Source organism: Phyllobates terribilis, unplaced genomic scaffold (assembly GCF_046119375.1).
Source record: "Phyllobates terribilis strain yellow unplaced genomic scaffold, ASM4611937v1 Scaffold_3__8_contigs__length_932513732, whole genome shotgun sequence".
NCBI lineage: Eukaryota > Metazoa > Chordata > Amphibia > Anura > Dendrobatidae > Phyllobates > Phyllobates terribilis.
This window is the reverse complement of record NW_027362763.1, coordinates 269,783,347-269,927,525: the sequence shown is the minus strand read 5'-3', so window position 1 is coordinate 269,927,525 and position 144,179 is coordinate 269,783,347. Positions and strand designations below refer to the sequence as shown.

Genomic DNA, 144,179 nt, shown 5'->3' with positions numbered 1-144,179 from the left:
ATAAGACGTACAGTGATAGTGTTGATTACTGTACTTGTCATTTAGTGTTAAAATAAAGGATTTATTAAAAAAAAAATTGGCGTGGGGTTCCCCGTAATTTTAGTCTCTAGCGGAGGTTAAGCAGACGGCTGGGGCAGATGTTCAAAGCCTGGGAAGGGGGTAATACCCACGGAGCTTCCCAGGCTACTAATATCAGCCCCCAGCTGAATACCTAGCCTTTACTAGCTATTAAAATGGGGGACCCCCAAAAAAATGACGTGGGGTCCTCCCTATTTTAATAGCTAGCAAAGGCTAGGCAGACAGCTGGGGGCTGATATTAATAGCCCAGGAAGGGTGCCATGAATATTGGCCCCCTCCCAGGCTAGAAACACCAGCCGTCAGCCGCCCCAGAAATGGCGCATCCATAGGATGCGCCAATTCTGGCACTTAGCCTCGCTCTTCCCACTGTCCTGTAGCGGTGGCAGTGGGATAACAGGGCTGAGGTTGATGTCAGCTTATAATTAGTGTTGAGCCACCCCCGTAGTGTTCGAGTTCGGTTCGTCGAACACCCGTGTGTTCGCCGAACTGTTCGTCGAACTGTTCGTCGAACACCTTCGAACACCGTTAAAACCAATGGCAGGCAAACAAAAACACATAGAAACACATAGAAAACACCTTCAAAGGTGTCCAAAAGCTGACAAACTGCTCAGAAGACACAACTAACACATGGAAAAGTGACAAGTACATATAGTCATGCGAAAAGAAAAGAGGTGGAGGAGTAAAAGGAGGGGGAGACACAGATATAGGCATGTCATGCCCTTCTAAAATCCAAAAAGTGAGAAGCCGAGACGGCCAGTCCGCTCCTGCCCGTGCCACCTCCGTGTCGCCGGGTTTGTGCCAGAGCCGCGGTGAACCCTGACGGCCAGCCCCCCTCTCCCAATACTGGTGCCTGTCCGCTGGTGGGTCGAGAGAGCCCCCCTGTGGTGGAGGCAGCTCTAAGCTTTTTAATTTAAATTGTCCCTCTAATTTGAATGAATACACTTTAAATCCATTTACAAGGATCTATTGGAGGGCAAGTCTCATGCCAGCAGCCGCGTAATTCCAGCTCCAGTAGCGTCCACTAAAGCTGCTGCAGTTAAAAAGCTTTTATAAGGATCGAGCTCGGCTGTCCACCGCAAGGCATCCTAGTGCCAGTCCGAGCCCCTATGCCTTGGGGTGCCTCCTGATGCTCTTCACTAAGTATCCCGTGGTCCCGAAGCATTTCCTTTGAAAAAATTAAGTGTCCAAACTACAGGTGGTGTAGCTTGCTTAACAGCCGGGATAATCCGCTGACTAGCAGACACTGCTACTAGGCACAAAGTATTTCCTGGGCTAGATGCAGTTAAAAATTTGTAAGTAGATACTCTCGTTGGATGCTGAGAAAGCATTCCATAGAGTCTCCTGGCACGCCATATATGATTCTCTTAAAAAGCTTGGGGTAGGGGTCTAGGGGACCCTTTTATAGCCAAAATCACGGCCCTGTATCACAATACGTCACCTAGGCTGAAGATAAATGGAACTGTAGCACCGAGGGCTCGGTTGCTACAGACGTATTGCACCTCACCCAGAGGTGTGATATCTCACTCTCAGATAAGGATGGAGTGTGGATCAGGACCCGACACCTGCATGCATTACACCACATTGCCGTGGGGCAGGGCGACCAATATGCCCCTGAGATGGGCACGACAGTCCCTGTCCCTGGCTGGAGTGGGGGGAGGGAACACTGAGGAAGGGGAACCCTGCAGTGCAGGAGCAGGGAGGAAGCAGTTCCTGGGTGCATTGAGAAGGGAGTATAAAAGGTGGGCACCATCTTAGTTCAGTGCAGAGAAGTCTGAGCAGAAGTGGCAGGGAGCAGGGGCTCTGCATGAGCTCTGCTCCGGAGGCGGGCCTAGTAACAGAGGCCCAGGCCTGCAAGAGGGAGAAGGAAGGAAGAGGAGCGGAGAAGGCTCCAGGAACGAGGAATGAAGGGATCCCAGGGGTGCGGACGGGCGAGTCGCCACCGCACGCCCGAATCCACCTGCGTGGAGGGGTCAGGCCAAAGGGGGAGACCGGTCCCCGAACTAGTGGAGGCAGGAAACGACCCTCAGCTAGAAACCGGAGGCTCTGACATTTTATGTGGCGCAGCCCCTTGCTCCACCCGCTAGGAAGGCACCACATAGGGTCAGGGAAACTGGCGCCAAGTTTACCAAGAGGAGGCCCGAGGCAGCCGGACAGAAGTGTTGGTAAGAAAGGCCAGACAAAGGACACACAAAGGGGGTCCTGTGAAGTGCTCCAAAGTTATCTGGGAGTTGTCTGAGCCCCTCACCTGGTGAGCACAGTACGACGTGGGCAGCCGTTACCTGCAGACGTGGTCTGGATAATAAGAACTGTGAGTAAAGGCCCTGAACTGCATCACTGACTCCGTGTCGTTACTGCTGCTGCCCTGCACCATCACCCCCATCCTCCGCATACACTGCCCTGAGGCTATACTCCTCCCGTGGGGAGTTATGCTACGCTCTGCTGCACCCACAACACCAGCCTTAGCGGTCTGCCCTGTAGCGGCGGTTCACTCTGACCGCAATCCACGGGTGGCGTAGTCGGACATTTAAACATCAAAACCACATAAATAGTTCCGCCACTGGTTTGACCGCCCTGAGCCACGGAACCGGATCGCCGCCACGAAGACTACAACCACCAGCATCCACCAAAAAGGGTCCGGCTCCGGGTGTCCCAAGGCCCAGGGGGTGCGTCAGAACATTTTCATCACCTTTCACAATCACCAATGGGACAAGGCAGGGATGTCCTCTGTCCCCTCTCTTATACATCCTAGTGACGGAGCACCTGCTCTCATCAATTCGCCATAACCCCAATATTAGGTGGATTGAGGTGGGAGGCACCGAGTACAAGTGCTCTCTATTTGCTGATGATGTCCTAGTATATATCATTCAATCACATATATCCATCCCTGCTGTTATGGCTGAAATAGATCACTTTGTTACATGGTAAAATTTTAAAATCAATGCAGCGAAGTCTGAGGCCCTCGATGTCTCCCTCCCTAAATCCATATAGGATTCCATCCAGTCCAACTTTCCCTTTGCCTGGCCCTCACAGGGTATCAAATACTTAGGAATTCCTATTCATAGAGACCTCTCCCATCTATGTTATCTTAATTTTGGGCCCTTTATTGAACAATTCCATACAGACCACGGTTGGCAAGTTAGAACTGTAAGATTCACTACGTGAACCACTGGTGTTTTGTGGAAAAGCACATGTACACCGCGTTCCAAATTATTATGCAAAAAGTGTTTAGGAGTGATAAGGGAAGAATTTGTTTGTTTGTCAGTTAAACTCATTGATGGTGATGTGTGTCAGGGCTCTTTATATCACTGTAAGCAATTGCAGACACCTGTGCTAATTAGTTTGGCAGGTGTGTCCAATGAAAGGCAAGACTACTTAAGAAGGCTCTCTCACATTATTAAGCAGCCTACATTTTCTGCCAAAATGGGAAAGAAAAAGGATGTGTCGGCTGCTGAGAAGCAACAAATTGTGGAGTGTTTAGGTCAAGGCATGACTACAATCAACATTGTGCGATGATCAGGATGAAGTGTCTTGGCAATCAAGAAGTACGTAGCTGATTCACAGTACACACGTGTGCGTGCTGATAAGGGCAAATTGAGGACTCTTTCCTACAGGCAATTACGTCAGGTTGAAACAGCAGCGGCAAAAAAGCCTTGTCATAGCAGCAGACAAGTTTTTGAAGCAGCTTGTGCCTCCAACGTCCCCCGAACAACAAGATGCAGGGTCCTTCAGAGGTTTGCAGCTGTGCATATGCCATCCTGTCGACCTCCTCTATCCACTTCACACAAGCAGAAACGGCTCCAGTGGGCCAAACATTACATGAAGACTGATTTCAAAACTGTTTTGTTCACGGATGAGTGCCGTGCAGCGCTCGATGGTCCAGATGAATGGAGTGGAGGATGGCTGGTTGATGGACACCCCACGCAAACACGGCTACAGCGCCAACAAGGAGGAGGTGGAGTAATGTTTTGGGCTGGAATCATGGGGAGAGAGATTGTCGGCCCCTTTAGGATCCCTGAAGGCGCTAAAGATGAACTCCATAATGTATGTGGATTTTCTCAAACAGCACTTCCTGCCATGGTTCAAGAAGAAGAACCGTGTATTTCACAGCAAGATCATTTTTCTGCATGATAATGCACCATCTCATGCTGCACATAAAACATCTGCATCTCTGGCTGATATGGGCATAAAAGGGGACAAACTTATGGTGTGACCCCCATGCTCCCCTGACCTCTACCCCATTCAGAACCTTTGGAGCATCATTAAAAGGAGTGTCTATGATGGCGGGAGGCAGTTCACATCTAAGCAACAGCTCTGGGAGGGTATTCTGTCCTCATGCAAAACAATTGAAGCAGAAACCATCCAAAACCTGACAAATTCAATGGACGAGAGAGTTCAGAAGCTCCTTTCGAACAAGGGGTCCTATGTGAAAATGTAACATCACCTAGAATAAAGTTTTGAGTTGAAAACTGTTTGATTTCAGTTTCTAACAACCTGCTAATGCTTATAATTTCAAAAATGACCATTTTTTTGGTCTTTATTAAAATGAAAAGGTTGATCGAAAAGTTTGGGGGATCTAAGAGTGTGGCAACCCAGTAGTCATGATTACTTCGAATTCTGACAATATGAGGGTCATGCTGCAGGTAGTGCAGCAAGAAGGCACTTATGTGTCTTGCGCATCTCGGAGCCCCAAAATTATTTTCCGGGCTAGATGCAGCTAAAAATTATTTTTAATTTTAAATCTGGTGAAGCTTATTATAGATGGCCTAATAGGATCAGTGCTGCACACTGCTACAAAGCCCAAATTATTTTCCAGTCAAGATACAGATAAACATGATTAGTAATTTGAAAGCTTAAAACGGTTGGTAGGGTGATTTTAACCAATCATCAAGCTTTTACTCTCCCCAGGATGACACAGGGGTAGAAAAGTCGTTTCGGATCCATGATTTGTTCATCTTTATGAACGTGAGTCTGTCTACATTATCAGTGGAGAGCCGCGTGCGCTTATCTGTCAGCACACCACCAGCAGCGCTGAACACACGTTCAGACAGAACGCTGGCTGCGGGGCATGACAAGATCTCCAAGGCGTAAGTGGCTAGCTCCGGCCATTTATCCAGATTGGAAGCCCAAAAAGAGCAAGGGTCCAGTGACACAGTCGTGGCTTCAATGTTTACTTGGAGATACTCCTGTACCATCGTCTCTAGGCGTTGACTATGTGTCAGACTTCTTGTCTCCTGTGGCCTTGCAAAGGATGGGCTAAAAAAGTGGTGAAATGATTCCGCAAAATTGATGTTACCAGCAGATACTGTGGTTCTGTTACGGTTTGAGTGCTGAACACTTGACGGTCCCACGGTTGGCAAGTTGGAACTGTGAGATTCACTACGTGCACCACTGGTATTTTGTGGAAAAGCACATGTAAGATTCTGCAACAGTCTCTGCTGATACTCCTGCATGCGTGCATCCCTTTCTATGGCAGGAATAATTTCTGCAAATTTACTTTTGTACCGGGGATCTAACAGTGTGGCAACCCAGTAGTCAGGATTATTTCTAATTCTCACAATTCGAGGGTCATGTTGCAGGTAGTGCAGCAAGAAGGCACTCATGTGTGTTGCGCATCCAGGAGCACCAAGTCCCTGTTGTGTTGGTGGCGAGGTAGCAATCATGCTTCCTTCCTCTGTCCTCTCCCCCCAACCTCGCACAACAGAAATGTGATCAAGGTCTCCCTCATCTGATGAGTCTTCCATCAGTTCGTCCTCCACTTCTTCCTGGGCTCCTGCACCTTCCTCACTAGTTTGGCTGCTACCATGCGCCCTGGTAAAATCATCTCCCCCACCCTCACATGCCTGCCGCCTTGGTGCTGCCGACCGTCTGGACCTTGCAGATGTTAGCCCTTCCGCATACAACTCCTCCTCCTCTACTTCCTCCACCTCCTCTTGTGCCACCACCTGACTCCGAATTCTGTTTAACATGTGCTCCAGCATGTAAATCACCGGAATAGTCATGCTGATAATGGCATCGTCAGCACTAAACATCTTCGTCACCATTTCAAAACTGTGCAGAAGGGTGCATAGGTCCCTGATCTGAGACCACTCCTCCAGCGTGATTTGCCCCACCTCTGAATCTCGTTGGCCCAGGCTATACGTCAGAACGTATTGCACCAGGGCTTGTCGGTGCTGCCACAGTCGCTGCAACATGTGCAGAGTTGAATTCCACCGGGTAGGCACATCGCATTTTAGACGGTGAAGTGGCAGGCCCAACGACTTCTGTAGAGATGTAAGTCGCTGAGCTGCGGGATGCGAACGGCGGAAGTGAGCACACAGCGACCGTGCCCTCTGCAGAAGGCCATCTAGTCTGGGATAGTGGGCTAAAAATTGCTGGACAACCAGGTTCAACACGTGAGCCATACAAGGCACGTGTGTGACATTGCCCCGGCGAAGGGCCGCACCCAGGTTTGCAGCATTGTCGCACACGGCCTTCCCTGGTTTCAGGTCCAGTGGAGACAACCATTCATGAAATTGGTTCTCCAGAGCTGACCACAACTCCTCAGCTGTGTGACTCACATTTCCCAGACATTTCAATGTAAAAACCGCCTGATGACGTTGAGTCCTACTGCCAGCATAGTAAGGAGGTGTGCAGGATCCCTTCTGCGCAGTTAGAAAGCTTGTGGCATGACCAGACAGCCTTTGGGTGCAGGTGGAAGACCGAGAGGAGGTTGAGGAGGCAGAAGCAGTGGAGGAAAAATGACATAAAGAGGATTGACGCACAACTCGTGGGGACGGCAAGACTTGGACAGCAGCCCCTTGTCCTGCTGTCACCATAGTTACCCAGTGCCCAGTCAGCGACATGTAACGCCCCTGTCCATGCCTACTCGTCCAAGTGTCTGTGGTGAAATGCACCCTGTCACACACAGAGTTTCTCAAAGAAGCGGTGATGTTGTGTGCGACATGCTGGTGGAGCGCAGGCACACCTTTCTTTGAGAAGTAGTGCCGACTGGGCATCTGGTACTGGGGCACTGCGACGGACATAAGGTCTCGAAAATCCTCTGTGTCCACCAGGCGGAAAGGCAGCATTTCTGTAGCCAAGAGCTTGCAGATGGTGAAATTCAACCTCTTAGCTTTCTCATGGCTAGGAGGAAATGGTCTTTTACTTGTCCACATCTGAGGGACCGAGGGCTGGCTATTGTGCTTAGACGGGGTTGATAAGGGTGTCCCCGGCAAACTGCCGGTCTGTGAGGAAGATGCAGGCGGACATGTTAGGTTGCCTTGATCCAAAGGTGGTGCTATCGATGTCGGACAGCGCTCAAGACCAGCTGGTGTTACCACCTCCAAAGAAAATGATGACCTGCCAATCACGCTGGCTGTTGCGGGTAAAGAGGTGGCAGGTCTGCGCCCCAAAACAGGTGTGACTGCTGTCCCCCCAGTCACAGAGGATGAAGAGGCCGCGGATGCACAAGATATGGCAGACGGTGGTTGGCCCGGCCGGCTAGACCGCATTGTAGCACACTGAGCTTCCCACTGCAACTTATGCTTCATGTCCATGTGCCGGTTCATGCATGAAGTACTCAAACTATGTATTTTTTGGCCTCTACTTAGCTTTTGCTGACAAATGTTACAGATAACACGAGTTGGGTCATCTTTATCGATCTGAAAAAATGCCCAGGCTATGCAAGGCTTAGCACCCATGCGACCTGAAGAGCCACCACGACTTGTGGTGAGAGGCAGAGTTGTGTTTGAGGATGCAGTTGTTGACGTGCTTCCAGTACTACGTCTCTGTCCAGGAAGGCGCAACCTGACCTCGTCGTCACTAGCATCTTCCTCCACCTCCTCTGCTGACCTCATCTCTTGGCTGACTGTGGGTTGACAGTAAGTGGGATCTCCGACCTCATCATCATCACCCTGTGCGTTATCACACCCGTCGTCCTCAGAGCCAACCTGTTCCTGCCCTGACAAAAAACTAAAGTTGTCGCTCCAATCAGGTATTTGAGTCTTATCATCGTCTTCCTCATTGTCTCCACCAACAGGAGTTACAGTTTGGGAATGAGGGTCTACATTATGGTCAGAACCTTCTGCGTCTGGTCCTGGATCCGACTCATAAAGATTCTGGGCATCAGTGCAGATCATTTCCTCGTCTGGATTCACAGAAGCGCTGGAGTCGACCTCTGATTCCCAGGCTATAGTATGAGTAAACAGCTCTGCAGACTCAACCATCTGTTCTACCTCATACTCAGACGGGCAGCTGGAGATTTGGGAGCTGTGAGGAAGCAAGTGCGATTTGGGTGACACCTTTGAGGACTGGAGTATTTGTGATGTTGAAGTTGATGTGGAGGAGAGCCCACTTAAAGGAGCACTTGATATCCGTTGAAGCACCTGCTGTTTTTGTGCCTCATCTGGAATTTGTAGCGATTGGCGTGGCCGTAAGAAAGGGATCTTATCACATTGTCCGCTAAAAGAAGTAGACATTTTAGTTTGGCTGGAAGATGGTCTTTCTTCTGCACCTACCCCACGGACACAACCTTTTTTCCCCTTCCCAACACGCCTATTCCCCTTTCCACCAGCAGCAGGCCTTTTTCCACTCATTTTGGTGGTTAACTAATTCACAACTCTGGAGTTGTTTGCACAAAAAAACAATGGATGGTAACCGAGCAGAGCTGAGTGGCCAAACTGTGGTATTAGGCCAAAACTATTGGCTGGGTTAGATGCAGAAAAAAATTATTTTTAATTTGCAACCTGATGGAGGTCAGTATAGATGGACTAATAGACCAAGTCCCACACACCGCTAGAAGCCCAAATATTTTTTCAGAGCTAGATGCAGAAAATTTTTTTATTCAATTTGCAACCTGATGGAGGTCAGTATAGATGGACTAATAGACCAAGTCCCACACACTGCTAGAAGCCCAAATATTTTTTCAGAGCTAGATGCAGAAAAAAATTATTTTTAATTTGCAACCTGATGGAGGTCAGTATAGATGGACTAATAGACCAAGTCCCACACACCGCTAGAAGCCCAAATATTTTTTCAGAGCTAGATGCAGAAAAAAATTATTTTTAATTTGCAACCTGATGGAGGTCAGTATAGATGGACTAATAGACCAAGTCCCACACACTGCTAGAAGCCCAAATATTTTTTCAGAGCTAGATGCAGAAAAAAATTATTTTTAATTTGCAACCTGATGGAGGTCAGTATAGATGGACTAATAGACCAAGTCCCACACACTGCTAGAAGCCCAAATATTTTTTCAGAGCTAGATGCAGAAAAAAATTATTTTTAATTTGCAACCTGATGGAGGTCAGTATAGATGGACTAATAGACCAAGTCCCACACACTGCTAGAAGCCCAAATATTTTTTCAGAGCTAGATGCAGAAAAAAATTATATTCAGTTTGCAACCTGATGGAGGTCAGTATAGATGGACTAATAGAATGATGCTATGCCCAAAAGATTTTACTTCACTAGGTGCAGTAAAAAAATTGGTATTCTATACACAGGTGGTATATCTTGCAACACAGATAGGCTACTCCACTGACTAACACACTCTGCAATAGGCCAAAAAGGATTAGCTTTGCTAGATTCAGCCAAATGCTGTGAAAAAAACTTGCACAGCACTGGCACAGACCTGCCTGGCAAAAACTGATAGGAACTGATGTAACCTAGTCCTGAAAAGGACTCCAATTACAATTAGTCTTTACTCCCACAATCTATCTATTTAAGAGCACAGACCTGCCTGATAAAAGTCGTAGGAAATGCTGTAACCTAGTCCTTAAAAGGACTGCAATCACAACTATTCCCTACTCCCAAGCTATCTGTATATTTGTGCGAAAATTGGCTTGAAATTAACAAGGTATAGCGCACACAGCAACAGCGGTGCCGTCTAACACGCAGCTGCAGCAGTGAGAAAATGGTGGCGACGGGGAAAATGGCTTGGTCTTATAGGGCAAGGACATGTGACATACACTGCCAATCACACATGCCCTTGCTTGTGTGAAAAAAAGCACTTCGCTCCGTGTGTGCGCTGCTGATAGGCTGACAGATTGCACCTCCCCACTGCAAATGCGGGAAAGAGAAAAAAAAATGGAGATCTTCATTGTTCCTGCAGAGATCCATCCCCTGCCCCTCCCCCCGCCCCGCTGTACACTCAAACTGCGTATTAACATTAATTTTCATCGTTACTGAGAAAAAATCCAGTTATGATTTTGGTGCACGAACAGTTATCGAACATAACCTCGAACAGCCGAATTTTTCTCAAATTGTTCGTGTTCGCCGACCGGCTCGAACACCGCCCAAAACAGCTCGAATTTGAGATTGGCGAACAGTTCGAGTAGAACAACGCTCATCTCTACTTATAATGCCAGCTGACATCAAGCCCAGGTTAGTAATGGAGAGGAGTCTATAAGACACCCCCATTGCTAACCCCATAGTCAAAGTTAGAAAAAAAAAACACAAACACCCAGAATAAAGTCCTTTAATTGAAATAAACACACAATTCTTTAATGTTCTAAATTAAACCATACTTACCATCACGCCCATTCCAGCTGAAGCCAATGTCTTCTGCAATAAAAGTAAAATAATAAACCAACATCATCCTTACCTTTCAATGGTTCCCAGGATGGCTCCAGCTCTGCTACATTCACATGACAGGCTGGATCGCAGCCAAAAGCTGCCATCCAGCTTGCCATGCCGCAGACACTGAGAAGCGCAGGCATGCTTGCGCTCCTCAGTGTCTCGCTGTTACGGCATAAAGATGAGCCGAGGTCATGTCCAATGAACTCAGCTCATCTCATGCACGTCACTGACAGCGTGGGAGAATTCTCCTGCGCTCAGCGCTTGAGCAGGAGAATTCTCCCACGCTGGGATGGCATTGAGATGACAGACTGGATCACAGCTGAGCGCTGCCATCCAGCTTGTCATCCTTCAGAGACACTGCAGAGTGCAAGCATGCCTGCGCTCTACAGTGTCTAAGAAGAATGGCATGCTGGATGGCAGCGCTCAGCTGCCATCCAGCCTGTCATCTCAATGCCATCCCAGCGTGGGAGAATTCTCCTGCTGAAGCGCTGAGCGCAGGAGAATTTTCCCACGCTGTCAGTGACGTGCATGAGGTGAGCCGAGTTCATTGGACATGACCTCGGCTCATCTGGATACCATCACAACCAGACACTGAGGAGCGCAAGCATGCCTGCGCTTCTCAGTGTCTGCGGCATGGCAAGCTGGATGGCTGCTTTCGGCTGCGATTCAGTCTGTCATGTCAATGTAGCAGAGCTGAAGCTGTCGTGGGAACCATGGAAAGGTAAGGATGATGTTGCTTTATTATTTTACTTTTATTTCAGAAGACATTGGCTTCAGCTGGAATGGGCGTGATGGTAAGGATGGTTTAATTTAGAACATTAAAAATGTGTGTGTTTATTTCAATTAAAGGGCTTTATTCTGGGTGTTGTGTTTTTTTAAATACTTTACTAGAAATTCATGGCGGTCATGTCTAATATTGGTGTGACCCCATGAATTTCTGGCTTAGCTGGCCCTAACCCCTTTATTACCCAGAGAGCCACCGCACCAGGGCCCTGGATGAGTTGGGTACAGCGCCAGAAGATGGCGCTTCTATGAACGCGCCATTTTCTGGGGTGGCTGCAGACTGCAATTTGCAGCGGGGGGGCCCAGAAAGCTTGGGCCTCCCTTTCGCTGCGGATTCCAGCCCTCAGCTGCCTAGCTGTACCTGGCTGGACACAAAAATAGGGCGAAGCCCCACGTATTTTTTTTAAATTATTTAATGAATTTCATGAAATAATTAAAAAAAAAAAAATACGTGGGGCTTCGCCCTATTTTTCTGACCAGCCAGGTACATCTAGGCAGCTGGGGACTGGAATCCGCAGCGCAGGGAGGCCCAAGCTTTCTGCCCCCGCTGCAAATTGCAGTCCGCAACCACCCCAGAAAATGGCGCGTTCATAGAAGCGCAATCTTCTGGCGCTGTACCCAACTCATCCAGGGCCCTGGTGCGGTGGCTCACTGGGTAATAAAGGGGTTAGGGCCAGCTTGGCATTATCAGCTGGCCCTAAGCCCGAAATTCATGGGGTCACGCCAATATTAGACATGACCGCCATGAATTTCTAGTAAAGTATTTAAAAAAACACAAAACCCAGAATAAAGTCCTTTAATTGAAATGAACACACAATTTTTTAATGTTCCAAATTAAACCATACTTACGATCACGCCCATTCCAGCTGAAGCCAACGATCTCCTGCAATAAAAGTAAAATAATAAAGCAACCTCATCCTTACCTTTCCATGGTTCCCACGACAGCTTCAGTTCTGCTACATTGACATGATAGGCTGGATCGCAGCCGAAAGCTGCCATCCAGCTTGCCACGCCACAGACACTGAGAAGCGCAGGCATGCTTGCGCTCCTCAGTGTCTCGCTGTGATGGCATCCAGATGAGCCAAGGTCATGTCCAATGAACTTGGCTCACCTCATGCACGTCACTGACAGCATGGGAAAATTCTCCTGCGCTCGGCGCTTCAGCAGGAGAATTCTCTCACGCTGACTGCAAGCACAGGAGAATTTTCCCAGGCTGTCAGTGATGTGCATGAGGTGAGCCAAATTCATTGGACATGACCTCGGCTCATCTTTATGCCGTCACAGCGAGACACTGAGGAGCACAAGCATGCCTGCACTTCTCAGTGTCTGCGGCATGGCAAGCTGGATGGCTGCTTTCGGCTGCGATCCAGCCTGTCATGTGAATGTAGCAGAGCTGAAGCTGTCGTGGGAACCATGGAAAGGTAAGGATGATGTTGCTTTATTATTTTACTTTTATTGCAGAAGACATTGGCTTCAGCTGGAATGGGCGTGATGGTAAGTATGGTTTAATTTAGATCAATAAAGAATTGTGTGTTTATTTCAATTAAAGGACTTTATTCTGGGTGTTTGTAGTTTTTTTTTTAACTTTGACTATGGGGTTAGTAATGGGGGTGTCTTATAGACGCCTCTCCATTACTAACCTGGGCTTGAAGTCAGCTGGCATTATAAGCTGACATCAACCCTAGCCCTATTACCCCACTGCCACCGCTACAGGGCAGTGGGAAGAGCGAGGCTAAGTGCCAGAATCGGCGCATCCTATGGATGCGCCATTTCTGGGGCGGCTGACGGCTGGTGTTTCTAGCCTGGGAGGGGGCCAATATTCATGGCACCCTTCCTGGGCTATTAATATCAGCCTCCAGCTGTCTGCCTAGCCTTTGCTAGCTATTAAAATAGGGAGGACCCCACGTCATTTTTTTGGGGGTCCCCCATTTTAATAGCTAGTAAAGGCTAGGTATTCAGCTGGGGGCTGACATTAGTAGCCTGGGAAGCTCTGTGGGTATTACCCCCTTCCCAGGCTTCAAACAACTGCCCCAGCCGTCTGCTTAACCTCCGCTAGAGACTAAAATTACGGGGAACCCCACGCCAATTTTTTTTTTAATAAATCCTTTAACACTAAATGACAAGTACAGTAAGCAACACTGTCACTGTACTTCTTATAAATGTGACTGACATGTTTCTATCTATCTAATTTATTTCTGTTCTAAATTGTCGCGTACCGATGTATGCCGCTGCTGAATTGCCGGCTTTTCATGTAATACATTCTACATTATTCTTAGTTGTTTTCCTTCATGTAGAATTAACCTGCAAGGAATGAAAGGGTTTATTTTCATTCCGATATTTGTGTCCCATTGACTTGCATTGGTTTCCGGTATTGGAATCGGCGATATCCGATATTTTTTGGGTATCGGTCCGATCCAATCTGATCCGATATTTCCCGATATCGGAAGGTATCGCTCAACACTAGTCATCACCTATTTCTGTGATTGCTATTGATAACACTCCCTTGAAATGTATTACTCACAAGGTAGCTCCATTTCCCCTCACTATCAATGGAGTTCACCAAGAAATTTTGGACTTGGTTGTATTAGATAATTTACCCTCTCCGGTCCTTTTAGGTTTGCCTTGGTTAAAACTGCACAATCCTTTACTGGACTGGTCTACTAATGTGATTAAGTCTTGGAGTCCGAAAAGCTATGATAAATGTTGTAATGGTCGCATTGCGGATGTGGAAAAAAGGGAATTACCTGTACCTATTCAAGATTTTTGGAGGGTTTTTTCAGAGGAGGAGTCGCAAGTTTTACCTCCTCATAAGGATTATGATTGCGCCATTGAGTTTGCTCCTGGAGCTACTCTTCCCAAGAGTCGTTTGTTTAATCTGACTATTCCTGAAGGAAAGGCCTTGGAGGAGTACATACAGACTAGCCTGGCTGCTGGTCACATTAGACCTTCTGAGTCGCCTGTGGCAGTTGGATTTTTCTTTGTTAAAAAAAAGGACAGGGGTTTACGTCCATGTCTGGATTTTCGTGAAATGACCGTATTTTTCGGACTATAAGACGCACTTTTTTCCTCCAAAATTTTGGAGGAAAATGGGGGGGGTGCGTCTTATAGTCCGAATGTTGGGGGTTGGTGTATATTTATGTGTGGTGTGGGGGGAGCGGTATCAGTGGAGGAGTGGGGCACAGGAGGCAGCAGCCGCCTACTGCAGCCTACACTGTCCCAGCTGCTAAAGAAAATGAATATTCACTGCTCCCCATGTCCATTGGGCATGGGGAGCACTGAATATTCATGCTCCTTAATAGCTGTATACAATGTAGCCTTGCTGCGGCTGCTGCTGCTGGCTATCTCCTGTGCCCGCTGTTAAAGGGCATGAATATTCATGCCCTTTAATGAGCGGGCACAGGAGATAGCCGGCAGCAGAGGCCGCAGCGCGGTTCCGCTGTGTGCCGGCTATGAAGGAGAGTGAAGTCACTGCTCCCCGCGCACACAGACCCAGCGTGGGGAGCAGTGACTTCCGGCAGCTGATCTCTCCTTGTGACATCATGCGCAGTGACGTCATGCGCGGCTCACATGGAGAAATCAGTGCAGGCAGACCGGACGCAGCGCTGGAGGAGAGAAGAAAGGTGAGTAGGGGTGTTTATTTTTTTTTAATGTGCAGCATGATGGGGATTAGGGGGACCATGCATACCAGGACAGGGATTAGGCTTGCCATGCATACCAGGAAAGGGATGAGGGGTGCCATGCATACCAGGATAGGGATGAGGGGTGCTATGCATACCAAGACAGGGATGAGGGGTGCCATGCATACCAGGACAGGGATGAGGGGTGCCATGCATACCAGGACAGGGATGAGGGGTGCCATGCATACCAGGACAGGGATGAGGGGTGCCATGCATACTAGGACAGGGATGAGGGGTGCCATGCATATCAGGATAGGTATGAGGGGTGCCATGCATACCAGGAAAAGGATGAGGGGTGCCATGCATACCAGGATGGAGGAATGCCAAGCATACCAGAATGGGGATGGGGACCACATATAAAAGGAAGAGGGGGATATATACCAGGATGGGGGGATATTGTCAGAATTGGGGGACATTACCCCTATACCAGTGTCAGCAATGACCACATTTTTTGCTTAAATTTTTATTTTTTTATTTTCCTCCTCTAAAACCTAGGTGCGTCTTATGGTCTGGTGCGTCTTATAGTCCAAAAAATACGGTAATAAGATTACCGTATGCAATTCCTACCCATTGTCGTTAATTCCTGACTTGTTTACCCAGTTGGTGGGGGCCAAGTGGTTCTCTAAAATTGATCTCCGAGGGGCATACAATTTGTTACGAGTGAAGGAGGGTGATGAATGGAAAACAGCTTTTAACACTCCGGTAGGTCATTTTGAGAATCTGGTGATGCCTTTTGGTCTTACCAATGCACCTGCATTTTTTCAGAACCTTATTAATGACATCCTGAGACCTTTGATTGGTAAGAATGTGGTTGTGTATTTGGATGACATTTTGATTTATTCACCAGATTTAGAGTCCCATTGGCAGAATGTACATGAAGTTTTGCAGTTATTGAGTGATAATTCACTCTTTGCTAAGCTGGAGAAATGTGAGTTTGCTGTGCAGAAAATTAGTTTTTTGGGCTACATTGTCTCCAGCGAGGGTTTTGAGATGGACCCGGTGAAGGTTCAGGCTGTGCAGGAATGGCCTAGGCCTATTGGTTTGAAATCTATACAGAAATTTTTGGGTTTTGCCAATTATTACAGTAAATTCATTAAGAATTTTTCTATAATTGTTAAGCCTCTGACCTATCTCACCAGGAAAGGTGCTAATACGGCCCAGTGGACTACTGAGGCCATTGAAGAGTTTGAGTATCTCAAAGAGAGGTTCAGTTCTGCCCATATCCTTATGCAGCCTGATGAGACCAAGCCTTTTTTGGTCGAGGTTGATGCTTCATCGGTGGGGGTCGGAGCAGTTTTGTCTCAGGAGAACAAGGGTGGAGTACATAATTGTGCCCTCTTTTCGAAAAAATTTTCGGAAACCAAACTGAATTATGATGTTGGAAATCGGGAGTTGCTGGCTATTAAACTCGCATTTTAACATTGGAGTCATTTTTTGGAAGGTGCTAGATTTCCTATTCAGGTTTTCACAGATCATAAGAATTTGATCTATTTGGATGCTGCCAAGCGCTTGAATGCCCGTCAAGCTAGGTGGGCACTTTTTTTTTCTTGGTTTCATTTTTCTGTTACCTATATCCCTGGTACTAAGAATGTTAAAGCCGATGCTTTATCTCGCAGCTTCTCTTCTACAGTCGGTGCCGAGGAGGAGGAGAGCATTTTACAGAAAGGAGTTGTGGTGGCGGCATTGGACTCCATTTTGGAGAATGGGATTCTGAAAGCTTAAGATGAGGCTCCATCTAACACTCCCCATGGGAGGTTGTTCGTGCCTAGAGCCTTTAGGAGAGATTTGTTTGTGGAATGTCATGAGTCTCAGTTGGCAGCGCATCCAGGAATTTCGGAGACTAAGAGACTTATCAGTCGCAGTTTTTGGTGGCCTGGATGGCAGAAGGAAGTCATCAAGTGGGTGCGTCAGTGTACTGTGTGTGCTAGGTCAAAGGCTTCACATACTCCTGCTGTGGGGTTGCTTTGCCCTCTGGAGGTTCCTAGTGCACCTTGGACGCATCTCACAATGGATTTTATTACTGATCTTCAAGTGTCCGAGGGTTTTACTGTCATCTGGGTGGTTGTGGACCATTTTAGTAAGATGTGTCATTTGATTCCATTCATTAAGTTGCCCTGCGCCAAGACACTCGCTAAGGCATTTGTTAAGGAGATTGTCAAGCTCCACGACGTTCCCACGGATATTGCTTCTGATAGAGGACCTCAGTTTGTGGCTCGCTTTTGGCGTGCTTTTTGTGACAGGTTGGGAGTCCATTTGTCATTTTTGTCTGGTTATATCATCCTGAGTCTAATGAACAGACTGAAAGAAAGATCCAGGATGTTGAACAGTTTTTGCATTGTTTTGTGGCGGACAATCAAGAGGTGTGGTCTGAGTTTCTGCCTCTCGCAGAATTTGCTCTTAACAATCATACATCATCCTCTGCTGGGTGTTCTTTTTTTTGTTGCACTGGGAGACATCTGTCTTTTGGTTCGTTCTCCAAATTGGGGTCGGCCGTGCCGGAGGAGGAGAATTTTTCTGGTGATTTGGAGAGAGTTTGGACTAATGTACGTTGCAACCTTCAAGAGGCTAACAAGAAGTCCAAGAAGTATTTTGACAGGAAACGTAAGGAGGTTTTGTTTACTGTGGGTGACATGGTTTGGTTGTCCTCGAAGAACCTGCGGTTGAGGATTTCTTCTAAAAAACTGGGTCCTAAGTTTGTGGGTCCATTTAAAGTGCTTCAGGTTGTTAACCCATCTGCTGTTAGGTTGGATGTCCCTACTTCCTGGAAGATTAATCCTGTGTTTCATGTTTCCTTGTTGAAAAAGGCTGATGTATCTGATAGGGACGTCACTGTCACAGTTCCTCCTGTGGTGGAAGATGGCGAATATGAAATTTCTTGTATCTTGAATTCTAGATGGCATAGAGGGAGATTACAGTATCTTGTCTCCTGGAAGAGTTTCGGTCCTGAAGACAACTCCTGGGTAAGGACGGATGATGTCTCTGCTTCTAGGCTTGTTAAAGCTTTCCACAGGAGGTTTCCGGATTGGCCTGGGCCTGGAGGATCCGGAGGATCCACATAAAAGAGGGGGAACTGTTAGAACCCTCCTGTTTGTTTTTTCCATCTTGTGTTTTGCAGTCACGTGACCATCTGCCTTTATATTCCAGCTCCGCCCTTCTGGCTGTGCTGGACTTCAGTGTTTGATTGTTTCTCTAGCCTTGTGCTTCGGTGCCTTTCTCTGTCAGTTCGCTTGGTCCTTCGGGGACCTCTAGTACCTTTTTGTCTGTTTGTGTTTTTGTGTTCTGCAACTACTTCTCTGTTTAGGAGGTGTCCCATTTTTGTTCCAGTCCTTAGTTCTTTTAGGGACCCCTCCCTTATTGCTATAGGTCTTTGTTCAGACTAGCCGAGGACTAAGGCGGGTCTGTTCGCTAGGAACAGGCAGCCCGCTACACCGTAAGGATTCAGCTTAGTCTTACTGTAGGGACAGCTTTCCCCTATCTTTCCTTAGTTCATGTTGCAGATCATAACACTCACCTGTGTATCGGAATACTATCTGTATACCACACTGCCCTCTGTTTTTAAATGTGTTTTCTAGGGGCATGTTTTTATATATTTTTTGCTTGCTTTGTTAAATAAAGAATTGTACATATTGTGTTACCATATGACTGATATCATGTTATGACTCTTGTTGATAATTTAAATGGGAGTTTATTGATAATTATGATTAGATACTCCCCTTATATCACCAATGGATCTGTATATCCTGGTAGTGCTAATTAATCCATGGTTACGACCACTGATATAGTGACAGTTAAGTAGTTAATAGTGGTCATGACCATGGATACATAAGGTCCTGCAATGCCCTGCGCATGAGGAAAAAGACATAGCAAATCAGAAAAACTATACTACATTTATAATTGGAGGTATTTGCTATTATTATTATTATTACATCTACTACATATTGGGATAGGATCTTGGAGATGGGAATACCCCTTTAAGTCCTCACAACACAAAGCATAAGCTCATCCTTTAACGTAATGTGCGAGGAAAACTTAGAGGAACATAAAATGTTCTGCACAAACTGATATAGCATGTGAGAAGAAAATAGCAAAGCACAAGGTCAACTGTGAGTTATATTGAAATGTGATGAACCCTTACAATACCCACACTAAAATCAGGTACTAATGCAGAGAACACTGGAGAGGGCCGATAAAAAAATAAACTAATGTGTCACAAGCCTGGTTCTAGGTCTCACTATCACTTGCTCCATCCAAATTCAGGAAGTTCTGGTGCTTGTTCACGGTACCAGTCTTGAAATGAAATATCAATTTGTCTAATTCTGATCTCTCGGTTTGGCAACGTTTTCTGTAGGAAAAGAAAGCATCTCACCCATAAAGTAGGTGGATACAGCTAATCTGTTCAGATACACAGGACAATTACATCAAACATACAGTGGGTACGGAAAGTATTCAGACCCCTTTAAATTTTTCACTCTTTGTTTCATTGCAGCCATTTGGTAAATTCTAAAAAGTTCATTTTTTTTCTCATTAAAGTACACTCTGCACCCCATCTTGACTGAAAAAAACAGAAATGTAGATATTTTTGCAAATTTATTAAAAAAGAAAAACTGAAATATCATATGGTCATAAGTATTCAGACCCTTTGCTCAGACACTCATATTTAAGTCACATGCTGTCCATTTCCTTTTGATCTTCCTTGAGATGGTTCTACTCCATCATTGGAGCCCAGCTGTGTATAATTAAACTGATAGGACTTGATTTGGAAAGACACACACCTGTCTATATAAGACCTCACAGCTCACAGTGCATGTCAGACCAAATGAGAATCATGAGCTCAAAGGAACTGCCCGAGGAGCTCAGAGACAGAATTGTGGCAAGGCACAGATCTGGCCAAGGTTATAAAAGAATTTCTGCATTACTCAAGGTTCCTAAGAGCACTGTGGCCTCCATAATCCTTAAATAAAAGAAGTTTTGGACCACCAGAAGTCTTCCTAGACCTGGCCGTCTAGCCAAACTGAGCAATTGTGGGAGAAGAGCCTTGGTGAGAGAGGTAAAGAAGAACCCCAAGATCACTGTGGCTGAGCTTCAGAGATACAGTAGGGAGATGGGAGAAAGTTCCACAAAGTCAACTATCAATGTAGCCCTCCACCAGTCGGGCCTTTATGGCAGAGTGACTCGACGGAAGCCTCTCCTCAGTGCAAGACATATGAAAGCCTGTATAGAGTTTGCTCAAAAACACATGAAGGACTCCCAGACTATGAGAAATAAGATACTCTGGTCTGCTGAGATGAAAATAGAACTTTTTGGTGATAATTCTAAGCGGTATGTGTGGAGAAAACCAGGCACTGGTCATCACCTGCCCAATACAATCCCAACAGTGAAACATGGTGGTGGCAGCGTCATGCTATGGGGGTGTTTTTCAGCTGCAGGGACAGGATGACTGGTTGCAATTGAAGGAAACATGAATGCGGCCAAGTACAGAGATATCCTGGATGAAAACCACTTCCAGAGTGCTCTGGACCTCAGACTTGGCCGAAGGTTCACCTTCCAACAAGACAATGACCCTAAGCGCACAGCTAAAATAATAAAGGAGTGGCTTCAGAACAACTCTGAGACCATTCTTGACTGGCCCAACCAGAGTCCTGACCTAAACCCAATTGAGCATCTCTGGAGAAACCTGAAAATGGCTGTCCACCAACGTTCACCATCCAACCTGACGGAACTGGAGAGGATCTGCCAGGAAGAATGGCAGAGGATCCCCAAATCCAGGTTGAAAAACTTGTTGCATCATTCCCAAGAAGACTCATGGCTGTACTAGCTCAAAAAGGGTGCTTCTACTCAATACTGAGCAAAGGGTCTGAATACTTATGACCATGTGATATTTCAGTTTTTCTTTTTAAATAAATTTGCATATGATGTCATATCATATTGCTGTATCACTTTCAAAGTCCTCTTTCTCTTTCTACCATTAGGTTTACTTTCTCACCACCATTTGTGTGTTCTTTGTAGATTGCGATATCTAAGTTTTGCAACAGAATTCTTATTAATGACTATTGTCCAGCATTATCTTTGGTAGCACATAGATCTCCCTGTGAATGTGGCTCCAGAGGTGACCCTTGCCAGTAAAATATATTACAGCAATGAATCATTGCTGTATGTACAACACTCTTCGATTAGACAATGAATCATTTTAAGAGCATCGAACATATTACATTTCAGCTTTACCCATAGGATTTTAACAGCATACACTAGAGATATATATACCCTATATATGTTTCTGATAATAAATAAGTATATTTTTTTATTTATATACACAAACCCAATGCCAATGCAGTCTTTACAAGGACAATAACATATCCCTAATCAGAAGAATTGTACAGAGGGGCACAGAGTTCACATCTCTCATTACTTAATAAAGTACTGGGCACAGTTCTGTACAGAAGGTTTTATTATGTCCAGCTAATTAGAAGCCATTACAGATGAATTCATGAGAATCTCCAGTCTACAAAAATATCTTTAGCAGACATAAATCATGTCTTCCTATTTATTCCATTAAGCAGGGCTCTCCAACAGACAGGTCATTTAGGGACTTAGTGACTTCCATTGTCACATATATGATAATTTCCACTGCATTTCCTCTGTAAAGGTTCAGCTTGGCAAGGATAATGGAATTCATATTACACAAATTCACTTACATTATACACTCTCTTTCCCTTCTCTCTCATCACATCATTCTGTAAAGAGATACATGCATTTGTCTCCGTATACACCTAATCTATGAATATACAGTACATGTTTCTTAGATAAAGCAATCATCAAACATCAACTTGTGAACCTCTTCATTTTGATTAATTAGGGTCATTACGTCAAGAACGTTGATTGTTAGAGTAAATAAGAAAGATTTTTGCAATCCTCTTATTATAGGCCATTCATAATAATCTGTTGGTGACAGCAACATTTATGTCCATAGTGAAAATGTTGTATCCACAAAAGATTTTTTTCAGAAGGGTAGAATTGTCTGGATATATCCCCACACAACAGTGTAAAGGCATCCATATACATTATATAGTTGTCGCTGAACAATCTTTTGGCCAATAGCTATCTCCCCTAATTCACCATTATACAGTAAAGCTCGGCAAAAAGTTACTGTGCTCTGTATGAAAGAGTCACTGCCAGATTCTCTCCCTCACCAGCATCTTGCATGATTTGTCTTTTATCCTAAGTCATATGGCAAGGCTCGTTAAAGGGTAGATAGTGACTTTTAGGATGGCTACTTCCAATAGGTGACACTAGAGTTCTGGTCCTCTTCATCTCTGAAGAGTAAATTTGCATATATAATTTCCCAGAGGAGCATGGCAAGGCTTATAAGCCTCCTAACATTGGCATGCCAGGCATGTCGCTCTGCACAAGGAGAAACGTTACTACTTAGATTCTATAGCATCTGTCAGGGAAGAGTTGGTAGGCTCCCGTACATATTAGACTATCAGATGATCCGTCCGATATCGGCGAGTTTGGCCAACTTTAACTAATGTGTATGGGAGCCTTAACTCTCTCTTTATATCCCACTCAACCAGAAAATTCCTTTGCATTCTATGTAGAGGTATACTGTAAAAAATGAGTAGGCAATCATAGAACGGATGTGTCTGTCCACCTTAACCATTCAATGAATTTCATGAAGAAATCCAATTTGTCACAATATAAACTCGATACATTCTCACTTTAGACACATATAGGGGAAGCAATCCCAAGCAGAGTAATGCAAATTAATGTTTTCTAGTTATCTTGCATCACTTATTTCGAGATATGTTGAATCAAGAAGAAAAGTAGGGAAGAACACATTTGTAATCTTCTGGACAATTAGTGATGAGTGAGCGTGCTCAGGCATTGGGGTTCTCGGGCACGCTCGTTACCCGATCAAGTATTGTGGGTACTCGAGCGCCAAGCTTGAGTCCCCGTCCCACTGTTAGAAAGCCAATAAACATGCGGGGACTGCACACCATAGATAGTATTGCCATAGCCATTTTGGCTACTGGCATTACTGTGATTCGCTTCGGGTCATCGGGTCTTATAGAAGGCCCGGTGACGCGATACTCGGCACATTCTCCTCCCGTCCACCTCTGGACGCCTGACGATGACGTGATTTACTATCACTGACCCGGCGCCGAGAGGTGGGCATGGGGAGCAGTGAATATTCATTTTGAATTTACATCTGCTAACTGGGCAGTTCACAGCTCTCACTTCTCCGGTGCTGATAGCAAGAAAACCAGAGAAGTGAGTGCAATAAAAGTTACATATCCTGAAAGGACTGCCCAAGCCCTATTTCAGGATAACAATAGTGTAGTACAAAAAAAATCACTTAAGAGATTCCCTTTCACATATAAAATAAATAAATTAATAAATAAAATGGCGTGGGGTCCCCCCTAGTTTTAATAACCAGCTAAGGGAAAGTAGCTGGGGGCTGATATTAATAGACTGGGAAGGGCCAGATATCCATGAACCTTGCAAGCCTGATAATATCAGCTCACAGCTGTCTGCTTTACCTTGGCTGGTTATAAAATATAGGGTGGGACACCACATCATTTTTTTTCAATTATTTATTAGGTTAATGCAAGTACAGTAAACTACACATGGAAGACACTAATTATATCTCACGGATATCTACCGTATCTATCTATATCTTTGCACATCTAATAACATAACCAAGAGAGACAAAAATGCATTCACCAAAAGCGCATGCAAAAACGCATACAAAAATGCAAGGAAAAACGCAAGTGAGCTGGGGTGCGGGACTCATGAGGAAATTCAGCTGTGTGAAAGCCTGAACAAACACTGATAGTGGGAATGTACTCTTAATTTTCATACTCGCTCAACCCTACTAGTGATGGGTAAGCACTAGGGTTGAGCGAGTATGTTCTGTCCGAGTACGCTCGGGCCGAGCTCCGAGTATTTATAGCTGCTCGGTGATAAGGTTAAATCGCTCCCGTGTGCATGATTTGCAACTGTTTGACAGCTTTATTACATGGGAGGAATGTGTAAGAAATAGACATTCTTCACATGTAATAAAACTGTCAAACAGTCGCAAATCATGCACACGGGAGCGATTTAACCTTATCACCGAGCAGCTATAAATACTCGGAGCTCGGCCCGAGCATACTCGGCAAAAAGGTTAATAGAACATACTCGCTCAACACTAGTGAGGACTAAAATGCTCGGGTGCTCGATGCTCGGGTCGAGCCCATTGGAATACTCGGGTGCTCGACCCGAGCAACGAGCCCAATGTAAGTCTATGGGAAACTCGAGCATTTTTCAGGCGACTTCCCCAGTGGTCTGCAGAGAGCCTAAAAATTGCCCAAATCGATGGGAACATAGCTCAAATGACATGGGAACAGCATGGGGAAGACCCCTGGAGGCATTTCTGACTCCCAGGTCACTGCTGTCAACAACGTTGTCAGAGGTATTACGCCACTTTTACAGACTCACAATGAAACATACAAAAACTAAACCAAAATGGATTTTCCTGGGAAATATGTCAAGGAACATCCTTTCCTGGGTAATGACTTGTACACTGCTCAAAAGAATAAAGGGAACACTTAAACAACAGAATATAACTCCAAGTAAATCAAACTTCTGTGAAATCAAACTGTCCACTTAGGAAGCAACACTGATTGACAATCAATTTCACATGCTGTTGTGCAAATGGAATAGACAATAGATGGAAATTATTGGGAATTATCAAGACAACCTCAATAAAGGAGTGGTACTGCAGGTGGGGACTACAGACCACATCTCAGTACTAATGCTTTCTGGCTGATGTTTTGGTCACTTTTGAATGTTGGTTGTGCTTCCACACTCGTGGTAGCATGAGACAGACTCTACAACCCACAGAAGTTGCTCAGGTAGTGCAGTTCATCCAGGATGGCACATCAATGCGAGCTGTGGCAAGAAGGTTTGCTGTGTCTGTCAGCGTAGTGTCCAGAGGCTGGAGGCGCTACCAGGAGACAGGCCAGTACACCAGGAGACGTGGAGGGGGCCGTAGGAGGGCAACAACCCAGCAGCAGGACCGCTACCTCCGACTTTGTGCAAGGAGGAACAGGAGGAGCACTGCCAGAGCCCTGCAAAATGACCTCCAGCAGGCCACAAATGTGCATGTGTCTGCACAAATGGTTGGAAACCGACTCCATGAGGGTGGCATGAGGACCCACAGATGGGGGCTGTGCTCACAGCCCAACACCGTGCAGGATGCTTGGCATTTGCCACAGAACACCAGGATTGACAAAGTCTCCACTGGCGCCCTGTGCTCTTCACAGATGAAAACAGGTTCACACTGACCACATGTGACAGATGTGACAGAGTCTGGAGACGCCATGGAGAGCGATCTGCTGCCTGCAACATCCTTCAGCATGACCAGTTTGGCAGTGGGTCAGTAATGGTGTGGGGTGGCATTTCTTTGGAGGGCCTCACAGCCCTCCATGTGCTCGCCAGAGGTAGCCTGACTGCCATTAGGTACCGAAATGAGATCCTCAGACCCCTTGTGAGACCATGTGCTGGTGCGGTTGGCCCTGGGTTCCTCCTAATGCAGGACAATGCCAGACCTCATGTGGCTGGAGTGTGTCAGCAGTTCCTCTAAGATGAAAGCATTGAAGGTATGGACTGGCCCGCCTGTTCCCCAGACCTGAATCCGATTGAGCACATCTGGGACATCATGTCTCGCTCCATCCACCAACGTCACGTTGACCACAGACTGTCCAGGAGTTGGCGGATGCTTTAGTCCAGGTCTGGGAGGAGATCCCACAGGAGACCATCCGCAACCTCATCAGGAGCATGCCCAGGCATTGTAGGGAGGTCATACAGGCACGTGGAGGCCACACACAATAATGAGCCTCATTTTGACTAGTTTTAAGGACATTACATCAAAGTTGGATCAGCCTGTAGTGTGTTTTTCCACTTTAATTTTGGGGGTGACTCCAAATCCAGGCCTCCATTGGTTAAGAAATTTGATATCCATTAATGATTTTTGTGTGATTTTGTTGTCAGCACATTTAACTTTGTACAGAACAAAGTATTCAATGAGAATATTTAATTCATTCAGATCTAGAATGTGTTATTTGAGTGTTCCCTTTATTTTTTTGAGCAGTGTATATAAAGCAAAATAAATAACCAAAAACAAAAATACTGCTCCACACCTTGGGCTATGTTCACACTTAGCGTTTTTGATGCGTTTTTGCACTTTTGCATTGCTTTCAACCGTGATAAATGCATTCACCAGGAGATGTCATTTTAACATTTTACAACCTTATCTGGCTATGTGGTGTGTGAGATTTCATCAAACACATCGTGTTTCATTTATGAAGGAGGGACTCTGAAAGTCACAAAGCCTATTTTTATAGGGCCATCAGGCGGCCTTTACTATTCTTATAGGGCCAGCAGTCAGCCCTCATTATTCTTAGAGAGACATCAGCCAGCTATGTTTTATTGTTCCCATTACTAAAGAGTGGGTCTCCTATACTGTTATTGCGTATGCAGTGAGTGGCAGGGCTGCCTAAAATTTGGACGCACCTCAAACCCACTTTGAAAATTTGGATGCACCCCAATACCCCTTTGAAGAGACTTAGAGGAGGGCCTCCTGAAAACAGTGTTCCCATTATTAGGAAGTAGGTCTCCCATTGTGTTTGCCTATGCAATGAATGCAAGGGTTGCCAAAAATTTGGAGGCACTCCAATGCCCCTTGGAAGAGGCATGGAGGTCAGAGGGCCTCCTGAAAACAATGTTCCCATTATTAGGAAGTGGGTCTCCCATTGTGTTTGCCTATGCAATGAATGCAAGGGTTGCCAAAAATTTGGAGGCACTCCAATGCCCCTTGGAAGAGGCATGGAGGTCAGAGGGCCTCCTGAAAACAATGTTCCCATTATTAGCAAGTGGGTCACCCATAGTTTTTGCCTATGCAGTGAATGCAAGGGTTTCCAAAATTTGGAGGCACTCCAATGCCTCTTGGAAGAGACATGGAGGTCAGAGGGCCTCCTGAAAACAATGTTCCCATTATTAGGAAGTGGATCTCCCATTGTGTTTGCCTATGCAGTGAATGCAAGGGTTGCCCAATATTTAGAGGCACTCCTATGCCCCTTGGAAGAGACGTGGAGGTCAAAGGGCCTCCTGAAAACAATGTTCCCATTATTAGAAGGGGGTATCCCATTGTGTTTGCCTATGCAGTGAATGCAAGAGTTGCCAAAAATTTGGAGGCACTCCAATGCCTCTTGGAAGAGACGTGGAGGTCAGAGGGCCTCCTGAAAACAATGTTCCCATTATTAGGAAGTGAGTTTCCCATTGTGTTTGCCTATGTAGTGAATGCAAGGGTTGCCAAAAATTTGGAGGCACTCCAATGCCCTTGGAAGAGACGTGGAGGTTAGAGGGCCTCCTGAAAACAATGTTCCCATTATTAGAAGGGGATATCCCATTGTGTTTGCCTATGCAGTGAATGCAAGGGCTGCCAAAAATTTGGAGACACTCCAATGCCCTTGGAAGAGACGTGGAGGTCAGAGGGCCTCCTGAAAACAATGTTCAAATTATTAGGAAGTGGGTCTCCCATTGTGTTTGCCTATGCAGTGAATGCAAGGGTTGCCAAAAATTTGGAGGTACTCCAATGCCCATTGGAAGAGACGTGAAGGAGGGCCTCCTGAAAAAAAATGTTCCCATTATTAGGAAGTGGGTCTCCCATTGTGTTTGCCTATGCAGTGAATGCAAGGGTTGCCAAAAATTGGGAGGTACTCCAATGCCCCTTGGAAGAGACGTTGAGGAGGGCCTCATAAAAAATGTTTCCATTAGAAAGGAGCGGATCTCCTATACTTGTAATGCCCATGCACAAAGTGTATGGGCTGACAAACATTTACCCCTGGGGGGTATACATGAATATACTGCATAAAAAAAAATTTTACGGGCATCATAAACACCCTTTAAAAAAATTATGTGGGTGTTGCATCATGGACCACGGTCACCCTGGGGTTATGGTGGTGGATGAGGATGAGGAGAAGGAGGAGGACAAGAGCAAATAGCCGAAATCAGGAAGCGTATACCCATGTGTGGGTGTGAAGAGGTGCATGAGAATACACCTCCCAAAAAAAGACACTGGATTTGAGTTTTTGTTACGTTGCTATCATTTGGTGGTGTTGAGAAGTCTGGCCCAATCCAGCCCTTGTTCATTTTTATAAGAGTCAGCCTGTCAGCATTTTCAGTTGACAGGCGGATGTGCTTATCAGTTATAATTCCACCAGCGGCACTAAAAACCCGCTCTGATAAAACGCTAGCAGCAGGGCAGGCTAGGACCTCCAAGGCGTAGAGAGCCAGTTCATTCCACGTATCCAGCTTGGATACCCAATAATTATAAGGCACAGAGGAATCACGGAGAACGTTGGTACGGTCGGCAAGGTACTCCCTCAGCATCTTCCCAAACTTTGCACTCCTTGTGAGAGTACCCCACGCCTCAGGGCCTGTGCAATGGGAGGGGCTGAGAAAATTATTCCAGAACTTTGACAGTGTTCCACTGCCTCTGCTGGATTGAAGTTGTGTCTCTCTCGCCTGCACTCCTTGGTTGTCCAACGAACTATGACCTCTGCGGCCAGCATTTTCAGATGGGGATTGTTTTAATAGTTCCGCAACAAGGGCCTTCTGGTACTGCCTCATTTTTGTACACCTGTCCGCCTCAGGAATAAGAGATATAAAGTTCTCCTTGTAGCGTGGGTCTAGAAGTGTCACCAACCAGTAATGACTGTCACCCAAAATTTTGAGAACGCGAGGGTCATGGGAAAGGCAGCGGAACATAAACTCAGCCATGCGTGCAAGACTGCTAACAGGCAAGACTTCCGTGTCCTCACCAAGAGGGCGACTGACCATGCTCTCCTCCTCATGTCTGTCCTCAGGCCATCCATGCTGAACAGACGGTATGACAGTTGTGCAGGTAGTAACGTCTATAGCGCATGAAACTAGCTCATGTTCTTCCTCCTCCTCCTCTTCCTCATTGTCACCCAATCCACGTTGGGATGAGATGAGGCTGGGCTGTGTGTAATCACCCTGTATGGTTCCTTGCTCCATCTCATGGTACAGCCGGGACCAGCTGCTTGGAAAGCATCGCCAAACCAGGGATTGAAGCTTGAAGAGGGCAATTTGCATATTCCAGGTGCCTTCTGGGAAAAATGAAGAGTCTCCTTCAGCTAGAAGATCGTTGGGTACAGCCGGGACCAGCTGCTTGGAAAGCATCGCCAAACCAGGGATTGAAGCTTGAAGAGGGCAATTTGCATATTCCAGGTGCCTTCTGGGAAAAACGAAGAGTCTCCTTCAGCTAGAAGATCGTTGGGTACAGCCGGGACCAGCTGCTTGGAAAGCATCGCCAAACCAGGTATTGAAGGTTGAAGAGGGCAATTTGCATATTCCAGGTGCCTTCTGGGAAAAATGAAGAGTCTCCTTCAGCTAGAAGATCGTTGGGTACAGCTGGGACCAGCTGCTTGGAAAGCATCGCCAAACCAGGGATTGAAGCTTGAAGAGGGCAATTTGCATATTCCAGGTGCCTTCTGGGAAAAACGAAGAGTCTCCTTCAGCTAGAAGATCGTTGGGTACAGCCGGGACCAGCTGCTTGGAAAGCATCGCCAAACCAGGGATTGAAGCTTGAAGAGGGCAATTTGCATATTCCAGGTGCCTTCTGGGAAAAACGAAGAGTCTCCTTCAGCTAGAAGATCGTTGGGTACAGCCGGGACCAGCTGCTTGGAAAGCATCACCAAACCAGGGATTGAAGCTTGAAGAGGGCAATTTGCATATTCCAGGTGCCTTCTGGGAAAAGCGAAGAGTCTCCTTCAGCTAGAAGATCGTTGGGTACAGCCGGGACCAGCTGCTTGGAAAGCATCGCCAAACCAGGGATTGAAGCTTGAAGAGGGCAATTTGCATATTCCAGGTGCCTTCTGGGAAAAATGAAGAGTCTCCTTCAGCTAGAAGATCGTTGGGTACAGCCGGGACCAGCTGCTTGGAAAGCATCGCCAAACCAGGGATTGAAGCTTGAAGAGGGCAATTTGCATATTCCAGGTGCCTTCTGGGAAAAACGAAGAGTCTCCTTCAGCTAGAAGATCGTTGGGTACAGCCGGGACCAGCTGCTTGGAAAGCATCACCAAACCAGGGATTGAAGCTTGAAGAGGGCAATTTGCATATTCCAGGTGCCTTCTGGGAAAAGCGAAGAGTCTCCTTCAGCTAGAAGATCGTTGGGTAAAGCCGGGACCAGCTGCTTGGAAAGCATCGCCAAACCAGGGATTGAAGCTTGAAGAGGGCAATTTGCATATTCCAGGTGCCTTCTGGGAAAAATGAAGAATCTCCTTCAGCTAGAAGATCGTTGGGTACAGCCGGGACCAGCTGCTTGGAAAGCATCGCCAAACCAGGGATTGAAGCTTGAAGAGGGCAATTTGCATATTCCAGGTGCCTTCTGGGAAAAACGAAGAGTCTCCTTCAGCTAGAAGATCGTTGGGTACAGCCGGGACCAGCTGCTTGGAAAGCATCGCCAAACCAGGTATTGAAGGTTGAAGAGGGCAATTTGCATATTCCAGGTGCCTTCTGGGAAAAATGAAGAGTCTCCTTCAGCTAGAAGATCGTTGGGTACAGCTGGGACCAGCTGCTTGGAAAGCATCGCCAAACCAGGGATTGAAGCTTGAAGAGGGCAATTTACATATTCCAGGTGCCTTCTGGGAAAAACGAAGAGTCTCCTTCAACTAGAAGATCGTTGGGTACAGCCGGGACCAGCTGCTTGGAAAGCATCGCCAAACCAGGGATTGAAGCTTGAAGAGGGCAATTTGCATATTCCAGGTGCCTTCTGGGAAAAACGAAGAGTCTCCTTCAGCTAGAAGATCGTTGGGTACAGCCGGGACCAGCTGCTTGGAAAGCATCACCAAACCAGGGATTGAAGCTTGAAGAGGGCAATTTGCATATTCCAGGTGCCTTCTGGGAAAAGCGAAGAGTTTCCTTCAGCTAGAAGATCGTTGGGTACAGCCGGGACCAGCTGCTTGGAAAGCATCGCCAAACCAGGGATTGAAGCTTGAAGAGGGCAATTTGCATATTCCAGGTGCCTTCTGGGAAAAATGAAGAGTCTCCTTCAGCTAGAAGATCGTTGGGTACAGCCGGGACCAGCTGCTTGGAAAGCATCGCCAAACCAGGGATTGAAGCTTGAAGAGGGCAATTTGCATATTCCAGGTGCCTTCTGGGAAAAACGAAGAGTCTCCTTCAGCTAGAAGATCGTTGGGTACAGCCGGGACCAGCTGCTTGGAAAGCATCACCAAACCAGGGATTGAAGCTTGAAGAGGGCAATTTGCATATTCCAGGTGCCTTCTGGGAAAAGCGAAGAGTCTCCTTCAGCTAGAAGATCGTTGGGTACAGCCGGGACCAGCTGCTTGGAAAACATCGCCAAACCAGGGATTGAAGCTTGAAGAGGGCAATTTGCATATTCCAGGTGCCTTCTGGGAAAAACGAAGAGTCTCCTTCAGCTAGAAGATCGTTGGGTACAGCCGGGACCAGCTGCTTGGAAAGCATCGCCAAACCAGGGATTGAAGCTTGAAGAGGGCAATTTGCATATTCCAGGTGCCTTCTGGGAAAAACGAAGAGTCTCCTTCAGCTAGAAGATCGTTGGGTACAGCCGGGACCAGCTGCTTGGAAAGCATCGCCAAACCAGGGATTGAAGCTTGAAGAGGGCAATTTGCATATTCCAGGTGCCTTCTGGGAAAAATGAAGAGTCTCCTTCAGCTAGAAGATCGTTGGGTACAGCCGGGACCAGCTGCTTGGAAAGCATCGCCAAACCAGAGATTGAAGCTTGAAGAGGGCAATTTGCATATTCCAGGTGCCTTCTGGGAAAAATGAAGAGTCTCCTTCAGCTAGAAGATCGTTGGGTACAGCCGGGACCAGCTGCTTGGAAAGCATCGCCAAACCAGGGATTGAAGCTTGAAGAGGGCAATTTGCATATTCCAGGTGCCTTCTGGGAAAAACGAAGAGTCTCCTTCAGCTAGAAGATCGTTGGGTACAGCCGGGACCAGCTGCTTGGAAAGCATCGCCAAACCAGGGATTGAAGCTTGAAGAGGGCAATTTGCATATTCCAGGTGCCTTCTGGGAAAAACGAAGAGTCTCCTTCAGCTAGAAGATCGTTGGGTACAGCCGGGACCAGCTGCTTGGAAAGCATCGCCAAACCAGGGATTGAAGCTTGAAGAGGGCAATTTGCATATTCCAGGTGCCTTCTGGGAAAAACGAAGAGTCTCCTTCAGCTAGAAGATCGTTGGGTACAGCCGGGACCAGCTGCTTGGAAAGCATCGCCAAACCAGGGATTGAAGCTTGAAGAGGGCAATTTGCATATTCCAGGTGCCTTCTGGGAAAAACGAAGAGTCTCCTTCAGCTAGAAAATCGTTGGGTACAGCCGGGACCAGCTGCTTGGAAAGCATCGCCAAACCAGGGATTGAAGCTTGAAGAGGGCAATTTGCATATTCCAGGTGCCTTCTGGGAAAAACGAAGAGTCTCCTTCAGCTAGAAGATCGTTGGGTACAGCCGGGACCAGCTGCTTGGAAAGCATCGCCAAACCGCCTAGGGTATCACAAGAAAGAAGACAGACATCAAGTCAGCAGGGACAAGGAGCAGCATGGCAGATGTGACAACCTACATGGTGAGCTGCAACATGTGCTACATGTTCACAGATCGACCAGAAGCTGAAACCAACTTCACCTGCCAGAAGTGTAGACTACTGGCTCTTTTAGAAGAAAAGGTGCGGGGACTGGAAGAAAGAATTGCGACATTAAAACTCATCAAGGAAAATGAAGACTTCCTGGACAGAACAGAAGCGTCACTACTGGTCACAGAAAGTGAAGGAAGCGTCAGAGAACCTCCAGAGGCAGACAAGTGGAGGCAAGTGACCAAAAGAAGCAAGAAGACCATGGAGACACCACCAACCACACAACTGAGAAACAGATTTCAAGGACTTGTGGAGGACGAAGATGGCACACCTAAGGATGAGGAACTACCAGCAAGCAAAAAAGAAAAGAGCACCCAGAAACACCCAGAAGCGACAAGAAAAAGGACAGCCAAGAAGGGAAGAAGAGTGGTGGTGGTGGGAGACTCACTACTGAGAGGAACAGAAGCAGCTATCTGCAGACCGGATATAACCGCAAGAGAAGTATGCTGCCTCCCAGGGGCGAAGATCAAGGATGTTACCGATAGGATACCAAAGCTCATCAGTCCCAAGGATGTCCACCCATTTCTTCTGATACATGTTGGCACCAATGACACGGCAAAGAAGGACCTACCGACAATCTGCAAGGACTTTGAAGCATTGGGGAAGAAAGTGAAAGAACTGGATGCGCAGGTAGTTTTTTCTTCTATCCTTCCAGTAGACGGGCATGGCGTCAGGAGATGGAACAGGATCCTTGATGTGAACAGCTGGCTGAGACGATGGTGCAGACAACAAGGATTTGGATTCCTGGACCACGGTGTGAATTACCTCTATGATGAACTACTTGCCAGAGACGGACTACACCTCAACAAACCCGGGAAACACACATTCGCCAGGAGACTCGCAACACTCATCAGGAGGGCGTTAAACTAGAAGAAGAGGGGATGGGAAGAAAAACGCCGGACACGAACATGCAACCAGAGGACATACTAATGAAAGATATGAAGTGCGACAAAGAAGGTCCAAGACAAGATACTTGGAAGGAAGGTAAGAAAATTTCTAATACAATCCACAGGGAGAAGATTGGAACAAAACAAAATCGTGTAAACTGCGTGCTAGCAAATGCCAGGAGCCTGACAAACAAGATGGATGAACTGGAAGCAGAAATATCTACAGGTAACTATGACATAGTGGGAATAACCGAGACATGGTTGGATGAAAGCTATGACTGGGCAGTTAACTTACAGGGTTACAGTCTGTTTAGAAGGGATCGAAGAAATCGGAAAGGGGGTGGAGTCTGTCTATATGTAAAGACGTGTCTAAAGCCTACAATACGGGAGGATGTATGGGAGGGAAATGAGGAGGTCGAGTTCTTATGGGTGGAAATACATGGGGCAAAAAACAATAATAAAATTATCATAGGAGTCTGTTATAAACCACCAAATAGAGCAGAAGCCACGGTAAGTCTATTAATGAGACAAATAGACGAAGTAGCAAAAAATAACGAGGTGATTATTATGGGGGACTTCAACTACCCCGATATAGACTGGGAAACCGAAAGCTGTAGATCTCAGAAAGGAAACAGGTTTCTGTCAATTATCAAAGACAATTATTTGTCACAACTTGTGCAGGAACCAACTAGAGGGACGGCCCTTTTAGACTTAATATTAACTAACAGGCCAGACAGAATAACTGAGGTGCAGGTTGGGGGGCACCTGGGAAATAGTGACCACAACATTATACAATTCCACATGTGCTTCAGTAGGTTGCCCAGCAAGGGAGTCACAAAAACACTGAACTTCAGGAGGGCAAAGTTTGATCAGCTAAGAGATGCCCTTCACCTTATAGACTGGGATAGTATCTTCAGTAATAGGAGCACGGATAGAAAATGGGAAATTTTCAAAACAGTCCTACATAGTCACTGTAGAAGGTACATACCTTATGGGAATAAAAGGGCTAGGAATAGGAGGAAGCCAATGTGGCTAAATAAAGAAGTCAAGAGGGCAATGAAAAAAAAAAAAAAAAAAAAAAGAAATAGTGAATCCTGCTTTTGAGCAGGGGGTTGGACCAGATGACCCAGGAGGTTCCTTCCAACTCTACCATTCTATGATTCTATGATTCATTGTGCTCCGCCTGCAATGCATCCTCTTTGATTATGAGCAGAGAGCATTTCAGAAGACAGAGAAGCAGGATGGTGACGCTAATTATGGCGTCATCGCCGCTCACCATCTTGGTGGAGTCCTCAAAATTTTGGAGGATGGTACATATGTTTGACATCCATGTCCACTCCTGAGGTCTAATGTGTGGAGTCTGAATTGAATACCGACAGCCTTGTTGATGTTGGTACTCAACAACTGCCTTCTTCTGCTCACAAATCCTTCCCAACATCTGCAGTGTAGAATTCCAACGCGTGGGGACATCACACACCAGTCTGTAGGATTTGAGAAACCGCTGAACAACGAGGTTAAGCACATGGGCCAGGCATGGTACGTGTGTGAGCCCGCGTCGCCTCAGAGCCGCCACCAGGTTCCGGCCATTGTCACACACGACCATGCCTGGCTGTAGGTTCAGCGGTGGGAGCCACAGATCTGCCTGCTCTTTCAGAGCTGTCCACAACTCTTCAGCATTGTGCGGTTTGTCACCTAAGCATATTAGCTTCAGAACAGCCTGTTGCCACTTGGCCGAGGCAGTGCTGCAGCGCTTCCAGCTCGTGACTGATGTGGTCATTTTGGAGATGGAGGCTGAAGAGGAGGCTGAGGAGGATGAGGTTCAGGAGCTGTAGACTGTGGGAGCAACCCTGATTGACCTAGGGCCCGCAATCCTTGGCCTCGGGAGGACGTGTTCCATCCCAAGGTCTGACTGGGTGCCGGCTTCCACTATGTTAACCCAGTGTGCCGTCAGCGAGATGTACGGTCCCTGCCCACAAGCACTTGTCCACTTGTCAGTGGTTAGGTGGACTTTCCCGGTAACTGCGTTGTTGAGGGCACGGCTAATGTTTTGGGACACGTGCTTGTGTAATGCAGGGACGGCACACCGGAAGAAATAGTGGCGGCTGGGGGCCGAGTATCGAGGCACGGCTGCCGCCATCAGGTTGCTCCATGAACCTAAAAGGCAACATTTCGAGTGCAAGCAGTCGTGAAATGTGGGAATTTAGTAGCGTGGCCTGTGGGGCGTTGGCTGCGTATTTGTGCTTGCGTTCCAAGGACTGGGGTATGGACAACTGCGCTGGGACAAGGACATGGACGTGCTTCCTTTTGCTGCTACTTGAGAGTGCGCAATGACAGGTGCAGGGCAGGAGGCATATTCGTATGCACCATGGACAGGGGATTGGCTTGCATGCACAACAGCAGAAGAAGCAGTGGTGCCACAACTTTGCTGACACACTGAAAAAAAAATAAGAATGGAGGCCAGAAATGGCAGAATTTTCAGAAAACGTTTATGTGATCCGTGTGACGGACAAACCAGAGTTTTAAATACCTGGCCTGTAGGTAACTATTTTGAACAGCAAACCGGTGACAAAAACTTTGCTGACACACTGAAAAAAAATTAGAATGGATGCCAGAAATGGCAGAATTTTCAGAAAACGTATATGTGATCCGTGTGACGGACAAACCACAGTTTTAAATACGTGGCCTGTAAGTAACTATTTTGAACTGTAAACTGGTGTCAAAAACTTTGCTGACACACTGAAAAAAAATTAGAATGGAGGCCAAAAATGGAAGCATTTTCAGCTCAATTATATGTGATCCATGTGACGGACAAACCACAATTTTAAAAAGCTGAATTTTTAGCGCTGTAATATGGAAAGGATCTGGCTGTATTCTGCAGTGCCACCAAGCAAATGGCGCAGAAAAACGGTGTTCTCTGGATTGCTTTTTAAGCAAATAATTTGGATTAAGATCCCAAAAAAAATTATTCCTGGCTTTGTCTAGAAATGTCTAACAGCAGCAGAAGGCAGAACTGGAATGGAGCCTCTTGTGCTATATGCACTTCACTGCCATTGGGCCATCCCCAAAGGCCTTTAAATCAGATTTTCTACTTTTTCCCTAAATGGTGTGCTGCCTTCATTTTTTGTAATTATTTGGAGGATTGGTCTATGCCTGGAAGATATAGCACCCGTATTACTGCATTGTTTGCTAGTGCTGCTTTCAATTTTCTTCTTTTCTAGATAGATAGATAGATAATTTCACAACCCCACAACACATTAGAAAATTGCACCCTTTTGCCTTTTGTATGGAGCTTATTGGGCAGCTTTTTATGATTAAATTAATAAATAAATGAATGAAAAAAATGCCGTGGGGTCCTCCTATTCTTGATAACCTGCCAAGGTAAAGCAGACAGTGGTGGTCCTATATTATCAGGCTGCGAAAGGCCATGGTTATTGGGCCCTTCCAAGCCTAAAAATACCAGCCCCGCCTTAGTATTGGCGCCTCACATTAGATTCACCAATTCTGGCGCTTCGCCTCGGCTCATTCCTATTGCCCTGGTGTTCTGGCAATCGGGGTAATGGGTTTTTGTTGATCTCAGCTGCTGGCTGCCATCAAACCCTGGTATTAGTAGTGGAGAGGTGTCTGTCAGACACCCCTATTACTAACCCAGTAGTCAAAAGAAATAAACACACACACAAAAAAATCTGTTCAATTTTGGTTTCAGACCAGACTATATTCTTCCAGTATTTCACAGGCTTGTCTAAATGTTGTTGAGCAAACTTTAAACGCTCCTTTTTTCTCTGCAATGGAGTCTTGCGTGGTGAATGTGCATACAGGCCATGGAGATCGTGTGCATTACTTAAAGCTTTCTTTGAAACAATTTTACCTGCTGATTCCAGGTCTTTATTTAGCCCTGCACAGGTGGTCTTTGGCTCTTGGACAACTCTTCTCGTCTGAAATCTTGCAGGTAGCAACTGGTCATGGCCAGTTTATTATGAAATGATGTTCTATCCACTCCTGGATTATGACCCCAACAGTTCTCACTGGAGTCTTCAGTCATTTAGAAATTCTGTAACCAATGCCATCAGTATGTTTTGCAACAATAAGGTTGCGAAGGTATTGATGCAGCTCACTGGTTCTACCCATCACGAGATGTTTCTTGTGTGGCACCTTGGTAATGAGACACCTTTTTCTAGGCCATCAGTTGAACCAGCTAATATTATTTTTCACTAAGTATCATGATTGTTTTATAATTACTGATAGATGTCGGCTCGTGTCATGACTTTCCATGGCTTTTTGCACCTCTCTTTCTTCATGTGTTCAATACTTTTTTCCTGTGTCATTTCTCATTATTACACATAACTTAATTTATGGAGATCTATGGTTTGATTTATTTGCCTGTATGGATTGAATGGGTTGTTACCAACATCTAGTGAGAATTTCATGTCAATAGCACCATTAGAAATTTAGAAATATATTTACTGTATTTATTGGACTATAAGACTCACATTTTGACTCCAAAATTTTGGAGGAAAGTGGGAGGTGTGTCTTATAGTCTGGATGTACTGTACCTTATAGTGTGGCTGTGGATGGTGAGAAGGATGGAGGAGCAGCAGCAGCGGCAGAGCGGGTCACAGGAGGCAGGAGCTGCCTGCTGCAGCTAACACTTGGCCTGATGTTAAAGAAAATTAATATTCACTGCTCTCCACTCCCATGGCTCCTGCAGCTGCTCGGACATCATGTGTGCCTGCAGTTAAAGAGAATGAATATTCTCTGCTCTCCACGCCCAGTGAACATTCCGGCAGCTGACCTCAGCGTGTGAGGGCACATGGCAGTGACGTCATGTGCTGCTTACACACTGATGTCAGCAGCTGGCATCAGAACAGGAAGCCTCAGGAGAAGAGGGAAGGTGAATAGAATCCTTTATTTTTTTATGTGTGCAGCGTGAGGGGGCATTATATACCAGGATGGGTATGGAGATGGGGGGCATATATACCTGGATGGGGATGAGGGGCCATGTATACCAGGATAGGGATGGAGGGGCATGTATACCAGGGTGGGGCTAGTTGCCATGTATACCAGGAAGGGGATGGGGAGCCATGTATACCAGGGTGGGGATAGGTGCCATGCATACCAGGAAAGAGATGGGGGGGCCATGTATACCAAAGTGGGGATAGGTGCAATGTATACCAGGAAGGGTATGGGGGGCCATATATAACAGGATGGGGATAGGTGCCATGTATACCAGAATGGAGATGGGGGCCATGTATGCCAGGATGGTGGGCCATGTATACCAGGATGGGGATGGGGTGCCATGTATACCAGGATAAGGTGCCATGTATACCAGGATGGGGTGCCATGTATACCAGGATAAGGTGCCATGTATACCAGGATGGTGGGCCATGTATACCAGGATGGTATAGGGGGCTATGTATACCAGGAAGGGGGGATATGTATACCACGATGGGGGACCATGTATACCAGGATGGGGGGCCATGTATACCAGGATGGGGGGGCATGTATACCAAGATGGGGACCATGTATACCAGGATGGCGATGGGAGCCACATATATCTGGATGGGGGGCATATATACCAGGATAGAGGCATATATATACCAGGATGGGGGATATTAGTACAGAATTGGGGGACATTACCCCTATAACAATGTCAGCAGCAGACCCCCCTCATAACAGTGCATCATGACCACATTTTTTGTTTACATTTTTTTTTTTATTTTCTTCCTCTAAAACCTAGGTGCGTCTTATGGTCCGGTGAGTCATTTAGTCCGAAAAATAAGGTACTGAGAAAATTGGTGATGTGTTCAAAACTTATTTCACCAGCTGTACGTTCTGCAGCCCATAGAGTGAACTTTTTAGCCTTTCATTGAGCTGCTCTGTTTTTTAAATTTCCTTTTGTGATTATCTTTTTTATATACTAATAAAGTTTGTGATTGTTTTAGATATTTTTGAGGCACTTTTTTATTTAGGATTATTGCATAATATATAGGTGTGTCTGCTACTTTGTTTTCTACATTGGCTTTAGGAAGTTAGTTTGTCTTAAAAACCCAACAGAGACTAAAGCAACACAAATTAAATGCTAAAATGTACCTAATACTTCTCGTCTTTCAATCTATTCCCTTTTTATGCCTGAGTAACATACATTAGACTTCTATTCTTCAAAGCTTAAGTGCAGGGGTGGACATTGATAGCACAGAGCCCCTGTGTACATGTGTATGTGCCTCATTTATTCAAGATCAGCAAAACCATTATAACTGCAAAGAGAAATGTTACATTTTTTATAAATTCAAAATACCATACTGTACACAGTACACATTCTGAACACATAAAAATACCTACATGATGGTGCACATGTATCACTCACTCAAAGGATGCATCAGGACATGTATTACTTTTACACTAGACCAAAGACACAAATGTGTCACCCACATCTTGGAACCACGCAGTACATGTCACTCAGAGTCACAAGCACCACTCATAGATAGGACATATTACACACATGGGCAATGCACACTTAGCACAATCTCCTAACACTGGCCAGTTTCCAAAGACATCAATAATTCCCACTTACCAGGTCTAGAGATGGGCAAACCCGAACAGTAAAGTTCAGGGTACGTACCGAACACCTAGTGTTCGGGCACGGACCTTGAACACGGACTTCCTCAGGAAGTCCATGTTACTGTTTGGGATCGGCAGCCCGAACATCGGCTGTTTCCCGTGCTGTGACGCTCTGATTGAGGGCTCTGATTGATGGTAAGATCGTTACTGGTGGACAGAGCACTGTGGGATCACACTGTCGGATGTCAGCGTGATCCCACAGCTGTCACTGTGACTGTGACAAGCGGTAAAAAGCTTATCGCTGGTCACAGCTGTCGGCTGATGAGAAAACTACTCTCATCAGCCTACCCCTGCTGTCACTGATAATAACTAGGGCAGCCGCCGCTGATGGGGGTAGTCATCAGCCGACGACTGTGCTCAAAGTAAAAAAAAAGTTAAAATAAATAAATATATTGAAATAAAAATAAAAAACACAGTTATACTCACCTAACACCGAATCCCTGAAGCTCTTGTCCCCTGTAAAAAATCAAAAATAAAAAAACACTGTAGTACTCACCTTAATGCCTAATCCCCAAAGCCCATGTCACCTGTAAAAGAAAAGAATAATAAACCTCCATAATACTCACCTATCCGCCGTAATTCACGTAATCCATAATGTCCCACAACGATCTCACTTGTAGAACAGTCACATCTTCTTTTTTCCCTTCTTATTAAGGCCACATTATGCCTCAAGGTAATAAGATGCTGCTTCTGTTTAGAAAAGTCATAAAGAGTACTGTATGTATGTATGTATGTTTTTTATGTGGATTGCGAAGCATGGATCCACCTTAATGGCTGCCTCAAATTCCACGTCAAAATCCACATAACAAAAACTCCATGTGGACATAACCTTATTTTGGTTGTCTGACTGAAGCTTATGTACAGTACATGATAGATGTACCTTTTCCAACTCAAAGCAGGAGAAATCTGCAGTGGATGCAGCTAAGCTTACAAAAAGGCTCTGGGCCAACATCGTATGGCCATACACACAGAATCCTATGGATCCATAGTAAGGAACCCTAAACACTCTATGAGTCACTGTATGGTAATATTCCGTAATAGGCTCCTGCATTTTTCCCTAAAAGCAACACTTCAGGTAAGAGTATCTCCATAATGTGGCATGTGGGGAGTCAGTGATGTAGCATGGGAGAGCAAAGGCGCAGTTCCTTTAGGTGACAAATTTTAATGGGGGGGCACAATACAGTGATGTGAAAAAGTGTTTGCACTTTCCTGATTTCTTATTCTTATACATGCTTGTCACACTTTAAATGTTTCAGATCACAAAACAAATTTAAATATTAGACAAAGATAACACAAGTAAAATCAAAGTGCAGTTTTTAAATGAATGTCTTTATTATTAAGGGAAAAAGAAATCCAAACCTACAGGGCCCTTTGTGAAAAAGTGATTGCCCCCCCCCCCCCACTTCAAACATAAATTAACTGTGGTTTATCACATCTTTAGGGAGCTGAGATAAATTTCTCTAGCCACACACAGGCCTGATTACTGCCGCACCTGTTCTCAATCAAGAAATCACTTAAATAGGACCTGCCTGACAAAGTGAAGTAGACCAAAAGATCATCAAAAGCTGCGATCCAAAGAAATACAGGAACAAATGAGAATCAAAGTAATTGAGATCTATCTTACTGGAAAAGGTTATAAAGCCATTTCTAAAGCTTTGGGACTCCAGCGAAACACAGTGAGAGAAATTATTCACAAAGGGCGAAAACATGGAACAGTGGTGAACCTTCCAAGGAGTAGCCGGCAGACAAAAATTACCCCAAGAGTGCAGCGATGACTCATCCAAGAGGTCAAAAAAGACCCCACAACAACAACCAATGAACTGCAGGCCTCACTTGCCTCAGTTAAGGTCAGTGTCCATTACTCCACCATAAGAAAGAGACTGGGCAAAAATAGCATTCACGGCAGAGTTCCAAGACGAAAACCACTGCTGAGCAAATAGAAAATAATGGCTCGTCTCAGTTTTGCCAGAAAACATCTTGATGATCACCAAAACTTTTGGGACAATACTCTGTGGACTGATGAGACAAAAGTTAAACTTTTTGGAAGCTGCATGTCCCATTACATCTGGCATACAAGTAATACAGTATTTCAGAAAAGGAACATCATACCAACTGTAAAATATTGTGGTGGTAGTGTGATGGTCAGGGGCTGTTTTGCTGCTTCAGGACCTGGAAGACTTGCTGTGGTAAATGGAACCATGAATTCTGCTGTCTACCAAAAAATCCTGAAGGAGAATGTCCGTCCATCTGTTCGTGACCTCAAGCTGAAACGCACTTAGGTTATGCAGCAGGACAATGATCCAAAACACACCATCAAGTCCACCTCTGAATGGCTTAAGAGAAACAAAATTAAGACTTTGGAGTGGCCTAGTCAAAATCCTAACATTAATCCGATTGAGATGCTGTGGCGTGACATTAAAAAGGCAGTTCATGCTTGGAAACCTTCCAATGTGGCTGAATTACAACAATTTTGCAAAGATGAGTGGGCCAAAATCCCTCCATAGAGTTGTAAAAGACTCATTGCCAATTATCGCAAACGCTTGATTGCAGTTGTTGCTGCTAAGGGTGGCCCAACCAGTTATAAGGTTTAGGGGGCAATCAGTTTTTCACACATGGCCCTGTAGGTTTGGATGTCATTTTCCCTTTATAGTAAAGACCTTCATTTAAAAACTGCATTTTGTGTTTACTTGTGTTATCTTTGTGTAATGTTTGAATTTGTTTTGTGATCTGAAACATTTAAGTGTGACAAACATGCAAAGAATAAAAAATCAGGAAGGGGGCAAACACTTTTTCACACCACTGTATATTGCTGCCCCATACATGGTCAATAAGATCCAGAAAAACAGAACCAGCCACTAGAAAATCCTCACTGAACGACCAGCAAGTTCTCCTTCTACTAGTAGCATACATGATCAGTGACTGAGTGATTGGCCACGAGCAAGCACTATCTTCATTCATGCTAAAGCAGCCCACTTAATTAGCCACTGTGCTCTTGTCCCCAATTCGTTACTAGTCACTCTCCTGCATCCTCAACCCCCCCACAGTGCTCCTCCCACTCCCCGAATTCATTATAATTACATGCCCTCTCCCAAATTCATTCTAATTATATACCTCAAAACTAAAATGACATAACCCCAATTCATTATAATTCCATACCCCTCAATTCATTATAATTGCATAATCTCAATTCAGTATGCAATGTCCTCTTTTACACCCCATCCCAATTCATTATAATGTAATATCTTCTCACCCATCCCCCATCCCAATTCATAATATACTGTGCGCTCACCCATCCCCATCCCAATTCATTATATCATACTGTACTCTCACCCATCCCAATTCATTATAATGAACTGTATTGTGCTCTCACATATCCCCATCCCAATTCATTATAATATACTGTGTTCTCACTCATCCCCATTCCAATTTATTATACCATACTGTTCTCTCACCCATCCGCCATCCTAATTCATTATAACATACTGTGCTCTCACCCATCCCAATTCATTATAACATACTGTGCTCTCACCCTTCCCCATCCCAATTCATTATAACTTACTGTGTTCTCACCCATCCCCCAACCAAAACTCATTATAGCATACTGTGCTCTCACCCATCCCCCATAATAGTTCATTATAACATACTGTTCTCTCATCCATTCCCCATCCCAATTCATTATAATATATTTTGCTCCACCCATCCACCATCCCAATTCATTATAACATATTGTGCTCTCACCCATCCCAATTTACTATAACATACTGTGCTCTCATCCATCTCCCGCACCCCAATTCATTCACTTTAAAGAAAAAAAATCACCTCTCCTGGCAATTCCCGGTAGCTCTGCTTATTTTCTCTTCTTGCTCGAAAATATATGGTAAATGACGCGATGACATCATTGCTCCGGCTGAGTCATAAAGAAGGTGATGGGCTGCAGCTACGCTCTGTCTCTGTATTACAGACAGTGGAGCCACATGAACCCTCCCTGCTGATGATAAGCAGCACTGATAAAGGCTATCTGGCCATGGGCTCTACCACAGCCTTGGGCCCCGAGCGGTAGCTCAGATTGCCCTCATTATAATCTGTCTATGGTAGGTACCAGTGTTGCACAAGCGTGCTTGGATAAGGGGTTATCCGACCACGCTCAAGTCTTAACTGAGTATCTTTGCCGTGCTTGGAAAATATGGCTGCATGTGTTGCGGCTGTCAAACAGCCATGAAGAATGCAGCCGCAGCAATGCGAACATATTTTCTGAGCACACCAAAGATATTCGGTTAGGACTCGAGCATGGTCGGATAACCCTTTATCCAAGCCCAGGGCACACTGAGAATTAACATCAAATGCAGTCAATAATCGCTTTTCTTAGTATATTAATATATGCAGGCAGGCTGGTTAGAAATGTGAGTAGATAGGTGTTGGGCAGGAGGCAGGGGCGGGCTTTCAATTTATTTGTCTGTTCAATTTAGAGGAACAGACAAATGATATTCATGTGCAAAAATGATCTGTTTCAATAATGATGAAAATGAAAGTAGAAGTGACCCACTTGTCCATCTGGATTCCATTTTGTCTCTGTTTTTAGAACTGAAAAAAGACCCATATTTTGAACTATTTCTTCCATTCTAAAGACTGGCACATAACTGATACAAATTGATACAGTTGCACATGAATTTTGTTGGGTGCTCTGAACAGATCAGACAAATGGAAAGTACCGAAATGTGAGCTTAGCCTTCTCTTAATTACATCTGTACTTTCTTAAAATACAATACATGTGCTTGGCGAATAAGGTGTTTAAGAACTGGGCTAGTAGAAGAGACTGGCGGAGTGGTAATGGTCCACCGGTTAAGTTGTGTAAAATACTTTCTTTGCCCAAGGTGCTGGCAAGCTATGTTATGCCACTGATGAGAGTACACAAAATCCATGTGTAAAAACTTTTGTGCCTTCATACAAATTCGATGACTGCTGATGGTAAATTATGGCTCTCCCTTATAATTTTGCAACATGAGAATCTCTTCCTTTACAGATAGCAAAAAGCACTTTATACAACACACAAGTGCTATATGAGTTGATAGAAAGTGATAAGAATTCATTAATATTTTAATTTGGTAACGAATGACAAATGTTCTTACACTTCTTTCCAAATGTTTATTGTTCCAATATAATTAGTTGTATATAGAATTTGAGATATAGTGAAAATTTATTTACAGCTATACATTTGTTCTATTCACAGCAGAATTACTTGATTGGAAAAATAAAACTGAAAAACGCACAGCTTATATGTTGATTCAATGGATACTTGAGATTTGCATCCCTAATAGAAAGAAGGGAATGTTCGAATTTCCTTAATTAATTACTGGGTCATAAGAAATCAATGTTAAATTTAGATATAAGGAAATTATCATGTTTAAATTAAATTAAACTAAAATGTATCCAAAAACATGCGCCAGATTATAATCCTTATCCTGATCATATTTAATCAGATTATGTTAACTGTGTTTCAACAGTGTCATCTGGATATAGCAGAAATCCTGTAAATATGCTGTCATCATCATTACTCACGTAAATACCATTCCAATCCCGGGAAACCTCTAACCAAACCTGGTCCCCAACATTTAACCTCAGGACCAGCATCGCTGAGGCCTGGTCTATCTCCTGGCCATAGAGAGTTTCACGGCTCTTAAACATCTTTTTATTTTGAGCAACAATACTAATCCTTGCTGGCCGTCCCCTGACCGTCACGTGAAATGCAAACACATAGGTTCCAGAGATTGTACAGTTAAATTTACCAGTCGTAGGGTTGTATTCATCTTGCTCATTGTACAATATTCTATCAAATTTAACAGGAGCATTAGGGGCAGGGAAAGGTTTTGATAGACCTACAGTGAAAGCCGATCTTGTGGGTTTATGATTATCTCCTTTAGATCCTTTGAGGCCTCTGGATCCTTTTTTCCCTGGAAGGCCTCTAACCCCTTTCAAGCCAAAATTTCCCTTTGGACCTGTTGAGCCTATTAAACCAGGAGGGCCAATTTCCCCTTTATCCCCCTTTTGTCCTGGTTCTCCCTTTTCTCCAATTTCTCCTTGAAAACCATTCATGCCATTTAGCCCAGCATCACCCTTAATACCCTTGTCTCCCTTTAAACCCCTTTCTCCAGTTTCTCCTATATCTCCTTTTTCTCCAGTATCTCCATAATTCCCCTTCTCACCTATATCCCCTATTTCACCCCTGTCTCCTTTTTCCCCATCAATGCCATTTATGCCCTGCTCTCCTTTTTCTCCTCTGTCGCCTTTTGTGCCGTTTTCACATATGTCGCCTTTGTTTCCTTTTTGTCCTTTCATACCAGCAAGTCCAAGGTTTCCCTTTTCACCTTTAGGTCCAATCTCACCTAGAAAAGTGAAAAAGCCAACATTAGTTGTTTTATTACTATGAAGTTCAATAGACAGGAAGTATCAAATAAATACTTGTGCTTTTGAGTATATTACTAAGAATAGGCAGTGACGCCCCATTTCTTACCTGATTTGCACATATCCTCTTCAGAGAGGAAGTTGACTGAAACTCTAGTTTCACCTATTGTGGGCAGCAATCCTAAAAGTTAATATTGATCCTTTAATGAACCTTGCTACACGACTTAGGATAAAAAGCCAAACCAAACACTCGGTTTGCAGACACATGTTTTGGGGTGTTTGCCCCACATCACTGCAAAGCAGGAGGTCTGATTTGGCTTAGTGAGAGGCCTTTAACTGAGGGTCTAAGGGAAAACATTCCTCCTTGCGGAGAGTGGAGTGCCAAACTGGCATAAGGAACTTATAGACTATGCAAGTATCCTCTTTAGAGAGGAAGAAGACTAGAACTTTAGTTAAACCTATTGGGGATAGCAATCCTGAATTTCAATGCTGACTCTTCAACGAGCCTTGCCGCCTGACTTAGCATAAAAAGCCAAGAGAGACACTCCATTTTCATAAACTTGTTTCAGGGTGTTTGACCAGCATCAGTACAAAACAGGAGCTCTGACAGGGGCCTCTCAATCTTACTTAGCCAAATCAGACCCCCAGCTTTACACTAATGAGGGGCAAACACCCTAAAACATGTGTCTCCAAATAGAGGGTCTGATTGGGCTTTTTATCCTAAGTCATGTGTCAAAACTTGTAAAAGGGTCAATATGGACTTTTAGTACCCCCAATAGGTGGTGCTAGAGTTCCTGTCCTCTTACTCTCTGAAGAAGACATTTTAATATTTAATTTTCCAGTATTGCATGCTCTATAAGTCTCCTTACGCCGGCTTAGCACTCTCCACAAGGAGGTTACCTGATTTCAAATCATTATAAATATGAAGATACTCATATTGACACAGACCATTTTTCTTTTCTAGTACTTACCATACAGCTCTTACTCTATTTAGTTTGTTTATGGGTAATGCTTTAAATCTGGACTGAAGTAAAACACTGTTCACACTGGAATTGTGACTTCTATTTCTAACAGTAACTGTAATACATATGTCACAAATTGTATAATCTTTCTGGATCCATTTGACAGACCCTTTATTTCCCTGGTGGCCTTGGTGAATTTCTAGAATACTTACTCAGCTGAAGAGGCCATGAGATTAATATAAATATAAATGTACAGTATGTTACAATATGTCAGTATGAAGTGCTATTCCGTTGTAACGTACATTGAGGTAAAGTTTTAATACCGGTGTGCTGTCAAATTATCAAATTTTTGTGGAGGGTGCCTATTACCGTAATGCTGCACTATGATTGTGGAATATAGCGCAGCTGATATTTCTCTTAATCTGATCTGAGAACTGTCAGGTGGAATAATGTATAGAAATGAACCCCAATTTGATAAAACAAATCTGATTTTCTATTAACTCAGGCTGATGGACAGGTCTTGTCACAAGTTGCTCGTACAGCGACACTTTATGGACAGAAGTGCTGTTTCGTTTCTGTGGAAAGTTGCACTAAAGAGATAAGGTGGGCAACCCCTATATGTTACTATAATATTATCCACAATGGCGCTAAAAACTCCCTACTCCCTAAGTAGCAAACTGTGTGACAAATCCTACTGTCGCTAATTAGAATAATTATATTAACAAAGTAAGTGTTCGCACTATTAGAAGTAGACAATACAATTGCCACCAGTAAATAAGCCCTATGTAATGCAAGTCACAGATTAACAATATACAACTTTAGCCTGCTAGTACAAATATACAATAAAAACCCTTTCTTTGTTAACTCCTATATCTATAGGAGAGCAAACATTTTTTTTTATTATTTTAATTCCATCTAAAACCAAGTAATGTGCACAATGTCCAGCAGATTTTCAATTAATTCTCAGCAGTTGCACAATTAAGAGGATGGTCTATTTAGACTGCAGTCACGGTTTCGCGCTCACACTTATTCAGCCTGCAGTCATAGTTTCATAGTGTGTATTTATTACTTGCTACCTGATTGTGTGTTGTCGAATCCAGTTAGTTCATTCACGATCCCGGTGTGTTTCTGACAAATAGGTGGTCCGTAATGTAAGGTGTAGCAGGGCTTCTCAAAACGGCAGTTCAGGATCTGGATCTGCCAGTCTGTGGTGGCGCCCCGGACAGCGGCGAACATCCGATGGAAGCGCTGATCATTTGAGATCAAAGTAGATTCAATCATTGGTGGAGTAGAGCGTAGTGTGACGTCACGTTACTGCTACAACTCCTGGAGTGATTTGGGCTTCAATGCAACATGTTTCGGAAACTACATTTTCTCCCTCATGAATACATCCATTAGGTGATTTTAACCCAATATATAGCTCCCATATCCAGCCACAAGTAGATCCTTGGATAATTCACTGTAAGGCAAAAAACTCAATCTCGCTGTTTAAACTTTAGGTTTTAATGTGTCTAATTAAAATATCCACCAGCTTTCCACCTGTGACATACGTTTAACATAATCGCTGTCTCACCAGTTTTCTTCTACTTTTTGTATTGCCCACAATTTAGTGCCCTATAGTATACCCCCATGCTTCATAGCATAATGTTTAGATAAAGCATGATTCCCATATTTTCTCTTTTTATTACGTAGATGTTAATTTATGCGTATGTTCATTGGGCGTTTGGTCTTGCCAACATATCTCTTGTTACAAGGGCACTCGATGCAATAAATTACCCCCTTGGTGCCACATGTAATATGGTCCAGAATGCTAAATTTTTCATCACCTTTAAAAAATCCTTTCTTTTTTTTTTTTAGGACGCAATAGGCGGCATACTTTGCACTTAGTTTTGAAAAGCCCTGCTACACCTCACATTATGGACCACCTATTTGTCAGAAACACAGCGAGAACATGCAATTGTGGTGGGCCACTGGGGAGGCGCCAGACATTGCAGAAGGTCCAGCTGGGGTATGTAGTCTCACTGGCAGCAGATAATGATGTCAAAGTAGCTGAAGTGGGTCACTAGACCCCTCAACACTTCCCTTGTGTCCACAACAATTTCAAAGACGGGAGTTGGCACTTGTGGATGGTATAGGACCCCCCGGGCGGGGGCACTTCTGTAACTGTGGTGTCTGGGTGCAGGTTTTGGAGTGCCCGTGATGTTTGTGCAATCTCAAGCAGCCAGACATGCAGGTGAACTTGTAAACATAACAATTTTACTGAAGGAGGTAACGGGGTACAGTCTCTCTTACAGGCAAAGTTCACAGTATATTGTGCATATGAAAGTAATGGTTTTCTCCTCATGAGACAAACGAGGTTATGGCCTCTCAGGGCAGCTGGAGCAGAGTTCTCTTCACTTGCTAGTAGAGGAAATGCTATATGCAAGAAATATTACAATGATGGAGGGACCTTCACAGATTGGCTCTCTGTGGAAATACACTAAAGTATGGCTGTACTCAGTTTTTAGCCCACTGCTCCCTCTCTCAGGGGGTAGGTTTAAACAAAGTTGGTGGTGTGGCAGCCACGTGTATCTGGTCCTGGCTGGAAGCAAAACAGGATAACCAGCATGCAGGAGAGCCCATGTGCAGCGTTATCTCTCCTGATTGGAAGACGCTTCACGCTTTTTGTGAAGGAGGTTATGTGAGGAAAAATGACCCCCCAGCGTGGACTGGCATTGAAGAACTCTTCTCTGAGGGAATAGTGTCTCGCTTGAACCGCCCCCAACTGGTTTGTACCAGTGCTCAATCAGTGTGTGCCCTGAGCTGGGAGGCTCCTCCCAGCCATTTCTATGGCAGCTTGTTGTGAGGAGAATAATCACTTAGCTTTCATATGCACACATTGGCCAGTAGATGGCAGGAAAGTACAATTTACAATGCAATGTATTATATCCCCTAACTCAGTACCCACAATGGAACAAATCTACTGCCACACGACAACTGTCTTATTTAGCAGCAGTAGAACGGGTACCGCGATACCACACAATGAACTAACTGGACTCAACAACACACAGCCATATACCAGGTATTTAATACACACTTTGAATAAGTGTGAGCACGAAACCGTGATTGCAGTCTAAATAGATGCGATCCCATCCTTTTTATTGAGCAACCGCTGAGTATTAATTGAAAATCTGCTGGACATTGTGAACATTACTTGTTTTTTTATTAATATCTTTATTGAATTTTTCAAAGTGAACAAAACATAAACATAACTACTATTTACTACAATGATACATAAAAGAAAGGAACAAGGGAAAGAAGGAAATCTAGCTTATTAGTTTTAAATGGCATGAAAAAATGTTTGCACTCCTATTGATACAGGAGCTAACATAGAAAGGAGATTTTTATTGTATATTTGTACTAGTAGGATAAAGTTGTATATTGCTAATCTGTGACTTGCATTATACAGGCTTTATTTACTTATATGGTTTGTGGCAATTGTATTGTCTATTTCTAATTGCGCAAACATTTACTTTGGTAATATATGCCCTATAAGTACTTGCTTTATATGACACTAGATGGTGGCCCGATTCTAACGCATCGGGTATTCTAGAATATGTATGCGGCCGACCGGGAGCTATCAGCAGAGCGGTGTTTCAATTTGGTGCCAAAATCGCTGATTGGTCACAGCCAGCAGAAGTATCCCGACCGGCAGCGCCGCTTTCCAGTCCTCCCTTCACACTTGCCTTCGGGAGATCAGCGGCCGTTGATCTCCCGACAGTAGCCTCATGGAGGGCAGCGGCGCCGCCGGTCGGGGTCATCTCCCGGCTGCATCGCAGCTGACCTCCGTGCGGCAGATGAGCCGCTAACGGCCGCCATCTTTTTCTGAAATCCCGCGTCGCTGATTGGCTGCGGCCGGACCAATCAGCGACGCGGGATTTCCTGGACAGAAGGACAGACAGACGGGATAAGATGATTATATATATTAGATATGTTAATTGGAATCTGTTAGCACAGAATGACTCTTCAAACCAAGCCAAGGCGATCAGTGCATCATGGTGTGGGCAATCATTTATATACACCTTCCCACCTGCTTGGTCTCCATCCATCTCCTCTCTTCTCAGGCCTTATAAATAGAGATCAGCGTTGTTCTACTCGAACTGTTCGCCAATCTCAAATTCGAGCTGTTTTGGGCGGTGTTCGAGCCGTTCGGCGAACACGAACAATTTGAGAAAAATTCGGCTGTTCGAGGTTATGTTCGATAACTGTTCGTGCACCAAAATCATAACTGGATTTTTTCTCAGTAATGATGAAAATTAATGTTAATACGCAGTTTGAGTGTACAGCGGGGTGGGGGGAGGGGCAGGGGATGGATCTCTGCAGGAACAATGAAGATCTCCATTTTTTTTTTCTCTTTCCCGCATTTGCAGTGGGGAGGTGCAATCTGTCAGCCTATCAGCAGCGCACATGTAGCACCCTGAGGACTCGGCTGCTACAGGGGTATTGCACCTCACTCCAGAGGTGTGGTATTCCACTCCCGGGTAAGGATGGAGTGTGGGACTGAGCTCAGTAGGCTGCATGCACTACATACATCCCATTTCCGGGGGACAGAACTACGGTACTCCCACCAGTATATGTGCAGGTACGACAGCGTCTGTCCCTGGCTGGAGTGGGAGGGGGGTGGAACATCCCAGTAGTGTAGGGGCAGATAGGGGGAGTAGTCTGGGTAAAGCTAGGAGCTCATTGGGTGCTAGTCACCTGGGCTCACACATAGAGGGAGGTATATAAGGTGGGCACCATCTTAGATCAGGGTTCAGTTCAGGCAGGAGGAGAAGAGGAGAAGAGTTCAGCCAGGAGGGCTGACAGGGAGCTGTGGCTCCGGCTGGGCCCAGCTCCAGAGCCAAGCCTGCAGAGGAGAGAGGAGAAAGAAGGACCCAGAGAGAAAGACAGAGGGAACCCCAAGAACCCAGAAACAGACCAGAAAGGGTGAAGGGTTGGCGGACACGGGTACCGGAACCCGAACTGGTGGAGGCCACTTATCCTCAGCCAGGAACCGGAGGTCGTGGTCAAGATTTGCCACGACCCTCACCAAATCCACCAGAAAGGCACACCAAGCATAGGGTCAGGGAACCCAGAGGAGGTTTGACCACTAAGAGACCCGAGGGAGCCGGCCAAAGGTGGATCCCTGGTGGGAACGGCCAGAGACAGAGAGAGAGAAGGGAGCTCAGGACCACGCTTCAGAACTGCCTGGGGGTTAGCCGAGTCCAGGACCTGGTGGACGCAGCACGGCTCGGGTGGTCACTCAAGGCCAGAGTGACTGAGAGAACACTTGTGAGTAAAACCCCTGAAACTGCATCTCCTGACTCTGACTCTTCTTACTGACCGTCACAACCCCCATCATCTTCACCTGCTGCCCTGAGGCCATACCCCTCCCGTTGGGGGTTATACCACCACGCTGCACATCCTTATACACCTGGCCTCAGTGGACTGTTCTGCAGCGGCGGCTTCAAAGCCGCACTCAACGGGTGGCGTAGTCGATCAAGTTAACATCTACTGCCATAGACTGCCACTTAGTTTGACACCCTGGGCACGGACCGGGTCACCGCCACAAGGACTACTACCCCTACCCAGATCCGGCTCCGGGTTTCCCCTGAACATGGCCCAGGGGGCGCGTCACACACACAGAGCGAAGTGCTTTTTTTCACACAAGCAAGGGCATGTGTCATTGGCAGTGTATGTCACATGTCCTTGCCCTATAAGACCAAGCCATTTTCCCCGTCGACACCATTTTCTCACTGCTGCAGCTGCGTGTTAGACGGCACCGCTGTTGCTGTGTGCTCTATACCTTGTTAATTTCAAGCCAATTTTCGCACAAATCTACAGATAGCTTGGGAGTAGGGAATAGTTGTGATTGCAGTCCTTTTAAGGACTAGGTTACAGCATTTCCTACGACTTTTATCAGGCAGGTCTGTGCTCTTAAATAGATAGATTGTGGGAGTAAAGACTAATTGTAATTGGAGTCCTTTTCAGGACTAGGTTACATCAGTTCCTATCAGTTTTTGCCAGGCAGGTCTGTGCCAGTGCTGTGCAAGTTTTTTTCACAGCATTTGGCTGAATCTAGCAAAGCTAATCCTTTCTGGCCTATTGCAGAGTGTGTTAGTCAGTGGAGTAGTCTATCTGTGTTGCAAGATATACCACCTGTGTATAGAATACCAATTTTTTTACTGCACCTAGTGAAGTAAAATCTTTTGGGCATAGCATCATTCTATTAGTCCATCTATACTGACCTCCATCAGGTTGCAAATTGAATATAATTTTTTTCTGCATCTAGCTCTGAAAAAATATTGGGCTTCTAGCTGTGTGTGGGACTTGTTGTACTAGTCCATCTATACTGACCTCCATCAGGTTGCAAACTGCATATATTTTTTTCTTCATCTACCTCTGAAAAAATATTGGGCTTCTAGCTGTGTGTGGGACTTGTTCTATTAATCCATCTATACAGACCTCCATCAGGTTGCAAACTGAATATATTTTTTTCTGCATCTACCTCTGAAAAAATATTTGGCCTTCTAGCTGTGTGTGGGACTTGTTCTATTAGTCCATCTATACTGACCTCCATAAGGTTGCAAACTGAATATAATTTTTTTCTGCATCTACCTCTGAAAAAATATTTGGCCTTCTAGCTGTGTGTGGGACTTGTTCTATTAGTCCATCTATACTGACCTCCATAAGGTTGCAAACTGAATATAATTTTTTTCTGCATCTACCTCTGACAAAATATTTGGCCTTCTAGCTGTGTGTGGGACTTGTTCTATTAGTCCATCTATACTGACCTCCATAAGGTTGCAAACTGAATATAATTTTTTTCTGCATCTACCTCTGAAAAAATATTTGGCCTTCTAGCTGTGTGTGGGACTTGTTCTATTAGTCCATCTATACTGACCTCCATAAGGTTGCAAACTGAATATAATTTTTTTCTGCATCTACCTCTGAAAAAATATTTGGCCTTCTAGCTGTGTGTGGGACTTGTTCTATTAGTCCATCTATACTGACCTCCATAAGGTGGCAAACTGAATATAATTTTTTTCTGCATCTAACTCTGAAAAAATATTTGGCCTTCTAGCTGTGTGTGGGACTTGTTCTATTAGTCCATCTATACTGACCTCCATCAGGTTGCAAATTGAATATAATTTTTTTCTGCATCTAGCTCTGAAAAAATATTGGGCTTCTAGCTGTGTGTGGGACTTGTTGTACTAGTCCATCTATACTGACCTCCATCAGGTTGCAAACTGCATATATTTTTTTCTTCATCTACCTCTGAAAAAATATTGGGCTTCTAGCTGTGTGTGGGACTTGTTCTATTAATCCATCTATACAGACCTCCATCAGGTTGCAAACTGAATATATTTTTTTCTGCATCTAACTCTGAAAAAATATTGGGCTTCTAGCTGTGTGTGGGACTTGTTCTATTAATCCATCTATACAGACCTCCATCAGGTTGCAAACTGAATATATCTTTTTCTGCATCTACCTCTGAAAAAATATTGGGCTTCTAGCTGTGTGTGGGACTTGTTGTATTAGTCCATCTATACTGACCTCCATAAGGTTGCAAACTGAATATAATTTTTTTCTGCATCTACCTCTGACAAAATATTTGGCCTTCTAGCTGTGTGTGGGACTTGTTCTATTAGTCCATCTATACTGACCTCCATAAGGTTGCAAACTGAATATAATTTTTTTCTGCATCTACCTCTGAAAAAATATTTGGCCTTCTAGCTGTGTGTGGGACTTGTTCTATTAGTCCATCTATACAGACCTCCATCAGGTTGCAAATTGAATATAATTTTTTTCTGCATCTAACCCAGCCAATAGTTTTGGCCTAATACCACAGTTTGGCCACTCAGCTCTGCTCGGTTCCCATCCATTGTTTTTTTGTGCAAACAACTCCAGAGTTGTGAATTAGTTAACCACCAAAATGAGTGGAAAAAGGCCTGCTGCTGGTGGAAAGGGGAATAGGCGTGTTGGGAAGGGGAAAAAAGGTTGTGTCCGTGGGGTAGGTGTTAAAGCAACAGTAACATCTGCAGAAGAAAGACCATCTTCCAGCCAAACTAAAATGTCTACTTCTTTTAGCGGACAATGTGATAAGATCCCTTTCTTACGGCCACGCCAATCGCTACAAATTCCAGATGAGGCACAAAAACAGCAGGTGCTTCAACGGATATCAAGTGCTCCTTTAAGTGGGCTCTCCTCCACATCAACTTCAACATCACAAATACTCCAGTCCTCAAAGGTGTCACCCCAATCGCACTTGCTTCCTCACAGCTCCCAAATCTCCAGCTGCCCGTCTGAGTATGAGGTAGAACAGATGGTTGAGTCTGCAGAGCTGTTTACTCATACTATAGCCTGGGAATCAGAGGTCGACTCCAGCACTTCTGTGAATCCAGACGAGGAAATGATCTGCACTGATGCCCAGAATCTTTATGAGTCGGATCCAGGACCAGACGCAGAAGGTTCTGACCATAATGTAGACCCTCATTCCCAAACTGTAACTCCTGTTGGTGGAGACAATGAGGAAGACGATGATAAGACTCAAATACCTGATTGGAGCGACAACTTTAGTTTTTTGTCAGGGCAGGAACAGGTTGGCTCTGAGGACGACGGGTGTGATAGCGCACAGGGTGATGATGATGAGGTTGGAGATCCCACTTACTGTCAACCCACAGTCAGCCAAGAGATGAGGTCAGCAGAGGAGGTGGAGGAAGATGCTAGTGACGATGAGGTCAGGATGCGCCTTCCTGGACAGAGACAGTACTGGAAGCACGTCAACAACTGCATCCTCAAACACAACTCTGCCTCTCACCACAAGTCGTGGTGGCTCTTCAGGTCGCATGGGTGCTAAGCCTTGCATAGCCTGGGCATTTTTTCAGATCGATAAAGATGACCCAACTCGTGTTATCTGTAACATTTGTCAGCAAAAGCTAAGTAGAGGCCAAAAAATACATAGTTTGAGTACTTCATGCATGAACCGGCACATGGACATGAAGCATAAGTTGCAGTGGGAAGCTCAGTGTGGTACAATGCGGCCTAGCCGGCCGGGCCAACCACCGTCTGCCATATCTTGTGCATCCGCGGCCTCTTCATCCTCTGTGACTGGGGGGACAGCAGTCACACCTGTTTTGGGGCACAGACCTGCCACCTCTTTACCCGCAACAGCCATCGTGATTGGCAGGTCATCATTTTCTTTGGAGGTGGTAACACCAGCTGGTGTTGAGCGCTGTCCGACATCGATAGCACCACCTTTGGGTCAAGGCAACCTAACATGTCCGCCTGCATCTTCCTCACAGACCGGCAGTTTGCCGGGGACACCCTTATCAACCCCGTCTAAGCACAATAGCCAGCCCTCGGTCCCTCAGATGTGGACAAGTAAAAGACCATTTCCTCCTAGCCATGAGAAAGCTAAGAGGTTGAATTTCACCATCTGCAAGCTCTTGGCTACAGAAATGCTGCCTTTCCGCCTGGTGGACACAGAGGATTTTCGAGACCTTATGTCCGTCGCAGTGCCCCAGTACCAGATGCCCAGTCGGCACTACTTCTCAAAGAAAGGTGTGCCTGCGCTCCACCAGCATGTCGCACACAACATCACCACTTCTTTGAGAAACTCTGTGTGTGACAGGGTGCATTTCACCACAGACACTTGGACGAGTAGGCATGGACAGGGGCGTTACATGTCGCTGACTGGGCACTGGGTAACTATGGTGACAGCAGGACAAGGGGCTGCTGTCCAAGTCTTGCCATCCCCACGAGTTGTGCGTCAATCCTCTTTATGTCAAAGTTCCTCCACTGCTTCTGCCTCCTCAACCTCCTCTAGGTCCTCCACCTGCACCCAAAGCCTGTCTGGTCATGCCACAAGCTTTCTAACTGCGCAGAAGGGATCCTCCACACCTCCTTACTATGCTGGCAGTAGGGCTCAACGTCATCAGGCGGTTTTTACATTGAAATGTCTGGGAAATGTGAGTCACACAGCTGAGGAGTTGTGGTCAGCTCTGGAGAACCAATTTCATGAATGGTTGTCTCCACTGGACCTGAAACCAGGGAAGACCGTGTGCGACAATGCTGCAAACCTGGGTGCGGCCCTTCGCCGGGGCAATGTCACACACGTGCCTTGTATGGCTCACGTGTTGAACCTGGTTGTCCAGCAATTTTTAGCCCACTATCCCAGACTAGATGGCCTTCTGCAGAGGGCACGGTCGCTGTGTGCTCACTTCCGCTGTTCGCATCCCGCAGCTCAGCGACTTGCATCTCTACAGAAGTCGTTGGGCCTGCCACTTCACCGGCTAAAATGCGATGTGCCTACCCGGTGGAATTCAACTCTGCACATGTTGCAGTGACTGTGGCATCACCGACAAGCCCTGGTGCAATACGTTCTGACGTATAGCCTGGGCCAACGAGATTCAGAGGTGGGGCAAATCACGCTGGAGGAGTGGTCTCAGATCAGGGACCTATGCACCCTTCTGCACAGTTTTGAAATGGCGACGAAGATGTTTAGTGCTGACGATGCCATTATCAGCATGACTATTCCGGTGATTTACATGCTGGAGCACATGTTAAACAGAATTCGGAGTCAGGTGGTGGCACAAGAGGAGGTGGAGGAAGTAGAGGAGGAGGAGTTGTATGCGGAAGGGCTAACATCTGCAAGGTCCAGACGGTCGGCAGCACCAAGGCGGCAGGCATGTGAGGGTGGGGGAGATGGTTTTACCAGGGCGCATGGTAGCAGCCAAACTAGTGAGGAAGGTGCAGGAGCCCAGGAAGAAGTGGAGGACGAACTGATGGAAAACTCATCAGATGAGGGAGACCTTGATCACATTTCTGTTGTGCGAGGTTGGGGGGAGAGGACAGAGGAAGGAAGCATGATTGTTACCTCGCCACCAACACAACAGGGACTTGGTGCTCCTGGATGCGCAACACACATGAGTGCCTTCTTGCTGCACTACCTGCAACATGACCCTCGAATTGTGAGAATTAGAAATAATCCTGACTACTGGGTTGCCACACTGTTAGATCCCCGGTACAAAAGTAAATTTGCAGAAATTATTCCTGCCATAGAAAGGGATGCACGCATGCAGGAGTATCAGCAGAGACTGTTGCAGAATCTTCCATGTACTTTTCCACAAAATACCAGTGGTGCACGTAGTGAATCTCACAGTTCCAACTTGCCAACCGTGGGACCGTCAAGTGTTCAGCACTCAAACCGTAACAGAACCACAGTATCTGCTGGTAACATCAATTTTGCGGAATCATTTCACCACTTTTTTAGCCCATCCTTTGCAAGGCCACAGGAGACAAGAAGTCTGACACATAGTCAACGCCTAGAGACGATGGTACAGGAGTATCTCCAAGTAAACATTGAAGCCACGACTGTGTCACTGGACCCTTGCTCTTTTTGGGCTTCCAATCTGGATAAATGGCCGGAGCTAGCCACTTACGCCTTGGAGATCTTGTCATGCCCCGCAGCCAGCGTTCTGTCTGAACGTGTGTTCAGCGCTGCTGGTGGTGTGCTGACAGATAAGCGCACGCGGCTCTCCACTGATAATGTAGACAGACTCACGTTCATAAAGATGAACAAATCATGGATCCGAAACGACTTTTCTACCCCTGTGTCATCCTGGGGAGAGTAAAAGCTTGATGATTGGTTAAAATCACCCTACCAACCGTTTTAAGCTTTCAAATTACTAATCATGTTTATCTGTATCTTGGCTGGAAAATAATTTGGGCTTTGTAGCAGTGTGCAGCACTGATTCTATTAGGCCATCTATAATAAGCTCCACCAGATTTAAAATTACTAATCATGTTTATCTGTATCTTGACTGGAAAATAATTTGGGCTTTGTAGCAGTGTGCAGCACTGATCCTATTAGGCCATCTATACTAAAGCTTCACCAGATTTAAAATTAATAATAATTTTTAGCTGCATCTAGCCCGGAAAATAATTTTGGGGCTCCGAGATGCGCAAGACACATAAGTGCCTTCTTGCTGCACTACCTGCAGCATGACCCTCATATTGTCAGAATTCGAAGTAATCATGACTACTGGGTTGCCACACTCTTAGATCCCCCAAACTTTTCGATCAACCTTTTCATTTTAATAAAGACCAAAAAAATGGTCATTTTTGAAATTATAAGCATTAGCAGGTTGTTAGAAACTGAAATCAAACAGTTTTCAACTCAAAACTTTATTCTAGGTGATGTTACATTTTCACATAGGACCCCTTGTTCGAAAGGAGCTTCTGAACTCTCTCGTCCATTGAATTTGTCGGGTTTTGGATGGTTTCTGCTTCAATTGTTTTGCATGAGGACAGAATACCCTCCCAGAGCTGTTGCTTAGATGTGAACTGCCTCCCGCCATCATAGACACTCCTTTTAATAATGCTCCAAAGGTTCTGAATGGGGTAGAGGTCAGGGGAGCATGGGGGTCACACCATAAGTTTGTCCCCTTTTATGCCCATATCAGCCAGAGATGCAGATGTTTTATGTGCAGCATGAGATGGTGCATTATCATGCAGAAAAATGATCTTGCTGTGAAATACACGGTTCTTCTTCTTGAACCATGGCAGGAAGTGCTGTTTGAGAAAATCCACATACATTATGGAGTTCGTCTTTAGCGCCTTCAGGGATCCTAAAGGGGCCGACAATCTCTCTCCCCATGATTCCAGCCCAAAACATTATTCCACCTCCTCCTTGTTGGCGCTGTAGCCGTGTTTGCGTGGGGTGTCCATCAACCAGCCATCCTCCACTCCATCCATCTGGACCATCGAGCACTGCACGGCACTCATCCGTGAGCAAAACAGTTTTGAAATCAGTCTTCATGTAATGTTTGGCCCACTGGAGCCGTTTCTGCTTGTGTGAAGTGGATAGAGGAGGTCGACAGGATGGCGTATGCACAGCTGCAAACCTCTGAAGGACCCTGCATCTTGTTGTTCGGGGGACGTTTGAGGCACAAGCAGCTTCAAAAACTTGTCTGCTGCTATGACAAGGCTTTTTTGCCGCTGCTCTTTCAACCTGACGTAATTGCCTGTAGGAAAGAGTCCTCAATTTGCCCTTATCAGCACGCACACGTGTGTACTGTGAATCAGCTACATACTTCTTGATTGCCAAGACACTTCATCCTGATCATCGCACAATGTTGATTGTAGTCATGCCTTGACCTAAACACTACACAATTTGTTGCTTCTCAGCAGCCGACACATCCTTTTTCTTTCCCATTTTGGCAGAAAATGTAGGCTGCTTAATAATGTGAGAGAGCCTTCTTAAGTAGTCTTGCCCTTCATTGGACACACCTGCCAAACTAATTAGCACAGGTGTCTGCAATTGCTTACAGTGATATAAAGAGCCCTGACACACGTCACCATCAATGAGTTTAACTGACAAACAAACAAATTCTTCCCGTATCACTCCTAAACACTTTTTGCATAATAATTTGGAACGCAGTGTACATGTGCTTTTCCACAAAACACCAGTGGTTCACGTAGTGAATCTTACAGTTCTAACTTGCCAACCGTGGTCTGTATGGAGTTGTTCAATAAAGGGCCCAAAATTAAGATAACATAGATGGGAGAGGTCTCTATGAATAGGAATTCCTAAGTATTTGATAACCTGTGAGGGCTAGGCAAAGGGAAAGTTGGACTGGATGGAATCCTATATGGATTTGGGGAGGGAGACATCGAGGGCCTCAGACTTCGCTGCATTGATTTTAAAATTTGACCATGTAACAAAGTGATCTATTTCAGCCATAACAGCATGGATGGATATATGTGATTGAGTGATATATACTAGGACATCATCAGCAATTAGAGAGCACTTGTACTCGGTGCCTCCCACCTCAATCCACCTAATATTGGGGTTATGGCGAATTGATGAGAGCAGGTGCTCCGTCACTAGGATGTATAAGAGAGGGGACAGAGGACATCCCTGCCTTGTCCCATTGGTGATTGTGAAAGGTGATGAAAATGTTCTGACGCACCCCCTGGGCCTTGGGACACCCGGAGCCGGACCCTTTTTGGTGGATGCTGGTGGTTGTAGTCTTCGTGGCGGCGACCCGGTTCCGTGGCTCAGGGTGGTCAAACCAGTGGCGGAACTATTTATGTGGTTTTGATGTTTAAATGTCCGACTACGCCACCCGTGGATTGCGGTCAGAGTAAACCGCCGCTACAGGGCAGACCGCTGAGGCTGGTGTTGTGGGTGCAGCAGAGCGTAGCATAACTCCCCACGGGAGGAGTATAGCCTCAGGGCAGTGTATGCGGAGGATGGGGGTGATGGTGCAGGGCAGCAGCAGTAACGACACGGAGTCAGTGATGCAGTTCAGGGCCTTTACTCACAGTTCTTATTATCCAGACCACGTCTGCAGGTAACGGCTGCCCACGTCGTACTGTGCTCACCAGGTGAGGGGCTCAGACAACTCCCAGATAACTTTGGAGCGCTTCACAGGACCCCCTTTGTGTGTCCTTTGTCTGGCCTTTCTTACCAACACTTCTGTCCGGCTGCCTCGGGCCTCCTCTTGGTAAACTTGGCGCCAGTTTCCCTGACCCTATGTGGTGCCTTCCTAGCGGGTGTAGCGAGGGGCTGCGCCGCATAAAATGTCAGAGCCTCCGGTTTCTAGCTGAGGGTCGTTTCCTGCCTCCACTAGTTCGGGGACCGGTCTCCCCCTTTGGCCTGACCCCTCCACGCAGGTGGATTCGGGCGTGCAGTGGCGACTCGCCCGTCCGCACCCCTGGGATCCCTTCATTCCTCATTCCTGGAGCCTTCTCCGCTCCTCTTCCTTCCTTCTCCCTCTTGCAGGCCTGGGCCTCTGTTACTAGGCCCGCCTCCGGAGCAGAGCTCATGCAGAGCCCCTGCTCCCTGCCACTTCTGCTCAGACTTCTCTGCACTGAACTAAGATGGTGCCCACCTTTTATACTCCCTTCTCAATGCACCCAGGAACTGCTTCCTCCCTGCTCCTGCACTACAGGGTTCCCCTTCCTCAGTGTTCCCTCCCCCCACTCCAGCCAGGGACAGGGACTGTCGTGCCCATCTCAGGGGCATATTGGTCGCCCTGCCCCACGGCAATGTGGTGTAATGCATGCAGGTGTCGGGTCCTGATCCACACTCCATCCTTACCTGAGAGTGAGATATCACACCTCTGGGTGAGGTGCAATACGTCTGTAGCAACCGAGCCCTCAGGGTGCTACAGTTCCATTTATCTTCAGCCTAGGTGACGTATTGTGATACAGGGCCGTGATTTTGGCTATAAAAGGGTCCCCTAGACCCCTACCCCAAGCTTTTTAAGAGAATCATATATGGCGTGCCAGGAGACTCTATGGAATGCTTTCTCAGCATCCAACGAGAGTATCTACTTACAAATTTTTAACTGCATCTAGCCCAGGAAATACTTTGTGCCTAGTAGCAGTGTCTGCTAGTCAGCGGATTATCCCGGCTGTTAAGCAAGCTACACCACCTGTAGTTTGGACACTTAATTTTTTCAAAGGAAATGCTTCGGGACCACGGGATATTCAGTGAAGAGCATCAGGAGGCACCCCAAGGCATAGGGGCTGGGACTGGCAGTAGGATGCCTTGCGGTGGACAGCCGAGCTCGATCCTTATAAAAGCTTTTTAACTGCAGCAGCTTTAGTGGACGCTACTGAAGCTGGAATTACGCGGCTGCTGGCATGAGACTTGCCCTCCAATAGATCCTTGTAAATGGATTTAAAGTGTATTCATTCAAATTAGAGAGACAATTTAAATTAAAAAACTTAGAGCTGCCTCCACCACAGGGGGGCTCACTCGACCCACCAGCGGACAGGCACCAGTATTGGGAGAGGGGGGCTGGCCGTCAGGGTTCACCGCGGCTCTGGCACAAACCCGGCGACACGGAGGTGGCACGGGCAGGAGAGGACTGAACGTGTCGGCTTCTCACTTTTTGGATTTTAGAAGGGCATGACATGCCTATATCTGTGTCTCCCCCTCCTTTTACTCCTCCACCTCTTTTCTTTTCTCATGACTATATGTACTTGTCACTTTTCCATGTGTTAGTTGTGTCTTCTGAGCAGTTTGTCAGCTTTTGGACACCTTTGAAGGTGTTTTCTATGTGTTTCTATGTGTTTTTGTTTGCCTGCCATTGGTTTTAACGGTGTTCGAAGGTGTTCGACGAACAGTTCGACGAACAGTTCGGCGAACACACGGATGTTCGACTAACCGAACCGAACTCGAACACTACGGGGGTGGCTCAGCACTACTTATAAAGCCAAAGCTGTCAATCAAAGAAGAGGAGGAAAAACAAGCAGGTGAGAAGGAGTAGTTAAATGATTGCCCATACCTGATGCACTGAGCGCCTGTACTTGGTTTGAACAGTCATTCTGTGCTGATAGAGTCCCTTTAATCAATTAATTCTTTTTTTTCACTTAGTCTCATTGATACAGGTGTATATAATCCAACCATGTAGTCTTACTTTACAAACATTTGGGAAAAAATGGGTTGTTCCAAAGAGCTCACTGGAATAGGATTCCACCACTGCCACAAGTCAGTCCAGAAAATGTATTCCCTCCTAAATATTCCATGATCAATTGTAAGTGGTATTATTGAAAGTAGAAACATTTATCCACCAGAGCAGCTCAATCACAAGTGGAGATAATTGAGAAGAGTAGACAATTGTTGAGGCACATAGTGTTTTTTGTCGCCAACGTTCTGTAGACTCAATAAGTACAGAGTCCCAAACCTTCTGTGGCATTAACATCAGCACAAAAACTTTCAACAGCCAAACAACTGCATGCAAGCTTTACATCACAAAGCACAATGCCAAACATTTGATATAGTTGTGTAAAGCACACCACCACTGGACTCTGGAGCAGTGGAAACAAATTCTGTGAATGATGAATCATGGCAGCCAGATGGACAAGTCTGGGATTGCCAGGAGACCGCTACCTGCCTGACTGCATTGTGCCAACTATAAAGCATTGTGGTCGAGGGATCATGCTATGGGGTTGTTTTTCAGGGGTTGACCTAGGTCTACTAGTTCCAGTGAAGAGACATCTCAATCCTTCAGTACACCAAGACTTTTTGGACAATTGTAGCTTCCAGTTTTGTAGAAACAGTTTGGTATAGGTCCTTTTCTGTTCACGCATGACTGTGCACTAATACACAAAACAAGGTCTATAAGGGCATGGTTTGGTGAGTTTGGTGTGGCAGAACATAAGCAGCATGCACAAAGCCCAGACTTCAACCTCTGGGATGGACTAGAAAGAAGATCGGGAGCCGGTCTCTCTTGTCCTACACCATTGTCTGACCTCACAAATGTTCTTCTGGATGAACAGACAAAAATTCTTGCAGACACAATCCAAAATCCTGTAGAAAGCCTCAAGAAAAGTGCAACTGTTTTAGCTGTAGGGGCAGACCAACGCCACATTAATGACTATGGATATACAATGGGATGACATAATATCCTATAATTGTCATGTGTAGGCTTCCCAATACTTTTGTCCATATCATGTATTTCTCATTCCAAAACACTGTGTGTGAAGTCACCCTAAAAGTTTTATTGAGTGTAAAAAAAGATACAAAAGCCTACAAGTTATAATCTTCAACACTAGTAGTTTAGAAGTTGCAAACTTAAAATAATGTTGTGCTGTATTAAGGTGCTAAAGAAGGATTTTCAATTACAGCAATTAACATGTCTTATAAATATCTTTAAAAAAGTTGCAAAATTGTTATGGGTGGTTACCATTCCAATGAAAATAATGAAAATTCACAGGAGGTGCACTGATTTAGGTATATCATTAGATCGTTTTAAGAACTAAATGCCTTTATGGAACATATGTAATTAGCAGTTACTGAACTGTATTAACAGCTAAGAGCAAAGATCAACAATTCCAGCATCCACAAGTTGCTGGACTGAGGCAGTAAAAAAAAAGATAAAAAATACCTAAGTTATATTATTATAGAGCCCTCAGAAAATACGTTTAGCATGCAACTAAAAATAATACTGCTCCCCCTGTGCAAGATTGCAAGGTAGGTAAAATGTATATAAATGTCTGATAGGTACGAGACTCAACTCTGAGGTCCGAGGTCTGCTAACCTCCAATCCACCACTGAGGTGGCCACCACAAAGACACACAGATGAATATGGAGGCTAGCGTCCATATCCAAGGCTTTCTCCATGCTAATCAAAGTCCATTAAGGACACAGACAATCAAGCTTGGCTAGGTTGTATCCATAATTCATTTCCAGTATTATAAATGGTTCATGGCCTGAAGGGACAATGCAAGGCAAAGGGAATCCATGTGTCATGTCCCACCCTTCAAGTCCTATACGAGGAATAACACAGCTGTATCACTATTTAATTTTTAATACCCATGTAACAAACAGCATTTTCAGTGGCTTCTTTTGAGTGGAGGGGATCAAAATCTTCAAAAATATAAATTTTATTTCTACAGAAAAATATTGAAAAGTCAAAAAAATGATGATTTGTTTTCCACCATTTTCATTATATTTTTGGGGTCAGTGATATAGTTCTTTTTTTGGTTTTCAAAACATATCAAGCTGAAAGTATGGTATTTTCCTGGCATTTTCTCCATAGACTTAAAAACACCAGAAAAAAATTATTGTAAAATATGCCAAAAAATAATTGTTGATTATAGGCTGGAAGGACAAAAGAGCACAAGATAACCAGATAACAGGCGTTTTTGTGCTGCGGTACCTACTCACCTGGTAACGTGATGAGAAAGCACAAATAGCTCAGAAACAAGGGTCCGGCTGTTGCTGCTCCACTAGTTGGCAGATCCAACGTAGAAATCAATTGGTAAATAAATGTCTAAATTCCTTTCTGGACATTCTCATTTACTGAGACCCCAGCAGCGCAGCATAACCGCTTCTCCACATCAATTAAAAAATAAGTGTTGTCACCTGGCTTTAGGATCCACCGACCGTTTAGTAGACCACTCATTGGTATAAATGTTCACTAGCCATTTAGAAAAGATGTCATCTAAACAACACCTTTCACTTGCCGTTAATATGTAATTTATTATTTAACCTGGTCTATAAGCTGCTGTTGCCCTGAATCTGCCATTGTGGCTGCTTTTTTTGTGTTCCTGTATTTCTCCATTCCTGAGATATGGTGCCCTCTTTATTATATGCAAAGCTGGTCTTGATAGCCAAGAGGGTGTTGTCCTCAAGAAGATGCCCATTTAGAAGAGTTGAGGAACACACCTTTGGCTGACAAGGCCAAATTTATATATAATATATGGACATATCTCAGAAACAGAGCGACACAGGCACAAAAACAACTTCAGATTTAGAAGAACCACGGCATTTAGACTAAGTAAAATAACTATATATTTATGGCAAGTGACAGATCCTCTTTAAATATGAAGCACCGTTAAGAAAATAATATATTAGTTCAGTCAAAATAATTGCATTACGAAAATACCAACATTCAAGACAAACCAGTCATAAATCATTGTCTCATGGTTTAAATGGGTCACGTTGGGGACTAGCTTTTAGTGATGTCATCCATATTAAAAGATAAGCAGAGAAGTTATTTTTCTGCCTGTATTGATAAGGCTCAGACACAATTACACATTGCCTACCTCTTCTTCCAACCAGCTATGTGAAACTTGAAGCAATTCTTCCTAGCAACATTAAACAAGAATTTATTCCATCAATTCACCATAACTTTCCCAAATTAGAATGTTCCACTTGGCAATGAAGCGTATATGTTATTAAGTGTGTCCTGTTCCTCCGGTGATGAGTGCACACATTCTGTAGGACTGCAGTAATTAAAATGTATTTAAATACCACAAAATTTAGCACCAGATTCGAACATCATCTGTGTTTCTATAATTGCTATACAGTTATCAAGAACACACACCACATTCTTTGCCAGAGGGAACAAGTGTAACAATCTGTTTAGGGCCTTCCCCTGGCAGCTAATGGGTTAAATCAATTATTTAAACAGCATTTCTTAAGCAGAAGCACATGTTTGCACTCCAGTCACACCGGCGACTATCAACGTATGCCTGTCTGTTACCTGCAGTATGTATGTATCTGACAGATCTCGGAGGAGATTGTTTCTCCTTCAGCAGAATCAATTTGAGCAGAGGTCAGCAGAGCAGAGTTTCATTACAAGAGATGTAGAATGAAAAACCGACAAACATAATTGTGCATCATTAATTATCATTACCTGCTTCTCCCGGCTTTCCTGGGAATCCGGGAATCCCACTAGCTCCTTGGTCACCGTGTTCACCTTTCTCACCTACATATAAACATCTGCATTAACATTGTCACATAGCAAAGAACTCTTTCCCCCAACGACGGCATAAAGGGGAATATGACTACAGAGCTAGGGAAAATACAGTTACAGATAACACTATGAATATAAAGGACTAGCTGTAAGCTGATCAGGCCCTACATACCGTTATGTACTAACATATTACTGCAAATGTTCTCTTATTATAGGAGATCAGGACAAAAGTGTGCAAACTACAGTAAGCTGAAGTCTCATGCAGAAGAAGTGTTTTAAAGGGGACATCCAGGACTCTAAGAAAAAAAAGGCATGTAGTCGCTAACAGAGGCAACTACCTGTCTCTTGTACCCAGCGCCGGTCATTGACTGCTCCTGCTGGAGATTCAGCTGTTCTCTGTCAACAGAGCAGCATTTTATCTTCCTGTTGACAGGGCGGGACTACTGGTGTCATACTGATTGACAGCCGGCTTCCCCCAATTAGGCAGCAGAGAGCCAGCTGTCAATTAGCATGACACCAGTAGTCCCGCCCTGTCAACAGGAAGAGAAAGCACTGCTCTGTTGACAGGGAGCAGCTGAATCTCTGGCAGGAGCAGTCAATGACCAGTGCCGGGAACAAGAGACAGGTAGTTGTCTCTGTTAAGCGACTACATGCCTTTTTTTTAAAGTCCTGGATATTCCCTTTAATAAAAAAAAAAAGAAATGAGATTCCATATTTTATTCTAAAATTAGCACTGTGAAGATGAAAGCTAGAACCTGATTTGTTGCAATAGACAAACTTCAACACTTTTGTTTGGTCAGTTATTCCCTTAGGTCATCAATATTGGTTCGGTATGGGATCCAGCTCTCAGCCAATCAGCCATCTGAAGGGATCACTAGGTAGGGTTCCTCCCATCCCTTTCATTGTTACACTGCTCCACATAGCACAACTTTATCATTTTATTAGTAATTGTCCTTGGTATTGCAGCTAAGTTCCTTTGAACTGAAATTTGAATGTACTCTGTCAGCACAAAATGACTGTTCAAACCATGTACAGGCGCTCAGCGACCCATTGGTGTGGCCAAACATTTAAGTGCACCTTCCCATCTACTTGTTTTCCTCCTATATCTGCCCTTCTCTGGCTCTATTCAGCTAGAGCTGTCAATCAAAGAAGAGGGGGGTAGGTGGGGTAGAGGTAAAACAAGTAGGGGGGAAGGTGTATTTAAACATTTGACCTCGCCATGATGCACCGAGCTCTTGGAGCTGGTTTGAACAGTTCTTCTGTCCCTTTAATTCACTTTTACAGCCATTTGTAGGATTATGGAGATATGCCTGGTAAAGGAAGATATGGACGAGCTGCATTGTCCTGTTGAACAACCTTTTGGTGGAGTCGCAGACATTCAAACCACCACTTATATAATATTGATGACCATTAAGCCATTAGTAATAGGCCATTAGTTTTAAGGAACTTGGAACCCCCTATAAGGGTCTTTATGACCAACAAGTACATCCAATATTTTGGAATAAAATGCAAAGCTGGCGATTTTCATAGTTATTGGACAAACTGGCAGGACATTTAAAGGGAACCGGTCATCAGATACAAGCTTTATGCCAGGGCAGCAAGAATCAAAGCCTGACTGCACGTTTACAGTCCGGTATATTTTACTCTGAGATGCTCTGGCGTTTCACAGAAAATATACTTTAAAGCACTATAGCCAGAGAATAAACTAATCTGGTATCGTGCCCAGCTGGCTCTTCCCAGCACCCATAGAACAGATTAACAGGTCTCTCCCATGGCGAGAAACCTGTCAGTCACCTGCAGCATTGCTGGGAGGCACCAGTTAGGGAAGAGCCAGGTTAGTCTAGTCTCCGACTATGATCACCCGCTGGATCTTTAAGGTATACTCTCTCTGAAATGATGGAGTGTTTCAATGTAAAATGTACCTGGCTGCAATTGTGCAGCCAGGATCTGATTCATGCTGCCCACAGTTTAGGCAACATGAATCAGATGACAGGTTCTCTTTAATTACCTACACTGTTACAGCTTTTGGTCAGTGGTCATTATCTTCTACGTAGAAAAAGGTTGTTTAGTTCGATAATTGTGTTTTTTATAGTGCCATGTTTAGTCTGATGGATCTTGTCATATTTTTATTTTGCATCAATCTGAGGCTTGGCTGCTTTTTCTGACTGTATAGTATAATGCCTGGGATACTGGGCAGTATAAGCACAGAACACTCTCCCTGCCCAGTAAATCAGATCAGTAGCTGCTGTATTGAAATATGTGGCCAATTTTTACTTTTTATTCCCGACTCTCTCCCTAGAATTCATGTCTTTTTGTTTGTTTTATTAATCTGTCATTCGGTTCCAGATGTACGGATCTTATTATTATCTAATCATGATTCTTGTCTCTAGGCTGCTCTGGATTATTACCGTGTGAGCACCTCCCCCTTGTAAAGACCAGAAGATTAGTGCTAAATAAAAAGGCCCATGTCTCTGGAGCCATTTAAAAAAAAAAAAGAAATACTCGGGAGCAACGGGAATAATATAAGAGCAAAACCTGGCCATTGTTGATTTGGTGACAGGTCTTCTTTTAATGGGATTTTGCTACCAAGATAATCATTCTAGAAGGTCATTGATGAGAGCAGAGATAAGAGTTCAGAAATTCTGACATTATAAATTGTTGATTCTTCCACATTTTAGCAGGAATGTAGTAAAAACGTATTTTTTTACCTTCACACCATTGTGGAGATACAGTTCACCAAAATTATTAAAATGATTGCCACCAAATATGGTAATTTTCTTAACATTCATCAGAGCCTGAACATTTATGGGCAATTTGCAGACCAATAGTTCATCATAATGTACAATTTCACCTGGTTTGGAGGTAGTAGTGGGCCTCCTTACGTCCTGGGTCCCTGTGCGACTGCACTAGGTGCATCAATGTCATGTCCACCTTTTGTTGTCAGCGTGGTCATGTGAGACAGATGAAGTCTCGGGTGATCACAGTGGCACAGTCCTAACCTTCTCAATAGGCATTTCATTTCGGTCAGAACTGTGGGCCTATAGTTTTTCCTCCATATGGCGCGGCCTTTTTATGATTGGACAACATCATAGAGGGTTGAAATTACACGCCCACAAAGCTCAAAGAAATGATCAATGATATGAAAATTATCAAAATAGGAAAAAATGTTATCTACATTCCTGCTACGATGTGCAGGAAGGTACAGTTTATAAAGCCAAAGGTCCTTTTTAAGCTGGCCATACATGTGAAATTGTTTGAAGATGAATGTTCGTTCGGCAGATAGATAGCTGTACAAAATACATGAGCACTCTGATCGGCCGAGCATTTATGTGTTTTCACACATATTTTCAGGAAACATCAGGTGGTTGACCAATCGCACTATAATTGGCAGGATCAGGCAACTTTCACCTAATGTGTATAAAGGGCTTTTACAACTTTTAGCCATCGGATGAGTTCACTGTCAAATTTACAGTTTATTCATTCTGCATCATTCTGTTTTTGCTCAATTGTTAGCACTGGTGCTTTTGCAGCCCTGGGATCCTGAGTTCAAATCCCACCAAGGACAACATCTACAAGGAGTTTGTATGTTCTCCCCGTGTTTGTGTGGGTTTCCTCTTGGTTCTGCAGTTTCCTCCCACACTCCAAAGACATACTGATAGGGAGATTTAGATTGTGAGCCCCAATGGGGACAGTGATTATAATGTTTGTTAAGTATTGTGTAATTAACCGTGCTGTATGAGCGAGTAAAATAAATAAATTAATAAAGCTAAAAATGCATGCATTTTAATGAAAAATGCCCACCCTCAAATTGTTCATATCTTTTAAAGTTTCAAGAGAATTGTGCAGTTTATAGTTATTTACCGAAGGTATATTATAAAAAGTGGTGGTAGTTGGAAGATGAGCAGGTTGCAGTTTTGTGATTTACTAACATGTCATATTACAAGAACCTTAATTTTTATCCCATTTTTCTCTTCCACTGAATTGGAGATAAATCAATATAATGTAATTTTCATACACCTTTGTCTCCTTTATAGCCCTTTGGGCCTGGGGGACCGGTGGCTCCATGTGGTCCTGGCAATCCTATGTCCCCAGTGTCTCCTTTGGGACCTGCAAAATACAAAGTGTTAAATATATCTGATAGACTCTTTTTTTCATTAAAGAAGGTGCAATTTATTTTGCTGACACTATCAATAGAATGAAAAGCCGCACTAGGATTAAAATTAACATAGTGGTTTTCAATGATAGAAAATCATCTGACAGTTCACATGCACTGTTAATGTCATTTGATCCAGTGGAATGAAATCAATATGTAGTCAAAATCACCTTCCAAAAGCAAGATCAAGAAACAAATAGCAGTCACCTTGAAGGATCCCACTCTAAGAACACCTCTGAATAGAATTTTGCATTTTTGATAAAAGGTTTGTTAAGATCAAGTATAAAGGCAGCTCCGGCATTGCAAATTGTCAATTGTACTAAGCAAATCACAGTAATTGTGTGACTAGTAATGACATTCCATATATTCCTAATCCTTATGCAATTAGGAATATAGATGTAGAAGCTGCCAACTTGATGGCTGCCACGTTACGTTAGTATTATAACTCGCCGCAGCACTCTACACTTTGCCCCGCGGCAGAATGTAAATGCCCAGATTCTCATAGCTGGTAGGAATAATAACGATGATGCTCAGACTCATTAGCAGAGAGGAAGAAATGGGAAGGAATGCTTTAGGTGTATATCTAATTTAGGGTATATGCAGAGCTATAATGACTGCCATTAGTGACTGTGCCTTTGTATGCCTTCAGTTGTATAAGGAGGCATATGGAGGATTGTGTCATCTGAAATTATATTACTGAGTGATGCTTCCATCAATATTCGTCCATTGCAATATAGTGCAAAAAAGATATATGCTCTATAACTGACGACACAAATAAAAGAGGGACCCTGTGTAAGCACAGAATATGGGCCCAGTGCTCTTCACATAGAGCGCTCCATTATCTACTGTGTCTCTAGCCATTCCCTTGTAATTGTGAGCCAAGAAATGTAATATTTGCATCCTTACATGCAATCTAATCAGTCAGAGTCTGCTTTAAAGGTGGCATTGGATCTCTTATGCTATTGGACTCCTGTGCAGATGCAAAGGTCACATCTATGGTATATGCCTACCTTATCTAGATAATGCCTTTTACTGAGCAGTACTTCAGGGAAGAGCACACACACCACCATACTGTAGTAAAATCCTTGCACCACTATAATATGGACCATTCCAGTGCTGTAGCCTGACTGGACTAGGCAGAGTAGCTTGTTAGTTCACCCCTGGCCTCCACGATTAAAGGCTTATGCCCTGCCAGAAGGGCTGTAACTATAGTGAATGCACGGGTTGCAGTCGCTCCTGGTCTCTGAAACCTAGGTGGACCCAAATGGTCTCTTTGGGCCAAATGAGAAGACCAATATAATGAAAGACCTGTGGTTTTGCATTGGGGCCAAGAACACCAAATTACGCCACTGCCTGCTAGCACTTTCCTAACTATAACCTGCAGCAGCATAATTCACCCAATAAAGGGTATCATAAAGACCACCATGCATATTAGATAAAAGTCAGACAATTCAGCCAATTTTGATGTGAGTGCACAACCATCCACTGTGAGTTGGGGTTCTGATGGTCTCCCAAATGATTATGGTAAAGGATATATAGATCAGGCAGTTGGAATTCATGTTGTCTGGATGGGAGATATGCCGATGCCAGATAATTCTGGCAGTGGCTTTCTCATAGAGAATACAGAAACGCCTGGCGGAGCTGAGAGTTCTTGTATATGGTGAAGTCCGGAAAAATAGCTGTCAACAGAAGGATAGTAATTTGGAGTAATTAGCTTATTTCATTACAACCATTAGCTTTAATAAAAAGTCACCACATATCTTTAAGCATTTTTCTAGACAAAAGTTGTTTCATACAGGCACATGTACTGAATTTAGCCTTCCAATAGCACAAGTGTACTCAGCCCATTGCAAATCTAATAAGCTCAGTAAAAAGCCTATATAATACTGCATTACAGCCATTTTACAGGGCCAGCCAATACTGTATATAAGAGGGATCCCGCAATCTTTTATATAGTGGAAGAATGCTTTAAATGGTCTCAATATTACTCCATAAACAGTTCACAACCAAAGATGTAACAACCTATAAAACTTTAAAAAAAACAAAAGCAAATAAGCGACTTGTAATTTTCAATGAACTGAAAGAACGGAGCCTTTGCTTTTATTAGGCTGCCCTATAGTTTACGATATACAAGACTTCAAATCTTGCCTGGCCTAAGAACACTGTGTTTCAAATGCTGGTTCTCTCCAAGTGATTTGTGGATCCAATAAAAATCTATGAGTATTTTTCCCTCTTGTTTCAGAACAAGTGCAATAATGGAAAACATAACACAATCTGAATTATCAGTCAATAAGCAATAGAAAAAGTGAAAAGTAATTATACATCATAAGTAATCTGAAGAATATTTCACCACGAAAATGCTCATCTTTGTAATAATTAATTCAACTTTAATATTAGTTTTGACTACTAGAAGATGCACTATTTTCATTTTATGAACTAGATGAAAGGAAAAAGGGAACATATTAGTGAATGTGTACATAGGTTATAAATGTAACATCTTTGCTGAACAGAAACACGTGCAGCAGAGCTAACTTGTCATTGAATTGCTTTTCTTTTTCACCATGATTACATTTTTCTTTGTATGGTAAATCATCCAGGGTTAACAATTAGTGATGAGCGAGAATGCTCATTACTCGGGATTTACGAGCATGCTCGGGTGTTTTCCGAGTAACTTCGGCGTGTTCGAATGTTATGTTTGAGTCACTGTGTGTGCATGATTTGTGACTGACAGCTTTAATACATTTGAGGAATGCCTGTTTGTTAGGCATTCCTCACATGTATTAAAGCTGTCAAACAGTCGTAAATCATACACACACAGAGACTCAAACATAACATTCGAGCACGCCGCAAATACCCGAGCATGCTCACCGAAAGGATTAGCAGAACACACTAGCTCATCACTAATTTTAATGCTGTTTTCCTTTGTAATAGGCTAGTATGCCTCATGGGTGCATTGTAAAGCTGACTGGGTCTCCAAGGACCCAGTAGCTCTTGCTACCTCATTTCACCCACCAATCAAATGTTCACTGGGTCCGGAGAAGTAAGCACTGTCAGTGTTACTGCATTCCTAATCCATATAGACTGTAAGGTGGCTAATGGATGCATACTGGACGGGAGGTATGTATCACAGAGATGGCTGTCGTCTGTGATGTAACCCGGAGTGTTGCTGTAGTGCATGTAAGCACTAAGAGGACTATTTGGTGCACCTGGGATTATGTTTTGGATAGTTTGAGAGATGGGTGGGTCTTGCTACCCACATACTTCACCTTTAGGTGTGGTTAAGAGTTTAAAAATGGAGTCTTTTGTTTGACACATGGTTCTGTGTTTGGAGGAAGAAGGCCTCCTGTGTGTTGTTGTCTTAAGACTGAGCCATGTACTTGATGCCTACCAGCCTGTGTGACCACAGGACAGGCTAACCTGAGACTTTGCCTAAACACCTGGTCCAGTCACAGCAGCACCAGCAGAAGACCAACAGGCTGTTATTACAGCAGATCCAGCACCACCAGCAGGAGCATCGGCAGCAGATGCAGTTTTTGGCAACCGCCATGCAGGGCAGGATGAGTGCCCCAACCCCTAGTCTGGCTGATGACTCCCACGTCTGGAAGGTGGTAAGACGGGCCTTGCAGAAAATGACCCATGGGGATGATGTGGAAGCCTTTTTGACTGTTTTTGAAAGGGTCATAGAGAGAGAGAAAGTTCCGCCCGAACAGTGGGCAGAGGTACTGGCGCAATACTTGATGGGGGAGCCCCAGAAGGCTTACTTTGATCTAGCTTTGCAGGATGCCAAAGAGTATGGCAAGCTAAAAACTGAGATTCTGGCGTGCTTGGGGGTAACTATGTCTGTCAGGGCACAGCGGGTCCACCGCTGGGCGTATCATCGGGATAAACCCCCCTCGCTCCCAAATGTTTGACCTTTTGCACCTGGTCCAGAAGTGGCTGCAGAGATGGACTGGTTTGTGCATGCCCTTCCGAGGCCAATACAGACTTGGGTTGCCCAGGGTGATCCCTGGAATGCCGATGAACTGATTGGACTGGTTGAGAGATACCAGGGGGTTGAGTGTTCCATGGGAAGGCAGCCCACTCCACACTGGGGGTCCCAAAAGGGGGCAGAGGCCAAAAAGGGGGTGGGGTGTCCAAAGTCCAAAGGGGCGGGGGAGGTAATGCCCAAAATCCCTACAGGTGATGTAATTTGCTGGAGGTGCCACGGAACAGGCCATATAGCCACCCATTGTCCCCTGACCCCTGAGCAGATGGACTGCAGCATAGGACGCCGCTGTTCATACTATGTGTATGCAGCCTGCAGTGTGAACTGTCCATCCAGCAAGGGGCCACAAGAATGTCCCGTGAAGGTAAACGGTTGGCAGTTAATGGGACTGCTAGACTCCGGGAGTCTGGTGACCCTTGTGAGGTCCAAACTTCCTCTCCAACTGATCCCAGGACAAAAGGTTGGCATACGATGCATTCATGGTGACGCTATGGACAACCCCCTGGCCAGAGTGGACATTGAAAGGGCCCACGGCTGTGAGACCCACGAGGTCAGCGTCGTCCAGGACTTGTTGTTGCACCCCATTATTATAGGCTTGGACTTTTGTTTGCTTTGGGATCTGTTGGGGAAGGGTTCAGGGTTTGCTGGCTCGGTAAAGAAACCAGTTAACCCTGAAGAGTTATCACCATACCCAGAGTCAGACGCGTTTTCTTTTTGTGTTCTTGTGGGGGAGGGGGAGATAGTGCCCCCTGAGTCTGACATTCTGGAGTTAGGGGTGACCAGCGAGAATTTTGGGTCTGCCCAATATAGAGACCTAACTCTAAGGGAAGCCTTTTATAATGTCACGGTCATAAATGGGATTGCACAGGATCCAGGGGCTGACACAAGATTTCCCTATTTTATGATGAGTGGGGAGTTGCTGTACTGTGTTTCGAAAGTGAGGGAGGAGCTTGTGGAACAGTTATTGGTGCCGGGGCCCTTTAGACAGAGGGTGTTGGACATGGCCCATTCACATATCTTGGGAGGACATCTGGGTGTGGAAAAAATGCTGGAACGGATCGTGCAGAGGTTCTATTGGCCCGGATGTCACCGAGAGATATTAAAGTATTGCAGGTCCCGCCCTACGTGCCAGTTAACCGCCCCCACCGCTCACTTTCAAAGTCCCCTCGTGCCATTGCCCATTATTGAAGTGCCATTCGAGAGAATTGCTATGGACTTGGTTGGTCCCCTGGTTAAATCTGCTCATGGGCATCAATATATATTGGTCATCCTTGACTATGCCACATGCCATCCTGAAGCGATGTCCCTGAGAAACTCCTCCGCAAAGAGCATAGCCCACGAATTGGTCCACGTTTTTTCTCAAACAGGTTTACCAAAGGAGATCCTGACCAACCAGGGAACACCCTTTATGAGTAAGGTGATGAGGGAGTTATGCAAGGTCCTGAAAATCTCCCAGCTGAGGACTTCAGTGTACCATCCTCAGAAAGATGGCCTTTTGGAAAGGTTTAATAAAATGCTAAAGAGTATGCTGAGGAAGGCCATAGAAAAGAACGGTAAAGACTGGGACTGTCTCCTACCGTATCTGTTGTTCTCTATCCGAGAAATTCCACAGGCCTCTACTGAGTTCTTGCCATTTGAACTCCTGCATGGTCGGCATCCACGGGGTCTCCTTGATATAGCAAAGGAAATCTGGGAAGCCGAAGTCACGCCCCACAGGAGTGTCATCGAGCACATCGCACTAATACAGGAGAGGATGGCGAAGGTAAAAGGACATCTCCTCCAGGCACAAGGAGCTCGGGCCAGGGTCTTCAACCGGTCAGCCAGAGTGAGGCAGTTCAATCCGGGAGACCGAGTCCTTGTGCTAATTCCTTCTGTGGAGAGTAAATTCTTGGCCAAATGGCAAGGGCCATATGAAGTGGTGGAGAAGCTTGATGAAGTGAACAATAAGGTTCATCAACCAGGAAGACGGAAACCATACCAGATCTACCACATCAAGCCATGGCAAGACAGAGAGCCGGTTGAAACTCCGTACTTGCTGGGCAAGCCAGAAGGCGAGGTTGGAGGTGTTGCAATAGCAGAGACACTGTCGAAGGCCCAGAAGCAGAAATGTTGGGAATTAGTGCAGAGGAACAGGGACCTGTTCTCAGAATTGCCGGGTGCACAAAGGTCAAAGAACAAGAGGTTCTGACGGAGCCACATGTGCGCGTGAACTTGAAGCCCTATCAAATTCCTGAGGCCCGACAAGAATTGATTTTCAAGGAGGTGGAGCGTATGTTAAAACTCAGGGTCATTGAAGAATCCAAGAGCGGTTGGTCGAGCCCGATTGTCCTGGCCCCAAAGCCGGACGGTGAATGGAGATTCTGCAATGACTATCGGAAGTTGAATGATGTCTCCAAATTCGAAGCATATTCGATGCCGCGTGTCAATGATCTGATTGAGAGACTTGGGCCAGCAAGGTACATAACCACCTTGGATTTGACAAAGGGATATTGGCAAATCCCCATGTCACAGGGAGCCTAGGAGAAAACTGGGTTTTCTACACCAGACGGATGCTTCCAGCATGTCCGGATGCCGTTTGGACTGCAGGAGGCGCCTGCCATCTTCCAGAGAGCCATGGATCGAATCTTTGCACCCCATAAGAAATACGCCACGGCATACCTGGACAATATTGTTATTTTCCGCCCAGACTGGGAAAGTCATCTGGAAAAGGTCCATGCGGTGTTTGATGCTCTAAGGAAGGCGGGGTTTTCAATAAATCTGAAAAAATATGCCATGGGGAAAGAAGAAGCCAAATACCTGGGCTATGTAGAGGGTAAAGGCGTGCTCAAACCCTAAATCACTAAAGTGGAGGCTATCCAAACTTGGCCGAGACCATTGTCAAAGAAGCAGGTTAGAGTCTTTTTGGGTATCGTGGGATGCTACAGGAGTTTCATCCCAAACTTCGCCATGATGGCCGCACTCCTGACTGACCTCCTTAGGGGGACAAAATCAGCTATGGCCAAGTGGACTACAGAAGTGGAGGCGGCCTTTAAAGAAATGAAAGTGGCTCTGTGTAGACAACCGGTTCTGGTTGCCCTCGACTTCAGGAAAGAATTTATACTCCAAACAGACACCTCAGATGTCGGTTTATGAGCAGTCCTTTCCCAGGAAATACATGGGGAGGAGAACTCTGTATTCTACCTGAGTAGGAAGCTGTTCTCATGCGAGAAAAATTATTCTGTCACAGAGAAGGAGTGTTTGGCCATAAAGTGGGCCATGGACACATTACAGTACTATCTGTTAGGATGAAAATTTAGATTGGTATCTGACCATGCCTCATGGATTAGGGAAAAAAGGGAAAAAATGCTAGGATCACCCACTGGTTTTTAACCCTACAGGATTTCAACTTCCATGTAGAACATAGAGCAGGGAAGCTACATGGTAATGCTGATGCCCTCTCAAGAATCCCCTGTCTAGTAGTAGAAGGTGCCAAGCCCCACGGCTTTAGGCAGAGGGGGGAGGTATGTAAGGTGGCTAAGAGATGCATAGTGGATGGGCGGTATGTATCACAGAGATGGCTGTCCTCTGTGATGTAACTCGGAGTGTTGCGCTAGGGCATGTAAGCACTAAGAGGACTGTTTGGTGCACCTGGGATCGGGTTACGAATAGTTTGAGAGATGGGCAGGTCTTGCTACCCACATACCTCACCTCTGGGTGTGGTTAAGAGTTTAAAAATGGAGTCCGTTGTTTGACACATGGTCCTGTGTTTGAAGGGAGAAGGCCTCCTGTGTGTTGTTGTCTCCAGACTGAGCAGGGTACTGGATGCCCACCAACCTGTGTGACCACAGGACTGTCTAACCAGAGACTTTGCCGAAAGGACTGTTTACTTTGTTTTCCTGCACTAAAGGCTGTTTGTTTTCATTTTGCTTTTGACCGGTTTATGAAGCAAATAAACCGCCATGGATATTTAAGTGAAAATGCTTCCTGTTTGCCTCCCGACGCACCCAAGTGAGTAGAAACCCTACAAAACAAATGCTTTTTCAGCACTGAGTAAAGAAATCAAGAGGGAAAAAATGGTAATAAAATATGCTTATCTTCTCTATGGGAAGTCTGGCTGTGTCTGCAGCCAGCTCTCTATGCTCACAGCTGCACAATCTTGTGCAAGATGCTTGCACTGTACTGGCATTTTAGAACATTAATGCAAAGTAATATGTGTTCTACCCACATATTTCTAGACTATGGGCATGCTAGAAGTAGTTTATTTTATAAAATATCTTCTGTTTATATCCATTCCAACTGCTATCTATTTTTTTGATATGGACTAAAGCACATAGTCAGCAGAATTTTTTTCCGATTAAAATAATGGATAGCAGAAAGAACAGAAACTTGTATTTTGTTTTTACATTACAGTGTATGGGAAATGGATTGTAACGGGTGGTCATGTGTTACGCTTTCCATTTTAAAGAATCCGTAGTGCTTAAAGCATGCGCATTTCTTAAAGTGTAATTATCACTAATCCATGGCTGACTTTTTTATTTAAGAAAACAATTGTCAAGAAGAATTTTCTTATTTTCTCGTGTACTAATGATGTATGAGAGAAATTAAAATGACGGTTACTTTTTAAATCAACCATGAGCTATTTACTCTATTTTTCTATAGGAATAAGGACACTTTGAACTAAATTATTTGGTGTAGTCTTTTAGTACCCGAAACCAGCTCTCATTCTGTATGTTCATTGGCATGTGTTGCATTAATGGGATACATACTTTGCCTTCATTTGCATATATCCTGATTTACCTGGGAGTCCCATGGGTCCAGCTTCCCCCTTTGGTCCAGCCATAGGTGTACAGCAATCACAGCAGTTAAAGAAGAAATCCGCTGTTTCAAGAGTGAAGTTATCAAAAGGGTAAAGGGTGGTGGCAGTTCTGAAATCAGGGTGTAAAGTGGCCAGCTCAGTGGTGGTATCACTTGTCTCAGATAACTCGGTAAAGACAGTCTCCTCTGTTGGTGGCGCAAATGAAGTCTCAAAAGCGTTGGCAACCTCCATATTATAGACTTTTTTAGTGTACTTTACTGGCGGAGTCGTTTTTGCTTCCAAATAAACAGTAGCGACAACAGTTATAAAAGTAGCTGTGGGCCAAGATAAACGTCCCATTTTTGTATCTGTCAAAAAAGAGATAAATACATTATTCATACCAGGTGCCTATATTTTATATTTCTATGGGTTTCTCTTAACAATAAGGTATTATGAAAACTAGATTTAACATGTGTGTACAATATGCAAGGTGTTTGTGCCATTCCCGTCTGTGATCTCCAGCCTGACATTTCCAACTAGGCTGCTTATTGTACTGCAGGATTTATGGCGCTGAGAAGCTAGGCCGATGTAGACAAATGTGTCGAGTTAGAATTACAGTAATGCTGAAAATGTACCGAATCCTACCATTAAACCCCTCTCTGAAAGACTGCTTCTAATCTGCAGATGAGAAAAGAAAACTACATGGGAGGGAATAAAATCTCACCAGAGTATAAACACTTAGCGTAAGCAATAATATCTATAAAGTTTGCTCTGAATTTTTATACACTATATACTGTATACGATAATGTGAAATTGTTAGTTTGACAGAAAAAAGAACATGACTTTTCTTTCTCATCTGACATAATGCATGAGACCACACTGTACTCTTTATACAAACAGTGAAGAGTAGAGGGAACATTTTCCTGAAAATGCCATATAGGCAAAATCAGCATTTTCGGAGTTCAGCATTTTTATCGATATAATGTAAAGTCAGTTGACACCGTCAACAACTAATATCCTTGTTCCACCTTCTATGCCATGTTTATAAAGACAGATTATAACTAGTGATGAGCGAGCACTAAAATGCTCGGGTACTCATTGCTCGGGTTGAGCAAATTGGAATGCTCGGGTGCTCGATAGAGATGAGCGTTGTTCTACTCGAACTGTTCGCCAATCTCAAATTCGAGCTGTTTTGGGCGGTGTTCGAGCCGTTCGGCGAACACGAACAATTTGAGAAAAATTCGGCTGTTCGAGGTTATGTTCGATAACTGTTCGTGCACCAAAATCATAACTGGATTTTTTCTCAGTAATGATGAAAATTAATGTTAATACGCAGTTTGAGTGTACAGCGGGGTGGGGGGAGGGGCAGGGCATGGATCTCTGCAGGAACAATGAAGATCTCCATTTTTTTTTTCTCTTTCCCGCATTTACAGTGGGGATGTGCAATCTGTCAGCCTATCAGCAGCGCACACACGGATCGAAGTGCTTTTTTTCACACAAGCAAGGGCATGTGTCATTGGCAGTGTATGTCACATGTCCTTGCCCTATAAGACCAAGCCATTTTCCCCGTCGCCACCATTTTCTCACTGCTGCAGCTGCGTGTTAGACGGCACCGCTGTTGCTGTGTGCGCTATACCTTGTTAATTTCAAGCCAATTTTCGCACAAATCTACAGATAGCTTGGGAGTAGGGAATAGTTGTGATTGCAGTCCTTTTAAGGACTAGGTTACAGCATTTCCTACGACTTTTATCAGGCAGGTCTGTGCTCTTAAATAGATAGATTGTGGGAGTAAAGACTAATTGTAATTGGAGTCCTTTTCAGGACTAGGTTACATCAGTTCCTATCAGTTTTTGCCAGGCAGGTCTGTGCCAGTGCTGTGCAAGTTTTTTTCACAGCATTTGGCTGAATCTAGCAAAGCTAATCCTTTTTGGCCTATTGCAGAGTGTGTTAGTCAGTGGAGTAGCCTATCTGTGTTGCAAGATATACCACCTGTGTATAGAATACCAATTTTTTTACTGCACCTAGTGAAGTAAAATCTTTTGGGCATAGCATCATTCTATTAGTTCATCTATACTGACCTCCATCAGGTTGCAAATTGAATATAATTTTTTTCTGCATCTAGCTCTGAAAAAATATTGGGCTTCTAGCAGTGTGTGGGACTTGTTGTATTAGTCCATCTATACTGACCTCCATCAGGTTGCAAACTGCATATATTTTTTTCTTCATCTACCTCTGAAAAAATATTGGGCTTCTAGCTGTGTGTGGGACTTGTTCTATTAATCCATCTATACAGACCTCCATCAGGTTGCAAACTGAATATATTTTTTTCTGCATCTACCTCTGAAAAAATATTGGGCTTCTAGCTGTGTGTGGGACTTGTTGTATTAGTCCATCTATACTGACCTCCATCAGGTTGCAAACTGAATATATTTTTTTCTGCATCTACCTCTGAAAAAATATTTGGCTTCTAGCTGTGTGTGGGACTTGTTCTATTAATCCATCTATACAGACCTCCATCAGGTTGCAAACTGAATATATTTTTTTCTGCATCTACCTCTGAAAAAATATTGGACTTCTAGCTGTGTGTGGGACTTGTTCTATTAATCCATCTATACAGACCTCCATCAGGTTGCAAACTGAATATATTTTTTTCTGCATCTACCTCTGAAAAAATATTGGGCTTCTAGCTGTGTGTGGGACTTGTTGTATTAGTCCATCTATACTGACCTCCATCAGGTTGCAAACTGAATATATTTTTTTCTGCATCTACCTCTGAAAAAATATTGGGCTTCTAGCTGTGTGTGGGACTTGTTCTATTAATCCATCTATACAGACCTCCATCAGGTTGCAAACTGAATATATTTTTTTCTGCATCTAGCTCTGAAAAAATATTTGGCCTTCTAGCAGTGTGTGGGACTTTCTCTATTAATCCATCTATACTGACCTCCATCAGGTTGCAAATTGAATATAATTTTTTTCTGCATCTAACCCAGCCAATAGTTTTGGCCTAATACCACAGTTTGGCCACTCAGCTCTGCTCGGTTCCCATCCATTGTTTTTTTGTGCAAACAACTCCAGAGTTGTTAATTAGTTAACCACCAAAATGAGTGAAAAAAGGCCTGCTGCTGGTGGAAAGGGGAATAGGCGTGTTGGGAAGGGGAAAAAAGGTTGTGTCCGTGGGGTAGGTGTTAAAGCAACAGTAACATCTGCAGAAGAAAGACCATCTTCCAGCCAAACTAAAATGTCTACTTCTTTTAGCGGACAATGTGATAAGATCCCTTTCTTACGGCCACGCCAATCGCTACAAATTCCAGATGAGGCACAAAAACAGCAGGTGCTTCAACGGATATCAAGTGCTCCTTTAAGTGGGCTCTCCTCCACATCAACTTCAACATCACAAATACTCCAGTCCTCAAAGGTGTCACCCCAATCGCACTTGCTTCCTCACAGCTCCCAAATCTCCAGCTGCCCGTCTGAGTATGAGGTAGAACAGATGGTTGAGTCTGCAGAGCTGTTTACTCATACTATAGCCTGGGAATCAGAGGTCGACTCCAGCGCTTCTGTGAATCCAGACGAGGAAATGATCTGCACTGATGCCCAGAATCTTTATGAGTCGGATCCAGGACCAGACGCAGAAGGTTCTGACCATAATGTAGACCCTCATTCCCAAACTGTAACTCCTGTTGGTGGAGACAATGAGGAAGACGATGATAAGACTCAAATACCTGATTGGAGCGACAACTTTAGTTTTTTGTCAGGGCAGGAACAGGTTGGCTCTGAGGACGACGGGTGTGATAACGCACAGGGTGATGATGATGAGGTTGGAGATCCCACTTACTGTCAACCCACAGTCAGCCAAGAGATGAGGTCAGCAGAGGAGGTGGAGGAAGATGCTAGTGACGACGAGGTCAGGTTGCGCCTTCCTGGACAGAGACGTAGTACTGGAAGCACGTCAACAACTGCATCCTCAAACACAACTCTGCCTCTCACCACAAGTCGTGGTGGCTCTTCAGGTCGCATGGGTGCTAAGCCTTGCATAGCCTGGGCATTTTTTCAGATCGATAAAGATGACCCAACTCGTGTTATCTGTAACATTTGTCAGCAAAAGCTAAGTAGAGGCCAAAAAATACATAGTTTGAGTACTTCATGCATGAACCGGCACATGGACATGAAGCATAAGTTGCAGTGGGAAGCTCAGTGTGCTACAATGCGGCCTAGCCGGCCGGGCCAACCACCGTCTGCCATATCTTGTGCATCCGCGGCCTCTTCATCCTCTGTGACTGGGGGGACAGCAGTCACACCTGTTTTGGGGCGCAGACCTGCCACCTCTTTACCCGCAACAGCCAGCGTGATTGGCAGGTCATCATTTTCTTTGGAGGTGGTAACACCAGCTGGTGTTGAGCGCTGTCCGACATCGATAGCACCACCTTTGGATCAAGGCAACCTAACATGTCCGCCTGCATCTTCCTCACAGACCGGCAGTTTGCCGGGGACACCCTTATCAACCCCGTCTAAGCACAATAGCCAGCCCTCGGTCCCTCAGATGTGGACAAGTAAAAGACCATTTCCTCCTAGCCATGAGAAAGCTAAGAGGTTGAATTTCACCATCTGCAAGTTCTTGGCTACAGAAATGCTGCCTTTCCGCCTGGTGGACACAGAGGATTTTCGAGACCTTATGTCCGTCGCAGTGCCCCAGTACCAGATTCCCAGTCGGCACTACTTCTCAAAGAAAGGTGTGCCTGCGCTGCACCAGCATGTCGCACACAACATCACCGCTTCTTTGAGAAACTCTGTGTGTGAAAGGGTGCATTTCACCACAGACACTTGGACGAGTAGGCATGGACAGGGGCGTTACATGTCGCTGACTGGGCACTGGGTAACTATGGTGACAGCAGGACAAGGGGCTGCTGTCCAAGTCTTGCCGTCCCCACGAGTTGTGCGTCAATCCTCTTTATGTCAAAGCTCCTCCACTGCTTCTGCCTCCTCAACCTCCTCTCGGTCTTCCACCTGCACCCAAAGCCTGTCTGGTCATGCCACAAGCTTTCTAACTGCGCAGAAGGGATCCTGCACACCTCCTTACTATGCTGGCAGTAGGGCTCAACGTCATCAGGCGGTTTTTACATTGAAATGTCTGGGAAATGTGAGTCACACAGCTGAGGAGTTGTGGTCAGCTCTGGAGAACCAATTTCATGAATGGTTGTCTCCACTGGACCTGAAACCAGGGAAGGCCGTGTGCGACAATGCTGCAAACCTGGGTGCGGCCCTTCGCCGGGGCAATGTCACACACGTGCCTTGTATGGCTCATGTGTTGAACCTGGTTGTCCAGCAATTTTTAGCCCACTATCCCAGACTAGATGGCCTTCTGCAGAGGGCACGGTCGCTGTGTGCTCACTTTCGCCATTCGCATCCCGCAGCTCAGCGATTTACATCTCTACAGAAGTCGTTGGGCCTGCCACTTCACCGGCTAAAATGCGATGTGCCTACCCGGTGGAATTCAACTCTGCACATGTTGCAGCGACTGTGGCAGCACCGACAAGCCCTGGTGCAATACGTTCTGACGTATAGCCTGGGCCAACGAGATCCAGAGGTGGGGCAAATCACGCTGGAGGAGTGGTCTCAGATCAGGGACCTATGCACCCTTCTGCACAGTTTTGAAATGGCGACGAAGATGTTTAGTGCTGACGATGCCATTATCAGCATGACTATTCCGGTGATTTACATGCTGGAGCACATGTTAAACAGAATTCGGAGTCAGGTGGTGGCACAAGAGGAGGTGGAGGAAGTAGAGGAGGAGGAGTTGTATGCGGTAGGGCTAACATCTGCAAGGTCCAGACGGTCGGCAGCACCAAGGCGACAGGCATGTGAGGGTGGGGGAGATGGTTTTACCAGGGCGCATGGTAGCAGCCAAACTAGTGAGGAAGGTGCAGGAGCCCAGGAAGAAGTGGAGGACGAACTGATGGAAGACTCATCAGATGAGGGAGACCTTGATCACATTTCTGTTGTGCGAGGTTGGGGGGAGAGGACAGAGGAAGGAAGCATGATTGTTACCTCGCCACCAACACAACAGGGACTTGGTGCTCCTGGATGCGCAACACACATGAGTGCCTTCTTGCTGCACTACCTGCAACATGACCCTCAAATTGTGAGAATTAGAAATAATCCTGACTACTGGGTTGCCACACTGTTAGATCCCCGGTACAAAAGTAAATTTGCAGAAATTATTCCTGCCATAGAAAGGGATGCACGCATGCAGGAGTATCAGCAGAGACTGTTGCAGAATCTTACATGTGCTTTTCCACAAAATACCAGTGGTGCACGTAGTGAATCTCACAGTTCCAACTTGCCAACCGTGGGACCGTCAAGTGTTCAGCACTCAAACCGTAACAGAACCACAGTATCTGCTGGTAACATCAATTTTGCGGAATCATTTCACCACTTTTTTAGCCCATCCTTTGCAAGGCCACAGGAGACAAGAAGTCTGACACATAGTCAACGCCTAGAGACGATGGTACAGGAGTATCTCCAAGTAAACATTGAAGCCACGACTGTGTCACTGGACCCTTGCTCTTTTTGGGCTTCCAATCTGGATAAATGGCCGGAGCTAGCCACTTACGCCTTGGAGATCTTGTCATGCCCCGCAGCCAGCGTTCTGTCTGAACGTGTGTTCAGCGCTGCTGGTGGTGTGCTGACAGATAAGCGCACGCGGCTCTCCACTGATAATGTAGACAGACTCACGTTCATAAAGATGAACAAATCATGGATCCAAAACGACTTTTCTACCCCTGTGTCATCCTGGGGAGAGTAAAAGCTTGATGATTGGTTAAAATCACCCTACCAACCGTTTTAAGCTTTCAAATTACTAATCATGTTTATCTGTATCTTGGCTGGAAAATAATTTGGGCTTTGTAGCAGTGTGCAGCACTGATTCTATTAGGCCATCTATAATAAGCTCCACCAGATTTAAAATTACTAATCATGTTTATCTGTATCTTGACTGGAAAATAATTTGGGCTTTGTAGCAGTGTGCAGCACTGATCCTATTAGGCCATCTATACTAAAGCTTCACCAGATTTAAAATTAATAATAATTTTTAGCTGTATCTAGCCCGGAAAATAATTTTGGGGCTCCGAGATGCGCAAGACACATAAGTGCCTTCTTGCTGCACTACCTGCAGCATGACCCTCATATTGTCAGAATTCGAAGTAATCATGACTACTGGGTTGCAACACTCTTAGATCCCCCAAAATTTCGATCAACCTTTTCATTTTAATAAAGACCAAAAAAATGGTCATTTTTGAAATTATAAGCATTAGCAGGTTGTTAGAAACTGAAATCAAACAGTTTTCAACTCAAAACTTTATTCTAGGTGATGTTACATTTTCACATAGGACCCCTTGTTCGAAAGCAGCTTCTGAACTCTCTCGTCCATTGAATTTGTCAGGTTTTGGATGGTTTCTGCTTCAATTGTTTTGCATGAGGACAGAATACCCTCCCAGAGCTGTTGCTTAGATGTGAACTGCTTCCCGCCATCATAGACACTCCTTTTAATGATGCTCCAAAGGTTCTGAATGGGGTAGAGGTCAGGGGAGCATGGGGGTCACACCATAAGTTTGTCCCCTTTTATGCCCATATCAGCCAGAGATGCAGATGTTTTATGTGCAGCATGAGATGGTGCATTATCATGCAGAAAAATGATCTTGCTGTGAAATACACGGTTCTTCTTCTTGAACCATGGCAGGAAGTGCTCTTTGAGAAAATCCACATACATTATGGAGTTCATCTTTAGCGCCTTCAGGGATCCTAAAGGGGCCGACAATCTCTCTCCCCATGATTCCAGCCCAAAACATTACTCCACCTCCTCCTTGTTGGCGCTGTAGCCGTGTTTGCGTGGGGTGTCCATCAACCAGCCATCCTCCACTCCATCCATCTGGACCATCGAGCACTGCACGGCACTCATCCGTGAACAAAACAGTTTTGAAATCAGTCTTCATGCAATGTTTGGCCCACTGGAGCCGTTTCTGCTTGTGTGAAGTGGATAGAGGAGGTCGACAGGATGGCGTATGCACAGCTGCAAACCTCTGAAGGACCCTGCATCTTGTTGTTCGGGGGACGTTGGAGGCACAAGCAGCTTCAAAAACTTGTCTGCTGCTATGACAAGGCTTTTTTGCCGCTGCTCTTTCAACCTGACGTAATTGCCTGTAGGAAAGAGTCCTCAATTTGCCCTTATCAGCACGCACACGTGTGTACTGTGAATCAGCTACATACTTCTTGATTGCCAAGACACTTCATCCTGATCATCGCACAATGTTGATTGTAGTCATGCCTTGACCTAAACACTCCACAATTTGTTGCTTCTCAGCAGCCGACACATCCTTTTTCTTTCCCATTTTGGCAGAAAATGTAGGCTGCTTAATAATGTGAGACAGCCTTCTTAAGTAGTCTTGCCTTTCATTGGACACACCTGCCAAACTAATTAGCACAGGTGTCTGCAATTGCTTACAGTGATATAAAGAGCCCTGACACACATCACCATCAATGAGTTTAACTGACAAACAAACAAATTCTTCCCTTATCACTCCTAAACACTTTTTGCATAATAATTTGGAACACAGTGTACATGTGCTTTTCCACAAAACACCAGTGGTTCACGTAGTGAATCTTACAGTTCTAACTTGCCAACCGTGGTCTGTATGGAGTTGTTCAATAAAGGGCCCAAAATTAAGATAACATAGATGGGAGAGGTCTCTATGAATAGGAATTCCTAAGTATTTGATACCCTGTGAGGGCCAGGCAAAGGGAAAGTTAGACTGGATGGAATCCTATATGGATTTGGGGAGGGAGACATCGAGGGCCTCAGACTTCGCTGCATTGATTTTAAAATTTGACCATGTAACAAAGTGATCTATTTCAGCCATAACAGCATGGATGGATATATGTGATTGAGTGATATATACTAGGACATCATCAGCAAATAGAGAGCACTTGTACTCGGTGCCTCCCACCTCAATCCACCTAATATTGGGGTTATGGCGAATTGATGAGAGCAGGTGCTCCGTCACTAGGATGTATAAGAGAGGGGACAGAGAACATCCCTGCCTTGTCCCATTGGTGATTGTGAAAGGTGATGAAAATGTTCTGACGCGCCCCCTGGGCCTTGGGACACCTGGAGCCGGACCCTTTTTGGTGGATGCTGGTGGTTGTAGTCTCCGTGGCGGCAACCCGGTTCCGTGGCTCAGGGCGGTCAAACCAGTGGCGGAACTATTTATGTGGTTTTGATGTTTAAATGTCCGACTACGCCACCCGTGGATTGCGGTCAGAGTGAACCGCCGCTCCAGGGCAGACCGCTGAGGCTGGTGTTGTGGGTGCAGCAGAGCGTAGCATAACTCCCCACGGGAGGAGTATAGCCTCAGGGCAGTGTATGCGGAGGATGGGGGTGATGGTGCAGGGCAGCAGCAGTAACGACACGGAGTCAGTGATGCAGTCCAGGGCCTTTACTCACAGTTCTTATTATCCAGACCACGTCTGCAGGTAACGGCTGCCCACGTCGTACTGTGCTCACCAGGTGAGGGGCTCAGACAACTCCCAGATAACTTTGGAGTCCTTCACAGGAGCCCCTTTGTGTGTCCTTTGTCTGGCCTTTCTTACCAACCCTTCTGTCCGGCTGCCTCGGGCCTCCTCTTGGTAAACTTGGCGCCAGTTTCCCTGACCCTATGTGGTGCCTTCCTAGCGGGTGTAGCGAGGGGCTGCGCCACATAAAATGTCACAGCCTCCTGTTTCTAGCTGAGGGTCGTTTCCTGCCTCCACTAGTTTCGGGGACCGGTCTCCCCCTTTGGCCTGACCCCTCCACGCAGGTGGATTCGGGCGTGCGGTGGCGACTCGCCCGTCCGCACCCCTGAGATCCCTTCGTTCCTCGTTCCTGGAGCCTTCTCCGCTCCTCTTCCTTCCTTCTCCCTCTTCCAGGCCTGGGCCTCTGTTACTAGGCCCGCCTCCGGAGCAGAGCTCATGCAGAGCCCCTGCTCCCTGCCACTTCTGCTCAGACTTCTCTGCACTGAACTAAGATGGTGCCCACCTTTTATACTCCCTTCTCAATGCACCCAGGAACTGCTTCCTCCCTGCTCCTGCACTACAGGGTTCCCCATCCTCAGTGTTCCCTCCCCCCACTCCAGCCAGGGACAGGGACTGTCGTGCCCATCTCAGGGGCATATTGGTCGCCCTGCCCCACGGCAATGTGGTGTAATGCATGCAGGTGTCGGGTCCTGATCCACACTACATCCTTACCTGAGAGTGAGATATCACACCTCTGGGTGAGGTGCAATACCTCTGTAGCAACCGAGCCCTCAGGGTGCTACAGTTCCATTTATCTTCAGCCTAGGTGACGTATTGCGATACAGGGCCGTGATTTTGGCTATAAAAGGGTCCCCTAGACCCCTACCCCAAGCTTTTTAAGAGAATCATATATGGCGTGCCAGGAGACTCTATGGAATGCTTTCTCAGCATCCAACGAGAGTATCTAATTACAAATTTTTAACTGCATCTAGCCCAGGAAATACTTTGTGCCTAGTAGCAGGGTCTGCTAGTCAGCGGATTATCCCGGCTGTTAAGCAAGCTACACCACCTGTAGTTTGGACACTTCATTTTTTCAAAGGAAATGCTTCGGGACCACGGGATACTCAGTGAAGAGCATCAGGAGGCACCCCAAGGCATAGGGGCTCGGACTGGCAGTAGGATGCCTTGCGGTGGACAGCCGAGCTCGATCCTTATAAAAGCTTTTTAACTGCAGCAGCTTTAGTGGACGCTACTGGAGCTGGAATTACGCGGCTGCTGGCATGAGACTTGCCCTCCAATAGATCCTTGTAAATGGATTTAAAGTGTATTTATTCAAATTAGAGAGACAATTTAAATTAAAAAGATTAGAGCTGCCTCCACCACAGGGGGGCTCGCTCGACCCACCAGCGGACAGGCACCAGTATTGGGAGAGGGGGGCTGGCCGTCAGGGTTCACCGCGGCTCTGGCACAAACCCGGCGACACAGAGGTGGCACGGGCAGGAGCGGACTGAACGTGTCGGCTTCTCACTTTTTGGATTTTAGAAGGGCATGACATGCCTATATCTGTGTCTCCCCCTCCTTTTACTCCTCCACCTCTTTTCTTTTCGCATGACTATATGTACTTGTCACTTTTCCATGTGTTAGTTGTGTCTTCTGAGCAGTTTGTCAGCTTTTGGACACCTTTGAAGGTGTTTTCTATGTGTTTCTATGTGTTTTTGTTTGCCTGCCATTGGTTTTAACGGTGTTCAAAGGTGTTCGACGAACAGTTCGACGAACAGTTCGGCGAACACACGGGTGTTCGACGAACCGAACCGAACTCGAACACTACGGGGGTGGCTCAACACTAGTGCTCGACCCGGGCAACGAGCCCAATGTAAGTCTATTGGAAACTCGATCATTTTTCAGGCGGCTCCCCCCGGTGGTCTGCAGATGGCCTAAAAATTGGCCAAATCGATGGGAACAGTGCTCAAATGACATGGGAACAGCATGGGGAAGCCCCCTGGAAGCATTTCTGACTCCCAGGTCACTGCTGTCAACAACGCTATTACGCCACTTTTATGGACTCACAATAAAACATACAAAAACAAAAACAAAATGGATTTTCCTGGGAAATATATTAAGGAACATCCTTTCCAAGGTAATGACTTGTATATAAGGCAAAATAAATAACCAAAACCAAAAATACTCCTCCACACCTTGGGCTATGTTCACACGTAGCGTTTTTGATGCGTTTTTGCACTTTTGCATTGCTTTCAACAAAGACAAATGCATTCACTGGGAAATGTCATTTTAACATTTTACAACCTTATCTGGCCATGTGGTGTGTGATACATCATCAGACACATGTATACAGTGCTGAAAAGACATGGGAACAGCATGGGGAAGACCTCTGGAAGCATCCCGGACTCCCAGGTCACTGCCTAAACGTGTTCCCATCATAAGTGATCCTTGTCGCATGCGAAAATGCCTCCCGCCATGCACCTGTCATTGCAGACTTGCAATAATCACCGTCCACGTCCTTGTCCCAGTGCAGCGTTCAGTTGTCCCTACCCCATTCCTTGGAATGCAAGCGCAAGTATGCGGCCAGCCACCCACCCTCCCACAGGCTGCAATACTATATTGCCAAATTTTTGACAGCTGCTTGCACTTGAAATGTGGCCTTCTAGGCTCGTAGAGACGGAAGCTGTCCATAATCGTATGGCGGCGGCGACCGGGTATCCATACTCGGTCCCCAGCCGCCACTATTTTTCCGGGTATCGTCTCCGCCTTCCACAAGCACGGGTCCCACAACATTACCCATGCCCTCCCCAGTGCACTTACTGGGAAGTACCGCCTAACCACAAACACGTGGACAGATGAATGTGGCCAGGGACGGTACGGAGCCAGTCCACAGCTTTTTTTGCTGAGTTGTATTTCACCACAGCCATACTCTTTAGCTTGGTGAAAGGACTTGGAAAACCATATCTACTCCAGCTGTCATTTCTCCCAGGAAGTCCTCTAAAGCTGCTTTCACTTGAAATGTGGCCTTTTAGGCTCGTGCAGGAGGAAGCTTTTCATAACCTCATGCCGGTGGCGGCCGGGTGTCCATACTTGGTCCCCAGCCACCACTATTTCTCCCTGTATCGTCTCCGCCTTCCGCAAGCACAGGTCCCACAACATTACCCATGCCCTCCGCAGTGCACTTACTGGGAAGGACCGCCTAACCACAAACACGTGGACAGGTGAATGTGGCCAGGGACGGTACGGAGCCAGTCCACAGCTTTTTGTGCTGAGAGTTGTATTTAGCTCAGTGAAAGGACTGGCATAGAGGGAAACCGTATCTACCCTGGGTGTCATTTCTTGCAGGAAGTCCTCTAATGCAGCTTGTTGCAGAAGCAATGGCAGCCCGTCCAACATCAACTCGCACTTGTCTGTGGTGCTTTGACACACAAACATCTTTCTTTGCGCATTTAATTTCATGAATACAGAGTTGAACAATGGCCTGATCTGCAATGCGGTCTGCGAAATAACATGCATAAGCATGTCCGATCCACATTAAAAAAGCAGCCATAGAGTGTCCAGGAACCTTCCCCCACACTTTTCTTAGCCACGGCTGCTTCTCGGCAGGGTTGGACGGGCCCACCAGAGAACTGAAGACTCCTCCAGTGGGCCTTTGCTTCTCCTTCAGGAGAGTTCATAGTGCCGAGGTGAGGCCATGATGATGATAGAGGCCACCATCTTCTTAGTTTTCTGTTACTTGGAATGCAAGAGCAAGTGTGCAGCCAGCCATCCACCCACCCACAGGCCGCAATACTAAACTGCCAGATTTCTGGGCAGCTGCTTGCACTTGAAATATGGCCTTTTAGGCTCGTGGAGGCGGAAGCCTTTCACAACCTCATGCCGGCGGCGGCCGGGTGTCCATACTCGGTCCCCAGCCGCCACTATTTCTCCCGGTATCGTCTCAGCCTTCCACAAGCATGGGTCCCACAACATTACCTGTGCCCTCCCCAGTGCACTTACTGGGAAGGACCGCCAAACCACAAACACGTAGACAGGTGAATGTGGCCAGGGACGGTACGGAGCCAGTCCACAGCTTTTTTGCTGAGTTGTATTTAGCTTGGTGAAAGGACTGGCATAGAGGGAAACCGTATCTACTCTGTGTGTAATTTCTCCCAGGAAGTCCTCTAATGCAGCTTGTTGCAGAAGCAATGGCAGCCCGTCCAACATCAGCATGCACTTGTCGGTGGTGCTTTGACACACACACATCTTTCTTTGCGCATTTAATTTCATGACTACAGAGTAGGGCAATGGCCTGATCTGCAATGCGGTTTGAGAAATAACATGCATAAGCACGTCCGATCCACATTAAAAAAAAGCAGCCATAGAGTGACCGGGAACCTTCCCCCACATTTTTCTTAGCCAGGACTGCTTCTCGGCAGGGTTGGACGGTCCCACCAGAGAATCCTCTGGTGTGCCTTGGCTTCTACCTCAGAAGAGTTCATGATAGCGCTAACTTTGCAGCTGCTATGGGGCTCTTGAGCAGTGAAGAAAGGTGAGCCCTCAGAATCAAATCCTCTGGTGGGCACAATGTTTTTCAATCTGAAACAGCTTCTCAATGGAAGTTGTATTTCACCACAGCCATATTCTTTAGCTCAGTGAAAGGACTGGCATAGAGGGAAACCGTATCTACTCCGGCTGTCATTTCTCCGTCACCAGGTTCCGCCCATTGTCACACACGACCATGCCTGGCTGTATATTCAGCGGTGAGAGCCACAGATCAGGCTGCTGTGTTACAGCTTTCAACAACTCTGCAGCGCTGAGCGGTTTGTCACCTAAGCATTAAGCATGTTATCTTCAGCACAGCCTGTTGCCGCTTGGCCAAGGCAGTGCTGTAGTGCTGTCAGCTTGTGACTGATGTGGTCATTTTGGAGATGGAGGAGGAGGTGCAGGAGCTGAACAATGTGATTACATTGAGGTTAAATTAGTGACGCTGTTTTTTATACTAAAGAAAGATGCTATTGTTTTGTTTTTTTTACGTTACTTTTTAAGACAAATGCATTCAACGGGTAATGTCATTTTAACATTTTACAACCTTATCTGGCAATGTGGTATGTGACACATCATCAGACACATCCTGTTTTATTTATCATGCAGGAACTCTGAAAGTCATAAAGCCTATTTTTATAGGGCCATCAGACGGCCCTTACTATTCTTAAAAGGCCAGAAGTCGGCCCTCACTATTTTTAGAGAGCCATCAGCCGGCTATGCTTTGTTGTTCCCATTATTAACAAGTGGGTCTCCTATACTGTTATTGCGTATCCAGTGACTGCAAAGGCTGCGAAAAATTTGGATGCAACCCAATACCCATTTGAAGAGACATAGAGGAGGGTCTCAGTAAAAAAAATTGTTCCCATTATAAAGGAACATTTAATTGGGACAGGAAGGTTGAGCGACAAGATGTGGGTGTTTGTTGTGGCTCAATTTCAGCTTGCCCACGGCCGCGGCCTCTGCATGCACCATCATCACCATCACATCCAGTTCCCCGTCCCTTGCCACGTGCCTTGCCCATTTTAAATGGAGGACAATATCTTCCACGCTCACAACAAATGACTGAATTTGGAGCAAACTTATAACTGATCCGTGTGACGGATAAACCACAGTTTGAAATACCTGACCTGTAGGTAACTATTTTGAACAGCAAACTGGTGTCAATTGCTTCACTGACACACTGCAACAAATTTTTATTGGTGGCCAGAAATGGCAGTATTTTCTGAAAACGTATATGTGATCCGTGTGACACAGAAAACACAGTTTTAAATACCTGTTCTGTAGGTAACTATTTTGAACAGCAATCTGGTGTCAATTGCTTCACTGACACACTGAAACTGATTTTTATTGGAGGCCAGAAATGGCAGTATTTTCTGAAAACGTGTATTTTATCCATGTGATGCAGAAAACACAGTTTTAAATACCTGGCCTGTAGGTAACTATTTTGAACAGCAGTCTGGTGTCAATTGCTTCACTTCACATATTAACAGCCATTTATGCTATATCATAAAATCATAGAATGTTAGACTTGGTGGGGACCTCCAGGATCATCTGGTCCAACCCCCTGCTCAATGCAGGATTCACTAAACCATCGCAAACAGATGTCTGTCCAGCCTCTGTTTGAAGACTTCCATTGAAGGAGAACTCACCACCTCTCGTGGCCGCCTGTTCCACTCATTGATCACCCTCACTGTCAAAAAGTTTTTCTAATATTTAATCTGTATCTTCTCCCTTTCAGTTTCATTCTATTGCTTCTCATGTTTCCATGTGCAAATGAGAATAAGGATCATTTCTCTACACTGTGACATCCCTTCAGATTTTTGTAGACAGCTACTAAGTCTCCTCTTAGTCTTCTTTTTTGCAAGCTAAACATTCCCAGATCCTTTAATCGTTACTCGTAGGTTAAAAGGAGAATAAGAGTTACACTATATATACGGTTTATAGAATAAGAGATTGGACAATTGCGGGTCAATGTCCCTTGATGGGACTAAAAAATAAAGTAAAAAATAAAAAAAAAAGGTTTGTACAAATCTAAAAATATAAAATTAAATTATCACCCCTTTTGTTCAACTAAAACTAAATAAATAAAAAAAATGTAAAAAATAAACATATTTGGCATCGCCACGTTGATAGCTAACAAAATCTAAAAATTAGTTAATTTGATCGGTAAAATTTTGGCAAATTAAAACAACAACAATCACAGCCATACCCACTTACTGGCATTTACCTGCTCTTTGGTTTGCTTTTACATGAGCAGGCAGTCGTCACCATTCAAAGCAGCATCAGGACCAGTGGGACCCCCAGAATTGTCTGTCTCGGTCGGTGAAGTCACCTGACTACACCAGTCAATCAAAGGCCACAGCAGTCCTTCTGCTGCATGAATGGTGACTTCTTTCTTTCTGGGTGCACACAATCTATGGAGTGGTCTGTGCTGGATCCATGTTGGCTTTCAGCCTCCCTTACCTCGGCCATGTCTCTGAGCACTGAACACCTCATACTTTTGGGCTCTCGAGAGAAGCTGTAGCCCTGGAATATGACAGCACTGGAAGATAATGGCTTCCTGGCCGCTTCACATTTGATTCATCTGAAATCTTTGGCAGTTATTTGGAACCTGTCACCATAGAAATGCGGTCCAATCTGCAGGCCCCATGTTATACAGTGGAGGAATCTGAGTATATTGATATGTAATTTGTTAAAAAATATTCGGTATATCCTGTGTTTTAATGATGAAATCTTTTGCTCTTTCTGGAATTTTTGATCAACTTGGCGGCCCTATCAGCTTTCTTTGTATAAGAGTAGTGCATACAGAGATAGCTGTCAATCACTGACATCCCACTGGATTGAAAATCCCAGAAAGAGTAGAGGATTTAATCATTAATGCACAGGTTATGCTGAATATTTTCTCCCAAAATTATATATCGATCTACTCAGCTCCCAGTGCTCTATAACATGGTGCCTGCAGATTGGACTGCATTTTCATAGTAAAGGTTTCCTTTAATGTGCGTCTTTTTATCTCAGTTTGTTTTTTGTGATTATTTGCAACAAAACTTTTGATAGTTCTGTGATCTCACCCCAATATCTGACATTTCAGAGTCCATTAAATCTCTTTTTGGCCCATTTTGACTGATTAAAACGAGACGCCTAATAATTCTGTACACCTTCATGAAGGGTGTTGATATCTTTATGCCTCACCCTCCCTCATTACACAGATACACATCACCTGATCTGCTTCATCCAATAAGCATTCAAGTTTATACAGTGCGGCGTTGGATAATATGTCTAAAAATGACGATATGGTCAAAATACTCACTTGCCTAATAATTCTTCACACAGTGTATGTAAAATTCTGAAGGGTTCACAAACTTTCAAGCACAGCTGTATATATTGAAAACATTTAAAGACATAAACAATGTATAAACTCCATGCTACATAGTATCTTATATTTTAGGCACAAATGACTCATTTCTACATTTTACATATTGAACTCCTGAGGATGACGTCCCACTTATTTATAGTTCCAGCGTTGATCCATATCCATGGCTGCTCGCTTCATTTTTAAAACAGTCCAAATACATTTATTTCTGTGTTCATGAAATTAGCACTTGCTGTATCATCTGCCTTCCTTGCAGCCTCTTATGCAAAATGCGTTTTGTAATAGAATTTATATTTTCCACGCTTGGGTCATGCATCATACATGATTCATTTTGTTTTATTAAGAATCTTTAATATAGTTGAAATAACGTAAGATGCATAATCCAAATATGGCAAGCCAGATGGAACGACGCTCAGAGTACGAAAATGCAGAGGCGAATGCGGTGACCCTTCCTAGATCAGTTTTGAGATGCAGTATTCATTCCAATGGGAGCAGAAATAATCATTCTATTTCACATATCAAAATTGAAATACATTAGCTTCATATCAGAACATGGGTGAAACACTGCATGTTTCAGTATCAGTGCATTATGTTTTGTAATTCTTGCCTTCAGAAAATGTCTCCTCTCATTTTATAGAGCATTGTGAATCATTTTTTTCCTTTTCTTTCTAATAGATTTCTTTTCACTTTGATTCCTATCAGAGTCTGAAAAAGTCATCAGCATCCAGTAATACAAGACACAATATTTATTTACCTCAAGTGTAAAAGATCAATTAAAGAAAGAATTGATATAATTATTTGTAGGACCTTTAGGATTTCATATAGTGTCCATAATTCTACATGGTCTATTGCAAAGAGACCCGGTGCCCTAGTTTTATAGTTGTGTCAGACAGCGCAAGCATGCCCCTCGTGCTTCCGGGTATACTCCGGCTCCCGGGCGGGTTGCCTTTTGCCGCTCTCAAGTTACAAGGGGTGGAGTGTCGCCTTCGAGGGCGGCGCCGTTGCGCCTGTGTACTCCGTTCCAGGGGACCTGCCTCAGGGCGTGGTGTGGTTTGGAGGCGGGACGTCATCACTCCCAGCACTGATGCTATTCGGAGGTCCCAGGACACCGGTTTCCGCAACGTCAGCTGTTGCCAGAAGACATGGGACGCTATGTCTCCTGGTTCGGGTATGTGGTGGGAGATTCCTTTCTCTCCGCCCTCCTCGCCTCTTTCTCTGTATCTCTGGGCGGAGGGTGTAGATTTGACGTTACCTCAACGATGACAGGTGATCCATGAGAGGGATATTTAAACCTGCCATATTCTCTACTTCCCAGCTGATTATTCAGTTTCACTTCAGTGGTACAGTTGGTAGCTCTTTAATGAGTGTTTCTGGCTCTCTGGCTCTGGTATATGATGCCCTCTAGTTTCTGAGTCCCTATTTATGCTCCTTGACCTTCCAAGTTTGTTAGGTTTGTCTCTGCCTTCCCGGTATAGTTTATTGGTGTGTTTGACCAAACTGTGGCCAGTGTGCCCAGCCACCAGCCATCCCCCTATTGGCACCTGGAAAGGGCTCTGCTAAAGTTCCCCTCCCTTTAGTGGGAGCAGGTGAAGAGTACCCCGTCCCTCAAGGGTGTGCGTTAGCATGACAGCTTACGCCAAGTATGTCTGGCATAATGCTATTGCTGGCCTTCAGGCCGGTCATCTCACCACTACCTCAGTGTTATAGGTTGACAAAAGGCACATGACCTTTGAGTTCAACTTTTCTCAGATCAATTATATATAATTTATGGTAAATTATGTATAACTTCTTAAGCAATTTCTCTGTGGATAAACAGAGAAATTGATTGTTGATTTCCATGGATTTAGCTAAGGCATTCCATGTTTTGACTGCTATAAGTCTACATGCACACGTTCAGTATTTGGTCAGTATTTTACATCAGTATTTGTAAGCCAAAACCAGGAGAGGAATAATCAGGGGAAAAGTATAATAGAAACACGTCACCACTTCTGCATTTTTCTCCCATTCCTGATTTTGGCTTACAATACTGAGGTAAAATACTGACCAAATACTGAACGCGTGAACGTGGCCTAATGGTTTCTAAAATGTCTTTCCTTCACATGTGTTTTCATTCTACTAGCGGTGACATCTTAATAAAGTTTGCAAGTTTTCTTCTTGTCTGCATGGGTTTTCTATAGGTGCACGAGTTTTCATGCAGACATTGAAAACATATTGAAAGATCAAGATTTATTATGAATTTGAGTTTTTTATGGGTTTGAGATAAGGCAAAACATGTTTGTGAGCCTAATTAGGGACAGTAACTCATTTGAATGCTTGTGATTTGTGTACTATGCTACAGGCCATGTCGGCTTCACAATACAGCAATGATAAATGAAATTAATGCTGTATGTTTTACTGCACGTCTGAAAGCAAATACATATTTTACAACAAGAAAACTATTATATTCATGCACCCCAGGAGTATCTTATTTCTTTCAGTACATATATATCAGCTTTGTTAGATTTATATGTTTTTAAAATATTTGGCAATTACTAGTCATAGTAAAAGAGAGGGCAGTAATAGGGAAACAATTGGCTTCATAGCCTGTCAGCAATCTATAGTGTTGATTATGTTGTTGATTACTATAAAGGCTATAGTATAGCCTTTTACTGATTTCTATAAATGTCCATGAATAGAGGATAAAGGGTGATATTTCTTCTAAAAATAATTACTTCTATGTTCATTCATGATGGCATGAAAAAGGTCAAAATCAATAGTATTATATGTATTATAGGCTATTATTAATTATGAGTATTATTTTTACAGTATATTTTGGGACATATATTTTTGACTAGTTTAGTGCTTAGCTGAAGAGAAAACCCCAGCTCACCTCACAGCACAGATTGCTCTCTGGTGGGTAAAATCAAGGATAATCCAGAGCCAAAGTTAAAACTTCAGAGCCTTACTTTTATATACAATAAAAACTCAATAAGGAAACAGTGTGCAGCACACTACGCTCCTGTCCGATGACGCGTCTTTAGGCAGAGCTGACTTATTACCATACATAATAAAACAATGTTTCTATATTTTATATTTCCTATATTGTATACTACTACAATGACATACCTTGACTCATTGTAGCCTTTACACCCCCAGTAAAGGTATAACACGTTATCTTAGGAGGCGGAAATGTGGTCTTTAAGTACTTTTACTGCTAATATAACAATGATTAAAACCGCACAAGTTTATTTTCCAATCAACATCACTTGGGTATGACAGACTCTTGAACTTCAGTCCTCTCGAAGATACACAATGTTCCTTCATTTACATGAACAAATGAGCATGGTGTTCGAGATCAATATGACAGTAGTGAACATGCTGTGATAAGCCTCTGCCAGTACGTTCTCCAGAGATCAGGGTGACTCAGAAGTCAGGCAGGATCTGAGAACAGTTCAGTGGAGTATCATTCTCCAAAAGTTAAAGACCCAGATGGATCACAAAATGAAACCTGTCCCATTGACTTTTCGCTTTTAGAAGTTACCGTACGTCCTTTTTTTTCTCTTGAAACTCCCTGAAAGGCTTGAGAACAATCCCTCTCATTGTAAATGATGTGCTTCTCAGGTAATTACCAAGGTTATGGACTCTGAGACTTAATAGGACAAAGTATCAGTTTAAAAGCTACTCACAGCCGGTCCATTACCAAAACACTAGGCACATAGCAGCTGAAAATTAAAAAGAGGCTATTGTTTGAAAGTGCAGATGTACCGCAATAGTACACAGGATGCAAGTACGGATTTATTAACACATACGCCTTTCTATTATACAGCTCACTTTAGCATTAAAATAAGATTGTCCTCAAAAAGCTGCAAATTCTTTGGATTTAAAAACTTTTAAACTTTTTCTTTATCTGAACCTACAGTACTAACAAATGTCACAATATCAAAATATTTGTAATAATGTTCTTAAATATTTCTTTTGCTTATTTTGCATGTTCCTTCTTCTATACCTGAGCCCACATAATAGACAAGTGTTAATGTCTCTGGACACCAGGTCTGCTATGTATGGTACAGTGTCACTCCAAGTCACTAAGATGCTGATGTAATGTGGGATGTGAAAAATTAGGATAATTACTCTCATAGTGTATTGGAGAGCTATTTATATAGTATCAATCTTCAGATTGGACAAAATCCTTACAATCACCTTACTTTTATGACAAAAAATAGCAATTCCCGAAACTTTCTATAAAGGGCCCACTTTTGTAATAAATTTTTATCTTCCTGCAATTTACACTTATTTTTCATATCAAAAAGAAAAGCAATTATCATTCACAATGGATAATTAATCATTCTGAGTAGATGGGGTGATATAGATAAAGTAAGAATAAAGTAGAAAGTAAGAAGTGAAGATCTTTGTGATCACAGAAATGGGCATTTAAACAAAACTCCAAGGTGACGTAGCTCATCAATGTCATAGTGAAGAGATACTTATAAATGGAAGGATTCTATAGTAGCTAATGCACATGCTATGATGGTAAATGCCTACGCACGACGAGTGCTTCTCTTGAGATCAGTCACAAGAATGAGTGTCCTTTGGAGAACCTGTGATGTATTCACATCTCCCAGTCCTGCAGTCAAGGTCTGAGTGCTCTTATTGAATACTGTGCTCAGACTTGCTGGTCACGGATTACATTGTGTGAAATGAAGATGTTTTCGATGCAGCAAGAGCACTGTCTATTACAATGCTATGTTATTGCTAACAAAATGTAAATCAGTCAACTGCATACAAACTAGAAAACTAGATAGAAAATAAGCTTTGAGCTGCAGGATCAGTATGTCTTACCTTATGCCTTTGCTTTTTATCATGAATACAGTTTTTGAAAGGAACATTGGAATATCCATCATGGAATTTACCAAGAAGTAATTGTATTTAATTGCTTCCGTCATACTTATTTGAACCAATGGATCACAGAGTGGACGACTACATCCAATGATTGGGCAAGTCTTTTAAAGGTAATACAAATTAAGATGAAATCTGAGGCAATGCTAATGCGCTCCTCCCTACTCTTCTATTCACTGCTGTGCCTTCTCCTAGTGCTACAGATGATCTGCTTCACAAAAAATAGATATCGCTTACTATGTGTTCTACAATCGGAGTCACTATAGGCATACAATAAAGTCAATGGTGACAATAGTGTTATTGTTATTGTAGAACCCTTGTACTACTTAAAATCATTATGTAAAAATGTGCATAGAAAGAAGAAAAATAATCATAAAACTTTAGTAACAATTGGGCCAAAAAAAGACCAAGATTAATTTATACAATGTCATAGCTTTCATATAGAGAAAGGCAAAAACTCATGAAGCAGCTGCCTCAAACAAATTCAGAACATGATTTTGTGGGAGTTACTGATACATAAGTATTAAAGGTTCTCTTGCACTTTTTAGTGTGGCCTTCTTCAGACTGCACAGAGCTCCTTTTCTCAAAATGTTTATTGATAGAGGAACATGTAGCCAGAGTTGTCGATCAACCTGCTCCAACTGAAAAACACTTCACATGGGAAATATGTTTTTTATTGGAGTGTGATGAAGAAGTCTGGTCACATTCTCCTCCATTAGAAAACATTTTGGGAATAGGAGCGCTATGTAATGTGTGAGAAAGGCTTCCTTTGGTTTATCACTGCTTTTTCAGTGACCTGTCTCCTCTGGTCAAAATCTCACTTAGATGCTATCATTGCTGGGGGGCAGGGCGTATGCAGTAACTTCTCAATGACATCTGTGAGAAATTTTGCCCAACGCAGGCAGGTCACTGAAAAAAGCAATAACCCGTCAGTCATAGACCGGAGGCAGGTTGGGGTGCAGATAATACCCAGAGAGGCAGGAGAGGACCAAGTGCAATGTCCAGATCCCCTGCACTTGTGCCTTATTAGCATAAAAATTCCATGACTCATTACAGAAGAACGACAAAATGGATTAATTAATTGGTTTCAAAGCGCAATTACTGCCATGGTTTTAGTTAAAAGTCCGGTTGACAGGTCTTTTTTAAGAAGAAAGCTGAGAATTAATGATTCAGTAAGGATTAGACAGAGATCATCACTGAGATGTTTAGCTGAACCCCAGTAGAGATTTCAGCAAATGCACAGCCAAGTAAGTGACACAGTGCGGGAATCAATGTCTCTGCCTCTATTGTGTGCATCCCTCAGATTGTGAAGAATGAATTTGGTGACAGATTCCCTTTAAGCCTCCATTATTTCTAGTTAACATCAACCAAATGCTGATTGACTTTACTTAACTGCTTTTAGGTTAGTATATAACACTACTGATTATGTCATTATGATGTCATTATCACATATGTACTATGCATATAAATTTTGTATTAAGTGACAGAATCTCTTCTACATATATATCTATAATATAACGGGAGATGCGTATCTCTGTCTGAAGCCTTCATAGACTGCCATAGGCAGATTATAATGAGGGCAATCCGGGCTACCGCCCGGGGCCCCGAGCCTGCAGGGGGCCCGCGGCTCCGGGCGGGGTGTCTAATGCCCTCATTATATGTGCGGGCCGCCACGTCATATACCGGTAGCAGTGGCGGGAGGGGGGGCCCCGGACCGCTCCCCCAGCAGTGGCCGCCGCTACTTCTTCATCGGCCGGGCTAGCACTGCAGCAGTTAACTTCTCTTTGCTGGCCCGGCCGCGTCACTGCTGGGAGACACGGCCCTGTGCGCGGCCGCGTCTCCTAGCTGTGACGTCACGCAGTGCGCGCCCGGCCTGCACTGCTGCAACGGAGAAGTCAGAGCAGGCAGGAGGAATGGAGCCGGGGGATGGTGAGTCTGTCTGTGTATGTAGAGCCAGAGATGCAGATGTGTTATGTGCAGCATGAGATGGAGCATTATCATACATGAAATGATCTCGATGGTCCAGATGGATGGAGTGGAGGATGGCTCGTTGATGGACACCCCATGCAAACACGGCTACGGTGCTAACAAGGAGGAGGTGGAGTAATGTTTTGGGCTGGAATCATGGGGAGAGAGATTGTCAGCCCTTTTAGGATCCCTGAAGGGGTAAAGATGAACTCTATAATGTATGTTGAGTTTCTCAAACAGCACTTCCTTCCATGGTTCAAGAAGAAGAACCGTGCATTCCGCAGCAAGATCATTTTCATGCATGATAATGCCCCGTCTCATGCTGCACATAACACATCTGCATCTCTGGCTGCTATGGGCATAAAAGGGGACAAACTTATGTTGTGGCACCCATGCTCCCCTGACCTCAACCCCATTGAGAACCTCTGGAGCATCATCAAAAGGAGTGTCTATGATGGCGGGAGGCAGTTCACATCTAAGCAACAGCTCTGGGAGGGTATTCTGTCCTCATGCAAAACAATTGAAGCAGAAACCATCCAAAACCTGACAAATTCAATGGATGAGAGAGTTCAGAAGCTCCTTTCGAACAAGCGGTCCTATGTGCAAATGTAACCTCACCTAGAATAAAGTTTTGAGTTGAAAACTGTTTGATTTCAGTTTGTAATAACCTGCTAATGCTTATAATTTCAAAAATGACCATTTTTTTGTTCTTTATTAAAATGAAAAGGTTGAAAACTCTGCTGTGCATAATAATTTGGAACATGCATTTTGAGTGCAGTTTGAGTTTTTTATTTTTTTAAAAATATACTGTTATCATAGGCAGTTTGTACAAAAACCTTTCAATTGTACTCGAATAGTTATTTGACTGGAAAATTACAATGACTGCAATTCATATAGGTAATTTGGGAAAATCTGAGAAAATATTATTTGCATAATAATTTGGAACACAGTGTAGATGGCTACGTGTGCTCAATATTGAGTCATACAATTAATGTAAGGCTATGTGCCCACGATACAGAAATGTTCCGGATTTTTTTGGAGCGTTTCTGCATGTCCCTGGCAGAAAAAACGCATGCGGATTTTACATGCGGATTGTACATGCGGATTGTACATGCGTTTTCCTGCCAGGGACATGCGGATGTGAAGCGTTCTTCGCTTGCATTTCCACATGCGGGTTGACAAGCGCTTTCCAAGCGATTTTAGCATCACTTGGAAAGTGCTTGTCAACTTGGTCACACTATATAAATCCATGCAACCGTCATGGATTTATATAGTGTGACCGTAAAAGAATGGTAAAAAATAAAAAATATATACTTACCTTCTGATGGCCTGCCGACGTCAGCGGTCGCGTGACCCGCCACATGACTAAATGACGTCACGGCAGGTCCTTTTCAGACCATCGCGAGCTGCCGGCAAGCCAGGACGCATCAGATAAAGACACCGGGGGCCATCAGAAGGTAAGTATAATATTTATTTTTTATTTTATTCTTTTTATACAGGTTCTATGGTACCCGGGTCCGGAGGAGAGTCTCCTGTCCTCCACACCCAGGTACCATCGCACATTGAAACGCATGGATTCTGCATCTACAGATGCAGGGATGCGGATTCCATGCGTTCTAATGCAAGTCAATGGCGGCGAAAACGCCACGCTTAAGCAAAATAATTGGTAATGCTGCGAATTTTTCCGCAATAATAATCTGCAGCGGAAATTTCCGCAGCATGTGCACAGCACATGCGGATTATCATTGGGGAACATGGCAGACCTTCTACCAAGCGTTTTTTAAGCGTTTCTGCAGCGGAATTGCCGCTGCGGAAACGCTTAAAAAACGCATAGTGGGCACACAGCCTAAAAAAAAATATTATAATTAATATTGTGCCAAATTAATTTCATGTGAGCTATCACATGATCTATCACAGGGGATCATGTGACATGTCACGTGATAAATCAGGTGTGTGGGGGGGGGCCCGCGCCTTCTAAACTGCCCGGGGCCCTTGCTACTCTTAATCCACCCCTGTAGACTGCCATTGTGCGACGCGCAGTCTGGCTCCAGATAGAAGCATGCATCCAGCCGTTACAGGTAAAAGGAGTGTATGGCGCCGGAGATCACGGTGTGCGTAGACACTGAACACATACCGCGATCTCCAGTGCCATAATTTCATACTTACCAGACAGGGAGGACTGTTGCCGCAGCGCCTCTCTTTGCTGGAGACCGGGGCAGGAGTGAGGCGTCAAATCGGCGCATGCGCATAGCGCTATCCGGCGCCATTTTACTGAAGACACCATGCATCCCAGGATAAGGATAAAGGTTGCCATGCATACTAGGATAAGGGATTGGGTGCCATGCATACTAGGATAAGGGATTGGGTGCCATGCATACCAGGTTTCTGGGATGAGGAGGCCATATATACCAGAATTGGGATGAGGGGTGCCATGCATACCAGGATGAGGGGTACCATACATACCAGAATAGGAATGAGGCGTCCCATACATACCAGGATAGGGATGAGGGGTAACATGTATACCAGGATTGGGGATGAGGGGCTCATGCATACCAGGATAGCAATGAGGAGTGCCATGCATAACAGGATAGGGATGAGGAGTGCCATGCATACCAGGATTGGGGATGAGGGGTGCCATGCATACCAGGATAGGGATGAGGAGTGCCATGCATACCAGGATTGGGGATGAGGGGTGCCATGCATACCAGGATTGGCGATAAGGGAGCCATGCATACCAGGATTGGGGATAAGGGAGCCATGCATACCAGGATTGGGGATGAGGGATGCCATGCATACCAGGATTGGGGATGAGGGAGCCATGCATACCAGGATTGGGGATGAGGGAGCCATGCATATCAGGATTGGGGATGAGGGAGCTATGCATACCAGGTTTGGGGATGAGGGGTGCTATGCATACCAGGATTGGGGATGAGGGGTGCCATGCATACCAGGTTTGGGGATGAGGGGTGCCATGCATACCAGCATTGGGGATGAGGGGTGCCATGCATACAGGGATTGGGGATGAGGGGTGCCATGCATACCGGTATTGGGGATGAGGGGTGCCATGCATACCAGGATTCGGATGAGGGGCCATGCATACCAGGATGAGGGATACCATACATACCAGGATAGGGATGAGGGATGGGGTACCATGCATACCAGGATAGGGATGAGGAGTACCACACATACCAGGATTGGGGATGAGGGGTGCCATGCATACCAGGATTGGGGATGAGGGGTGCCATGCCTTCCAGGGTTGGGATTGAGGGGTGCCATGCATACCAGGATTGGGAATGAGGGGTGCCATGCATACCAGAATTGGGGGTGAGGGGTGCCATGCATACCGGGATTGGGAATGAGGGGTGCCATGCACACCAGGTTTCGGATGAGGGGCCATGCATACCAGGATAGGGATGAGGAGTGCCATGCATACCAGGATTGGGGATGAGGGAGCCATGCATATCAGGATTGGCAATGAGGGAGCTATGCATACCAGGTTTGGGGATGAGGGGTGCTATGCATACCAGGATTGGGGATGAGGGGTGCCATGCATACCAGGATTGGGGATGAGGGGTGCCATGCATACCGGGATTGGGGATGAGGGGTGCCATGCATACCGGGATTGGGGATGAGGGGTGCCATGCATACCAGGATTGGGGATGAGGGGTGCCATGCATACCGGGATTGGGGATGAGGAGTTCCATGCATACCGGGATTGGGGATGAGGGGTGCCATGCATACCAGGATTCGGATGAGGGGCCATGCATACCAGGATGAGGGATACCATACATACAAGGATAGGGATGAGGGATGGGGTACCATGCATACCAGGATAGGGATGAGGGGGCCTCACATACCAGGATTGGGGGGATGAGGCGTACCATGCATACCAGGATTGTGGGGTGAGGGGACCATGCATACCAGGATGAGGGGTACCACACATACCATTATTGGGGGATGAGGGGACCGTGCATACCAGGATTAGGGGGTGAGGGGACCATGCATACCAGGATTGGGGGTGAGCGGACCATGCATACCAGGATTGGGGGATGAGGGGACCATGCATACCAGGATTGGGGGGTTAGGGGACCATGCATACCAGGATTGGGGGATGAGGGGTGCCATGCATACCAGAATAGGGATGAGGGGTACCATACATAGCAGGATAGGAATGCGGGGTACCTTGCATACCAGGATGAGGGATGGGGTGACATGCATACCAGGATGAGGGGTACCATGCATAACAGAATAGGGATGAGGGGTACCATGCATACCAGGATAAGGATGAGGGGTGCCATGCATACTAGGATGAGGGATTGGGTGCCATGCATACCGGGTTTCTGGGATGAGGAGGACATACATACCAGAATGGGGATGAGGGGTGCCATGCATACCAGGATGAGGGGTACCATACATACCAAGATAGGGATGAGGGGTACCATGTATACCAGGATAGGGATGATGAGTACCATGTATACCAGGATAGGGCTGAGGAGTCCATGCATACCAGGATGGGGGTGAGGGAGCATTGCATACCAGGATGAGGGGTACCATACATACAAGAATAGGGATGAGGGGTGCCATGCATACCAGGATGAGGGGTACCATACATACCAGGATTGGGAATGAGGAGTGCCATGCATACCAGGATAGGGATGAGGAGTGCCATGCATACCAGGATAGGGATGAGGAGTGCCATGCATACCAGGATGGGGGTTCGGGAGCCATGCATATGACTCGCCCCCAGGGTCGTGGGGTACTCGGCTGCCGGGCCTCTGGCTGCTTGCAGGGGATATCACGGTGGCTGGCCCGGTCCGTGACCCAGGGCGGTCAGTGCAAAAAGGGGATTACTTATAGGGGATTTGTCGTGACGCCACCTATGGTGTCCGGTGAGGATCACCAGCGCTGTGACAGTCCTCTGAGGAAAATGATAGGGCAGCTTACGATGGAACGGCTCCCCACAGGTGGAGCAGGCCTCAGGGCAGTGTAAGGAAAGATGGAGGAGGTGCGCTGGGCGTTGTAGTGCAGGGAGAGAAAAGGTACCGGCGAAATGAAGGAGCGGAGGCAGTTCAGTGCAGTCATCCGAGTCCCCTTCTTGCGGCCTAGATCCTCCTGACACCTGGCAGGTTGGGGGTGTATGGGTGCCGCCTGCACTCGCCGTACCCCCCTAGGATCCCTTCAGTAGATCGGAGCCTACTCCCTGCTTCCCTCCTGGGCCTCAGTCCTGGGCCCTTGAAATGGAGCAGAGCTCCTAAAGAGACTCTGCTCCCAAGCTGCTCACCAACTACTAGATTAGACCCCTAAGACCCCTAAAATGGCTTCCCTATTTTATATCTTTACTGTATCAGTGCTCCCATGAACTACTTCTTCCACCCACACCCACTACTGGTTCCCCCTAACTTTGGGTTCCCCCCACCCCAGCCAGGGTCAGAGCTCAGCAGAAAACTACATTGCGTCTTGCTCCTCCTGCTGGCCTGGGGTAGTGTAGTGTTGGATGTAGGTGTTGGGGTTCCGTGCAGCACATCCTCCTTACCTGAGAGAAAGGGAGACACCACACCTCTGGGTGAGGAGCAGTACCTCTGTGGTGACCGAACTCTCAGGGGCACCACACATATCAGGATTGGGGATGACGGAGCCATGCATACCAGGATTGGGGATGAGGGGTGCCATGCATACCAGGATTGGGGATGAGGGAGCCATGCATACCAGGATTGGGGATGAAGGAGCCATGCATACCAAGATTGGGGATGAGGGGTACCATGTATACCAGGATTGGAGATGAGGGAGCCGTGCATACAAGGATTGGGGATGAGGGAGCCATGCATACCAGGATTGGAGATAAGGGGTGCCATGCATACCAGGATTGGGGATGAGGGGTGCCATGCATACCAGGATTGGGGATGAGGGGTACCTTGTATACCAGGATTGGATATGAGGGGTACCATGTATACCAGGATTGAGGATGAGGGGTACCATGTATACCAGGATTGGGGATGAGGGGTACCATGTATACCAGGATTGGGGATGAGGGGTATCATGCATACCAGGATTGGGGATGAGGGAGCTATGCATACCAGGATTGGGGATGAGGGGTGCCATGCATACCAGGATTGGGGATGAGGGGTGCCATGCCTATCAGGATTGGGGATGAGGGGTGCCATGCCTTCCAGGATTGGTGATGAGGGAGCCATGTACATCAGGATTGGGGATGAGGGAGCCATGCATACCAGGATTGGGTATGAGGGAGCCATGCATGCCAGAAATGGGGATGAGGGAGCCATGCATACCAGGATTGGGGATGAGGGGTGCCATGCATACCATGATTGGGGATGAGGGAGCCATGCATACCAGGATTGGGCATGAGGGAGCCATGCATATCAGGATTGGGGATGAGGGATGCCATGCATACCAGGATTGGGGATGAGGGGTGGCATGCATACCAGGATTGGGGAAGAGGGGTGCCATGCATACCAGGATTCGGATGAGGGGTCATGCATACCAGGATGGGGGTGAGGGGTGCCATGTATACCAGGATATGGGTGAGGGGCCTATGCATACCAAGATGAGGGATACCATACATACTAGGATAGGGATGAGGGATGAGGTACCATGCATACCAGGATAGGGATGAGGAGTACCACACATACCAGGATTGGGGATGAGTGGTGCCACGCATACCAGGATTGGGGGTCAGGGGTGCCACACATACCAGGATTGGGGGTGAAGGGTGCCATGCATACCAGGATAGGGATGAGGGGTGCCATGCATACCAGGATGGGGATGTATATATATATATGTGATGTCATAGGTTTAATTTTTTTTAATTTTGGGGCCCTTGTCAAAAATTGTAAAATAGAATTTACAAGTCATGTTAGTACTGGTAAACAGCAAAGTATCACTAATAAAGGCACGTGTGGCTAGAAAGAGATTGCTGATTATGGAATCGAAAACCAATTCAAAATGAAATTGTCATCATGTGGAAACTGTGCTGTCATGATCTGCCAACAAAACATTAGTGCAAAATTCCTAATAAAAAGCACAAGCAGTCTGGAGTGAAGACACATGCAGTCCGTCATGTGAAAATGCATAAAGCTTTCTGATACAAGCCAAATTGCCAGTTTATATTGGCAGAAGCCCACTAATACTGCAAAAGATGCTGGTTTTCATTAATATGTTTCTTTTCCTTATGAATGCTGTCTAATAAACTAGATAAACAAGAACCAAGAGAATTCCTTTAACACTTATATCCTTCCCTAGGCCCTAAAGAAATATAGAGGGGCTGCTTATAGCCCATTAGCCAACAGCTGAGCTCCTGGGCTGCACTGGTTAATTTCACTGAGTTTATTAAAAATTTATTGTCAACAAATTTAAAATCAGAAGCTCATGATCATCGCTGTCAGCCAGATATGAATGTGCGGAATTAATTTTTAACTAGAAGGGATTTCACTGTCGTAAAACATAGAAATCCTTTAGCCATGGCTAAAACATGAAACCACTGCTATAAATAAGACAAGTAATAGGTCACTATAAAAATAAAGTCTAGAGAATATGTTCAATATTCATTAATGGTGAAGTACACATGTGAATGTTCCACAGCAAACAATCTTGTTACATGTGGTACAATTTTTGGACTATCCTGGCAGCAATCCTGAGAATTGGGTCAAGAAGAGATGTCTCCAATATCTGTGTGCGATGACCCGACATTTCCAATTTCCCAAGGATCAGTGTCCTGTATCAGCCTTAGGAAGACAGATATCAACTGTCGATTTCCGCTACTCATATGAACAAAACTAGCAGAAAGTTTAAAAAGGTAAAACACAAAGGAGCAGTTAAATTAGTTGGAAATGAAAATGAGCTTAAGCGGAAGCTGTCACCCCTGTGAGCATTTTGAGTTATTAACCCCTTCAATCCTCAGCCTGTTTTCACCTTCATGACTGGGAAAAAAAGTTACAATTCTGACAACTGCCTAATTTATGAGTTAATAACTCTGGAACGCTTCAATGGATCCAACTGATTCTGAGATTATTTTCTCGAGACATATTGTACTTCATGACAGTGGTGAAATTTCTTCAATATGAGTTGTGTTTACTTGTGAAAAAAATGGAAATTTGGTGAAAATTTGGACAATTTTGCAATACTTTCAATTTTTATGCCTTTAAATCAGAGATTTATGTCACACAAAATAGTTAATAAATAACATTTCCCACATGTCTACTTTACATCAGCACAATTTTGGAAACAATTTTTTTTTGTTAGCAAGTTATAAGGGTTACAGGTTGACCAGCAATATCTGATTTCTACAACAAAATTTACAAAACCATTTTTTTAGGGAACACATCATATTTGAAGTGACTTTGAGGGGTCTATATGACAGAAAATACCCAAAAGTGACACCATTCATAAAACTGTACCACTCAATGTGCTCAAAACCACATTCAAGAAGTTTATTAACCCTTTAGGCGCTTCACCGAAATAGATGGAATGTGGAAGGAAAAATGAACATTTGACTTATTTCACCAAAATTTTACTTTAGACACAAATGTTTAAATTTTCACAAGGGTAACAGGAGAAAATATACCCCAAAATGTATTGTGCAATTTCTCTTGAGCATGTCTATACCCCATATGTGGGAGAAAACCACTGTTTGGGCGCACGGTAGGGCTCGGAAGGAAAGGAGTGCCATTTGATTTTTTAAATGCAAAATTTGCTGGAATAATTAGCGGACAACATGTCGCATTTAGAGAGCCCCTGACGTGCCTAAACAGTAGAAAGCCCCCACAAATGACACTATTTTTGGAAACTAGAACCCTCAGGGAACTTATCTAGATGTGTAGATGTGTGGTGAGCACCTTGAACCCGCAAGTGCTTCACAGAAGTTTATAAAGTGGAGACATGAAAATAAAAAAAATCCCATTTTTCTCACAAAAAAGTTCTTCTAAATGGACCCCAAAATTTGTTGTACAATTTCTCCTGAGTATGTAGATACCCCATATGTGGGGGGAAACTATTGATTGGGTGCACAGCAGGGCTCAGAAAGGACGGAGTGATGTTTTGGAACGCAGACTTTGATGGAGTGGTCTACGGTGCGGACATCGTTCCTGGTACTGAGTCCTGAGGGTCAGCTGTCAGAATCAGCTGACACCTGGCAGTGATTGTCCGCTCACATCCACCTGTGTGCGTGCGATCGCCATGATGTATATATACTGCAAATGTTGGGAAGGAGTTAATATGGACATACAGGTTGTATACAGCTGAAATTAGTTCTGCCTGTATGCCTCCAGTATGATGCTTTGTTCAGTAAAAATAATCTTTTGTAGCTTCAATCTTTTAGGCTATAGGGTGTATGCAGCCCAGAAGTTAAGACTGCCTCCGGTCTTCATTACACAAGATTTCTCATCCCCTTCTCATCAGGCTCCCTTTGATGTCATGTGCACGGCCAGAAATCTCATGCTTGCGCATTCTGCCTGCCATCGCTTCTCTGCACTGTCCTGCACTGTGAGGAATTCACCTTTAATGTGCGTTGGAGATCACTGGGAACGGAAGTTACAGTGACTCCAGCGCATGCACATGTAAGAAAGTGAACAGGAGAGATGAGCATAGTTGATGCCTAGCTGAGTAACTGCAAGCGAACACTGCCATCAGCTGATCAAAGGTGAAAGCGAAAGTAAACAATGAATTGCTGTAGTAGGAACTGTATAGTGGGAACCTATTTTCCGAGAGGAAGAGTTTAAACAAGACACCAGGTCAAGTGACTGATTGTAAAAGGCCTGGTGCCAGAACCTGTACCAGGCAGGTCATGTTCTGCTAGGTGGCCTTACAGCCACCATCACCACAGAAGGGTCAGAGAGAGGTCAGATGCCGGAAAAGGCCTGAGCTGCGAGGAAGATCCATGCTCCGCGACAGTAGAAGTTTGTGACCAGCGCCAGTAGAAGTCTGTGACCAGCACCAATAGAAGATCCATAAGCATCACCAGTAGAAGATCTGTAAACAGTGTAAATTGAAGATCCATAAGTAGCGCCAGTAGAAGTCCGTGACCAGTTCCAAATCAGGTTCAGGAGACGATTCGGCTGTAGCAGAGGACCATTCCTGTGGGCCGTTAGTTCCAGCACAGACATACAGTACAGGATGTGGGCTGGGGCAGTGCTTCAGGGAATGGAGACGGCCAATGTGACGAGCACACTGTATAAACAGTGACTCACATAAGGAGGACTTGTGGCCTAGCAGGAAATACGGGTGACCACTGCTAGGGCCAGTGTAACGATCAGAGGTGTTTATAGAGACTACGACGGGGACGGACCTAGTACTGAGAGTGACGCCTGTGAAGTTGAGACATAAAGGTATTAACAGTCGTTTAACTGCTAGATAACAAAAACAGTGTATGCAATAGAACATTGCATAAATATTGCATTTAGTCGCATTGCTGTGTGTCATAATATACTGTATTAACCCTGTTACTGTAACCCGCCACATAGTGCTTACTTGTGTATATATGCATATATATATATATTTATGTAGCGCCGGCGTCCCTGCCCTCTGCTAGGCAGGGACGCTGTTCCCCTCACCTCTCTGCTCCGAGCCCGGCGTCCTCCTTCCGCTCTGCTGGCAGCGCGCGCTCCTTCCCGGCCACTGTGCTTAGGGCGCGCGCGCGCGCGCGCTCCCTCCCTCTTAAAGGGGCCGCGCGCGCCGTCCTAAGGAGTCCCCGGCCAATGGCCAGAGGACTTCACCATATATAAGGCACCTCCTCCAAAATGGAGGTGCCCGAGCAATGTTGTTGCACTGTTCTCTACTCTGCTTCAGCCCTCAGGTCCCGTTGCCAGTTACCTGCCAGTTACCTGCCAGATTCCTGCCAGCTTGCTGTCTTATTCCTGCCTGATATTCTGCTACCTGCCTGCTAGCCTGAGGTCCGACGGTCTGCCTTCCAACTCCTGTCAGTCTAAGGACCAGCTTGCCCGCTCACCTGGGAGCGCACATCTGCTACCTGCCTGCTTGCCTGAGGTCCGACGGTCTGCCTTTCAACTCCTGTCAGTCTGTCTATGGACCAGCTTGCCCGCTCACCTGGGAGCGCACATCTGCTACCTGTCTGCTAGCCTACCTGGAGGCTCCGCCGTCACGTGCTGTGACCACCCGCCTGTCTTGAGACTCCTGCCCGCTCACCTGGGAGCGCTCATCTGCTGCCTGTCTGCTAGCCTACCTGGAGGCTCTGCCGTCACGTGCTGTGACCACCCGCCTGTCCAGAGACTCCTGCCCGCTCACCTGGGAGCGCTCATCTGCTGCCTGTCTGTTGGTCTTCCTGGAGGCTCCGCCGTCACATGCTGTGACCACCCGTTTATCCAGAGACTCTCGCCTGCTTACCTGGGAGCTCACGTCTACCATCAGCCGCCACAGGTCATACCAACCCTTTACCCAGAGACTGCCCCGGTCACTTGCCGTGACCTCCTGCCCGTTCATCCAGAGACTGCCCCAGTCACTTGCCGTGACCTCCCGCCCGTTCATCCAGAGACTGCCCCGGTCACTTGCCGTGACCTCCTGCCCGTTCATCCAGAGACTGCCCCGGTCACTTGCCGTGACCTCCTGCCCGTTCATCCAGAGACTGCCCCGGTCACTTGCCGTGACCTCCTGCCCGTTCATCCAGAGACTGCCCCGGTCACTTGCCGTGACCTCCTGTCCGTTCATCCAGAGACTGTCCCGGTCACCTGCTGTGACTGCCTGCCTGGTCGCCACCCGCTCCCTTACAAGGACCGCCCCCTTGTATAGTAGCTCAGAGGTTCCGCCTCCCAGACCCATTACAGTTTGCTCGGGCCATGGAACCCGGTGGCACCCAAGCTCCCTCGCTCTCGGACCTGTGTCATGAACTGTCCCGTCAGAGGTCCCAACAGGAGTCCATCCTGGGTCACCTGCGGAATGTCAATTCTCGCCAGGACACTCTGACTGCTCCGCCAGCAACCACCGCCAGTGCCATGACTCGCAATCAGGCAGCTCCGCTGCCCACTAATACCATGGTATCCTACCCCGGACCCCGGCTTTCTGCACCTCCTCGCTTCGGAGGCGACTCCGCCCAGGCTCGGGGCTTCATAAATCAGTGCACCCTGCACTTTGAACTCCTGTCCCACCAGTTTAACTCCGACCGGGCCAAAATTGCCTTCATCATGTCCCATCTCACCGGGGAGGCCCTGGCCTGGCTAAATCCTCTATGGGAGAGAGGAGACCCCCTGGTGTCCGACTTGCCTGCCTTTCTCACGGCTTTCCGGAAAGTCTTCGACGAACCCGGACGGAAGACCTCATCCGCATCATCACTGCTACGCCTCCGTCAGGGAAGTCTCACCGTGGGCCAATATGCCATACGGTTCCATACCCTTGCCTCGGAGCTGGCCTGGGATAACGACGCTCTGGTATCCGTCTTCTGGGAGGGTCTGTCCGGCCGTATTAAAGATGAACTTGCCGGTCGGGACATTCCTACCACTCTCGATGACCTAATAACTCTTGCCACCCGGATTGACCTACGGTTCCAGGAGCGTGCCAAAGAGGTCATCCGTGAGAAGAGGTTTCCACGTCTAGCTCCTACTTTTCAGAAACCCGTCACTCCCTCCGTCTCTCCCCAGGTACACTCTCCTGAGCCTATGCAGGTCGACCAGACCAAGATGGTCAAAACCCGTCAGGACTTACGCCGTGCCGAGGGGAGCTGCTTCTACTGTGGCAGTAAGGAGCACCGGATCCGTGCCTGCCCGGAGAAGTCGGGAAACGCCTGTGTCTAGGTTCGCTCAGAGAGGTCGACCTAGACAAGAATAAATCCTCTCCATCTCTGCTGTTGTCAGTCTCAATCGTCTGCGGAGAGAACCGTTATTTCGAACTAGCCCAACTTGACTCTGGAGCAGCCGGGAATCTTATTTCACAGTCCCTGGTAGAGAAATACCGCATCCCCACCAAACCTCTGGCTGTACCCTTGTCTGTTGCTGCCGTGGATGGGGGCCTCTTACCTCGCCCCATCCAACTCATCACCGAATCCATTACTCTGCAGGTGGGAATGCTACATTCTGAGAGTATCTCCTTTCATGTTCTGCCTGGACTCTCTCACGCCCTCTTGCTAGGCCTACCATGGCTCCAGAGACATGCACCCGTGCTTGACTGGCAGACCGGAGAAGTCCTTCGCTGGGGACAGGACTGCCACAAGACCTGTCTGGTTCCCGTCCATCCCGTCCGTCCTTCTCCTACCCCAGCTAATCTACCTGGACTTCCGATTCCTTATTGGTCTTATGCTGATGTCTTTAATAAAAAGGAGGCAGAGACACTACCCCCTCATAGACCATACGACTGCCCTATCGACCTGTTACCCGGTACTAGTCCTCCCCGTGGGCGTATTTATCCATTATCCGCTGCTGAGACCCGGTCGATGTCCGAATATATTGAGGAGAATCTGGCCAGGGGATTCATCCGGAAATCTACCTCCCCGGCGGGAGCAGGCTTCTTTTTCGTCAAAAAGAAGGACGGCTTTCTCCGTCCCTGTATAGACTATAGAGGCCTTAACCAGATCACGGTGAAGAATAAGTACCCCCTTCCACTCATTCCGGAGTTATTTGATCGTCTGAGGGGGGCTAGAATCTTCACCAAACTGGACCTCCGTGGGGCGTACAACCTGGTCCGTATCCGTCAGGGGGATGAATGGAAGACGGCATTCAACACCCGGGACGGCCACTATGAATATCTGGTAATGCCCTTTGGTCTCTGTAACGCTCCTGCCGTCTTTCAAGAGTTGGTCAATGACATCTTCCGGGACCTTCTCTACTCCTGCGTAGTGGTGTACCTGGACGACATCTTGGTCTTCTCTCCGGATCTCCAGACTCACCGGAGGGACGTTCGTCAGGTCCTGCTCAGGCTCAGGCAGAATCACCTCTTCGCTAAATACGAGAAGTGCCTCTTTGAGCAGACCTCGCTTCCGTTTTTGGGCTACATTATTTCTCAGACCGGCCTACGAATGGATCCAGAGAAACTGTCTGCCATCGAGAAATGGCCTCGACCGGAGGGGTTGAAGGCCATTCAGCGGTTCCTGGGCTTCGCCAACTACTACCGCCTCTTCATACCACACTTCTCTTCCCGGACTGCCCCAATTTCCGCGCTCACCCGTAAGGGTACTAATCCCAAAGAGTGGCCACCCGAAGCAGAGGAGGCCTTTCTTTCCTTAAAACAGGCCTTCTCTTCCGCCCCGGTGCTGCATCGCCCAGACGGCAACAAGCAGTTCTTCCTGGAAGTTGACGCCTCCTCCTCTGGAGCCGGAGCGGTACTTACTCAAAAATCATCTTCCGGGAGGATGGTAACTTGCGGCTTCTTCTCTAAACTCTTCTCCTCCTCAGAGCGCAATTATTCCATAGGAGACCGAGAGTTATTGGCCATCAAACTGGCATTGGAGGAGTGGCGTTACCTGCTCGAGGGGGCTCTTCACCCGGTAATAATTTACACTGACCACAAGAACTTGGCTTACCTCCAGCAGGCCCAGAGACTTAACCCGCGCCAAGCCCGGTGGTCCTTGTTTTTTGCTCGCTTTGATTTTGTTCTTCATTTTCGCCCGGCTGACAAAAACGTCAAGGCGGACGCCTTGTCTCGATCCTTTCTGGTGTCTGATCTCGAGGAAGATCCGAAACACATCATCGATCCCGCCAGAGTAATGCAGGTGGCTCCCGTGAGTCTAAATCGTCTCCCTCCCGGAAAGACGTTCGTATCAGTACCTGATCGGGAGAAGATCCTTCACTGGGGTCACTCGTCTAAACTGGCTGGCCACGCCGGTCAGAAAAAGACCCTCCAGCTTATTACCCGGCACTACTGGTGGCCTACCCTGCACAAGGACGTAATAGACTTTGTTTCTGCCTGTGTGTCCTGCGCCCGCAACAAGGTTCCGAGACATCTGCCAGCCGGTCGCCTCCTTCCGCTTTCTGTACCTGCTGCCCCCTGGCAGCATATAGCAATGGACTTTATAACTGACCTCCCAGTCTCTGCCGGTTGTACGGTCATTTGGGTGGTCGCTGACCGCTTCTCCAAGATGGCTCATTTCGTTCCCCTGCCAGGCCTCCCGTCTGCACCCGAGCTAGCTAAAGACTTTATTCGTCACATCTTTCGTCTTCATGGCCTGCCCCTCCACATCGTGTCGGATTGTGGGGTACAGTTCACCTCACGCTTCTGGAGAGCCACTTGTAAACTGCTAGACATCACCCTGGACTTCTCTTCCGCTTACCACCCACAGTCCAATGGTCAAGTGGAGCGGATCAATCAGAACCTGACCAGTTACCTCCGGCACTTCGTTAATGCCCATCATTCAGACTGGGTGGATCTCCTACCATGGGCCGAGTTCTCTTACAACAATCACGAGAGCGAATCCTCCTCCAAATCCCCGTTTTTTGTAGTCTTTGGTCAGCATCCTCGGATCCCATTTCCCGTCTCCACCTCGGTGGACAATCCGGCTGCGGAATCTCTCGTTAGCAAATTTTCCTCCATTTGGGAGAGTACCCGATCCGCACTCCTTCAGTCGTCCGAGCGGATGAAAAGACACGCTGACAAAAAACGCCTGGATCCTCCACAATTTCGTCCTGGAGATAAAGTCTGGCTCTCATCTAAATATGTCCGACTCAAGATACCTTCTTACAAGTTAGGGCCTCGGTTCATCGGTCCTCTGGAGGTCATCAGTCAGATCAACCCGGTGGCCTATAAATTGAAACTCCCGGCCAACTTACGGATCCCTAACTCCTTCCATGTATCTCTCCTCAAACCTGTGGTACTTAACTCTTTCTCCAAGTCTACAGGTACGCCTCCTGCTCCGGTTTCTGCTGAAGACGAGTTTGAGGTAGAGAACATTCTTGCCACCAAAAGGGTAAGAGGAAAGACCTTTTTTCTAGTAGATTGGAAGGGGTTTGGTCCTGAGGAGAGAACGTGGGAGCCCCGGGAGAACATCCATGCCCCTCTTATCCTTGCTAAATTTCTGTCTGGCCTAAAAAAGGGGGGGCCTAAAGGGGGGGGTACTGTAGCGCCGGCGTCCCTGCCCTCTGCTAGGCAGGGACGCTGTTCCCCTCACCTCTCTGCTCCGAGCCCGGCGTCCTCCTCCCGCTCTGCTGGCAGCGCGCGCTCCTTCCCGGCCACTGTGCTTAGGGCGCACGCGCGCGCTCCCTCCCTCTTAAAGGGGCCGCGCGCGCCGTCCTAAGGAGTCCCCGGCCAATGGCCGGAGGACTTCACCATATATAAGGCACCTCCTCCAAAATGGAGGTGCCCGAGCAATGTTGTTGCACTGTTCTCTACTCTGCTTCAGCCCTCAGGTCCCGTTGCCAGTTACCTGCCAGATTCCTGCCAGCTTGCTGTCTTATTCCTGCCTGATATTCTGCTACCTGCCTGCTAGCCTGAGGTCCGACGGTCTGCCTTCCAACTCCTGTCAGTCTGTCTAAGGACCAGCTTGCCCGCTCACCTGGGAGCGCACATCTGCTACCTGCCTGCTTGCCTGAGGTCCGACGGTCTGCCTTCCAACTCCTGTCAGTCTGTCTACGGACCAGCTTGCCCGCTCACCTGGGAGAGCACATCTGCTGCCTGTCTGCTAGCCTACCTGGAGGCTCCGCCGTCACGTGCTGTGACCACCCGCCTGTCCTGAGACTCCTGCCCGCTCACCTGGGAGCGCTCATCTGCTGCCTGTCTGCTAGCCTACCTGGAGGCTCTGCCGTCACGTGCTGTGACCACCCGCCTGTCCAGAGACTCCTGCCCGCTCACCTGGGAGCGCTCATCTGCTGCCTGTCTGTTGGTCTTCCTGGAGGCTCCGCCGTCACATGCTGTGACCACCCGTTTATCCAGAGACTCTCGCCTGCTTACCTGGGAGCTCACGTCTACCATCAGCCGCCACAGGTCGTACCAACCCTTTACCCAGAGACTGCCCCGGTCACTTGCCGTGACCTCCTGCCCGTTCATCCAGAGACTGCCCCGGTCACTTGCCGTGACCTCCCACCCGTTCATCCAGAGACTGCCCCAGTCACTTGCCGTGACCTCCTGTCCGATCATCCAGAGACTGTCCCGGTCACCTGCTGTGACTGCCTGCCTGGTCGCCACCCGCACCCTTACAAGGACCACCCCCTTTTATAGTAGCTCAGAGGTTCCGCCTCCCAGACCCGTTACAATTTACTTATAAATAGACTAGCTATTGAACCCGTTCTATGCCCTGGTGGCGAGCATTTTTATTGGTGTATGGTCTCCCATGCTGGTATGTGCTGCCCCCATCCTGTCCCCACCATCCAATCCCAGTATGCATGGCTCCCCTCATCCCCGATCCTGGTATGCGCGGCTCCCCTCATCCCCGATCCCGGTATGCGTGGCTCCCCTCATCCTCGATCCCGGTATGCGTGGCTCCCCTCATCCCCGATCCCGGTATGCGTGGCTCCCCTCATCCCTGATCCCGGTATGCGTGGCTCCCCTCATCCCCAATCCCCGTATGCGTGGCTCCCCTCATCCCCAATCCCGGTATGCGTGGCTCCCCTCATCCCCATTTCCGGTATGTGTGGCTCCCCTCATCCCCATTTCCGGTATGCGTGGCTCCCCTCATCCCCATTTCCGGTACGCGTGGCTCCCCTCATCTCCATTTCCGGTATGCGTGGCTCCCCTCATCCCCATTTCCGGTATGCGTGGCTCCCCTCATCCCCATTTCCGGCATGCGTGGCTCCCCTCATCCCCATTTCCGGTATGCGTGGCTCCCCTCATCCCCATTTCCGGTATGCGTGGCTCCCCTCATCCCCATTTCCGGTATGCGTGGCTCCCATCATCCCCATTTCCGGTATGCGTGGTTCCCCTCATCCCCAATCCCGGTATACATGGCTCCCCTCATCCCCGATCCTGGTATGCGTGGCCTCCTCAATCCCCAAATCCTGGTATGCGTGGCCTCCTCAATCCCCCATTCCTGGTATGTGTGGCCTCCTCAACCCCCCAATCCTGGTATGTGTGGCCTCCTCAATCCCCCATTCCTGGTATGTGTGGCCTTCTCAATCCCCCATTCCTGGTATGTGTGGCCTCCTCAATTCCCCATTCCTGATATGTGTGGCCTCCTCAATCCTCCATTCCTGGTATGTGTGGCCTCCTCAATCTCCCATTCCTGGTATGTGTGGCCTCCTCAACCCCCCAATCCTGGTATGTGTGGCCTCCTCAATCCCCCATTCCTGGTATGTGTGGCCTCCTCAATCCCCCATTCCTGGTATGTGTGGCCTCCTCAATCCCCCATTCCTGGTATGTGTGGCCTCCTCAATCCAAGTATCCTGGTATGTGTGGCCTCCTCAATCCCCTAATCCCTGGCATGTGTGGCCTCCTCAATCCTCCATTCCTGGTATGTGTGGCCTCCTCAATCCCCCATTCCTGGTATGTGTGGCCTTCTCAATCCCCCATTCCTGGTATGTGTGGCCTCCTCAATCCCCCAATCCTGGTATGTGTGGCCTCCTCAACCCCCCAATCCTGGTTTGTGTGGCCTCCTCAACCCCTCAATCCTGGTATGTGTTGCCTCCTCAAACCCCAAATCCTGGTATGTGTGGCCTCCTCAATCCCAAATCCTGGTATGTGTGGCGTCCTCAATCCCCAAATCCTGGTATGTGTGGCCTCCTCAATCCCCCATTCCTGGTATGTGTGGCCTCCTCAACCCCCTAATCCTGGTATGTGTTGCCTCCTCAACCCCCCAATCCTGGTATGTGTGGCCTCCTCAATCCCACATTCCTGGTATGTGTGGCTTCCTCATCCCCGCAATCACTGCACACATAAAACAATAAACACTAATACTCACTCACCTTCCTTCCTCACCTCTGCTCCAGCGCTGCGTCCTGTCTGCAGCAGCTCATGTCGGCATCTGAGCTGCGCGCGCTCTCAGAAGCCGAGGTGAGCTGCTGCCACACATTCACTCCTCTCCACGCCGGGACTATGGGCGTGGAGAAGCGTGAATATGCTTTCTCTTTAGCGGCGGCCACTGACAGCAGGAGCCGGAGCTCAGCGCTCCTCCGTGGCCACTACTAAAGAGAATGAATATTCCGTCTTCTCCACGCCCATGGGAGTGGCCTCAGAGGGAATATTCATGTCCCTTTAGCAGCGGGCACACGTGGTAGTGTGCTCCGCTCCTCCACTGCCGCAACCTGCTCCTCTGCCGCCGCCACCTCCTACTCACCAATCCTCCTCGTTCCCACGCTGTTTGGGGCCCTGACGGGCCCCCTCCGGCCACGGGCCCGGGCCCCATAGCAGTGGCTGTCTTACCTGTAACGGCTGGATGCGGGTCTTCTGTCTGGAGCCAGACTGCGCGTCACACATGCGCAGTCTATCGAGGCTTCGGACAGAGACCCGCATCTCCCGTCATATTATAGATTTTCCATTATGTGTTAGTTAAATAAATAGTGTTGGTTAAGTACCACTGTCTCCTCATTGTCTGTGCTTTTGCTTCCAAGTAACCTGCTTACACGCACATCATAATTGATGACAGTGCCAACAGAAGGGCGGAACAGTGCAGAGGAGCGACGGCAGGCAGAATGAGCAGGTGCGGGATTTCCGACCGCGCACATGACATGAAAGGGACGTCTGGAGAAAACCTGTATAATTAAGACCGGAGGCAGTCTTATCTTCTAGGCAGAGCACAGCCCATAGCCTGGAAGAGCAAAGGTGATTTTTACTTAACAAGGCCACAACCGGGAGGCATACAGATATGACTAATTTCAGCTGTATACAACCTGTATGCCCATATTAACTCCAAAACCTCAAAAGGGTGACAGATTCCCTTTAAATGTGTTTTCCAGTAATTTTATATTCCTAATGACCTATCCTTGGGCTAGGTCATATATATACAATTGACTGGGGTCTGAACTGCCATCCCCATGATCAGCTGCTATCACTTCTGGTGCCGGCCAGATATGAACAATGACTGGTGCCAGGTCCAACATATCAATTCTATTATTTTCAATAGAAGCTGATCTGCAGTACTCAGGTCCCTAAACTCTGTAGAGAGCTGTGGTGTTCTTCTCCGTACTTTGATTATATCGGACCAACCCCAAAGTAGATGAATATTGGAGATGCAGGGCAACAAAACCCTACAGATATTACATTGATGACCTACACTAAGATAAATGTACTGAAAAAAACATTTAAAATGAGCCTCAGCTGCAGATTTTATGATCACCAGATAATCTAATATTAGGAGAATTTGACAGATTCCTGAGTAGTGTTGAGCCACCCCCGTAGTGTTCGAGTTCGGTTCGGTTCGTCGAACACCCGTGTGTTCGTCGAACTGTTCGTCGAACACCTTCGAACACCGTTAAAACCAATGGCAGGCAAACAAAAACACATAGAAACACATAGAAAACACCTTCAAAGGTGTCCAAAAGCTGACAAACTGCTCAGAAGACATAACTAACACATGGAAAAGTGACAAGTACATAAAGTCATGCGAAAATAAAAGAGGTGGAGGAGTAAAAGGAGGGGGAGACACAGATATAGGCATGTCATGCCCTTCTAAAATCCAAAAAGTGAGAAGCCGACACGGCCAGTCCGTTCCTGCCCGTGCCACCTCCGTGTCGCCGGGTTTGTGCCAGAGCCACGGTGGACCCTGACGGCCAGCCCCCCTCTCCTAATACTGGTGCCTGTCCGCTGGTGGGTCGAGCCCCCCGCGGTGTGGGGGGAGTAACATCTGCAGAAGAAAGACCATCTTCCAGCCAAACTAACATGTCGACTTCTTTTCGTGGACAATGTGATACGATCCCTTTGTTACGGACACGCCCATCGCTACAAATTCCAGATGAGGCACAAAAACAGCAGGTGCTTCAGCGGATATCAAGTGCTCCTTCAAGTGGGCTCTCCTCCACCTCAACTTCAACATCACAAATACTCCAGTCCTCAGAGGTGTCACCCCAATCGCACTTGCTTCCTCACAGCTCCCAAGTCTCCAGCTGCCCGTCTGAGTATGGGGTAACACAGATGGTTGAGTCTGCACAGCTGTTTACTCATACTATAGCCTGGGAAACGGAGGTCTGCTCCAGAGCTTCTGTTAATCCAGACGAGGAAATGATCTGCACTGATGCCCAGAATCTTTATAAGTCGGATCCAGGACCAGATGAAGAAGGTTCTGAGCATAATGTAGACCCTCGTTCCCAAACTGTAACTCCTGTTGGTGGAGACAATGATGAAGACGATGATGAGACTCAAATACCTGATTGGAGCGACAACTTGACTTTTGGTCAGGGCAGGAAGAGGTTGGCTTTGAGGACGACGGGTGTGATAACAAACAGGGTGATGATGACAAGGTTGGAGATCCCACTTACTGTCAACCCACAGTCAGCCAGTCGATGAGGTCACCCGGGCCTTTGCCTGGCCTTTGGGATGTCGCGGTGGTCGGCTCCCTGGCCCGTACCCTGGGGTCACTCTTTAAAAGGGTGGATAATTGTTAATTTTATAAGAGTTTGTGACACCACCTGTGGTATCTGGTGAGAAGCACCAGCGCTGCAGCAGTCCACTGAGGCCCGTGATAAGGCAGCTCGATGGTATAGCTCCCCACAGGTGGAGCTAGGTCTCAGGGCAGCGTATGCAGGGGGAATGCAGGACAGGCGAGACCCAGCTGGGTCAGAGCAAGAACGGAAACGGACACGGTAGTCACTTCAGTACCTTTTACTGGAGGAAATTCAGGCACATCCTGGAGCACTGTAGGGTGAAGGGTGCATATCAGGATCCTCCCCAATGAGCGCGTGTAGGGCCTCCTGTTTCTTGCCTCTGCGCAGTAAGTTTCTGACCTGCCTGGAGCTAGGCCTAACTTTGTCTCTGTCCTGCGCTGGCTGACCTTGTGGTAGGGCCTTCTCTTGAAGTTCACGCTCCCAGTATGCGGGGCCTAAGCGTCTCCTGGCTCTGTTACGTATCAGCACCTTAGCGATCCTGGGACTTGTAGTTCTCCAGGGATTCCGGTTATGCCTTACTGGGTCATAGAGATCCCGGTAAGCTCGGATCCGGTGTCCGGTAAATGCTTCGGGGTGATCTGGTTAAGCTCCTCTGCCCCTTATGTACTAACTCGCCACTCGCCTTCGGCCTACTCGGGCCCTCAATAGGCTATACACACTAACGGCAGCTTGCCGCGCTTCACTGATCTTATGACGCCGGCACACCTTAAGCTCTATCTGGGCTCCCTGAATCTAGCTAGCAGGAGCCTCGTGCTCCACTGCTGAACTATTAACTGAGTTCTCTAGACTAGACTGAGCTCCACTGCAGACTGACCTCTCTTAGGCTTCTCTACTGCAGGAACTCTTCAGAGGAACTGAACTGCCTAGCTCCACCTTCCCTATTTATATCCCTAACGGGCTCCCTCTGCTGGTCTGAGGTGGAAGGTGGAGATGTGTGAATGTTTATGGGGGCCTCTTGTGGAGGATTCCATCAATACACTCTTCTAGGATCTGTGATACCAAGCGCAGCGGGGCGTTACAGATGCTATTGACGACGAGGTTAGGTTGCGCCTTCCTGGACAGAGGCGGAGTACTGGAAGCACGTCAACAACTGCATCCTCAACCACAACTCCGCCTCTGACCACAAGTCATAGTGGCTCTTCAGGTCGCATGGGCTCTAAGCCTTGCATAGCCTGGGCATTTATTCAGATCGATAAGGATGACCCAACTCGTGTTATCTGTAATATTTGTCACCAAAAGCTAAGTAGAGGCCAAAAAATCCATAGTTTGAGTATTTCATGCATGTACCGTCACATGGATATGAAGCATAAGTTGCAGTGGGAAGCTCACTGTGCTACAATGCGGCCTAGCAGGCTGGGCCAACCACCGTCTGCCCCATCTTGTGCATCCGCGGCCTCTTCATCCTCTGTGACTGGGGGGACAGCAGTCACACATGTTTTTGGACGCAGACCTGCCACCTCTTTACCTGCAACAGCCAGTGTGATTGGCAGGTCGTCAGTTCATTGGGAAGTGGAAACACCTGCTGGTGTTGAGAGCTCTCTGACATCGAGAGCACCACCTTTGGATCAAGGCAACCTAACATGTCCGCCTGCATCTTCCTCACAGACCGGCAGTTTGCCAGGGACACCCTACTCAACCCCGTCAAAGCACAACAGCCAGCCCTCGGTCCCTCAGATGTGGAAAAGTAAAAGACCATTTCCTCCTAGCCATGAGAAAGCTAAGAGGTTGAATTTCACCATCTGCAAGCTGTTGGCTACAGAAATGCTGCCTTTCCGCCTGGAGGACACAGTGGATTTTTGAGACCTTATGTCCGTCGCAGTGCCCCAGTACCAGATGCCCAGTCGGCACTACTTCTCAAAGAAAGGTGTGCCTGCGCTCCACCAGCATGTCGCACACAACATCACCGCTTCTTTGAGAAACTCTGTGTGTGACAGGGTGCATTTCACCACAGACACTTGGACGAGTAGGCATGGACAGGGGCGTTACATGTCGCTGACAGGGCACTGGGTAACTATGGTGACAGCAGGACAAGGGGCTGCTGTCCAAGTCTTGCCGTCCCCGCGAGTTGTACGTTAATCCTCTTTATCTAGAAGTTCCTCCACTGCTTCTGCCTCCTCAACCTCCTCTCGGTCCTCCACCTGCACCCAAAGCCTGTCTGGTAATGCCACCTGCTTTCTAACTGCGCACCTCCTTACTATGCTGGCAGCAGGGCTCAACGGCATCAGTGTTTACTTTGAAATGTCTGGGAAATGTGAGTCACACAGCTGAGGACTTGTGGTCAGCTCTGGAGACCCAGTTTCATGAATGGTTGTCTCCACTGGACCTGCAACCAGGGAAGGCCGTGTGCGACAATGCTGCAAACCTGGGTGCGGCCCTTCGCCGGGGCAATGTTACACACGTGCCTTGTATGGCTCACTTGTTGAACCTGGTTGTCCATAAATTTTTAGCCCACTATCCCGGACTAGATGGCCTTCTGCAGAGGGCACGGTCGCTGTGTGCTCACTTCCGCCGTTCGCATCCCGCAGCTCAACGACTTACATCTCTACAGAAGTCGTTGGGCCTGCCAGTTCACCGGCTGAAATGCGATGTGCCGACACGGTGGAATTCAACTCTGCACATGTTGCAGCGACTGTGGCAGCACCGACAAGCCCTGGTGCAATAGTTTCTGACGTATAGCCTGGGCCAAAGAGATCCAGAGGTGGGGCAAATCACACAGCAGGAGTGGTCTCAGATCAGGGACCTATGAAGTTGACGCGCCCCCTGGGCCGTGGGGTACCCGGAGCCGGGCCGGTAGACGCTGGGGGTTGTAGTCACTGTGGCGGTGACCCGGTCCGTGACCCAGGGCGGTCAATCCAACGGTAATTTGTATATATGGATTTTATAATGTCCGACTACGCCACCTGTGGAGTGCGGCCAAAGGGGCCGCCGCTGCGGAACAGTCCTCTGAAGCTGGTGGTTTTGCTGCAATCGTATTATTACTCACCACAGGAAGAGTGTAGCTTCAGGGCAGTGTGGGTGGATGATGGTGGTTGTAGTGCAGGGAGTCAGTAATGAACACAGAGTCCGTGTGATGCAGTCCCAAGATCTTTACTCACAGTTGTTGCAGTCCAGATTACAGGTACCAGAGCTATCTCACCCGTCGTGCTGTGCGTACTCAGTGAGGGGCTCAGTCCACCCCCAGATAGCTCTGGAGTACTTAGCAGGACCCCCTTCTGTGTGTCCTTTCTCTGGCCTTCTCCCTGCACCTCACACCCAGTGACACTTCTATCCGGTATCCTCGGGCCTTGGCGGGCGACTTGTGTTCCGTCCCCTGGGTCCTATGTGGCTACCTTCTTAGTGAGACTGGTGTGGACTTTTGCCTGCAGTACATGAAATGCTGCAGCCTCCGGTTTCTAGTTGAGCCTTGCTGTTTCTCCTCTAGTTGAGGGACCGGTTCCCCTTATCTGGCCTGACCCCTCTACCTCCTGGTAGCAGCGGGAGTACAGGTGGCCTTCTGCACGGCCCGTAGCCCTAGGGTCCCTTCGGTTCCTGGAGCCTTCCTGCTCCCACCACTCTCTTCTCTCCTTCAGTCCTGGGCCTCCAAGGCTAGGCCCGCCTCCGGAGCAGAGCTCATGCCGAGCCTCTGCTCCTGTCACTTTTCCTCCTCTGACTGGCTTGCTCTTTCTAAGATGGCTTCCTATTTATACTCTCCCTGTCATGTGCTCCCCTAAGCTGCTCCCCTAAGCACCCACTACATAGGATCCTCCCACCAGCTAGGGACCTGGGACTGTGCTCTCCCTTAGGAGCAATCTCGCCCTAACCCCACTGCGGGTATGTGTTGGATGCAGGTGTTAGGGTCCCGAGCCATACGCCTTCCTTACCTGAGGGTGAGATACCACACCTCTGGGTGAGATGCAGTAACTCTGTGGTGACTGCACCCTCAGGGGCGCCACACACCTTTCTGCACAGTTTTGAAATAGCGACGAAGATGTTTAGTGCTGACGACGATGCCATTATCAGCATAACTATTCCGGTGATTTCACATGCTGGAGCACACATTAAACAGAATTCAGAGTCAGGTGGTCGGACAAGAGGAGGTGGAGGAAGTAGAGGAGGAGTCGTATGCGGAAGGGATAACATCTCCAAGGTCCAGACGGTTGGCAGCACCAAGGAGGCAGGCATGGGAGGGTGGGGGAGAGGGATTAAACAGGGCGCATGGTAGCAGCCAAACTGTTGAGGAAGGTGCAGGAGCCGAGGAAGAAGTGGAGGATGAACTGGCGATGGGCATGGAAGACTCATCAGATGAGGGAGACCTTGATCACATTTCTGTTGTGCGAGGTTGGGGGGAGAGGGCAGAGGAAAGAAGCATGATTCTTACCTCGCTACCAACACAACAAGGACTTGGTCCTCCTGGATGCGCAAGACACATGAGTGCCTTCTTGCTGCACTACCTGCAACATGACCCTCAGATTGCAGAATTCGAAGTAATCTCGACTACTGGGTTGCCACACTCTTAGATCCCCGGTACAAAAGTAAATTTGCCGAAATAATTCCTGAAATAAAAAGGGATTGACGCATGCAGGAGTATCTGCAGACGCTGTTGCAGAATCTTACATGTGCTTTTCCACAAAACACCAGTGGTGCACGAAGTGAATCTCACAGTTCTAACTTGCCAACCGCAGGACTGTCGAGTCTTCATCACTCAAACCGTAACAGTAACACAGTATCTGCTGGTAACAGCAATTTTGTGAAATCTTTTCACCACTTTTTTAGACCATCCTTTGCAAGGCCACAGGAGACAAGAAGTCTGACACATAGTCAATGCCTAGAGAGGATGGTGCAGGAGTATCTCCAAGTGAACATCGAAGCCATGACTGTGTCACTGGACCCTTGCTCATTTTGGTATTCCAATCTGGAAAAATGGCCGGAGCTCGCCACTCACGCCTTGGAGATCTTGTCATGCCCTGCAGCCAGTGTTCTCTCTGAACGTGTGTTCAGCGCTGCTGATGGTGTGCTGACAGATAAGCGCACGCGGCTGTCCACTGAGAATGTAGACAGACTCACGTTCATAAAGATGAACAAATCATGGATTCGCAAGGACTTTTCTAATCCTGTGTTATCCTTGGGAGGCTAAAAGCTTGAGGATTTGGTAATATCACCTCACCAACCGTTTTAAGCAACTGTGGGGCAATTGATGCCACTTAACCCTAGAACGCATGACCATAAAAATCTACACTTTCATATACCTGGGGCCTTTTAGGCCCGTGTGCAAATAACATTGAATAACTCAAACTCAAATGACAAACAACTATATACATGAGGAATACCTAGAGTTTCAAAATTCTAACTAAAGTAATCTTGCAGAAAATAGAAAACAATTAACAGGGCGGGACTGCGAGGCCCCAGGTATGCGTTCTAGGGTTAAGTGGTGTCTGTGCCACAATTTTGGGAAAAAATGGAAACTCTTTTTGGAGTCCCCTTGCTGTGTCTTACGTGACGTTGGCATCGTCAATTCCAGGTGGGTTGGGTCGCTCCCCCCCCCCTTTTAACTGTAAGAAACTACATACACTATGGCTTGGGGTAACACAGATGATTGAGTCTGAAGAGTTGTTTACTCAGAGGTCTGCTCCAAATCTTCAGTGTCTGCTAGTCAGCGTAGAATTTTTAACTGCATCTAGCCTAGGCAATACTTTGGGCGTAGTAGCCCAGCTGCGAAGCAAGCTGCACCGCCTGTGTATCTAATAAGAATTTTTAAATGCATCTAGCCTAGGCAGACTGTGGGGACCCCCAACCAAACCCAGACGCTCAGCCCCCCTACCGCCCCCCTTTCCTTGACAATACAATAATGTAACTCTTACAACTGGATGGGTGAGGATCGGTCACAGCTTTATTAACTCTTTATACTCATTCCATTAGAAAGACATTTTATTTCTAAAATAATTCAGCTTGTTGCAGCATGCCCTGGGTCTCCACTCCGGCAACTTGGCCAACAAGTGTAACTCTCCAACATGTCCTTTCTATTTCCAGGCCACGGAGGATCTTGCGTACTCGTATGCAGGACTCTGAACCCCACCCATCACTCTTAACGCTTGTTCCACTCCGTCCTGGAGTCCTGACAGGAATATGTCCAGTCCAATATCCATTAAGTGAACACCGTCGGGCCGTATGAGGCCTGCTTTATCTCCTTCCAGTTGTCGGTGTCGTACCACTACACCGCCTCTGTCTCTTCTAAATTTTGCCATCCGAATATTTATTACCCGCCTTGTCCGTTCGATGGCCGTGATGTCTCGCGCACCTTGCCATACCGCTATCGGCACAATCTCTGACCATACTATAGCTAGTTTTGTGAAAAATTCTCTGAAGCGCTCAGTGTCTAGTTTCATTATTGCCATTAGTTATGCGCTCTTGTGATGACCTAGGTTGTTTCCCCCGGCCTGTATAACTAAGATGACCAGACATCTTGCCTCTCTCCCTACCTTGATTACCTCCATTAGTACCTGTGGCCATAGCAGGCCTCTAATACCTCTCCAGTTGAAATATGTGTTATGAAACTCTAATTTCCTCCCGCCTGGGCGGACTTTCGCCCTTTAATCTGCCCAATATATATACGAGTGGCCTATCACCCACACTGTTGGCTTAGCGTCACCTGTAAAAGAAACAAACCACGTTAGGATAACAAGTCCGGTCTTATGTATCTTGCCAAACACGTGGATCACCATCTCTCTATCCTCTGAACTTCCGTTTCTGACAGTCCTGCTCTTGCTGCTTCTGTGGCCGCGCCTATGCGGAATGAGTGTGTCCCGTAATCTTTGGGGTGGTTCCCTGCCGATGTTATGCATTTATTAAATATAGCTTGGAACTGGTATCTTGATAATGGCGTCCCATCAATGTGTGATAGGAACAAATTACTTTGTGATCTGATGGTTAGATATGGTTTTACTATTGTTACCCGACTCAGTGTACCGTTTGTGGGTTGTAGAAGTACCCAAGTGCCCCTGCCCGCTGGAACCATTTTCGATTTGTGTATGCGTAGACGTATTGCATTATTGCCTATGACTACGTCCTGGTGTAATAAGCCTCCACTGGTGCTAATTTTGGATTGAGGGACTAATTCGCTTATGCATAGGGCCCCGAAGAAGGCGATCACAAATGCAGTAGACAGTAGTGTTGCTTCAAATTGTGAGTGTCATGTTAATGGTGTTAGGGATATGATGTGAGAAATCAGTTTTAGTGACACGGGACGGGACGTCTACACTCCTGACTTGGCTGACCCCTTTTCCACCCTTTTATGGATTGTCTGATGATGAATCTTTGTCACATCTCCCCAATTCAGTAGTTGGAAGTGAAATGCTACTCCGGTCAGACACCGCTGCGCTGACGCCCCTGATATGCCCCTCATCATTAGCTGGTGGAGAAATTCTATGGTGACTTGTGATCTGGCTTGTTCACATTGGTCAACCCGTCTGCCTGCTACTAGTCGTGTCCACTCTTCCCATGCCTTACCGTATGCTTGCCACGTCGACGGGGCAACTGACGCTCTGATTAATGGCATCAACTATTCGCCACTAGATCCCATAGGGAAGGTGGGCAACTGGTGTCCCGATGGGTGGGCATTGTGGAAGAGCTCTGTGAAAATCTGCCAATTGAATTGTTATAAAGCGTTAGCAGCAGCTTTAGACCCCTCAGCATAGTGGCTAGCGCGGACCCATACATTGTGTTTTAGGCACAGGAATGCTAGCCTGGGTAGTAGGCCTAGCACTGGGAGAGACGATGATGCCATCTTATTAATGCAGTGCGCTAAGCTGGTGTTTTTTGTTATGAAGCGTATATTTTTGTAAGCCAGGAGCGCGCCCCATATTTCTATTGCTACCACTATTGGGAAGAAAAATTATTTTCAGGGCTAGATGCAGCGAAAAATTATTATTAATTGAAAAGCTGGTGGAGCTTGGTATAGATGGCCTAATACAATGAGACCCACACACTGCTAGAAGGCCAAATATTTTTTCAGAGTTAGATGCAGAAAAAAATTATATTCAGTTTGCAACCTGATGGAGGTCAGTATAGATGGACTAATAGAACAAGTCCCACACACTGCTAGAAGGCCAAATATTTTTTCAGAGGTAGATGCAGACAAAAAATTATTTTGAATTTGCAACCTGATGGAGGTCAGTATAGATGACTAATAGAACAAGTCCCACACACTGCTAGAAGGCCAAATATTTTTTCAGAGGTAGATGCAGAAAAAAATTATATTCAGTTTGCAACCTGATGGAGGTCTGTATAGATGGATTAATAGAACAAGTCCCACACACAGCTAGAAGCCCAATATTTTTTCAGAGGTAGATGCAGAAAAAAATATATTCAGTTTGCAACCTGATGGAGGTCTGTATAGATGGATTAATAGAACAAGTCCCACACACAGCTAGAAGCCCAATATTTTTTCAGAGGTAGATGCAATAAAAAATATATTCAGTTTGCAACCTGATGGAGGTCTGTATAGATGGATTAATAGAACAAGTCCCACACACAGCTAGAAGCCCAATATTTTTTCAGAGGTAGATGCAGAAAAAAATATATTCAATTTGCAACCTGATGGAGGTCAGTATAGATGGACTAATAGAACAAGTCCCACACACTGCTAGAAGGCCAAACATTTTTTCAGAGCTAGATGCAGAAAAATATTATATTCAATTTGCAACCTGATGGAGGTCAGTATAGATGGACTAATAGAACAAGTCCCACACACAGCTAGAAGGCCAAATATTTTTTCAGAGGTAGATGCAGAAAAAAATTATATTCAGTTTGCAACCTTATGGAGGTCAGTATAGATGGACTAATAGAACAAGTCCCACACACAGCTAGAAGCCCAAATATTTTTTCAGAGGTAGATGCAGAAAAAAATTATATTCAGTTTGCAACCTGATGGAGGTCTGTATAGATGGATTAATAGAACAAGTCCCACACACAGCTAGAAGCCCAATATTTTTTCAGAGGTAGATGCAGAAAAAAATATATTCAGTTTGCAACCTGATGGAGGTCTGTATAGATGGATTAATAGAACAAGTCCCACACACAGCTAGAAGCCCAATATTTTTTCAGAGGTAGATGCAGAAAAAAATATATTCAGTTTGCAACCTGATGGAGGTCTGTATAGATGGATTAATAGAACAAGTCCCACACACAGCTAGAAGCCCAATATTTTTTCAGAGGTAGATGCAGAAAAAAATATATTCAGTTTGCAACCTGATGGAGGTCAGTATAGATGGACTAATAGAACAAGTCCCACACACTGCTAGAAGGCCAAACATTTTTTCAGAGCTAGATGCAGAAAAATATTATATTCAATTTGCAACCTGATGGAGGTCAGTATAGATGGACTAATAGAACAAGTCCCACACACTGCTAGAAGGCCAATCATTTTTTCAGAGCTAGATGCAGAAAAATATTATATTCAATTTGCAACCTGATGGAGGTCAGTATAGATGGACTAATAGAACAAGTCCCACACACAGCTAGAAGGCCAAATATTTCTTCAGAGGTAGATGCTGAAAAAAATTATATTCAGTTTGCAACCTTATGGAGGTCAGTATAGATGGACTAATAGAACAAGTCCCACACACAGCTAGAAGCCCAAATATTTTTTCAGAGGTAGATGCAGAAAAAAATTATATTCAGTTTGCAACCTTATGGAGGTCAGTATAGATGGACTAATAGAACAAGTCCCACACACAGCTAGAAGCCCAAATATTTTTTCAGAGGTAGATGCAGAAAAAAATTATATTCAGTTTGCAACCTGATGGAGGTCTGTATAGATGGATTAATAGAACAAGTCCCACACACAGCTAGAAGCCCAATATTTTTTCAGAGGTAGATGCAGAAAAAAATATATTCAGTTTGCAACCTGATGGAGGTCTGTATAGATGGATTAATAGAACAAGTCCCACACACAGCTAGAAGCCCAATATTTTTTCAGAGGTAGATGCAGAAAAAAATATATTCAGTTTGCAACCTGATGGAGGTCTGTATAGATGGATTAATAGAACAAGTCCCACACACAGCTAGAAGCCCAATATTTTTTCAGAGCTAGATGCAGAAAAAAATTATATTCAATTTGCAACCTGATGGAGGTCAGTATAGATGGACTAATAGAATGATGCTATGCCCAAAAGATTTTACTTCACTAGGTGCAGTAAAAAAATTGGTATTCTATACACAGGTGGTATATCTTGCAACACAGATAGGCTACTCCACTGACTAACACACTCTGCAATAGGCCAAAAAGGATTAGCTTTGCTAGATTCAGCCAAATGCTGTGAAAAAAACTTGCACAGCACTGGCACAGACCTGCCTGGCAAAAACTGATAGGAACTGATGTAACCTAGTCCTGAAAAGGACTCCAATTACAATTAGTCTTTACTCCCACAATCTATCTATTTAAGAGCACAGACCTGCCTGATAAAAGTCGTAGGAAATGCTGTAACCTAGTCCTTAAAAGGACTGCAATCACAACTATTCCCTACTCCCAAGCTATCTGTAGATTTGTGCGAAAATTGGCTTGAAATTAACAAGGTATAGCGCACACAGCAACAGCGGTGCCGTCTAACACGCAGCTGCAGCAGTGAGAAAATGGTGGCGACGGGGAAAATGGCTTGGTCTTATAGGGCAAGGACATGTGACATACACTGCCAATGACACATGCCCTTGCTTGTGTGAAAAAAAGCACTTCGCTCCGTGTGTGCGCTGCTGATAGGCTGACAGATTGCACCTCCCCACTGCAAATGCGGGAAAGAGAAAAAAAAATGGAGATCTTCATTGTTCCTGCAGAGATCCATCCCCTGCCCCTCCCCCCACCCCGCTGTACACTCAAACTGCGTATTAACATTAATTTTCATCATTACCGAGAAAAAATCCAGTTATGATTTTGGTGCACGAACAGTTATCGAACATAACCTCGAACAGCCGAATTTTTCTCAAATTGTTCGTGTTCGCCGAACGGCTCGAACACCGCCCATAACAGCTCGAATTTGAGATTGGCGAACAGTTCGAGTAGAACAACGCTCATCTCTATTCCTGAGGTCTGTTGCTTAAGCTAACAAGGATTAGGCATTATTTAATTTTTAATTGTTGATCCATTCTTCAATATGGGCGGCACGGTGGCTCAGTGGTTAGCACTGCAGCCTTGCAGCGCTGGGGTAGTGTTGAGCCACCCCCGTAGTGTTCGAGTTCGGTTCGGTTCGTCGAACACCCGTATGTTCGCCGAACTGTTCGTCGAACTGTTCGTCGATGTTAGAACCTTGCTCTTAGGTTTTTTCTATTGCTGGTCACATGACCTTGTTGGCCTATTTAGTCTTGCTCCGCCCTTCTGGCTTTGCTGGACTTCATTGTATTACTACTCTTTAGCTAGCCAGTGCTCTGTATCTAACTCTGTTAGTTTGCTTGGTCTTCGGACCTCTGTGTTCTATATTGTTTGTTTGTTCGTCTGTCTGCTACTATTTCTGTTAGGAGGTGTCCATTTTGCTCCCAGTCCCTAGTACTTGTAGGGATTCCTTCCCCACATCTATAGGTCTCCGTACAGACTAGCTGAGGACTTTAGCAGGTCTGATCGCAGGATCAGGTTCCCTGTTACATCGTAGGGATCAAGCTGAGTTCTATCGTAGGGACAGATCTCCTCTCTTTCCTTAGCTCTGGTAGCAGAACATAACAGTCGAACACCTTCGAACACCGTTAAAACCAATGGCAGGCAAACAAAAACACATAGAAACACATAGAAAACACCTTCAAAGGTGTCCAAAAGCTGACAAACTGCTCAGAAGACACAACTAACACATGGAAAAGTGACAAGTACATATAGTCATGCAAAAAGAAAAGAGGTGGAGGAGTAAAAGGAGGGGGAGACACAGATATAGGCATGTCATGCCCTTCTAAAACCAAAAAAGTGCGAAGCCGACACGGCCAGTCCGTTCCTGCCCATGCCACCTCCGTGTCGCCGGGCTTGTGCCAGAGCTGCGGTGGACCCTGACGGCCAGCCCCCCTCTCTCAATACTGGTGCCTGTCCGCTGGTGGGTCGAGCCCCCCCGCGGTGGGGGGGAGTAACATCTGCAGAAGAAAGACCATCTTCCAGCCAAACTAAGATGTCTACTTCTTTTCGTGGACAATGTGATACGATACCTTTCTTACGGACACGCCCATCGCTACAAATTCCAGATGAGGCACAAAAACAGCAGGTGCTTCAACGTATATCAAGTGCTCCTTCAAGTGGGCTCTCCTCCACCTCAACTTCAACATCACAAATACTCCAGTCCTCAGAGGTGTCACCCCAATCGCACTTGCTTCCTCACAGCTCCCAAGTCTCCAGCTGCCCGTCTGAGTATGGGGTAACACAGATGGTTGAGTCTGCACAGCTGTTTACTCATACTATAGCCTGGGAAACGGAGGTCTGCTCCAGAGCTTCTGTTAATCCAGACGAGGAAATGATCTGCACTGATGCCCAGAATCTTTATGAGTCGGATCCAGGACCAGATGAAGAAGGTTCTGAGCATAATGTAGACCCTCGTTCCCAAACTGTAACTCCTGTTGGTGGAGACAATGATGAAGACGATGATGAGACTCAAATACCTGATTGGAGCGACAACTTGACTTTTCGGTCAGGGCAGGAAGAGGTTGGCTCTGAGGACGACGGGTGTGAGAACACACAGGGTGATGATGACGAGGTTGGAGATCCCACTTACTGTCAACCCACAGTCAGCCAGTCGATGAGGTCAGCAGAGGAGGTGGAGGAGGATGTGACTAGCCCAGGGGATGGGGATGTCTCGGTACCCGGGCCTTTGCCTGGCCTTTGGGATGTCGCGGTGGTCGGCTCCCGGGCCCGTACCATGGGGTCAGTCTTTAAAAGGGTGGATAATTGTTAATTTTATAAGAGTTCGTGACGCCACCTGTGGTATCTGGTGAGAAGCAAAAGCGCTACAGTAGTCCAATGAGGCCGGTGATAAGGCAGCTCGATGGTATAGCTCCCCACAGGTGGAGCTAGGCCTCAGAAAAGCGTATGCAGGGGGAATGCAGGACAGGCGAGACCCCGCTGGGTCAGAGCAAGAACGGGAACGGACACGGCAGTCACTTCAGTACCTTTTACTGGTGGAAATTCAGGCACATCCCGGAGCAGTGTAGGGTGAAGGGTGCATATCAGGATCCTCCCCAATGAGAGGGTGTAGGGCCTCCTGTTTCTTGCCTCTGCGTAGTAAGTTTCTGACCTGCCTGGAGCTAGGCCTAACTTTGTCTCTGTCCTGCGCTGGCTGACCTCGTGGTAGGGCCTTGTCTTAGAGTTCACGCTCCCAGTTTGCGGGGCCTAAGCATCTCCTGGCTCTGTTACGTATCAGCACCTTATCGATCCTGGGACTTGTAGTTCTCCAGGGATTCCGGTTATGCCTTACTGGGTCATAGAGATCCCGGTAAGCTCAGATCCGGTGTCCAGTAAATGCTTCGGGGTGAGCTGGTTAAGCTCCTCTGCCCCCTATGTACTAACTCTCCACTCGCCTTCGGCCTACTCGGGCCCTCACTAGGCTATACACACTAACGGCAACTTGCCGCGCTTCACCGATCTTATGGCGCCGGCACACCTTAAGCTCTAACTGGGCTTCATGAATCTAGCTAACAGGAGCCTAGTGCTCCACTGCTGAACTATTAACTGAGTTCTCTAGACTAGACTGAGCTCCACTGCAGACTGACTTCTCTTAGGCTTCTCTACTGCAGGAACTCGTCAGAGGAACTGAACTGCCTAGCTCCACTTTCCCTATTTATATCCCTAATGGGCTCCCTCTTCTGGTCTGAGGTGGAAGGTGGAGATGTGTGAATGTTTATGGGGGCCTCTTGTGGAGGATTCCATCAATGCACTCTTCTAGGATCTGTGATACCAAGCGCAACTGGGCGTCACAGATGCTATTGACGACGAGGTTAGGTTGCGCCTTCCTGGACAGAGACGGAGTACTGGAAGCACGTCAACAACTGCATCCTCAACCACAACTCTGCCTCTGACCACAAGTCGTAGTGGCTCTTCAGGTCGCATGGGCTCTAAGCCTTGCATAGCCTGGGCATTTTTTCAGATCGATAAGGATGACCCAACTCGTGTTACCTGTAATATTTGTCACCAAAAGTTAAGTAGAGGCCAAAAAATCCATAGTTTGAGTACTTCATGCATTAACCGTCACATGGATATGAAGCATAATTTGCAGTGGGAAGCTCACTGTGCTACAATGCGGCCTAGCGGGCCGGGCCAACCACCGTCTGCCCCATCTTGTGCATCCGCGGCCTCTTCATCCTCTGTGACTGGGGGGACAGCAGTCACATATGTTTTTGGACGCAGACCTGCCACCTCTTTACCCGCAACAGCCAGTGTGATTGGCAGGTCATCATTTCATTTGGAAGTGGAAACACCAGCTGGTGTTGAGCGCTCTCCGACATCGAGAGCACCACCTTTGGATCAAGGCAACCTAACTTTTCCGCCTGCATCTTCCTCACAGACCGGGAAGTTTGCCGGGGACACCCTACTCAACCCCGTCTAAGCACAACAGCCAGCCCTCGGTCCCTCAGATGTGGACAAGTAAAAGACCATTTCCTCCTAGCCATGAGAAAGCTAAGAGGTTGAATTTCACCATCTGCAAGCTGTTGGCTACAGAAATGCTGCCTTTCCGCCTGGTGGACACAGAGGATTTTCAAGACCTTATGTCCGTCGCAGTGCCCCAGTACCAGATGCCCAGTCGGCACTACTTCTCAAAGAAAGGTGTGCCTGCGCTACACCAGCATGTCGCACACAACATCACCGCTTCTTTGAAAACTCTGTGTGTGACAGGATGCATTTCACCACAGACACTTGGGTGAGTAGGCATGGACAGGGGCGTTACATGTCGCTGACTGGGCACTGGCTAACTATGGTGACAGCAGGACAAGGGGCTGCTGTCCAAGTCTTGCCGTCCCCACGAGTTGTATGTCAATCCTCTTTATATAGAAGTTCCTCCACTGCTTCTGCCTCCTCAACCTCCTCTCGGTCCTCCACCTGCACCCAAAGCCTGTCTGGTAATGCAACCCGCTTTCGAACTGAGCAGAAGGAATCCTGCACACCTCCTTACTATGCTGACAGCAGGGCTCAAAGGCATCAGGCGGTGTTTACTTTGAAATGTCTGGGAAATGTGAGTCACACAGCTGAGAAGTTGTGGTCAGCTCTGGAGACCCAGTTTCATGAATGGTTGTCTCCACTGGACCTGCAACCAGGGAAGGCTGTGTGCGACAATGCTGCAAACCTGGGTGCGGCCCTTAGCCGGGGCAATGTCACACACGTGCCTTGTATGGCTCACATGTTGAACCTGGTTGTCCAGCAATTTTTAGCCCACTATCCTGGACTAGATGGCCTTCTGCAGAGGGCACGGTCGCTGTGTGCTCACTTCCGCCATTCGCATCCCGCAGCTCAACGACTTACATCTCTACAGAAGTCGCTGGGCCTGCCAGTTCACCGGCTGAAATGCGATGTGCCGACACGGTGGAATTCAACTCTGCACATGTTGCAGTGACTGTGGCAGCACCGACAAGCCCTGGTGCAATACGTTCTGATGTATAGCCTGGGCCAACGAGATCCAGAGGTGGGGCAAATCACGCTGCAGGAGTGGTCTCAGATCAGGGACCTATGAAGTTGACGCGCCCCCTGGGCCGTGGGGTACCCGGAGCCGGGCCTGTAGACGCTGGGGGTTGTAGTCACTGTGGCGGCGACCCGGTCCGTGACCCAGGGCGGTCAATCCAAGGGTAATTTGTATATATGGGTTTTATAATGTCCGACTATGCCAACTGTGGAGTGCGGCCAAAGGGGCCGCCACTGCGGAACAGTCCTCTGAAGTTGGTGGTTTTGCAGCAATGGTATTATTACTCCCCACAGGAAGAGTGTAGCTTCAGGGCAGTGTGGGTGGATGATGGTGGTTGTAGTGCAGGGAGTCAGTAATGAACACAGAGTCCGTGTGATGCAGTCCCAAGATCTTTACTCACAGTTGTTGCAGTCCAGATTACAGGTACCAGAGCAATCTCCCCCGTCGTGCTGTGCGTACTCAGTGAGGGGCTCAGTCCACCCCCAGATAGCTCCGGAGTACTTAGCAGGACCCCCTTCTGTGTGTCCTTTCTCTGGCTTTCTCCCTGCACCTCACACCCAGTGACACTTCTATCCGGTATCCTCGGGCATTGGCGGGCGACGTGTGTTCCGTCCCCTGGGTCCTATATGGCTACCTTCTTAGTGAGACTGGTGTGGACTTTGGCCTGCAGTACATGAAATGCTGCAGCCTCCGGTTTCTAGTTGAGCCTTGCTGTTTCTCCGCTAGTTGAGGGACCGGTTCCCCTTATCTGGCCTGACCCCTCTACCTCCTGGTAGCAGCAGGCGTACGGGTGGCCTTCTGCACAGCCCGTACCCCTAGGGTCCCTTCGGTTCCTGGAGCCTTCCTGCTCCCAATCCTCTCTTCTCTCCTTCAGTCCTGGACCTCCCAGGCTTCTGTCACTTCTCCTCCTCTGACTGGCTTGCTCTTTCTAAGATGGCTTCCTATTTATACTCTCCCTGTCATGTGCTCCCCTAAGCTGCTTTCTCCACCCACAACCACTACATAGGACCCTCCCACCAGCTAGGGACCTGGAACTGTGCTCTCCCTTAGGAGCAATCTCGCCCTACCCCCACTGCGGGTATGTGTTGGATGCAGGTGTTAGGGTCCCAAGCCATACTCCTTCCTTACCTGAGGGTGAGATACCACACCTCTGGGTGAGATGCAGTACCTCTGTGGTGACTGAACCCTCAGGGGCGCCACACACCCTTCTGCACAGTTTTTAAATGGCGACGAAGATATTTAGTGCTGACGACGATGCCATTATCATCATGACTATTCTGGTGATTTACATGCTGGAGCACACGTTAAACAGAATTCAGAGTCAGGTGGTCGGACAAGAGGAGGTGGAGGAAGTAGAGGAGAAGTCGTATGCGGAAGGGATAACATCTCCAAGGTCCAGACGGTCGGCAGCACCAAGGCGGCAGGCATAGGAGGGTGGGGGAGAGGGATTAACCAGGGCGCATGGTAGCAGCCAAACTGTTGAGGAAGGTGCAGGAGCTGAGGAAGAAGTGGAGGACGAACTGGCGATGGGCATGTAAGACTCATCAGATGAGGGAGACCTTGATCACATTTCTGTTGTGCGAGGTTGGGGGGAGAGGGCAGAGGAAGGAAGCCTGATTCTTACCTCGCTACCAACACAACAAGGACTTGGTCCTCCTGGATGCGCAAGACACATGAGTGCCTTCTTGCTGCACTACCTGCAACTTGACCCTCGGATTGTCAGAATTCGAAGTAATCCCGACTACTGGGTTGCCACACTCTTAGATCCCCGGTACAGAAGTAAATTTGCCGAAATAATTCCTGCCATAGAAAGGGATTCATGCATGCAGGAGTATCAGCAGAGGCTGTTGCAGAATCTTACATGTGCTTTTCCACAAAACACCAGTGGTGCACGTAGTGAATCTCACAGTTCTAACTTGCAAACCGTGGGACTGTCGAGTCTTCATCACTCAAACCGTAACAGTAACACAGTATCTGCTGGTAACAGCAATTTTGTGGAATCGCTTCACCACTTTTTTAGACCATCCTTTGCAAGGCC

At 46.3% G+C, this 144,179-nt stretch overlaps 1 protein-coding gene across 1 annotated transcript; it reads right to left on the bottom strand.

Annotated features, from left to right (window-relative positions):
• Positions 1–45,802: 45,802 nt before the first annotated feature.
• Positions 45,803–81,199, bottom strand: OTOL1 (otolin 1). Its single transcript, XM_073674816.1, has 4 exons — positions 80,840–81,199; positions 71,943–72,032; positions 67,866–67,937; positions 45,803–46,704 (listed from the first exon to the last, which is right to left on the bottom strand). The coding sequence occupies exons 1-4, from the start codon at positions 81,195–81,197 to the stop codon at positions 45,803–45,805; spliced, it is 1,422 nt and encodes a 473-aa protein (XP_073530917.1). The 5' UTR covers positions 81,198–81,199.
• Positions 81,200–144,179: the final 62,980 nt, after the last annotated feature.

What these genes read in the sequence shown, in the direction of transcription:
- OTOL1 (XM_073674816.1), bottom strand. Translation starts at nt 81,197, where the DNA reads ATGGGACGTTTATCTTGGCCCACAGCTACTTTTATAACTGTTGTCGCT. An exon ending in TGGACCCATGGGACTCCCAG is followed by an intron (nt 72,033 to 80,839) that starts GTAAATCAGGAT and finishes TGTATTTTGCAG; the next exon opens with GTCCCAAAGGAGACACTGGG. An exon ending in GGGCTATAAAGGAGACAAAG is followed by an intron (nt 67,938 to 71,942) that starts GTGTATGAAAAT and finishes GTTTATATGTAG; the next exon opens with GTGAGAAAGGTGAACACGGT.